This window comes from Lissotriton helveticus, chromosome 1_1 (assembly GCF_964261635.1).
Source record: "Lissotriton helveticus chromosome 1_1, aLisHel1.1, whole genome shotgun sequence".
Classification (NCBI taxonomy): Eukaryota; Metazoa; Chordata; class Amphibia; order Caudata; family Salamandridae; genus Lissotriton; species Lissotriton helveticus.
The window spans coordinates 2122745751-2122889929 of record NC_136057.1 but is presented as its reverse complement, the minus strand read 5'-3'; positions in this window follow the sequence as shown (position 1 = coordinate 2122889929).

Genomic DNA, 144179 nt, shown 5'->3' with positions numbered 1-144179 from the left:
AAAGGGCGGGAAGACGTTTGATACCGCTAGTGTGTGGTGCGGGGCCAAACGGGCAGGGCTTCTATGCGTGTTCACATGTTCTTGTGTAAAGGGTCAGAGAGCGACCAGGGCAGCAGGTGAGGAGAAAGCAGCCTCCTGGTCACAGGAACTACAAGGGGATCACGCTTGAGAAACTCATGGATGCAAAGACCTTCCCGAACTATTAAAGCAAATTTTTGACGGCAGAGACGGGGTTAAAGCACACTTGCCAAGCCTTGACCGTGCTCACTAATGTTTTGCGCTGATTAAAACGTTACTGAATTTGAGCTTCAACTTGGGCACCTGCTTTATTTATATCCGTAAGTGCTTCCTGTTGTTTGTGACAGGAGCATTGTGCCATACTTGTAACTATTCTCTGACCCTGCTTCGAGGGTCAGAGCTGGGTCAGAGAATAGTTGCAAGTAGGCATTGAACTCTCTGGAGGCGCCGCTCAGGAAGCACTTCCAGGGTTACAGCAGGTGCCCAAGTTGAAGTTAATTTCTTTGTAACCATGTTGTAAATGGTTACAAAGGAATTAGCTTCAACTTGGGTACCTGCTGTAACCCTGTAAGTGCTTCATGTACTTCAGTTTTGGAAAATCCGTCCCACTCGCAGATTTGCTGATTTTTCTGCAATTCCGCGAGATTCGCGGATCGCGAAATTGCAGAAAATCCGCAAATTCCACGAGCGGAACGAATTTTCCGCCCACACTTAACCAAAATAGGGTATTCTCCTTGGGTAGGTGCCTAATCATTTCTCATAACTCAAACTTTCTGACTTGAATTCGGAACTAAAGGGCTGCTAATGAAAAGATGGCTCTGTCTAGAGTGACTCACTAGGGGCCCATTCATGTGCCATCCTTCAAAATTCACAAGCTCCAGCTCTTAGGAAGAAAGGGAATAGTTTAAAAATTGAAGGAAAGAGGGTCATGAAGGCAGAACATCTCCCTTCATTAAGCTGGTATAGAAACCATTCTTCTACATATTCACACACACACTCATAAGTCTAAAGATGTGCTATAAATATTCCGTACACAAATTAAAGTTGTACTACCACATCATGTAGCCGGTTAGTAGGCTTTTGAAATATTGATATCAAGAATAAGAAGTGCCTACTCATATTTATACGGGAGAGAAACACTGGAAAATGCTTCAGGTAAATCAAAATATTAGGAAGAGCTACTAGTGCAGATTGATTCCAGATGCAGTATGTGAACTCTATAATAACTCCCAGAGCATTTTGAAGGCATGGGCAAAGTGGGCAAATTCACAGGATACCCTTCTTCTAAGCCCCCCTCCCTCATTAAGTGATATTTCTCTTTCTCACTTCTGTCTTTTTCTTTAACCCAATATCTAGTTTTCTCTCTTCCTCTCCCTCTGTCTGCCTCAACCTCTAACTTGGCCTCTCTCGACCTACATATTACTTACCCTCCTCTATCTTTATATATCTTGTTCTCTTTCTCTAGTGACCTATCTCTTACTCTATTACCCCTTTCTCCTTAAATGACACATCACTGTTCATATATCTCTCTAAATCTCTGAATACCTTTGTTTAACTTGCTTTTCACCTCACCTCCTTCTGTCTACTTCCCTATGCTTATGCAATCTCTTTCTACCTCATCTTTATCTACTTAAGCTCTCTCGACATCTCTCAATATTTTTGTATTTCATCTCTCTCTACACAACCTATTATTAAACCCCTAATCCTCTCTCTACCTCACTTCTCTTCCTACCCCTCTCTCTTAATAAGTCTAATTTACCACTCACTGCCATCCTCTACCTCATTGTTTGCCTCATCGGCCTTTCTGTCTCCTGTCTTTCACCTTACTTCACATCACCTCATCTACCTTATACCTCACTATTTCTCAGTCTTTGGGCATCATTAGGATGGCAGTTGCGCTGCCACCGACAGGCTGTTGGTGGCAGTCTGACCGACATCCAGAAGAGAGGTCCGACTGCTGCATTTAGGATGTCAGATGTTTCTCATCAGTCGGAGAGACCAACCAACTGTTCCGATGGGCTAAAGGAGCCTGTTGGGCCGTCAGTCGGATCTTATTCCCTACAGTAGGGGCGGTGCCTGCGCAGGCACTGCCATGGGGATTGCAATGTCCCTTCCCAGCAGCCTTTCCAAGGCGTTACGACTGTTGTGGAAAGGGCCCCTGTCCCAGTGGGCCTCTGCTAGGAGACTCGGCACATACCTGTGGGGCCTCCCAAACATCTATACCACATGTGCCTGGCACATAGCCCATGGATGTTTAAAAGCATCCCTTTTTCCATTGCAGCATGTGCTGCAGTCCTTTTCAGGCCACAGTACAAGCTACAATGGAAAAAGCCATGATTCCAACCTCCTACATGCCCAACGTGTCATAATTTGGTGGGTGGGACCGCTGACTAATTCTCAGTTAGTCCTAATCCCACTGCAACGGCTGTCGAATGCTTCTCCGACCGCCATTATAATCGAGAACTTTATACCTACCTCTCCACCCTATCGCTATTATAATCGGGACCTTTATACCTACCTCTCCATCCTATGTTCTTACCCCTCTTTTTCAGTTCCCACTACCTCTCCTCTGAATACCTCACTTCTCAACCTCATATATCTCCCTGCATCACTGCCTATCTCTACATTCCTCTCTATCTCTTTATCTATCGCACCATTCCTGACTTCACATTCTCCCTGAATCTTATTTTTTTTCCACCTCACCCCACTTTCTACCTTACCATTCTATTATACACCTCTCTCTATCTCCTTACCTCTTTACCTCATCCCTCTCTAGCCTTTTCTCTGACTATCTAACTTCTTCTCTTACTGCAACATTTGTCCTCACCTCTCCACCTCCCCTCTCTTTCTGTCTCTGTTTCCTCTAGCTTACCTCTCTTTGTACCTAAGTTCTTCTGTTCTACCTCTCCTTCTCTACCTCTTTTTCTATCAGTAACTCTTCTACCTATCTCTCTTTCTCTGTGCCTCCTCTTCTATTTCAATTCACCATCTATGCCTCATTGCTCTCTCTACCTGTTTCTTTATAAATCTCCCTTTGCTGAACTTGACCCTCTCTTCAGGGTCACGCCAAACATTTTGTCTTCATCCCTCCTACTTTTTCTGAATTCTTTTTGTTGGCCTTTCAGCAGCCGCGCCCGGTAGTGGGAGTAGCGGCCGGGCGGTGACAGGGGGAGGGGCAGGGTGGGGGGTAGTAATGTATGGATTACGGAGTTTAACAGGTAAGTAAACATAAAACTAAATAAAACAAATTTCGTTGTTCGCACTGCACCGCATTTGGTGATGCAGTGCGTGCAACAAAATTAGTTTTATTTGTTTGTATGTGTACTTACCTGTTAAACTCCTTAATCCATACATTACTACCCCCCACCCTGCCCCTCCCCCTCCCCACATCACCGCCCGGCCGGTACTCCCACTACTGGCCCCGGCTGCCTTTCAGTGGACTAAAGTAGACTTTTGTATAAAAATAGTAGAGTGGGACAAGACAGGACAATATAATAATGAATGATAATATCAGATTTCATCTGCTCAATGGTTAAAATTCTAAGAGAGCTGCTTCTATTTCAACAAGTGCAAAAATAATGCTAGTTGTGAAGGGGGATTTATTTATAAGCATGAAATTGCTTCATTTAAAGCTACAATTTCAAGCACTTTGTCCATATGTCTTAATTTCATATTATGCACTAGTCCACTAAATATCCACTTAGGGCCTGATTATGAGTTTGGCAGTGTGAGAGAGGGGAGCACGCCACTGCCCTGCTCCCACACCGTCCAAATTTACTGCCAACGAGATTACTAGTTTTCTCGTGGTCGGGGTATTTCCAATGTGGTGCCTATTAGAAAGACATCACAATGGGAAGGCCAAAGCCCATTCCTGCACGGCATGGACTGTGCAATCCAAGCAGGCCAGGAAAGGAGGTGCATGCAGATGGCGGGCACACCATGTGCCCACCCTGTATGCATCCTCCGGCCTTGAAGTAACAGGTGGCCCTGTAGGGCCCCTTTAGTTTCCTCACCACCACAGGTTTCATGGCGGTCTCACCGCAATGAAATCTGTGGCAGTGAGGGAACAAGTAATATGCTTGGGGGTGCCACTGCATATTGGGGTTCTGCACCACTGCCACGGATCATGGGTCCCTAGTGGCTGCCGTGGTGCTATGGTGGCCCGACTGCCGTAGTTGTAAGATGGTGGTCGTCCTTCTGATGCAGTGGTCCTCGACCGCACCTCAACCGCAAAGTTGGTGGTTAGACCCAAAGTCACTATTCCCTGGGTTTTCATACAATGGGAGGAACGGACTGGGTAGACACTGAATGCTATGTGAAATATAGCGTTTACAAAATAAAGTATGCGATCCTGGCACCAAAACAAACAGCTTTATCCATCATTATTCGAACTTTTTTTTAGGAAATATTTGGCTAGGAAATATTGGGCCCATTGAGCTATTGGATTTTTCTGTGGGGCCCCGTTAATGTGAGATTAAGGTGTAATTGACTATTGTTTGGCATCCTGAGAGCTTAATTTACCTGATCATAAATTCAAAATATTTCTGAACAGGGTACCTGAAAATGTGTCTTGCCGAAGGCCTCATAACACTGCTGATATTGTAACTTGCATTCTTTTATACTATTTTCCTCAAAAAAAATTCTTCTGAACTGGAAAAATGCTTAAGTGGCAATGACTTCCTATGTATTAAATATAGCATTTACTAAACAGGTAGAATCTGCATAAATGCATGTGCGGTAGAAAAACAAAATGTTGCTTCCAGCATTTTGTGATGTGTTTATGAAGACAGCTAAGGTTTCGAAACAACGGGCTGTGCTCATGTCGCTCATATCGCTGAGGTATCCCTTTGCTCTAAGTGGATGCCACATGTATTATGATAATATCCCTAAATGATACATAACCATCCTTTTTAGGGTACTCTTTGCAGAAAAGCATTTTGTGCCACATGGTTTGGTTTACTGTGAGCATTACTCGTGATTGTTACAAACTCTTACCAATGAATGACAAATTTACATATACATCATGTCAGCCGGCAATATTTTGCAGCCTTAATTGCTTTTGCTCCAGGCATTGTGTGTCAAAATAGAGTGTTTTACTTCCTATGAGTTGCACTGCTTTTTTCCAGCAGTGAAATTACTCTGTAATTTGTCTGTTTTCTTTCTAATGCATTGTCCATTAAGTCATTTAATAATTTATTGCTAGAAGTTTATTATAAAATCATGAAAAATAATGTATTCTTTCTTGGGGTATTTTAGTTGTTTTAGCAAGAAAACAAAAAGCCTTAAACATATTAATGTGAAACATTTTCCAACATCTTTTCCCTACATAATCTGTTTTTACATTTCATATATTTCATTCGGCCAAGATTAATGTTATTTAGCATTGAAAAACCTACTGTATGGAGGATGTCTTAACGGATTTCTGTATATATTCTTTCATTTTCCATTTCTTCTCTTGCTCTTCACTCTTTCTGCCTCCTATCTTTTTTCCATTTCTTTTTGATCTTTCGTGTCTCTCTCACATTGTTTTATGTCTCTCTCATGTTTTCTCTCAATTGTTTTCCTTTGTTTTCTAATACACTGTTTTCTCCATAATCTTCTTTGTTTATTTACTTTTTCTCATTGTTTTGTCCTTGTCTATCCCATCTTACTTTTTTCTCACTTGCTCCCTCCCCTATCTTGGCAGTGTGTCCCATAGGCTTATGTTATATGGTTTTAAGGACATAACATTTGTGTGTGGCACTCTCACTCACAGCTCATTACCCTCTCTCACATCCAATTGTCTGTCAGACTCACTCTCTGAGGACTCTCTCTGGTTTACAGGACTGGTAATCCATTTAAAAATGAAAAGTGTTATGATAACATTTAAAAAAAATAAAAATTCTTAGAACAGTTTGGGGCAGTTCACCTTCTTTATACTGAATAACTTGACATTGTAGGGTGGTTACCCTGACAATAACAGAGTACTTTGTGAAACCTTTACAGTTTTGATTTACACCAGATTAATTTGTAGCACAGCCTTCTTTGGCACCTTACATGTGATGCTTTAACCATGCTTACTACTGTTTTTATGCAGTCCTTGCCGGACTACATTAAGGTAAAAATGCTGTTGTGTGGCTATTCATAGCTGTCAAATGACCCCATGGCAAATGTCTCACTTTAAGTCTGTCCCGACCTTTTAAAAGACATCAGATTGTATTCTGGGACTTGACATTTTGCTGTTAACATTGTAAGAATGGGCTCAAACACCCACAAATAAAGTGCAGTTGGGAAAAAAGCCAAGGTTAGCTGAAGGTATCACACACATGACACCTTGCACCTATGAGGTTTGTTTGTATGTGGAAAGTATTGTGTCATGCTTTCTCCACTATCCCAAGTGCAGGTAACTGTCGCTACAACTTTAATTGAACATTTAAAGGCTAAGGTGTTTGTTAGGAGGCATGCTATTAATACTCACTAGTTAAAAAAGGAGGATGTTCGGTTTTAGCTATTCTGTGTCTGTGGGTAAATGTCATTTTGGCCAATATTCTTATGAGCCAACCATTTCATCAAATAACGGGGGTAAAATACTGCAAAAAGATCAAATACGATTTTAATATTCCCAGATTCTCTACAGTGTATAAAGTATTTATAGCAGATCTAAAACACACTTCTAAACCCCACACCTTAATCCAGGCACACAGAACTGGAAGATACAAAAGGAAGAAGAAACAATGCTTTAGTGACATCAGTAAACAACAAAACTCAAGCAGAATAATCCTAGACCAGTCTTTCTTGCTTCTACTTTGTTTATCAATGTTACATTATGTTGCCTCCTTCAGGATGAAATAAAAATGTCTCATTCTCTCTCACTTTCCAATTTTTTTAATGCCATTTCAATTTGTGGTTGTGCAGGTGCATTTATGTTTACACTAATGAAGGCTGTTTTCCTTTCATTGTTTTTTTTTATTAGTTATGGTAGGCGTAAACCTAAAACAGAATAGCCTACACATTCCATAGATGGCCTACCCTAAAGATTTTATTGTCCCTGACTTCACCACCCCTGAGAGCGACCTTAACTGTATGGCAAAGGCATACAAGCATTACAAAACTGCAGAATCAGATAGTTCTTCCAGGAGCATTCTGTCTGGATCTGTGCAAGGACATCCTTCTTGCGGGGACTTGGGTTGGCTCCTCAAACAATGTACACTTGGATTGGAGGAATTTAGAAAACCTTTCCCACTGAGCTCCTCCAATGGGGGAAAGTTGCATAATGTTGAATAAATTGATGAAAAAGACTGAATGCCTGATGACCCCAATATATTAATTGAACTTCAGATGGGGCATTATTGTAAATGGCGCCTAGTGTTGGACTCCAGCTTCATTTCAATGTCACTGTCAGCTTGCATGACCCCTTACAACATCAAGTGGTGCTTACACACCTAGCAGGTTGGCACAACCATTTGCTTGGAAAACAGCTCTTTGTTAGAGAGATCATTCCTACTTTCAATGGCATGGATTCTCCTCCACTGGGGTCATATAAACATTCCCTGCCAGCTGCAGATTTTAAGACCACGTTTTTGGATAGCTGTAGCGTATGGAGCAGTGTGGCACTTTATCACTAATCCAAACTGCTCTGGGTTTAAAAAAAGTCTTAAGCAATGAGATACTTTTTCTGCTCAAGTTACAAAATTCCTTTCTGGCCAGGGTAACTGATGCATTAAAATCTCTTTTGCCCCTCCCTCTTCCCTAAGTGGTGTATGAATATAAGGTGGTTTCCCTGGGGAACATCGTTTACGATGCGGTTTTTACACCGCAGTGCCTTTACCCCGCAGCTATTACAACGCAAGTCGTTACTACGACTTGCGCTGGATGGCGCTGTGGGATAAGGAATCTTGCAATTTTATATTCCAACACCTTCCCTACTGTTACGGGGACTGGTGTTGGAATATAAAATTATAAGATTCCTAAATCCATGCCCTCCAATGCAAGTCGTTGTAACGACTTGCGTTGTAAGACTTGCGTGGTAAAGGCATGCGTTGTTACAACATGCATTGTAACAACGTACATCCGGTTTCCCTATCTGGATAAAGTACTGTTTTTGGGGCTGTAATATTTATACTCACAGCATTTTTGGTTCCCCCTAAGGAACAGAGTATTTTTTCAGGTAGTTGGTCTCACTCACTGATTCTTTTTCTCCAATTTCGGCTGAATACCAATGCAATGAGCATCAAATCCATTAAAAGTTACTACTGCGTAGGCAAAACGCCTTTATGTGTGCTTTTATCAGCTTGAGCATGTTCCAGAAGATCAGTCTGTGACACACAAGAAGATAACACTCAGAGCCCAGAAACTCTACCTGAGTCACCCCATTTTCCTGAGATGAATAGGGACGGTCAAGGACTGCTGGGCAACCAGACAAAGAATGTGCTCTGTGTACATTCATCAACGCCTGTGCTAAGCTGAGGTAGAACAGATGCAACCCCGCCTCTGATTGTTTGAGTGCAGTTTACAGTGAATACATAACCTGAGGTCAGCATTATGCAATGTGTCCAAACACCACAGATTCGGAGACATCAACGGGATCTGCCGATAGCAATGGAGTGTCTCATCACCCTTGAGGTAACCAACAGCTATAAGAAGATGCATTTACATTTGATTGAGATTGTATTTTTGAGAATAGATTACTATCGGGTGGCAAGCAGACTTAGTGCACATGTTTTTTGCTGACATTTCGCCACATGCACAGCAGCACCTAATTAAATATTGCTGCAGAGGGAGTGGCAAAATGACCGTGGGCAAGGTAGGAAGGGGAACAGGGGCACCCTCTAAAAAACACACACAAAAAAGCTGGAATCACGACAGGCTAAACACCGCTGAAAAGAGTCAGTCAACCTTTGTCCTTAAGTGAAATTTCTGCAGATCTCTGTTGGCTAGTCAATTTGTTTTACCAGCTATCACAACTTTTGAATATCTAATATAGCCTTCTGCCATTTCTTGAGCTCACCTTTGACTTGAGTGAAGATCTGTTCACTAGCACAGAAGAAAAATTAAACCCGGTCCGGTCATCAAGGGCCAGCGATTGGCATTAGGATTGCCACAAAGTTCAGTTGACTGGTACAAACTCACTGATCAAAACATTGAAACCCAGCCCTCAGTAGAATGATAATCTGAATTGATCAGCTTTAAGAAACCTTCTAGATTACTACCACTTTACTTCTGTCCTCAGGCCAGGGTGAAGGCTGTTATACTGTTTGACACCCTGAACTCCTGAGACCATATTACAGAGAGCACCCCAGAGGTGCAATGGGTATATGCACCTGCTATGTGTGCCCCCGGGCACTTTAGTATTTCGGAAGGGGCCGCAGACACTTGTACGGCCCCTTCTGTAATAGAGATAGCGCTGGTGCATATGTAGTGCCAGCCCTATCATCAGAAGGTTTTCCCTCATTTGCATGGGGACATAGTCTCATACAAATGCAGAAATCACTTTGCCTTGGTGCACACACCATACTATAGATGTAGGCACAGAGACAAACAAGACTTTAGGAGATGCACTGAAACTGTGCCTCAAAAAGGTGATGCGTTTTCAGTTTGCCTCCTAAAGGCAGCCCTCTGAAGGGGAAAAAGGGGGCCCCATGGACCCCCCAGACAACCCTCTGCAGGCTGGTGCAGTTACTCACTGCACTTGCCTGCAAGGGGATCCCATTCTCCTCATGAAACCACAGGTTGGTTGCCGCCTGCACAGTGAAATACAAAGCATATTTGAAGGAGCTGCTCCATATTTCACTTGAATGCCTACACCCAAGGCAGCACAAGTTTGTGGCTTCCCTGAAGGTAGCAAATTCACCATAATAGGGTGCCCTTTCCCTGTTTGCACCCTGCCCACCTGTTTAAAGGTGCACCATGGCACAAGCGGAAAGTGCGCCTTATGTGTAATACGGCCCCTGGTGATTACCCCTTCCGTACTATAGCCATTTGAAAAACATTTATTGATGATCCTGATGAGGTCGAGCACAGATAAATGGAGGAAATATAATGGGGTTCCTACTTTCAAAGATGTGCAGTTTTTCCACTGTGATCAAAGTGGTGTTTTAATCATGATCCATTAACAAATCAAGGTCTTTTGAGTCTGGTTTCACACAAACATGGTTCCAGATTCAACACAACCTGGCATCCTATATTTAGGCTTTCCTGTTTTCAGTTTCTATTTTTGGTAAATTCTGGTGGGGTTTTTTCAGTGTTTTCAAGTGATTTCAATACCTTTAAAAACAGTGAAGATCAGTGGTTACACATTTTCACGCCATTAAAAACAACAGAAACAGTGTTTTTCCGGTGTTTATGGAATGTTTTGCTCTTATTATTGCTTGCTTTCTGCACTAATAGTGCATGGTATATAGACAGTGTACGTACAATAAATACGAGGTCCAAATACGTTTTTGCAAATCAAACTTATTGTAGTATACCATACAATACTTCTTCAGTGAGTCTTTGGTCATGTGCGCTTGCTCTTTCCTTCCCATTTAAACTATTATCTGTGAAAAGGCCCTCTCAACATTTACACTTGAGACGGGCAACACCAAAACAGCCAGTATACAATTTGCTAACTCTGGCCACTGGCATAACTTTCCATGCCAATACTGCACTTGAAGATTGCGATTCTCTGGGCAGGTTCTCCAACATTTGCATTAAACTGGGCGCTTATGCCCTTAGAGTTATTAAAGCTGTCAAAAATGAAGCAGCACTTTTGAAACCACTTTGAAGATTCCCTTTACGAAAGTGATCTAGAACTTGTACAGAGTGGTGATAGCACTCTTTTCACCTATACTTGTCACTATACCTTGCATTGACTTTTTAAAGCCTGGGGTGTTGGCAATTCACCTACTATCAAGACTGACTCACTAGAAACTTGGGATTGATGTAGCAAGGGTTTTTACCCATTCTTTGTGGGTAAATGCGATGGCACATATTGAGAACAATTCTTATGAAACCAGCCATTTTACCTATCAGTGAACGAATCAAACACAGCCAAAATATCAAATATGTTTTTGATATTTCCTGATTCTATACAGTTTATAAAATAATTAAACAAGACCTGAAACATGCTTCTCAACCCTGCAACTTTAGACCAAAGACCACAAAACTAAAAAAATCAAAATGAAGGAGAAACAATATTTAAGTGACATCCCTAAACAACAAAACTCAAGCAGAATAATGTTATCCCACTCTTTCTTGCTGCTAGCTTGTATAACAAAGTTACATTGTATTGGCCCCTTCAGGAAGAAAAAAATGGCTCTTTCACTCTCCTTTTTATTTCTTTGAACAACATTTAGTTTGCGGTTGTGCAGGTGTTTTTTGCAGTGTTCATATGTTTACACTGGTGAGGGCTAGTTCCCTTCCAGTGACGTTTTATCAGTTATTATAGGTTTAAACCTAAAACTTGACAGCCTACCTATATTCAATTTCTGCAAAACCTGCCTGAGAGCCTCTTTGAGAAGCCCATGTCGAATATATTAAAATAGGCTAGCTCTACAATCACCTAGCTTTTTGTTAGCTTCATCCGGAGTGCAGATTGATGAAATTTGGGGGTCACAATCAGATCCATGTTTATGCCTTCACAAAAAGGCTGAATTGTGATGCAAATGTGAGACAGTCCAACCTTTGATTGAAGACTGCATGCAGGATTTGCCAACATGTGGTAGAATCTAGCCATTGACAAGTTAACCAAATGGGGCTAGAGGCAAGCTGCCATGAATATTATATCAGTGTATTGTTTATTTATTTTAGCTCGGTATTGTGTTAACTTGCTTCTGTGAGTATTATAGAACAAAAGGGAGACAGCAGATGAGGGCTATAGTTCAAGAATCTTTATCCAATTAGACAAGTCTACACATAAGTCAAAGTGCTGCATGTATCTAAATCAATATTTGTACCCAACAAATTGTCCCACAGGCACCTAGAAACTATAAGAAGCTATAGACAAAAGACAAGTATTAGAGTATCTAGGTGTGTATAACAGAATGCTGCAGGGTCAATGGTGCAAGCTTCCGTATTTGCAAAGTGGGAGCAAAACTGAAAATCCAAATGCAATTTCTTTATCAATATCCCTGGAGAGATTTGCTATTCAGCACACAAAATTAGATATTACTCAAAGATAGACCTGGAAGCAAGTATTCTTCTGCCTCATACTGCCACCAGTGTGATACGAAGACTTTGCACCCAATGTGTTAAAGATGTTAAATGTTGAAAATATCAAAAAACGAATCCCATTTCTTAATGCCATATGCTTACCTGTAGTATCCATTAAGATCATTTTATTTAGAAAAATCAATATTTTGCAGTGCACGCTAAGCACCTGGAATTATTTTATTCATTATTAAAGTGGATACCGCGATGCTGGTTCAGCACTGTAAGCACTCCCTGCTGACATCTGGTGTGATCTGCAGTTCTCGAGATACGGGCACATCCAACTCGTCTGTTCATACTTCCTAGGGTGAAACATTTTGTATCTTGAAATTGGGTTATAAGTACACTTGCTGCTCAAGGTGCTTCGAACGACAAAAGATTCGGGGGCAGATTTACAAGCCCCTTGCGCCTCATTTACGCCGCAATTGCATCACTTTTGTGACACAGCGGCGGCGCAAATCCTGCTCCATGGTACGGGGGTACTTACAACGTGACGCATCTGGGAGATGCGTCACGTTGTAAAGCCCTGCGCCACATGTAGGTGTTCCTGTGCAGGGGGGGCGTTCTGGCACAGGAACGCCTCCTAAAAGAGGCTGAGTAAAATCTACAAGATTTCACTAAGTCACTTTTAGGCCCATGCTGTGTCAAAACCCTGCACCTGCCTGAAGCAGGCGTAAGGATTTCCGCAGCATTAACTAGATAGGACCCCCAGAGCATTGCTGGAGCTGCGTTGCGCTTGCAACGCAACTCCAGCAATGCGTCACTTTTACGGCACAGATGCGTCACGCATCTGTGCCATTTTTTGCACCATGGTGTGCCGCATTGTAAATGCGGCGCATCCATGATGGCGGAGCTGTGGTGCACAATAACTGACGCATCCCTGCTGATTTGAAGGGATGCACCAGTTATTGTAAATATGCCCCTCGGTATTAACACTTATTTAAAACAATTTACTATTATATTCATTGTTAATGTAAATAACGCCAAATAACAAGTTAAATTGTCATTAGGTAACACTGATACAATTAATTAGTGTTCCAGAGCAATAGCAACAGCATTTGTCATGAAAGAAAATAATGCTCTAATTGTAATGCGCGATAAAATGAAAATGCAAGTAAAAACAGTTAAAAGCACACATCACTCAAAAGAACGTGAACCTAATATGCTTTGTAAATGTGACATTCAGCGTAAAAGTTCCTTCATATGTTCACAACTAGGTATACAGAGGAACGGTTGTTTTTTGTCTGATAACGACAGAGCAGCTGATTGAGGTGTCACAGTGCATTTCCACACAGTGCTTTTTGGGTTAGACTAAAGGCCTTGAAGTGAGATGGTTCCCTGATGGGGAGCCAGTGGCAACCAATCAGGTGAGAGATGATGTAATCAGCAGCCTTTTTATGAAGGTGCTACTTCAAAGGCCAGGGCAGTCTCATGGCCAGTCACAGGAGGAGAAGGGTGTCCTGCCCTCCCCCGAATGGTGGTAAACTCTTTTGGCGCTAGAGTTAACTTAAAAATGAAACTAAGAACGAAGATGAGCACTACGTGCATGTGCCGAGGAGGGGTGTGTGCTTGTAAATAAGATGTCTATCGCAGGCAATAAAGTAATGACTATTCCAGAGCACACATTTAAAAAAGCAAAGAATGAGCAAAGAAATACTTGTACAAACAATAACAATAAAAGGGCCACAAACTAAAGTTGTTTAACAGAAATTAATACGTTGCAAATGAGTCAAAGGTGGGTATTTGCAATCTTTTTAAGGTTCTCTTTCTCAGCATGTTGTACAACAAAACAATATACATTTGTATATATTTCGGTTTTCCCGCAAGAACTTAGTTCATTACTATGGGCCTGATTACGAGTTTGGTGCAGCGGCACTGGTGCAATGCCACCTCCGCTGGGCCAAACCGGCGCAACTGTATTACGAGCTGCAAATGTGCAACTCATAATATAGTCGGTGGTTCTTTGGCCATTCCTATGGACGTGCCCTGACAATTGGCACCACAATGAGAATGGCCAAAAAGTTCCAGCACGGCATGGACGTCGACGTCCATGCCATGCTGGAACTGGGGGGAATACAGACAGGGGGGCACATGTTGTGCCCCTCCCCAAATGTATCCCCATAGCATGAGGGAGATGGAGGCCCTTGTAGGGCCCCCTTGATTCTTGCACCACCAGCTTTTACATGGTGAGATTCTGCCATGAAAAGGTTGGTAGTGCAAGAACTCAAACTATGCTGAGTGGGACTGCATCAATCCCTGCTCAGTATAATGTGTTGTGGCACTCCTGTGCCACCGCCAGGGAATGGCTGTTCCCTGGCGCAGCAGGCGGTCCACAGATGATACGACTTTGTAAATCGTAATCGGCAAAACGGTGGACTACCACTCCTGTGCCAATGCGAGTCTGGTGGTTGCAAGATGTCCAGACTCCTAATCAGGCCCTATGTCTTTTACCATTTTTAACTTTCATTAAAGTCGGGTTAATGGTAAATGTAAGTTGAATGAAATTTTTGTTTTCACACACAGCGATAATTTTAGTCAGATCTTTTATGCAGTTAGATAATGTTTGATGGAGCCACCATTAGCGGCCCGTAGAGGGAGTGCCACGGGGCGAGGGAGGGGCAGGGTAAGGGGCTAGTAAACTCCAGCTCACGGCCGACAGGAGTAATGCAATGAAATAAATAAATAAAACTGATTTGATTGCGCGCGCTGAAACGCCAAATGTCTTTCAGTGCACTCAATGAAATTCATTTTATTTATTTATTCATTGGCATTACTCCGGTCAGCCCTGAGCCGGAGTTTACTACCTCCCACCCTGCCCTTTCCCTGTCAAGCCCCACTGCCAGCGGCACTCCCTCCACGGGCCGCTACTGGGAGCCAATGTACCTAACACTCGCACTGTGTACTAACTTGCAAGAATAAGAGCTCCTTTACTTATAGGTGCCTATTTTTGAAAAAAATCACGCAGTTCAGCACAACAAGTCACCTTGCTGCATTTCATAGCAGGGAGAGGGCAAGGATGCTCCATATTTAAAGCAATATACCATATTCTTGCTTTTTTTCCCTGCACTGTCACCCTTTCGGCAGCCTAGTACCAATGCAGGAGCGCATGCACCACAATGCATGCGTGCCCGCATTGCATGCAGGATTGTTTTTGTGAAGGAAGGGGCACCTTCCTGCACAAAAAAAATCCTTTTTGGCATATTCCTTTCTATGTGTTCTGCGTCTGCAGCACACATAGAAAGAAGAAGCAACAAGGAGAAAGAAAGATATTTCTCCTTGATATGCCTCTCCTGGGAAGGCATGTCTTTTTGCCGCATTCACAGGTTTACCAGTTCTGGTAAATCTGGGAATGCATCAAACACCATGGGAGTTGCGTGGGAACACCCATGAAATGCCCATGGAACTCCTCCTTTGCACAGTGAGGAAATGCAGCGACTTGCGCTGTGTGGCTTTACTCAAGATTTATGGAGCCACACAGGGCCATGCAAATTGGCCTTGCGTGACATCATAAATCTAAGTTAAGGTTCGTGTTACACATGTACCATGTTGTGTGGTGAAAACGTGACACAAACTGCTTGGGAAAAGATCCTATAATGTTTAAGGATGAAAAGAGCAGAGGTCTCTGATTTATGCAAACTCCTGTATGACATACAGGTACATTGTTACAAATATTAGTAAGAACAGAAAAAAATCACAAAAGCACAACAAATGTGTGCACTTCCACTGAAAAGAACAATGGCTTGCAGAGGGCTAAGGAGCCAAAAGAAGCCTTGGCAAAAATGCTCAAAGCAGCCCGATCCCTCCTAGTGCAGTTTCTCCTATTCCTTCTGTCCATCCATTTTTGCTCTCTCCTTCACTTCTCCTTCTCTTCTCCTCCTCTGATCACTTTCTTCCTACCTTTACCCTCCCTCCCTCTGTTTTCTCTCTTTCTTGATACCTGCCAGTGCCTGTTGCTATTTCTTCAGGGAGCTGGGAAAGGGACGGAGGCACCAGGAGCGAACAAATACTTTTAAAACTGCCTTTAAAGGGTCCAGCCCAATGGGAAAATGCCCAATTGAATAAAATCTTTTGACTGGGTGTGAGTGTTTGATTGGTTCAGATGCTCCATCCATCACCACCCCCTTTTGTATCAATTGAATAAAAGGCATGTCTGTCCCGAATCTCTTTTAGTTAAACAAAAATGTAAGAGAAGTATATCCAAAAGCAAAGAACAAAAGGAAAAAAATACATCATTAAAAAAACTAGAAACTTATTGTTTACTGTGTGGCTCTTAAGAGAAATAGGAGAGGATAGTTTATGGATGAAGTTTATGCTGCTGCTTTTAATGATTTGGTAAATTCTTTAGATTTGGACAGGAACAACTCCAGTACAGCATTTACACCAACAAACAAAATAACACCCGTTGCTTCATGCTTTCAGGGATGCCAATTCTGGAGGCTTTCAATGTTATTCCTACTTGGGTGACCGCTAGCTTATCCTGTATGTTTTTGAACTTTGGGAATTCAGTATTGTCTGCCAGGTGCTGGGTGCTTTGCCTCCATTATTGTGTCTTAATTAGTTCTTTAACTATGGCAATGTCTTTGCCTTTGTTGGTGGCTGAGATGACTTTGTCTGCTGGTGTGCTGGACCTTACAGTGAAATTGAGATGTTCTTCAGTCAGATATTGAGGCGCTCGTGAAAAGTAATCTGCTGAAATGTGATCCTTCCCAGGTTTGTGTTCAATCTAATAGTCGTACTCCTGCAGCCTCAATCCCCACCTTTCAGTGCAAGGAGGCATCTTGGCCTTTAGGTAAAAAATATAAAGGAACTATAGTGGATACATATCAACCCTACCTTTAGGGACTCAAGCAGTGACCAGTGACTCAAGCAGTGACCAGAGTACGTTACCCCAGATCATGGGTACGCAGCTACCTAAGATAGTAAATTGTTTCCCATAGAGGAATACATGGACATGTTTTCAGGCCCACCCTACAGCCAAACTCTCCTTCTCTGTCTATCCCTCTCTATGGCCATGTTTGGCTGGCTCATGTTGACACAAATGCACACCACCCCACTACTGTCCTACTTTGGTAATACTACTATGGGCGAGGCCCATGGTATGGGGCCTGAGGAGTATTCAATTATGTCATGTTTCAGAAGTGTTACCAACTCTTGTTCTACTGCTTCTTGCAAATTAAAAGTGACTCTGCGGTGCCGCTGGGCAACAGGACAAATGTCTTTGATGATGCAAAGCTGTACTATCATCTTCTTGACCTTCCCAAAGCCATGAAACAGTAACAGGAATTGCCTTGTAATGTCAGGCTGAGCACAGAGGATGTAGTTGAGGGATATCAACCCCATGTCAGCTGCTTTGGCACTAGAGAAGATTCCTTGTACAATGTGAATGGTGGCTTATACTGATGTTGGTTTGTGTTGCATTGTTGCTCTGAATAACCCTTGGCTTTGTAACTATTTAGAGGCTGCCAAGGTATATACTTTTGTGTCAGAAAGAGTGAGGCATGGCACAGGCAAGAGGATGTAGAATGTGTCCACTGGCATGATATTAATTGAAGCGCACTGTCGATGGTAATCCTTATGGGGTGACCATTTGCGTTTCATTTTGTAAGCTTTTTATAGGTGTCAGTCTTCCTCACAGGCAGCTAACCCCACATGTGCATTTTGTCTTTTCGTGGACATTATCAGCAAGCACCCATCCTCTTCACAGGTACTTCTCCTACCTGGCGCCGTCAATGGCATAAAATCTCAGTCAATAAACTACAGGAAATCTGGAAACAACCTGCCATATTGATAGATGATACAGCAGATACAGCGCTGGCTAAACTTAATGATTCAATCAAGCGAGCCATTGACATCATAGCCCCTTTAAAATCACACAAACCGTATCCCTCCTCCAAGCAGGAGAGCTGGTACTCCTCTGAGTTAAGAGTAGAGAAGCAGAAATGTAGACGAGTAGAGAAAAAATGGAGGAGAAGTAAAACTGAGGAGTCTCGAGCAGTTTTTCTAGATGCCCAAATAACATACTATAAAAACATAAAGCAAGCTAGGAAACACTGTTTAATGCAACAATTAACAGAAGCGGGTAACTGTCCCAAAGAGCTTTTTAAAATTCTGCAGAATTTTATAAAACCGGCCGCATGTGAGAGCACTGACGATTTCTCGCAGATTCTATGCGATGAAATTTCCCTATTCTTCGAGGAAAAAATAAATACTATTTATGGAAGAATAGTGGCAGCTAATAACAACATGGATGATACCAATAAGCCCCTACCCCTGATCCCGCCAAAGCACAATAAACATCCGCTACTAGCTATTCCCCCAATTGACAATGCAGAGCTCCTCTCCCTTATCGCCCATATTAAATCTGGATTTCCACATGACCTCCTCCCTGCCAAGATGGTTGCCCCTCTGATTTCTCTCTTAGGACCATCCATAAAGAGTGTTCTTAACATCTCTCTCATGAAAGGACAGGTCCCGGCAGACTGGAAAAGAGCGGTGGTAAACCCAATTAGAAAAAAAGCGGCTTCCCCATGGACAGACCTCTCAAACCTGCGTCCCATTTCACTTTTGCCTTATATCGGCAAAATAGCGGAGAAGCATGTGAACACCTATCTATCAGGACGTCTAGAAGCGACGGAGGGCCTGGACTACTCGCAATCTGGGTTCAGGCCTAACCACAGCACCGAATCAGCCCTCCAAACAGTGACCAATAACATCAAAATGGCACTGGATGAGGGCAGCTCTATGATTCTGGTGCTGTTGGATCTCTCCGCCGCTTTTGATACGGTGTCTCACACGGTGCTTCTCGATCGTTTAAAGGACGTAGGTTTGGAAGGAATGGCTCTGTCATGGATGGAAAGTTTTCTATCTGGTCGCTCTCAAGAAGTTTGGCTGGGCTCCCACAAATCCACCTATAGGGAGCTCAACAAGGGAGTGCCACAGGGCTCATGTTTAAGCCCGACACTTTTCAATGTGTATGTGGCCCCCTTGGCCAGCTTAGCAAGATCATTTGGGTTTACCCCGGTGTCGTACGCCGACGACACCCAACTCCTCTTTCCTTTTAAAAATCGGACCCCTGCAATAAAAAGATCATTTGCAGATGGAATGAGAGCTATATCAGAGTGGATGTCATCAAACTGTCTTCAATGCAACGTAGAGAAAACAGAGGTCATGCTGTTTGGACAAGCGGCAACACACTGGTCACCTGAATGGTGGCCCTCAGAATTAGGTCCTGTTCCCAGCCCTAAGAGCACGGTAAAAAACCTGGGAGTGTTACTAGATCAGACACTCACGTTTAAAGATCATGTAAACCAGGTGGCTGGTACCTGCTTTCGGGCAATTGGGATGCTAAGAAGAGTGTTTCCCTATTTACCAGATTGCCACAGGAAAACACTTGTGCAGGCGCTAGTCATCAGCAGAGTGTATTACTGTAACGGTCTTCTTTTAGGAGCCAACGAAGGACAACTTAATAAGTTACAAGTAGTCCAAAATACGGCGGCAAGGATAGTCCTGAACGTTCCCCCTAGGACGCCTTCCCGCCCCCTGCTGACTAGATTCCACTGGTTACCGGTGAGGAAACGAGTGCAGTTTAAGACACTATGTACCATCCACAAAAGTGTGATAGGCGAAGGCCCAAGATATTTGGCCGAAATTTTTCGGCCACACGTTCCTGGGCGCTCTCTGCGTTCTAGGAGTCAACAGTTACTGCAGATACCTAGAATAAAGAAGTCCAGACAAGGAGGCCGAGCGCTGGCTCATGTGGGACCAGTGCTCTGGAACTCTCTACCTCTTGAGCTAAGATCACTCACTAGTCACTTGACTTTCCGGAAGACCCTAAAAACATACTTATTTACCAGCAACTAATTTCTTCCCTGTTTGATGGACTATCCCTTGAATAAGATCATCTGGAGCAATATTCTTACTGGCAAAGCGCAGAGATACCCCTTTGGGGGTTTATTCAGGCGCTATATAAGAATATAAAATAAATAAAATAAATAAATTTATAGAGAATATAAAGAACCATTATATAATGAACTTGACGATGATTGACTTTGCATGGTCTCTACCTGGTGTAGTTGATGTTGCTTTTTGGTCTTGTGAGCGTGACAAGACTAGTTTCAGCTAACTATGTCATCTATATTTTCTTTTCATCCTGACACACTTGACTTCTCTCTGGCTTGACACACTTATATGAATTGATTCTGTTTCCCAAAACCTTTACAGATTTGTCCTAAGATTTGACATTTACCCACATGGGGAAATGAAAATCCACATCAGAAGTTTAGTTGTGTGTTTTTCGGTCAACACACAGGGCTTTGAATTGGACTCTTTCACGCACTGGGAGCCAATTGGCGGCTCTAAGTGCCCATGAGTGTCCTGGCAGCACAATTCTGCATTGTTTGAAGTTTAGCCAGGACCAAGTACAGGGCGCCTAGATACAGGGCTTTTCCGTAATTCAAGTGAGCTAGGATAAGCCCTTGGACTACAAGCTTTCTTGCTTGAGCGGGTAGCAAAGGGAGTATTTTGCCCAACATTCTTAGTATGCCAAAGCAAGATGCGACAACCCTTCGAGCTTGAGATTTAAAGCAAAGCTCAGAGTCTAGCCAGAAACCGAGGCTCTTTATCTCCAGTTTGGGGGCCGGGACGGGACCCATTCATACTGTCCACAAGAAAGTTACCTCAGAAGGGGAGGAATTACCAAGGAGAATGAGCTTGGTTTTCTCTCCATTGAGTTTAAAATGGGAACGTTGCATCCATCTAGTCACTTCTTCGAGGCAAGGGCCAAGACGAGTGGGTGCTATGTCCTTATGGTTCAAGGCGACCACCAATTGGGTGTCGTCCACTTAAGTGACAATATGTACCCCAAATGGGGGGACGATATCCGCAAGAGGGGCCATATAAATATTAAAGTGAGTTGAACACAGTGACGAGCCCTGGGGCAGCCCACAGTGGAGGGGCCGGGGGCTTGACATGGCCTCACCTTCAAATACTTGGAAATATCTGTCCTCCAGGAAGGATCTCAGCCAATGTAGAGCAACTCCAGATAAGACCATGTTTTGGAGATGTTGGACTGAGATACGGTGGTTCACCGTGTCAAAGTCCACGCAAAGATCTAAAAATAGCACATCCAGAGAACCTCCTACATCCAGAATCTTTCTGGAGTCTTCCACGACTGCCAAAAGGGCAGTTTCAGGCCCTTGGCCTGGTCAAAACCCAGTTTGGGATGCATGCAGAAGGTTGCCTGCTTCCAAGTGTCTGGAAAGTATCTGGGTGACGTGCTTTTCTGCCACTTTACTAACCCCGGGAAGTAACGAAATTGTTCAGTAATTACTGAGGCAGTCAGGATCTTAACTCGTTTTTTTCAGTAACGCCTTTTTCCAGGAGGGGGGACTACTCCAGAGGAAAGCAAGGCATTGATCAAGTCCATTATTGTAGGGCCGACTGATTCAGCCACTAGTTTCCAAACATTAAAGGAGGCAGGGTCTCTGGGGGATCCACTCTTAATCGATGCAACAATAGCTTGAAATGCTCCTTTGTCCAATGGGGGAAACATGTTTAATGAATGTTCTTTGTTACCGATATTAGATTCCTCCATTAGGGGGTTCGGAGAAGGATCTGAGAAGGAACAACAAATAGTTTGGATTTTGTTAGAAAAATAATCAGCAAGTTTGTTGCAGAGACAGTCAGTGGCCTCATGGGTGTCTGAGGGGTCGGAGGTTTTCAGTTTTTTTAAATAATGGTAAAAGTGTCCCGAGGTGAATTTACTGCACCAGCTATTTTTTTCACCAAAGTATTGAGCTTGGGCTTTTTTAATTTCAGCTTTGTATAATTTAATATTATCTCCGTATTGCTTTTTCCTGAAGCTCCTCTGCTCTTTTACATGCTTGCTTCAGCTTGCGAAGAGTAGGCGTGTACCAGGCTGATCTATTAGGCTCTGTTTTTATCTGAATATTCTTTTTGGGCAGGTTCTGGTCTAAAGATCTCTCAATCCAGCAATTGAGTTGCTCATTAGCTAATATAGGGTTACTGTCAGTGGAAGATTTGGTATTTCCCAATACCGTGACCCATTTTCTAATATGAGTTTAGGCCAGGTGCGGGCGTATTTCCTAGTTGGTAGAGCCGATAGATTAGCAAGCTTGGGGGCCCAATGGAGAAGCATCAGAGAATGATCTGACCAAGGGATGGGAATGGGTTTCAAACATCGTAATTCTTGTAAATTAGAAAAAAAAGGTCGAGAAGGTGCCCTTTGGAATGTGTTGGCTCAGACATCTTCTGAGTAAGTTGGAGAGCTGTGAGATCGGAGGTAAGTTCTGAGGAGGCCGTAGATGCAGAATCATCAAAGTGTACGTTTAGGTCGCGTAAGATGGTAAAATTAGAGGATGTACTTTCCAGTTTAGTAATGGTTTCTGACAAGGAATTATGGAACTGGACCAAGTGTCCGGGAGGTCGGTAGATTAAAATGCCCGACAGGGAGAGCATAGGTCTATTGAGAAATGGAGGTTCTCACAATCAGTCAAAGGACTGCCAAGAGTTCGACATATAAGATGGGTTTTATAAATAATTGCAACCCCGCCACCTTTGCCCTTTGCTCTATCCAGCCTCTGTATAGAATAATCAGAGGAGAGAACTGGGACAATGTCAGGCTCAGAGTAGGAGTTGGTCCAAGTTTCGGTAAGGAACAGAATATCCGGACTTTCGTTTAATAGCAACATGGATAACTCGGCAGAATGTTTAGGTAATGATCTGCAGTTGAACAGGAGAATTTTTAAGGTTTTAGCCAGAAGTTCTTCACAACTGCTGGGGTCAATATTGTGAAAACTGCCTGAGTTTAGGGTTTGCTTCAAGCATCTAAGATGTTCTGAAGTGCAACAATACCTATTTTGAGAACAAAGGGCAGAATTTCTGGCCCCTGGTCCCATCCACTTGCAGACGGGCACAGATGGGCTTGCCTTAGGCGTGCCTTCGGTGCTCCAGCAGCGCGCCCGCTGCATGTGTCCGCTGCACGGTCGCGTCATTAGGTTTTTAAATCTCCCGAACCGGGTCCAGCGACTAGAACGCTGACCCAAAAAGGACGCCGCGTGCGGAAGTGAGGTTAAAAAATTGTGCTCCCCACCTAGCTTTGACACAGCTCAATGTAAGCGTGCACAATGAAACCACACAATAAGATAGCAGCAATAACAGTATTTTCACGAACATGTACAGGATTTAAGATCAGTAGTGGGCACATCCTGCATTCCTGACATTGCGGTGGGTGGTGCTCTCAGCACCGCCCGTCGCAATGTCAGGAGTCATGTCATGCACTTTTATGCACAACGTGGCAGCACTACGCGGTGCCTGCCATGTTGTACATGGACCTGCAGGGGGGTACCATAGGTACTCCCCACCCCCAGAATCCCCGGTGGTCCCACTACGGGCCCCCAATGGCAAACACCGCCTGCAGTTATTAGACAGAATCATCGTCGCATGACAATTTCTACATAAAAAAGAAGACTGTGTTCACCAGGTACTAACCCATGTACATGGGCTCTTTGAGCTTCATAAGAAGGGCTATCTGTAAAGTTTTTACCACAGTAAGAAGGTTGTAGGAAGTATGATCTTTAGTACCTTCAGACGTTGGTTGTTTTAAGTGAATAGTATCTTTTTTGACAAGTTTTGCATAGAGAGTAGACTGTTCTGAATAGATACTTTAAAATATTATGTGTTTTATTTCTTGGGAGAGTTTTGCTGTCTCCAAACAGTGTGTTACAGAGTATACTCTCTCCATAGAGTAGACACTGTTTACAGTCCCACTTTTCTACTCATATCAACTTAATTTCTCACTGTAGGTGTAAAGATTGTGAGGGGTCAGTCATTTTGGGACAGGCACTGAGTATTTTGAGGAACTTGCCTTTCTTTGCTCAGTTGTATACATATTTAACACCGTGTGCAATGATGGTTTCCCATTAATACAGAGTTGATTGTTATTGTGAACAGTTGTATGACATTACTACGCATGTCTTTGTCATGCACGTTTTTACATTTCATATTTTACCATGTTGTTAAGAGATTTATAGAGCATCTGGTTACTCCAAGGAGTGACCCTGTGCTAGCTGTGTAGCACCATATCATTGTCAAGTAGGGTCAGAATGGTTAAGGCACACCAATTCTGCTAGCTTTGCCTAAAGAGCCAAGTCTTAAGGTATTTACGGAACCTCCCTTCTGATGGTCGAGTCTCAAGTTCAATGACATTGAGTTCCACAGCTTGGGTGCCCGAAGTCCAAAAGACCTGCCCCCAAATGTATTCGGTGCACAGGCAGAGCTGCTTCACAGGACCTAAAATGTCTAGAGGGGATATAAGCTTTAATCAAGGGATACAGATAGCTTGGACCCCTCTGATTCAGTATCCTCTGCATAAAACAGAGTGCTTCAAAAGAAACTCTGTGCTCGATGATGAGCCAGTATAGTTTAGCTAGATCTGGCCTAACAGTAAGCTGTTTTGGAATTCATAGTAGCAATCGGGCTGCTGCATTTTGTACTCTTTGAAGCATACCCAGCCTGCCTCTGCAGAGACTGAGGTAGAGCAAATTGCAGTTGTAATGCTGGGACACCAAAAACACTTGCATCTATCTTTTTTGCTGAGTCTGATATAAGCCCTCGAATCTGCCTCAACAGCCTCAACACTCCAAAACAGGTGTCCACCGTGGCCATGATCTTAACATCAAATGAAAATTGCACATACAAAATGATGCCCGGATTTTTCACTTTAGGTTTAGGGATCGGAGTGAGGGCCAGTTCACAAGGCCACCAGGCAGACCATATTGAGGGCTGTTTCCTGATCGCCATGACCTCTGTCATGTCTGCATTTAACTTCAGACAACTGGCATACACCATATCGTTAGATCTACCAGGCAAGATTTAAAGTTTGCAGCTGCACTACCATCATCTTGTGCCAATGTGATGATTAACTGAGTGTTGTCAGCATACAACACCATTTTCATGCCATGGCATTCAATTACGTCTGCCAAGGGGTGACGATGCAATTAAAAAAGGATAGGACTCAATGTTGAACCCTGTGGCTCTCCCTGCTGAAGGGGGATGATATCAGAGGTATATGGCTTCTGGGACACCTGGAAAGAGCGCTTGTGAAAGAAATCTGCAAGCCATTAAAAGCTCTCCCCCCTATGCCCTGTGCCCACAATTGTTCTAGAGGCAAAGCAATGAGAGATTGTATCAAACTCTTCACTTAGGTCTAGCATGACAAGTGCAACAATTTCCCTACATCTGTCACTTTTTGAAGCGTTTCGGAGGCTAGAAGAAGGGCACATTCCATGCTATATGGTAGCCTAAATCCTGATTATGACTCATTAAGAAGTCTGTTCTCATCAATAAACTTCATTAGATGAGAGTTAACATGCTTTCCAGCAATTTTCGCCATGAATGGGAGCAAAGAAATAGGATGGAAATTCCCCAATTTAGAAGGGTCCAGTGATGGTTTCTTAAGAAGAGGAATCACCATAGCGTGCTTCCATTCAGCTGGAAGTTGACTCTACTTAATATAGGAACAAAGGAAGTAAACCCACACTCCAAAATAGCCAGGACGCAGGATCTAATGGAGAGCCAGAATCAATTTTGGTAGCTAGGATGCACATGTTTTCCACTGAGATGCTCTTAATAGTAAAGGAATCTTTTGGAGAGGAATGAGTGTCATTTTTGGCAGTGAAAATCTGTAGTTCTTTGCATAATCCGGAAAAGAGGCATAGAGGGATGACATTTTATTAGAAAAAAAGCAATCTGGTTGCAGCTACTAAGAGTTGGTGCTCTAACTGCTGACACTGCGTCCAAAGACATGAGAGATTTAACTATTCTTAAGCTCTCACGGGGAGTGTTTTTAGCCTTGTCTATCTTTCGTGTAAAGAATTGTGTCTGAGCAAGCCTGATCTGCTTTCTTTAGTGCAAGAATGTAGATATCTTTATCTAGAATGCAATAGCCCTTATGCCACTTGTGTTCTAGGCGCTTACGTGACTTTTTGTCTGCAGAAGGTCCTCCGTAAACCAAACAGCAGAGGGTCTGGAACGAGAGATGTTTTGCATTTTCCAAGGGGCTATTAAGTTTAGAGCGTTCTCAATCCAGGCTGAAATCTGCTGATTTGAAACCTCAGGAAAATTATCTAGACATGGAGGGCGGCCGCTTAGTGCCAACGTAAAGGCCTCCTGAGTGACTGGGGTCCATTTCCAGGTTTAAATAGAGTGAGCAGGTAATGGTTTTGGCAGGGGATAAGTGTCTAAAATCTGAAAAGGGATAAGAGAGTAATCAGACCAAACAATGGGAACCGGGGGAGCTACTTTAACTAAAGCTGGATTAGCAAAGATGGGGTCAAGAATATGGCCCTGAATGTGAGTGGGTTCCTGTACTAGCTGTTGGAAATGAAGCAACTTTAAGTCCTCCACTGGGCCTGTAACAATATGAGAGGTCAGATCCTCGAAATGTAGGTTAAAATCCCCTAAGATTAGGAGGTTAGAGTGTTGCAGAGCATATGTAGGGATGGTATCAAGTAGAGCTGTGGTGAAAGATACGGCAGACCCTGGGGGCCAATAGATCAAGACTCTATTAAGGGAGTAGTGGCCCGTGAGAGATAATGAAAAGAAGGCTGCTTCAGAACCACTAACCTGTACTTCAGAAAAACTGCAACTCAGATGTTTATATATCACTGCCAGACCACCCCCCCCCCCTTAGGTCTATTCAATCTTGAAATTGTATAGCCCCTGGGGATAGCTTCTAAAATGTCTGGAGCAGACTGAACATGGAGGAAAGTTCCTCCAGAAAAAGGGCAGTCAGTTACTGGGCCAATATAAGATCCTCAAGTTCAAATTTATGCTTGGGAAGCGAGCAACAGTTTAATAAAATCATTGAGCGACGTCCGGACTACAATAGGTAAGCCTGTTCTCCCCCCTTCCTGGTAGTCTCATGTAAAGCACAAAGGACTCAGGCGTACCCGAGGCACGCAAGCTGTCCCATGCCTAACTTTGCAGAGTGGCGGAAAGTAGCTTTAGCCCCAGAATTAAAGGAGCATAACTGATTCGTTGCATACCGCACAACATCTGAGCTCAAACTGGCAGGGGTCCAAGCACGGACGGGCACAAACTGGCTTGCCTTAGGCACGCCAGTAGGGCACCCACTGGGCTCAGTTGCACCAGGATACTTTTATAGCCTGCACAACTAGAGCAAGAGAGGCCTAAAATGGCGCCCCGCTCTTACTAATGGGAACCATCATGTTTAAAAATGAGCAGCGCAAGCAGCGGAAATGTGCCGAAGTACGGGCATGGTTAAGCAGATCTTATTCCTCCATGTAAGACAGCCTCACAATAAAACAGTAAAGATCAGAGACATAAAGTGCATTGCAGATTAAAATTCAACTAAAATTCATAACATTAATTAAAATTCAGTTGTGAAAACCTCAGAATTTTTACCACGCTCACTGTTACTTTTTTTAATAATATGAGTAATTTAAATATGCAATGTTTAGTCCACAAAATTTGAAATACGCTAAGTGACTCTTTCTGTTACCAAAGACAGGGTAGCACCTGTCCCCTTGACACCAGGGCCGGACACGGAACCACAACCGGCCCTGGCAAAGTGCTCGGGCCGGCCTCCTCTCTCCCACGGGGGGGGGGATGGGTGCAGCAAAAATGGCCCTGTAACAAAAACTGCCCCCAGGGACCCAAAACCGGGCCCCACCCGTGCGGCGCACCGGGAGCTTGCCCGGTGCCTGCTATGACCAGCCCGGCCCTGCTTAACACTAATAAGTTTGAAGAATATATCTCTCAATTGCATGAAAGATAAATAATAGATAAATAGTCCTCCGCAAAACAAACTTTCTGCAGTGACCTGTCCTGCTGCCATTCCAACCAGGAGTGACAGCCCCAGCCATATCTGAGCCGTCCAGACGCCATCATGATCTCTCCTCACTACCCGCCACAGGATGCCCCACTCCGCCTTCCATGAGTGCAGCAATAGCTTCAACATCCTGCCAGCTGAAATTTAAGGCACATGATTTTTGTAGACCCTTTATAAGTATTCCCGGAATCTGGGCCCAAATCTGGACAACCAGAAACCTGGGTGTTGTTTGCCCTTTTTAGTACACAGGCTAGCGAGAGTCAGGGGCCTTATTGGGAGTGCTAGGCAGCTGCAATCGCCACCCCCTGCCCCCCAAGAACAGGTAATCATTTGAATTGTTTTAATAGGAATCAGTTTTTATAATCATCTATTTACTTACCAAAATATTGTTGTTGTACTGACCTGCGTTGCAAAGATTTGCATGTTAAAGATTTGCGTAATAACAGTTATTACAAATGCAAAAAAAATGCATTGTAATTGCATGTCATTGTAAATACTTTGTGGGAAAGGCTGTTTCCATGTGAACTAGGCTACCTGTGAGGCGTGTGGTATGTGGTCAGTGTTGCACATAACACGTACCTGCTACACCTAAGGGAGTTGCATCAGCAATGGCATTAATGCTGCTTCATATTCTGCACATACTTTCAAGCCTCTAGTGGCATACTGGTTTACAGACTAAAGTGTACAAAAAGAAGCTTTGATGATGCTATCTGTGATGTCATCAATGATATAAATTGAGATGTCATCAGTGATCTTATGAATGATGGCATAGAACATGTCATGAGTGGTATAATATGTAATGTCAGAAGCAGTGCATAGTGGGGGTGCAAGTTGTAGTTTGCTCTGCTAACTATGATTTGTGAATTCCTGTGTTTTTTTAGTAAAAATGTTAATAACGACACTGACATATTCACCTAACTATAACATTACATTAAGGTTTGTTTTTTCCTGTGTATTTCTAAGTTTTTTAAATGTAAAGTAATATTTTATTACCATACGTAAAGCCAGGCTCCTGCAGTGCACAACCTTTGGGCGTGTGCGACGGGGGTTCTCCGAAAAGCCTGGCATGCAGCCAGGCACAGAGGCAAGCCCCCCACAGAGAGTCAACCCCACACTGCGCACAGACTTTTGCCATGCACAGCAGGGGCTTGGAAACAGAGTCTGGCCTGTGGCCAGGCCTTGTGGCCAACGCTCTCAGAGGCAGCAAAATTCCCCCAGAGGCAGCTAACCTCACACAGCACACAGCCTTTAGTCACACGTAGGCACTCAGAGAAAGCCAACCCCAGGCTGCGCATGGCCTTTGGCTGTGCGCATTATGGGGTTAGCAACAGGGCTTGTGTTGCAGCCAGGACCTGCTTCCAACTCCACACAGGGAGCCAACCCCCTGCTGTGAATAGCATTTCATTGTGTGCAGTGAGGTGTTGCTCACAGGGCTTGACCTGCAACAAGACCCTGTGGCCAAACTCCCTGCAGGTTACCAACCCCACACTTCACACGACCTTTGGCATGTGCAGCATAGGCTTGCCCTTTGGACCCCTGGGACTCCATCCCCTGGGGCCAAAACATATATATTAAGGGGAAGGCACGTGCAGCCCCTCACTGACATTTAATTGGCCCTGAGGTCCCCATCCTCTGGCCTAAATACAATTAAACATGGGAGGCATCACCCTCACAGGAGCCCTAACAGGCCTCGGGCCAACATCACCCAGTGCCAAAATATAAGGGGAGGGGACGTACAGCCCCCTCCGCAATCCTTATTTGGCCCATTCCCCAAGGCCAAACTGATAAAAAAAAGGAAGAGAGCCATGTGGCCTACCTCCCACAGCCTTCACAACACCTTGAGAACCCATTCCGAGGCCATTTTGTATTTAAAAGGGTCCTCCCTTCTTGAGTTTCATTTGGCTCCAGAAACACAATCCCTCAGGTCTGAGTAATTAATAAATGGATGGTGGCACACGCCCCCTCCCCGAGAATTATTAGGCACCAAGAACCCCACCCCCAAAGCCCTCCTCACTGAGCTTGCTTCTGCCCTGGGGATCCCATTTTAAAAAAAAGAACTCCCTCCAAGCCTCATTAGACTCTGGAGATCTGGCTATATTTTATGGCTCCCGTCCCCCTTAAAAAACACACGCCTGGTCCCCCTTCCCAAGTTTATTGTGCCTCCCGCAACCCCATACCTATCAGGGTAAACCACCAAGCACACGTTAGGGGCCATGGGGGGAGGTCCAGGACTGCCACAGCACCATCTGGCTCCCCACATGGTGCAGGAGTTGGCATTGCTTCGATCCAGAGAGAGCTTCTTTTTATGCTCTTTTTGCCATGCAATTTTTGAGGCTTACAGCAGTGGCTGCATGGCATCTTCCCTTTAAAACATTCTTTGGGTCCCGAAGGATGGGGTTCCAAGGGCCCAAAATGGCTTGGGTAGAGGGTTGCATGCCCCCTCCCCTTGAAAATATGGTGGGCTCCAAAAGTGGGGTCCATAGGCCAGGAAGGGAGGCCATTCACCCCTCACCTTAAAAAAAGTTTGGGCCCCAGGAGTTGAGGTCCCTGGGGCAATAGATTGCTAGGAGAGGGGGGGGGGCTGTGTGCCCCCTTTGCCTAAAATAAACACATCCACAGTGAATGGGTCCCTGGGGCACAGGAAAATGCAAGGGGATTTTGCATTTTGTGACCCTTGTTTTTCTCGGCCTCTGCTTCATGGATCAAACCAAAACTTCAATGCACACACTAGGCCAAAAAATCTAATTTTTGGAAAGTTTCATGGTTGTCAAATAGTGTCAAAGGTGTTAGTAACAAAAAATGCATTTTCTATGATATTTATATATCTATATATATATATATATATATTCCAACATGCAGGTAAGACCCAAGAAGAAGTGAAGCCATCAGGAAGATACTCGCACGTCCATTTATTACACATCATGCAAGCAGGTTGCCTTTCAAGTAAAGTCTTCGTGTCCATCACAAGGACTTCTGGTCAATGTAGTGCTTCGGGTTTTCCCATGTGGGGCGGATTCACAGTGTTACTCAATTTTAACCAGCAATAAGTCCCAAGTGGGTAAAAGTCTTTTCATGACTGCCACCTGGCACGCTTTGCTGGTGCAGAATCTGTGCGTCGAGCCAGCACCACCCTCCTGCGGCACCATAGCTCGCTTCCTCTTGTAATTGCCAGCCACTCTGTGGAGCCAGCAAGAAGCGTGCTGTCTTGCGGTGGGCTTCATTCCACGGCGGGCACAGCCGTAATTAATTCAAACATGCAAGTAAGACCCAAGAAGGAGTGAAGCCATCAGGAAGATACTCGCACGTCCATTTATTCCACATCATGCAAGACTGTTGGAACATATATATATATATAGTTTGAAAGTATGCATATATATATATATATATATATATCTATCTATCTATCTATCTATTCACTGAAACAACCATAAGTTTCACACTCGTTATAGTTAGGAATTAGCATTTAAAAAACCTTTCAAATTCACTGAAAAAAACATAGGTTTCACACCAGTTATTGTTAGCTGAACATTTTACTCATACAAAACCATTGAAATTCCCACATTATAGTTAGTTGGACTCACTATAACTTGCGCGCCCAAAATCCACTGCTGACGATGTCACATATTACATCATTCATGACATGGTCAGTGACATCACTGAGGACATCACTGATGACATCTCAAATGACATCACTGATGACATCACCGATGACATCATCCAGTGACTGTGTGTTTTTGTAAAGTTTAAATATGTTTTACATATTGACGAATGAGTGTATGTATGAGTGTCTGGATGAAGGATTTAGTAGGTACGTGACTGACTGTATGAGTGAGTGATTAAATGTGTCTTACTGTATGCATGGGTTAGTGACTAAACTCTCTGAATGTGTGCATCAGTATGTCTGTTGTTGTGTAAGCTGCTGCATGTGTTGATCAGTAGCTATATGAGTGGCTACATGGGTTATTGATTGGTTGCCCAAGTATTTGTATGTGAGGGTGAGTGTGCATGTGGGTGGCTGGGAGGTGTGTGACTCTGTGCATATATGTGTGAGCAGTTGATTCACTTGGTATATGGGTTCAAGAGTGCATGTGGAAAGAGCTGTATGGGTGGTTGACTGTGTGTATGGGTGTGTTGGTGAGTGAATGGCTATCTCAGTGCTCCATGTCCAAGTAAATACATATGTAAAACACAGTGCATGTGAGAGTTGGCATATATAAATGACTAAACATCAGAGCCTGTGTTTGCGTAAGTGACTGTATGGATCAATGTGTACTTGTATCAGTGAATGTAAAAAGAGAGTAAGTATGTGTTAGTATAAGTTTGAATAAGTATGGTTTAGTGTGTATAACTTTGTAGTTGAGGAAATGGGAGTGTGATTGATTCTTTGCATAACTGACTAGGTGTTTGAGTAAATTTGTGGATGAGTGTCAGCATGTAAGTGTCTGTATAGGTGTATGAGTGGATATGATAGTGTTCTATTGATGAGTGACTGTATGTATGAGTGATTGTATGGGTGAATGAGTGGATGTGTGTGTAGACCTAGGAATCAGTGTGAGGGTATGTAGTTATGGGTATTGGTGTGTCAATAATTTCAAAAATGGTAGTTTGTATTTAACACTGGGTGTATCAAAGGTTAGATTAGAGTGTGAAGAGGTGCATCGTATTATCACATGGATGATGTCATCAGTGATGTCATCAGTGATGTCATTTGAGATGTCATCAGTGATGTCATCAGTGATGTCACTGACCATGTCATGAATGATGTAAATGTGACATCATCAGCAGTGGTTTGCGGGCGCGCAAGTTATAGTGAGTCTAACTAACTATAACGTGGGAATTTCAATGGTTTTGTATGAGTAAAATGTTCAGCTAACAATAACGTGTGAAACCTATGGCTTTTTCAGTTAATTTGAAAGGTTTTTTAAATGCTAATTCCTAACTATAACGAGTGTGAAACTTATGTTTTTTTTCAGTGAATTTGAAAGTTTTTTTTAAATGCTACTTCCTAACTATAACGATTGTGAAACCTCTGTTTTATTAGTGAATTTCAAAGGTTTTTTAAAAGCTAATTCCTAACTATAACGTTTGTGAAACCTATGTTTTTTTCAGTGAATTTCATAGTTTTTTTAAAAGCTAATTCATTTATATATCGACTTTGTAACCTACAATTATTTTTTTTTGTTAGCTGATTTTTACAATAATGAATTTTATATATTTTTTTAAAAATCATTTGTTAAATGTATATATATATTTTTTAATTTTTTCCTGGTGCGCTCAGGGTGTGCGCACCGGTAAGCTCTCCCGAGAGCGCACCGAGAGCGCTATTTCTGCGTTCGTAAAAAAAATGTATGAAAAGTAAATAATAATGGAAGACATTTAGTACCATACTTATAAAAGCAGTATTTTTGATTTACGAAATGAACATGATTTTGAATTTCCATAAAGCTATCAAAACATCACTCAGGCACGCCGCGTAAGCGCCCCCGGAAGCGCCTACGTTCGCGCCGCGTAAGCACCCCCGGAAGTGCTCCGGTGCGCGTAGCGTAAGCGCGTCAAGTCATGTGACCTTAAAATAACTCTTTTCATTGGTTGCTAACAGTTTTTTTTTACAAAGAATGAAATCTCCACCCATTTCCTTCACTTCTTATTTCACTTTTGTGACGGCAAGACCTGTCTCTTTGATCTCGGATCTTTGTTGGATTACTATCTTGGATTACCATGGCTGCCAGAGCATACAGCAGCGAAGATGACACAGAGGGATTTCTTGAAGAAGAGGTTCCTCAGCCGAAGATAAAAGAACACTTCATTTGGAAGTTTTTTTCCATTCCAAGTGATCAGAAAAAAGTAAATGCTCCAAAGGTGGAGTGCAGGATTTGTCACACTGTCCTGTCACGGGGTGACCCCACCAAGAAATATTCATTTGGAAACTCCACTATGATTCGACATGTCGAGAGCAGGCACCCCCAGAATTTTGCCTGGGAGAGTGTCAGGGCTCTGGCACGAGAGGCTCCCAGTGATGGGGCCTCTACTTCAACCGGAGGAAAGACTACATCAGGGAGGGGGCGAGCACAAGAGCTGATTCCTAACATTCAGCCTGCTTTTAATAAAGGCGTTATTAAATGCAGATATTGTGATAAGCTACTTTGCTATGGGTAGCAAAGTGTTCTGCTCATGGTTCGAGCATTGGATAACCATCGCTGCCGTTCCCAGCTCTAATTTTGTTTTGTTTTTTTGCTCCTGTTGAGCAGTTTCCCATTCCCTGTTTTTGTTTTTGTTCAAAAAAAAGAAAAAAGAAGAAAAAAAAAGTTCTTTTCAGAACTACCTTCAATTCTCATCAAAGAGCTGTATTCTTAAAAAAATGAAAAAGAGTAAGTGAAGTAGAGTGCATTGAGAGAGGAGAGGAAAATGAGTGAGAAAGCAAAAAAAGGGACGAGAGGAGAAGGGAAGTGAAGTAGGGGGACTGAAAGAAGGTGAGTGTGGGGAAGGAGAGTGAGTAGAGGGAGAGTGAACATGGGGAATGTGGATACGCAAAAAAATGTAGTAAACGAATGGGGGTGTGGAAGGGTAAGAAAAGAGCAGTGATGTTTTGGAAAGAGTGGAGATACAGACTGGATAAAGACAAGTGATTGTGAGAACAGGTAAGTAAGGCCGTGAAGAAACAGAGAAAGTGAAAGAAAAAATATGAGTAGAAGACTGAAGGCCTCATTTTTGCACCAGCCCCACAGCAGGCGTAACACTGACGCAGGCCCTTTAACATGGGCCTGGCCCTATGTGAAAGGATGCATTGCTGGGGTTGCGTCACTTTTGTAACACACTCAAGCAATGCATTACTTTTGTGCTTACAGATACGTCAGAAATACTGACGTATCTGTAACTCCTTGCGACATAATGCGTCATACATTAAATATGACGCATGAGTAGAAGACTGAAGGCCTCATTTATGAGGCCATGCATCACTTTTACGCCACCGGTGCGCCACTTTTTGTGACGCACCAGTGGTGTAAAATTGCACCTTGTTGAGTCATATTTACAAAGTGATACATCTACGTAGATGCGTCACTTTGTAAACCTTTGCGCTACATTATACCTGCGTCAGCTGTAATATATGAAAAGGGGGCGTATTGACGCAAGAAAGGGTCGTAGAGGTGACGCAGTGTATTCTATGAGATTTCACTGCGTCAAATTCAGGACGCCGTTGCATCAAAATTTTGCACCTGCCTTACAACAGGCGTAAGACTGACGCAGGCCCTTTCACATGGGGCTGGCCCCATGTGAAAAGATGCATTGCTGGAGTTGCGTTTCTTTTGTAACACACTCCAGCAATGCATCACTTTTGCGCTTATAGATACGTCAGAAATACTGACGTATCTGTAACTCCTTATGACATAATGCGTCAAAATTAAATATGACGCATGAGTACAAGACTAAAGACCTCATTTATGAGGCCATGCATCACTTTTACGCCACCGGTGCGTCACTTTTTGTGACGCACCAGTGCTGTACAAAATGCACCTTGTTGAGTCATATTTACAAAGTGACGCATCTAGGTAGATGCGTCACTTTGTAAACCCCTGTGCCACAATATACCTACGTCAGGTGTAATGTATGCAAAAGGGGCGTATTGACGCAAGAAAGGGTCGTAGAGGTGACGAAGTGAAATTTCACTGCGTCTCTTTTAGGACGCCGTTGTGTCAAAATCTTGCGCCTGCCTCACAGCAGGCATAAGACTGATGCAGGCCCTTTCACTTGGGGCTGGCCCCATGTGAAAGGATGCATTGCTGGAGTTGTGTCAGTTTTGTGACACACTCCAGCAATGCATCACTTTTGCGCTTACAAATACGTCAGAAATACTGACGTATCTGTAACTACTTGCGACATAATGCGTCATAAATTAAATATGACGCATGAGTAGAAGACTGAAGGCCTCATTTATGAGGCCATGCGTCATTTTTACGCCACCGATGCGTCACTTTTTGTGACGCACCAGTGCTGTAAAAAATACACCTTGTTGACTCATATTTATAAAGTGACGCATCTAGGTAGATGCGTCACTTTGTAAACCCCTGCGCCACATTATACCTGCGCCAGCTGTAATGTATGCAAAGGGGGCGTATTGACATAAGGAAGGGTCGTAGAAGTGATGCAGTGACATCTAAGAGATATCACTGCGTCACATTTATGACGCTGTTGCGTCCAAATCTTGCGCCTGCCTCACAGCAGGCGTAACACTAGTGCAGGCCCTTTCACATGGGACAGGCCCCATGTGAAAGGATGCATTGCTGGAGTTGCATCATTTTTGTGACACATTCCAGCAATGCATCAATTTCCTCTAAACACTCTACATTATTTTTTTTACTCTAATTTTTTACACTGTTTTTCCCCATGGTGCGCTCAGGGTGCACGTATCGGAGAGCGCACCTCGGAGCGCACCCAACACTTACCCCGCGAAAATTTAAAAAACAAAAAAACTTTTTTTTGCCCTTCAGGGTCCTTCTAGGCCCCCCTCAGAAAACCTAGGGGGTCAGGGGGTGTCTACTCTGCCCCCTTTTAATTATATCCCCCTTTCTTTTTTCACCTCTTGTGTCTCGATTCTACCAAGGTACAAGATGGCGGACTCTCCGGACTGTTTAGAATGTTGACAGACACCCAAAAGCCAATCAGCTTTCCGCTCGCGCACTCCTGTAGCGCGCCAGGTGCGCTCCCCGGTACGCGTACCCGTGAGCGCTCGGAGCGCGCATATAGATATATATGTGTTTTTGAAGTTAATTTTCAAAAAAACCACTGGAGCAATTTTCAGCAAATATAGCAAAGGCACATCTGCGTACCAGCCCCTACAATTTTGCCAAGTTTGGCGTAATTCCGTTCAGCGGTTCGGGCTGTAGACTTGTCAGACCGTCCTATGGAAATTAACATGGGGAAAACACGTTTTGGGACCCCCCTTTTTTCTCAGCCCCCACTTCACGAATCCCCCCGAAACTTCCAGGGAAGGAGCGGAGCGGAGCTGGCCAACATTTTTGAAAATTTCACACAAATTCCTCAACCGGCGCCAGAGTTATTCCCAATAGAATGTTGCGGATTTCCTATGGTAGCCAATCCTAACTATAACTACCTACTGGCGACCGCCAGTAGGTAATATATATATCTATATATATATCTATATATATATCTATATATATAGATATATATATAGATATATATATGTTCAAAGACGCCATCCATCACGCTCCTGTACCTCAGGGGCAAATAACGTCGGAACGAAACCACAAGTATGTGCAAATCTTTTCAGTGCTTTATTTCGTGCATAAAATTCCAGCCAGCAACTGCCATGACGCGTTTCGCCTCTCGCAGAGGCTTGATCACATGATGTGTCACAGACATAGATGAGGGTATATATAGTGTAGTGATTAATTCAAACCAATTACAGCTGTGTGCATTATTAAAACCATAGACATAATGGAAATACTGCCAAAAAGGAAATACTTAGCAGCAAGCAGCAAAAAACATTTTTTTAAAGGGCATATATATTCACTGAAAAAACCATAGGTTTCACACCCGTTATAGTTAGGAATTAGCATTTAAAAAACCTATTAAATTCACTGAAAAAACCATAGGTTTCATACCAGTTATAGTTAGCTGGAAATTTTACTCGCATAAAACCATTGAAATTCCCACGTTATAGTTAGTTGGACTCACTATAACTTGCGCGTGCAATGCACTGCTGATGACATCACATATTACATCACTCATGACATGGTCAGTGACATCACTCATGACATCACTGATGACACCATCCAGTGAATGTGGGTCTTTCTGAAAAATAAATATGTGTTATATATGTATACGTAAAAGTTGATGGAAGAATAAATGTTTAAATGAGTGTTTACATGGATGTTTTTTTTTTTAATTGATTGGTTAACAGGTTTATTAAGTGTATCTTAGTGAATACATATATTAGAGAGTAATGTTTAAATATTTAAATATATGTATTAGTGTTTCACTTTGTGTATAAGTGGCTGCATGGGTTCCCCACATCATGCCAATCCGGAGTATAGCTTTCTGGGAGTTGTAGTTTTGCATTGGCTGCAACAAGGCGGATGATCACATGGTTGGGGGCGTGTAGGAGTGAACTGTTTTATAATTAACGGACATTTGAGCTGGGCTACACAGACATGAGACGCGGCAGCAAGAGGTGTCTGAGGAAGGAGTAAATCCGAAATGCATCACACCTATCCTGTCCAGTTCCAATTAAAAGCCTCACCTGAATTTTCCCTGTTTGTGGCTGCTTCCTTTCACGTCGTTGGAGGGTGGATTCATACACTTTGTGTCAGCCAGAGGACACACTAAGGAGCCCCGTCCTGTCAAGTGGCTGCCTGCTGTTCTGGTGCCTGCGAAAGCGGATGGAATATGCTCAGGTATGGGCTTTCAGGCAGTCCACCAACAGAGCGCCGGAATGCGAAGGACACTGCTGAAAGGCAGACCGTGACTTCACGGGAGAGTCGGTGCAATCTCGCCGATCTATGTCCCAGCTGGAAGACACGCTGCGGGTTGGGACGTCGCGCAGGGACCCGAGGGGCCAGGACATCATAATGCGATCTCACCAAGTGTGCCCAGTCCTACAAACGCCTATAACGAAAAGATAAAACTTTGGTTCCCCACATCACGCCAATCCGGAGTATAGCTTTCTGGGAGTTGTAGTTTTGCATTGGCTACAACAAGGCGGATGATCACATGGTTGGGGCGTGTAGGAGTGAACTGTTTTATAATTAACGGACATTTGAGCTGGGCTACACAGACATGAGACGCGGCAGCAAGAGGTGTCTGAGGAAGGAGTAAATCCGAAATGCATCATACCTATGCTGTCCAGTTCCAATTAAAAGCCTCACCTGAATTTTCCCTGTTTGTGGCTGCTTCCTTTCACGTCGTTGGAGGGTGGATTCATATATATATTGTTGGAATGAGTTGGAATGAATGAGAGGATGTGTATATAGATGGTGGAATTATTGAATTGGTTGTTGTAACTGGTATGGGTATCTCCATTTTTTTGAAAATGTTAGTTTCTATTTTTGAATATGTGTTTCAAGGGTTACATTACAGTGAAAGGAGGTCTGTAACTCTGTCACAAGGATGGTGTCATCAGTGATGTCATGAGTGATGTCACTGACCATGTCATGAGTGATGTAATATGTGATGTCATCAGCAGTGCATTGCACGCGCAAGTTATAGTGAGTCCAACTAACTATAACGTGGGAATTTCAATGATTTTATGCGAGTAAAATTTCCAGCTAACTATAACTGGTATGAAACCTATGGTTTTTTCAGTGAATTTAATAGGTTTTTTAAATGCTAATTCCTAACTATAACTGGTGTGAAACCTATGGTTTTTTCAGTGAATTTCAATGGTTTTTTAATAGCAAATCTCTATAGGTATAAAAAGTAAAAAAATGTATAACGAATTTTAAATTGTATAATTATGTACATTTTTTTTAATTTTTTGCCCTGGGGCGCTCCCGGGGCGCGTACCGGTGAACGCACGGGTAAGCGCAATGTTACGGCGCGCCCCGGGGCGCATACCGGGGAGCGTCCCGTTAGCGCTATTCTCGCAAACGAAAACAACATCGTGACGTTTCGCGTAACCGCGTGATGCGTCATATGACGCACTGCGTAAGCGCACCCGGAAGCACGCGAGCGCATACGATCGCGCAACGTCCTGACGCGCTTACGCTACGCACCCCCGGGCGCACCCCGGAGCGCGACTACGGGTGCGCCCTGGGGCACGCAGCTTAAGCGCGTCGGGTCATGTGACCTGAAAATAACACTTTTGATTGGTTCAGAACACTTTTGGTTTCTAAATGATGAAAGACCCCACCTTTTTTCCTCATTTTCACTTTTGAGTGAAGAAGACCTGCATTCATTCTTTGAGAAATGGCTTCACTAGTAGCAGCTGCAGGTGCATCTGCACCACCACCACCTCCACCACCACCACAAGGACCACCACAAGACCACATTGGTGGTCAACAAGAAGAGGAGGACGAAGAGGAGGAGGTGGAGAGGGACTTTCTGCCTGAGGACAATCCCCCATACAGACCCAAGGAACATTTTATTTGGAACTTTTACAAGATGCCAAGGGGTGCAAAAAAGGTGAATGCAGCTAAGGTGACTTGCCTCATCTGTGGCCAACAACTGTCAAGAGGGAACCCAAAAAAGAAGTATTCTTTTGGGAACCAAACGATGATAAGACATATGCAGAGGAAGCACCCGAACAATTATTCGGCAGCAGAGGTCAGGGAACTGACCAAGAACCCTTCCCATCCTTCTTCTTCAAGCGCCTCCAATCAACCCACTCTATTGGATGCAGAGGCTAGGGAGATGGTCCCTAATGTCCAAACTAAATTTGGAGATTTTAAATTTGTTTGCAAATATTGCAACAAAACTATTTCATATGGTGAGCAAAGCATCGCTTTACTCAATCGAGCTGCAGACAACCATCACTGCAGCAAGCGACCTTAATTTTTTTCTATTTTTTTTTGCTCCAGTTGAGCTGTTTGCAATTCCCTGTGTTTTGTTTGACCCCCAGAAAAACTACAAAAAAAATATAAAATTGTTAAGAAAAGCCAAAAAAGTAAAAAAAATTCAAAAACAATAAAAAAATATAAAACAACAAAAAGAATAAAAAAAAACAGTTCTTTTCAGAACTACCTCCAATTTATATAAAAATGCTACATTTTTTAAAAAGCTGTCATTCTTTATTCCCCATGGTACGCTCCCCGGTACGCTCCCCGGTGCGCGTACCGGGCGCTCCCCCGCGGAAATCGAAAAAAAATTAAATTTTTTTTTTACCCGAGGGACCCTTTTATGGCCCCCACATCAAACCTAGGGGGTCAGGGGGGTGGTCTACCCTGCCCCATTTTGATTATTTCCCCCTTTGTTTTTACCACCTCTTGCGTCTCGATCCTACCGAGACACAAGATGGCGGCCGCTCCGGACTGTTTCGAATGTTTACAGACACCCGAGAGCCAATCAGCTTTCCGTGCGCAAGTCGCGTGGCGCGCCCGGAGCGCTCCCCGGTGCGCGTACCATGGCGCGGCTATAGATATATAAATTTTTTTGAACCTAAATTACTCAAAATCCTCTGGAGCACATATCTTGAGACATAGCAAAAGCACATCGGGCTACCAGTCCCTACAATTTTGCCAAGTTTGGTGAAAATCCATTCAGCCGTTCGAGCTAAAAGTGAGTCCGACAGCCCTATGGAAATTAACATGGGGAAAACACGTTTTGGGACCCCCCTTTTATCTCGGCCCCCGCTTGACGGATCCCCCCCAAACTTTCAGGGAAGGACCGGAGCGCCGCGAGGCAAAGTTAAGGAAAATTTCAGGCAGATTCCTCAACCGGCGCCATTCCCAATAGAATGTTGCGATTTCCCTATGGAAAACAATCCTAACTATAACTACCTACTGGCGACTGCCAGTAGGTAATATATATATATATGAAGTCCTAGAGTCCTGAACTCCGGCCACAATCGCTGCTGTCTCCACAGGTACAGATCACAAAAACGCCAGAAAATTGCAATCCAAGTGGTTTGTTTCTCCATTGTCTCCAGCATGACGTGTTTCGGCTGCGTCACCGCAGCCTTGTTCACATATATATATATATTCCTGCTCCTGCTTGACCTTCCGATGGGGTCACTCGAATGAAGGCACAGACCTTCAAGCATAGGTCCTTTGTTTAAAAGTACGGAGAACAGCAGCATGCCGATATCTTTCACAGCTGACACTCACTGCCTGACGCATTTCGAAAACAATTCTTTATCAAAGGCATCTCGTGGTGACAGGAAATGCACACCCGGTTTCTCCTCCCTTAAATTAATCAGTCGTGCGCCCTCTATGGGCTGTTCTGTATGAATGCTGCACGTTGCATTATGGGAGAGGCAGTTCCGTGGGGAAATACGTTCCCTCTGAAGTGCATGAACTTGCCTGCTGAAATGTCCTTAAAAGCCCGCAGATGGGTCTCAGCTGTTGTTGCCCTCCTTATCTTTGGTCTCCACTCCACAAACAGAAGCCTGCTGGTCCGACCCCAGTGTCCCTTATTTTACATAAGGTGGTGCTCCCTCGGCAGCAAGGCAGCCACCAATAAATTCCTGCTCCTGCTTGACCTTCCGATGAGGGACACTCGAATGAAGGCACAGACCTTCAAGCATAGGTCCTTTGTTTAAAAGTACGGAGAACAGCAGCACGCCAATATCTTTCACAGCTGACACTCACTGCCTGACGCATTTCGAATACAATTCTTTATCAAAGGCATCTCGTGGTGACAGGAAATGCACAGCCGGTCTCTCCTCCCTTAAATTAATCAGTTGTGAGAAATTCACTGAAAAAAACAGAGGTTTCACACATGTTATAGTTAGCTGGACATTTCACTCATACAAAACCATTGAAATTCCCCCTTTATGCTTAGTTCAGCTAACTATAACTCGCGCGCCCGCAATGCACTGCTGGTGACGTCACATATTACATCACTCATAACATGGTCAGTGACATCACTCATGACATCACTGATGACATCTCAAATGATATCACTGATGACATCACTGATGACATCATCCAGTGAATGTGTGTTTTTCTGAAAATTAAATATTTTTTATATATGTATATCTCAAGGTCGATGGAAGAATAAATGGGTATATATGTGTCTAAACGGAGGATTTTTTTGTGTAAAATTGATTGTATAACTGGCTTTAATAAGTGTATCTTAGTGAATACATGTATTAATGAGTAATGTTTAAAAATGTAAATATCTGTATCAGTGTCTAACTATATATATCTATAGTTTAAAACTCCTGCATTAACAGGCAAGAGAGAACCAGTCACTAGGTAACTGTAGTTTAACGTCAGTAGTTTATTGACAAACGAGGATAACGCGTTTCAATGCCAAGAAGTCTTGGTCACATGATCACAATTAGCATTTTGCTGACATAAATAATTTGTCATTATGACGCATCAGTGGTGTCACTCCTTTGTTCCAGTTAACTCCCTGACTGTGATGTCAGCCGATCAGCAAGTGTATAGATCCCCAGGGATTCCCAAAAAAGATAAAAAAGGTATTATAAAGTAAATATCATAGTTTTGTTGACACAACATCAGAGGAAAATACCAACATTTCTCAACCATATTAGGTGAGAAGGGGAACACGGGTACCATTCTGTTCTCAGGTCATGTTAGGAACGTATTATGATCAGTGTCCAAACAGTGCAACCCATTTAGTCCCAAGGACAGAGACACTAAAATGAGCAAAAAACTAAATAAAGAAAATGCTACACAAGATAAATGTACATACCGTGTGAACATCTCTATAACCAAAATATCTATAGTGTTGAATAACTGGTAACCACCTGTGGGGTGGGATAGGTGGCATCATGAATACCCTATAAATGGGAGTGCAATTCCTCATTGTTATTCATTCAATGTTCTACCATGGAACCAGGTTGCAGAATGAATCTTGATTCTAGTCTGCATAAGGCAGTCAATCTATAGCCATATCTTGGGTGTTCTGGGTACTGTGTCAATGTAAAAAAATGTGGCTTTTGTCCAGTCACATTGTGTCTCTCTTTGCAATGTTTAGCTGTGCTACATGTCAAATCATTATTTGTTATTGCCCTCAATCAATCAATCAATCAATCAGAGCATTTGTATAGCGCACTACTCACCCGGAGGGTCTCAAGGCGCTGGGGGGGGGGTCCGCTACTGCTCGAACAGCCAGGTCTTGAGCTGCTTCCTGAAGGCGAGGTGGTCCTGGGTCAGGCGGAGGTGGGTCGGAAGGGAGTTCCAAGTCTTGGCAGCCAGGTAGGAGAAGGACCTTCCTCCTGTGGTGGCTCTTCGGATGCGGGGGATGGCGGCGAGGGCGTGGCTGGTCGATCGAAGCTGGCGCGTGGGAGCGTAGAAGTTGAGGCGGCTGTTGAGGTATCCTGGTCCTTGGTTGTGTAGGGCTTTGTGTGCGTGGGTGAGGAGCCGGAAGGTGATTCTCTTGTTGACCGGGAGCCAGTGCAGGTCTCTCAGGTGTCCGGAGATGTGGCTGCGGCGGGGGATGTCCAGGATGAGTCGTGCTGAGGTGTTCTGGATCCGCTGGAGTCTCTTCTGGAGTTTGGCGGTGGTTCCGGCGTAGAGGGAGTTACCGTAGTCCAGACGGCTGGTGACGAGGGCCTGGGTGACCGTCTTCCTGGTCTCGGTGGGGATCCATCGGAAGATCTTGCGTAGCATTCGCAGGATGTTGAAGCACGACGAGGAGACGGCGTTGACTTGTCTGGTCATAGAGAGGGTGGAGTCCAGGATGAAGCCCAGGTTGCGTGCGTGGTCAGTTGGTTTGGGTGCGCTGCCCAGGGCGGGGGGCCACCAGGAGTCGTCCCAGGCGGAGGGTGAGGATCCCAGGATGAGGACTTCCGTCTTGTCCGAGTTCAGTTTCAGGCGGCTGTTCGACATCCATTTGGCTACGTCTGTCATCCCTTCGTGCAGGTTGGCTCTGGCGGTGGCGGGGTCGTTGGTGAGGGAGAGGATCAGCTGGGTGTCGTCGGCGTAGGAGATGATGTTCAGGTTGTGCTGGCGTGCGACGTCTGCGAGGGGGCTCATGTAGACGTTGAAGAGAGTTGGGCTGAGCGAGGAGCCTTGAGGAACGCCGCAGATGACTTCGGTGGCCTCCGATCTGAACGGGGGGAGGCGGACTCTCTGTGTCCTTCCGGCGAGGAAGGAGGTGATCCACTCCAGTGCCTTCTCCTGGATTCCGACGTTGCTGAGGCGCTGTACTAGGGTACGGTGGCAGACAGTGTCGAAGGCCGCGGAGAGGTCCAGGAGGATGAGGGCCGCTGTTTCTCCGTTGTCGAGCAGGGCTCGGATGTCATCTGTAGCTGCGATCAGGGCGGTCTCGGTGCTGTGGTTGGCCCGGAAGCCAGACTGCGAGAGGTCGAGGGAGCCGTTCATCTCAAGGAAGGCGGCCAGTTGCTTGTTGACGGTCTTCTCGATGACTTTGGCCGGAAACGGGAGCAGCGAGATGGGGCGGTAGTTCTTGAGGTCGGTGGGGTCTGCTGATGGTTTCTTGAGTAGAGCGCTGAGTTCGGCGTGCTTCCAGCTCTCCGGGAATGTTTGAGGATTCTCCTCTGTAAAGGGAAAATGGTAGATCCAATGTACCACATCCCGCATGGACAAGTGATCACATAGACAACAAAATCTGTCTTGCAGGTTATGAATTTGGGTATTTCCCATACTTTATTGGTCCGCCCTAAGGTGACTTCTTGCGTATTATTGATATGTCAACATGCCTTACAGTCCCCACAGCATTTGAAATCCTTCACCTGTTCCAGCCAGTTGGATTTTTTGGGTTTAAGGTAACTGTGTACCAGCATATCTTTTGAAGAAAGATTCCGTTCGTATGTGATATTAGGCATTGTGCCCACTTTGTCCCTCAGGATATTTTATTTTGGCAAAATACCCCAACTGTTTTTATGATTCCTCTTAGCTTTCCAGTCTTGATGGGTATATTTCGTTATGGAGCAAATTGGTCCAATCGCTTCTTGTGGTTTGGCTTTTGGGGGACGAAATAGAGCCTGTGCCCTGGAAAAACTGTCTGTCCTCCAGTTGGCTATTTTCAATGTTTTCCGTGGGTAGTTCCTCGCTAGGAACCTCTCAGTCATTAGTGACTTGGTCTATATATGTTACCTACTGGTGATCACCAGTAGGTAGGTATAGTTAGGACCTAGTAGAAAGCGTATTTCTTTCATTCGCCAAAATCTTTGGTATTGTTTGATGAATCCTCACACTATTTTAAACCTAGTTTGCCGCTCAATATGGTTGCTGTCTTGAAAGCTTTGGGGTGATCCATCAAGTGAGGGTTGGGAAAAAGGGGGTGTCCAAAAACATGTTTTCCCCATGTTAAATTCCATAGAAGGGGAGCCACATTGTCCCCTCCTTGAGCCATAGATGGCCCGGTGACCACCACCCATCAGGGCCAGTTCCTTCTTTGCCCCGAGGTGCCCCCCCAGGACATAGCTGTATGCTGTGGCTTGGCGGGACCTATACCACTCCTGCCAAGTACAAGCAAACGATCCACTTCCAGAAAGCGAGAGCTGGCAAAATGCTCTTGCTTGCTGAATGCAGAGGAGAATTGCTTTCAGAAACAAAAAGCTGCAGCTCCCTATGCCTGAAAGCAATGCCAGCTCCTGCAGAAGGTGGGTTTCCAGCAGGGACCGCAGGGGCATTCAGGCTCCCCCTGTAGTCTCCAGCGAATGTCACTGGGTGCCATGGGTGGGACCAGGGTATGCAAAATGGAGCCTGGAATCCAAAATATACGGTCTGAAGCTCAAAATCAACTGGGGGTAGGGGGCTGTGTGGTCCCCCTAATCTTTCATAAATAAAAAAAAGGTTGGACCCCAGGGGATGTAGTCCCTGGGACCAGAATTGGCCCAGGGAGGGGTTAAGTGGCCCCTCTCCACCATTTGTTAATGGCTGGGCCCCAGGAATGGGATACCCAGGACTTAAATATACCCAGGAAGGGGGGCCGCAGGATCCCCCCTTCCGATTGCAAAAGAACCTAGTCCAAGGGAGCTGGATCCCCAGGGCCAAAATGGCCTTTGAAAAAACCAAGAGGTGCAGGGATGTTATAGTTAGGCTCAGACTTCACTCGAGCTAACTATAATTTATACCCCCTCAATCCACTGTTTATGACCTCACATATTACATCAGACATGATACGGTCAGTGACATCACTGATGATATCATTGATGACATCTCAAATGGGATCACTAATGACACCACTGATAACATCGTTGATGACATCTAGTGAGTGTAAGTATTATTTAAAAGTTTATAATTGTTAATCATATATACTAACCTATTGCAAAAGTTACTTTAGTATACTATATGCACTCCTACTAAGTAATACTACTTCTAACATATATTATGTGAGTGGCTGTGTGACTGTATGTATCCTTGTGTGTATGGATGTGTGAGTGACTGTATGAGTGTATAAGTGGGTGTGTAAGTAACTGTATGTGCGAGTGAGTTGCTGAGTGAATGGCTGTATTATTGAGTGATTGGGTGTGTCAGTGGCTGTATGACTGTGTGAGTGGTAGTGTCAGTGACTCTCTGGGGGGTAAGTAGGTGTATAGTGACTGCATGAGTGAGTGAGTGGGTATCTGAATGGCTGTGTGAATGAGTGACTGGGTGTGTAAGTGGCTGCATGGGTGATAGAGTAGCTATTTGAGTGGGTGTTTGGTTAAGTAAGTTAGTGTGTGAGTAGCTGTATTGGAGAGCATGTCTCTATGTGAATAGCTGTATGGGTGACAGAGAGGATGTGTGAGTGTTTACATGGATACTTAAGTGGTTGTGTCGGTGTGTGAATGAGTATGTATGTGAGTGCTTGAATGGGTGAGTAAGAAGCTGTGTTCAGAGCCTGTATGTATGAGTGATTGGGTGTTTGAGTGACTGTAGGTAAATAAGTGGGTGTGCGAGTAGCTGTATTATTGCATGTGTAGCTATGTGACTGGCTGTACGGGTTAGTGAGGGATGTGCGAGTCACTCTATTGAGGACTGAGTGAGTGTGTGAGTACTGGTATGGGTATATGAGTGGTTGTATAAGTATGTGAGTGGGCATATGAGAGGTTGTTTAGGGGTGTGAGTGGTTCTGTGGATGATGTCATCGATCATGTAATATGTGAGGTCATAAGCAGTGTATTGTGGGGGTGTAAGTTAGAGCTAGCTCAGGTAACTATAACTTCTGAATTTTGATGAATTTTGATGCTTTTGTACAATTGAAATCTGAGCCTAACTATAACAACCATGTAACCTTTGGTTTTCTTAGTGAATTTCTAAGCTTTTTTAAAAATCTATTTCCTAACTATAACGTCCCTGTAACATTTGCTCTTAAAGTGAATTTCTAAGGTTTTTCAAATTCTGTTTCCTAATTATATCGTCCCTGTAAACATAGTTTTTTTAAGTAAATTTGTAATTTTAACTAGTAGTCAAATTTGCAGAGTAGTGGAGAAAGGGGGCGGGGTTACAGGCTATCTCTCAAGAATCCCACTGTGTGGGACTTACTGGAGGTAACAAGATGGGTTCTTGGTCCTCAAAGACCCTCAGCATCCAAAGGAAATTCATCCCTCAACCAGTCATGTGCCAGGAGGTGCAAGGGGGCATGGCCTCTGAAGACCTCTCAGCAATCCCACTGTGTGGGATATACAAGATGGGTTGTTCACCCCAAGGACCCTCAGCAGCCTGCAGAGTGGTGGTGAAAAGGGGCATGGACTTCGAAGACCTCTCAGCAATCCCGCAGTGTGGGACTCACTGGAAGTAACAGAAGGCATTCTGGACCCCAAGGACTCTTAGGAGTCAAGGGGACTTCATCCACCAATCAGTTATGCGCCAAGGGGCATGTTTGCAGAGTGGTGGGGAAAGGGGGCATAGTCAACGATAACCTCTCAGTAATCCAGCTATGTGGGACTTACTGGACATAACAGGAAGGGTAGTTGGCCTCCACAGACCCTCAAGAGCTAAGGGGACTTAATCCCCCAACTAGTAGTGCACCAGGAGGTGTGTTTTCAGGGAGGTGGAGAAAGGGGGCTTGGCTGCTGGCAAACTCTCAGCAATCCCGCTATGTGGGACTTGCTGGAGGCAACAGGAGGGGAAGTTTTCCCCCAAATACCCCCAGGAGTAAAGTGGAATTCATTCCCCAACCAGTAGAGACCCAGGAGGCGCTTTTGGAAAGTGGTGGAGAAAGGGGGCCTGGCCTCCCAAGACCTCTCAGCAATCCCACTGAGTGGGACTTACTGGAGGTAACAGAAGGGGTTCCTGGCCTCCAAGGACCCCCAGCACCCAAGGGGACTTCATCCCTTAACCAGTAGTGCGCAAAGAGGCTAATTTGCAGAGTGGTACAGAAAGGGGGCAGGACCTCCCATCACCTCTTAGCAATCCTCTATGTGGAATATACTGGAGCTAACAGAAAGGATTGTTGCCCCCTAAGAACCTGCTGAAGCCATGATGACTTCATCCCTCAACCAGCTGTGCACCAGGAGGAGTTTGCAGAGTGGTGCAGAAAGGGGGTGGGGTCTCCAATGACTAGCCGGACTGGCTTCTTAAAAATAATGTATTTATTTATTAGGAGAGGGGGCTGCCTGCCCCCCTTCCCTTGGCTGATTTTGGCACCTGGGACCCAATCCACTGGGGCAAGGTCTTTTTTGAATGAGGGAAGGAGAATGCGGCTGTCCTCCTCAGGCCGATTGTGGCCCCAGGGACCCCATTCCCCAGGGCAAGGATGATTATTGCCCTGGAAACCCTATCCCCCCGGGCCCAACATTGTTCTATGACATAAATAAGAGGGGTGCTTCATGACCCACCTCCAAGGCCAGCCTCTATAGTGGGTGCCCTGGTCCCACCCAGGGAATACACTCACTTCTGATAGGGAGCGTGGGAGAGCCTGAAGGCCCCGTGGACACTCCCGTCTCCCCACCTCGTGCAGGATCTAGCACTACTTATGCAGAGAGGGAGCTGCTGAACATGCAGCTCCATCTCTGTGAAAGCAATTTTGATCTGCTTCCAGCCCTGGGAAGTTCGAGGTCCACGGGGCAATATTATTCCCCAGGAGAGGGAGCCTATGCGCCCTCCCATATAACAAGAATGACCCCGGGTCCTGGTCCTACCCGGGGACAATAACCAAGTGTGGGAGATTCACGGATCCTCCCGGAAATGTTTACATAAAAAGCTTTTTTTGGCATGCAAGGTCCCTCTGGAACCCTCGCAAAACAACAGTTGAAATAAGCAGCAAACTAGCTTTGAAAATTTCATGAGGATTTGCCAGATGACGCCAAAGTTATTGGCAAATGAGAAACCGCTCTTCCTATTGAAACTAGATCCTAACTATAACTACTTACTGGTGACTGCCAGTTGGAAATATAAATAAATAAATAAATAAATAAATAAATAAATAAATAAATAAATAAATAAATAAATATATATATATATATATATGTATACATAGACTATTGTTTGCAGGAGTGGGTCAAGGGCCTGGGGTCATATGTACAAGACACCTCGGATTTTATTCGTAAACTGGACAATATTGTTTGGAATTCTGGATGTTTGTTGATGACATTAGACGTGTCTTCACTATATACCTCGATAAAACACTGTGATGGGATCAAAGCGGTACAGCATTATCTAAATAAGAGAGCAATGAATTTTTCAATGCACAACAAAATGCTAATCTCCATGATACAGATGTGTTTGGAACAGAACTTCTTTGTATTTAACAATCAGGTTTACCAGCAAATCAGAGGGGTGGCAATGGGGGCCTGCTTTTCCCCCAGTATTGTATGTTTGCATATGGGACTGTGGGAGGAGCAGGTCCTCATGATGCAACATCAAGCCACCATGCGAGATCATATACCCATCTATTTAAGATACATAGATGATTTGTTTATGGTCTTGCAGGGATCCAAGGAAGAGGCGCAGTAATTTGTGGAGAAATTAAATAATTAAAACTTAAATTTGCAATTTACCTCCACAATTGATGAAAAATCAGTCTGTTTCCTGGACACAGAGGTATATATAGAGAACAATGATATAGCCACCAGATTATACAGAAAGCCGACTGCAGGCAACACTGTCCTGCACGCGGCCAGCCAATATCCACATCACCTAATAGGCAGCATCCCCTATGGGGAGATGCTGCGTATTCAGAGGGTGTGTAGTTCTGATCTGGAGTGCCACATTGCCCAGGGAGAAAGTAAGGAGCGATTTTTAGCCAGAGGATACTCGGAGGAGGTTCTCATGACAGCTATAAATAGATCAAGAGCATTTACAAGAGAACAAGCTCTTACTCCCAAATTAAAACCAACAGGGGGCACACAAGATATAGCTCATGTTCAACCTAGGGCAATAATAACATTCAACAAACAACATAAACAGATTAGGAAGAATTTCTATAAAAATTGGAACCTAGTGACACAGGATCCTGTCATAGGAGGGTTAGTCTCAAAGAAACCAGAGCTAAACTTCAGAAAATCTCCAACAATGGTATATAAACTAGTTAGTAACTGCCCAGAGGTGACGACATCCAGTACGTGGATGGCATTGAGTAAAGGGTTCAAAAAATGTTTGGTTTCCAAGGCGTGTCGACACGGTTGCAACAAAACCCATTACTCTGTCCCATTTAAAAATACCAAGGTACCTATAAAGAAGAGACTAACCTGCAAAACAGATTATGCTGTATATGTGCTGCAGTGTCCATGTGGGTTGTGGTATGTCGGGAGTACCCGACTACCCGTTCACAAACGGATACTGCAGCACAATAGGGCCATCACAGGTAGGGACCAGGCCTATCCTGTGGCCCGTCATTTCGTGAATATACACGGCAGTGACCCCAAACATCTGCAATATTTTGTAATTGACTGTATAATACTATGGAAACGTGGAGGGAATAGGGAGGCAATGCTATGCCCCTCTTGGAGACCAGATACATATTAGAGTTGGATAATAAGACCCCAGGAGGTCTTAACATGAGTGAAGATCTTTATACATGTATATAAACCTTCTTTTAGAGCAATAGTAACTGAGTTTTCTTAATGAAAACTTTCCCTAGCCTCACGTCAGGATATGAAATGACGACCTGTGCATGAAATCATATTAACACCTAAGAACAAATGTATAAATACTAGTACATCAGCCTTTTCCTCCTCATGAGTTCATATTTTTGCACTTATCACTTTATAAGCTCCAATTTGCACAGCACTACCACTTTTTGTGTAACGAAGCTCCTGAGGCAAACAGCCGGGAGCACGCTTGTGTAACTTTTAATTGTTTTAATCTTCGAAAATTGTGTTTATTCTTGCACTTCCCCCCCTGAGCACTCTCCTCACCTGTGCCTAATTTCCACGCGCAGCCGATCTAAACGCTGCCGCGGGTCGGAGTTTCTTGTGCCGCCATTGTCCTCCAGCCCACAGCCACGCCCACAACCGTGAGGCCACGCCCCCTCCGCTACCCTATTTAAGGCGCGCTGAGGTAAAAAGCTCGCATTAGAGGTAACGAAGCTCCTGAGGCGAACAGCCGGGAGCACGCTTGTGTAACTTTTAATTGTTTTAATCTTCAAAAATTGTGTTTATTCTTGCACTTCCCCCCCTGAGCACTCTCCTCACCTGTGCCTAATTTCCCCGCGCAGCCGATCTAAACGCTGCCGCGGGTCGGAGTTGCTTGTGGCGCCATTGTCCTCCAGCCCACAGGCCACGCCCACGGCCGTAAGGCCACGCCCCCTCCGCTACCCTATTTAAGGCGTGCTGTGGTAAAAAGCTCGCATTAGAGGTAACGAAGCTCCTTAGGCGAACAGCCGGGAGCACGTTTGTGTAACTTTTAATTGTTTTAATGTTGTAAAATTGTGTTTATTCTTGCATTTCCCCCCCTGAGCACTCTCCTCACCTGTGCCTAATTTCCCCGCGCAGCCGATCTAAACGCTGCCGCGCGTCGGAGTTGCTTTTGCCGCCATTGTCCTCCAGCCCACAGGCCACGCCCTTGGGCGTGAGGCCACACCCCCTCCTCTCATTTAAAAACAATGTGCTTACCCCGGACGCGCAGCGGACGCGCGCAGCAGACACGCGCATCGGGCGCGCCGCCAGCGCGCCGAAGGCGCGCCAAAGGCAAGCCCGTCTGCGCTCTTCCGCGGCTGGCCGGGGACAGGGGCCACTCCCCCTGGTCCCCCCCTTAGGACTCAATACAGTGCTACTACCCTTCTCACACTGAAACCCCCGACGGAAGATAGCTGCCTTCACCAACACTACCCTCTGAACCTACCCACCTATTGTCAACACTGCAACACCAACCTCCAAACAGCCCGGCTCAAGCCGGCCCAGCAAAACTACACCCTACTACTCCTAAACTGCAGGTCTCTGCAAAAACATAGCGCAGAAATCTCCCTTCTCTTAGACGAATGGTCTCCTGACGCCATCTTCCTAACCGAGACTTGGTTAACCCCAGACTGCGACCCAGATGTAATTCAAGCCCTGCCACCGGGCTACCAAATTGCGCGTAGGGACCGCACACGCGGAAAAGGAGGAGGCCTCGCCATCATCCATAAATCTATATACCAATGCTACTGTACTCTGGATCCAATTCCAGACTGCGAAAGCATGTCTTTCTGCCTCAAACTCACCCCCAACGACAGTCTGACAGGGGCACTTGTGTACCGCCCCCCAGGCCCACTAAATCACTTCCACTCCTCTCTACCTTCGCTAGCGGCCGAATCCGCCATGTCTTCCTCCAACTTCACGCTGCTGGGTGATTTTAATATTCACTTCGATGTTAGCACCGACAGTATCGCCAGCGAGCTAGTTTCTAGCCTAGCCGCAATTCAAGTAGAACAATTAATCAGGTCTCCCACTCATGACAAAGGTCACCTGCTCGACCCAGTCTTTACCAACTGCCCCAACCTAATGGTTGGCACTATTACTCCCCCACCATGGACGGATCACTTCCTGATTCCCCTTAACTGGTCTACCTGTAAAATCACTACCCCTCCCCCACCTCACTCAAGATGAGAAACTGGTCGAGACTCCCGCTAGAGCAATGGTCGAGCCTTCTTTCCACCTCCAAACCCGCTCTCTCCAAAAACCGTGCATCTGATAGCAGGACATTTAATAAGTGGATCGAGGACTCCATCAACACCATCCTCCCTTCCAGAAAAACCAGGCTAAAAAGAGCCAGAGAAACTGCCCCCTGGTACTCGGAGAAACTCAGGGAACTAAAACGACAATGTAGAAAGCTGGAAAGGAAGTGGCGCCTGGGATACGCCATCACTGAAAAAAACAGGTATAGGGAAGCCATCAGGGCATACAAAACCGAAATAAACTTAGTTCAAACCAATTACTACAAAGAGAAAATTATGGCAGCCCGATCTAAGCCAAGAGAAATATATCAAGTAGTCAAAAGCCTTTCTAAGATCCCCTCTCCCACAGCCCCAACCTACGATCCTATTGCTCGATGCAACGAACTGGCTGAATTTTTCTTCCAAAAAATCACTAAAATATATTTTTCCTTCGCAGCCCCCAGCCTAGAGACTACCCATACCACCTCCTCCAAGCGCCACAGAACACCCTCTGCGAGTTTACCTAAATGAATTCCCACTGCTAGACCTGGAATCACTCAAATCCCTTGCACTTCAGATAAAATCAGGCTCTCCCCTTGACCCTGCCCCCCACTCAGATGATGAACATGGCCAACCATGTCATCCTCCCTACCCTCATGGACCTACTCAACAGTTCCATGCAAAGAGGAGTGGTCCCCCCCTCTTGGAAACAAGCAATGGTGAGAGCATTGCTTAAGAAACCCACTTCCAATCCCACAGATCCTAACAACTACCGTCCAATCTCCTTGCTGCCATGTGCAAGCAAAATTCTGGAGAAGTATATCAATCTCCACCTCACCAACTTCCTTGAGGAGAATCTTCTACTGGACTCCACCCAAACAGGATTCCGTCCTAAACACGGCACAGAAACGGCTCTTCTAGCCATCATGGAAGAATCCAGGAGGATCTTGGATCAAGGGGGGTCAGTGGCAGTGGTCCTCCTCGATCTAAGCGCCGCGTTCGACACAGTGTGCCATAAAACCCTGCTGTCTCGACTATCCGACCTGGGAGTCTCAGGAAACGCCCTCGACTGGCTGAGCTCCTTTCTCAGTGGAAGAACCTTTCAGGTCTTCGACGGCGAATCCTGCTCCACCAGCAGATCCCTAAACTGCGGTGTACCCCAAGGCTCCACCCTGAGCCCCACGCTGTTTAATGTGTACATGAGGCCACTGGCTGGGGTCGTCCTACAATACGGTATCAAGATCATCTCGTATGCGGACGACACCCAGCTGGTGGTCTCCTTGACACAGAAGAACAGCGGGCTCCCCCAATCCAATCTGGCAGCCTACATGGAGGATGTTAGAAGATGGATGACAACATCATCCTTAAAACTCAACGGCGACAAGACCGAGATAATGATCCTCGGCCCCCCTACTCTCATCGCCTACGACCAGCTATGGCCCGCAGGCTTAGGTCCTCCTCCAACTCCGAAGGAGGACATCAAAAGCCTAGGAGTATGGCTGGACAAAACCCTTACCTTTAACACCCAGGCAACTAAAACCACAGCAACCTGCTTCGGGATTATCTGAATGCTGAGAAAGATCCTGCCGATTTTGCCTTTTGAAGCTAAGCAGGTTGTTGTTCAGGGCCTCATTCAATCCAGGCTCGACTTTAACAACACCCTCTACCTGGGAGCCCCTGAATACGTGCTGGAGAAACTGCAGCGCACGCAGAACTGTGCAGCTCGCACCCTTCTCCAGATCCCTCGCAGCGAGTCAGCTAAGGCAGGGATCACGTCACTCCACTGGCTCCCTGTCAGGGACAGAATAAAGTTCAAAACCTTGTGCATATCGCACCAAGCCTTCCATAGAGCTAGCCCTGAGATTTACCACTTACTTCTCTCCCCTTACTGTCCCGGGAAATCTCTTCGATCCACAAACTCACTCCTTGCTGCAGTTCCCAGAGTCAAAAGGTCCAGAGCAGGAGGCAGGTCCTTCGCGCTTAACGCTGCTAGACTATGGAACTCTCTTCCCTTCTCAATAAGGTCTAACCCTACTCTCTCGTCCTTCCGTAAAGAGCTGAAAACTTTCCTCCTCAGAAATTAGCTCCCTACCTGGTCTTCTCCCCCTGTCCCTCAGAGTTCCATTTCCTCTATTTAGTACTTGGACGCCCTCCGGCAGCAGTCGCGCTCTACAAAACCCCTTAACTTCACTTCACTTCACTTTGTTCCACATTGAGAGATGGATTATCCAGTTTAGTGATAGAATTGATAAATTTTGGTAGAAAGTCTACTTCAACAACACCCACTTGGGTTTTATCTAAATTCTTATGGACATAGAGAAACTGTATGAAATCATTAGCATTGCGTATTTGCACACATACAGATTAGTTGTATGCAGTATGGTTAAGGAACGAATGTTGATTTTAGGCACTTTTGCCTTTTATTCATTCACATATTTTACGTTCCATTGACAGGATGTTATCAATTTCTGTGAAAATATTTATGTATACCCACTATGGGTTTTATTCATACTTGAAATTCGCATGGGGAAAATTGTTAACGGTCATTTGCGTCTCTGAGTAATTTGGAGTCAATATGATCGCATACTTATATCAGATTTTTAACTGCAACACAGTGGTTTCTCAAAATGGTTAAATGATGATTTATGACATTTTGTCTTTTATTTCTTGAATCAGTTCATGAATGTTCCATTATTTGTATTGCTTCAGTTTCTATGTAATGTCAGGTGGTATAGTAACTCCGCCTCTTTTTAACTATAATTACCCTCTTTCACGTCTGTTAACACATCATGTGATCAAGCCTCTGGACAGAGGCGAAACGCGTCATGGCAGACAAGCTGGGTGTTTTTTTGCATAATAAACGCACTGAAATTTTGGCACCAGAATTGGGTTTCTGCTCATCGTCATTCCTTTACCTGCAACGGGTTGAAGCGCTTTTGGCGTGTGGCGAGAGTTTGTTTTCATATATATATATCGGAGGGAGGTATGAGTGTGTTTATGCCTAAAGAAAGAAGTTAACCGCATGTATTGTTAACGCATTAATGGGCGTGATTCGTCAGCTTTATGCCAGAAGTACAAAACGCGATGGCGATTACAAACGCGATTGAGCTTCATTGAGGGAGCAAGCGTGGGAAAGGCCAATTAGGAGAGCGATTTGTAAAGTACGGCTTTGGATATCCACACAAACTAATACAAAGAGTTTGAAAAATGAAAAATAAAAAGAGAAAACATAAAAGCAATAATGGAACAAAGAGAAGCCAAACGATGTGAATTACTAACAACTATGTTTGAAAATGGCAATGTGGAAAAAGACAGAGCAGAAAAAAACATCAGACCTGATACCCAAATCAGATGCAAAGAGTAAATTAAGAACGTGGGAGAAATTAAGCCGAAAAGAAATAAATAAATCGTGGTAATTAATAACGCTGAAAAAATACTTAGAGGTACAAAGTGTACCCAGAGAACTGCGAATAATGTTGATGCCGAGCCATCAAGACACCTCAAATGAATTATTGCAGGAATGGGGAGACTTCATCCTTAAGTCATCTCTGGGATTGATTGAAATCTTAGTAAAACATATTGAAATCGGACTGAACAAAATCCAAGAACAGCTCAATGAGACTGAAAAAGAATTATCACAATTGAAATTAAACAGGGACATGACCAAATTCAAAGAAGATCTTGAATCTCAAATTGAAAACACGAAGACACAGTGAGAGAACGTAAGCACAACAAGTTCATACGTGATACCGTGGATTATGAAAAAGGACTCATTTTCACGTTCTCAAAGAAATTTGACTACTTCGAACAACAAACCCCAATGAATCGGTCGGGTAATATGTCCAGTAGTGCCTCCTCCATAGCATCATCATTGGTATCCACAGAGGCAAGCAATGGAGAGCAAGGAACATCAATGGACCCCGCAAAAACTTCTTTTTTGGAGGACATGCGCCTCGTGCTGCAGCAACCACAGTGGGAACAAAATCGCAGCACACAACATCAGACAAGAGTAAGAGGAAGGGGGCGCCAATGGGCAGCAGTAAAAAGCCGACAAGAAGGGGCAAGAGGAACAAACGAACATACAGAAAAAGTGGGAACGGAAACACGGAGCATGCGCCAGAGGAGGGGGAAACAATAGATGAATTGCAAATTGTGAACCAATCAAAAAGAACAATCACGGAGAGGGAAATATCACTACTAAAGAGGGGCATCAATTTCTGCCCGAAAAAGAAAATGAATTTGGCACAAGTCAGAATAGATCTTTATCTATACATAAGAAAAATCAAGTGGGCAAAATTCTTTGTGGAAAACAAAGCAAAACATAAAAATACTCAAGCATTGGAAGATGTGACATCAGATATAATAGCAAAAGATGCCGACAGTTATGTAACTCTGTTAAACTTGGACATTATGGATGATAATTAAACATCTCTCAGTCAAGCTATTGTACAAACAGGAGCTGGTCTAAGTAAAAAGAAGCCAAAATCAAAGTTATATTCCCAACTCCCGCCTGGAAATAAGGTGGATATTTTTCAAGATGTGGTAATTCAGAATCTGTATAAAATCAAAGGCTCGAATTACAACGACAACTTAACAACACAAGAGAGGGACGCATCAAAGAAGCTCACATCTGATGACCAGATTGATAATTAAAATAGCCGACAAGGGAGGCAACATAGTAATTTGGGACAAGAGTGCCTACATCATAGAGGCCCATCGTCAACTAAAAGACACCAAATACTATGAGAGACTAAAAATCAATCCTACATCAGAAATAAAAAAGAACTTAGATGAAAAACTAAAAGGATGGAAAATGAAGAATCTGATCGACGATGAAGAGCATAAGTATTTGACAGTAACCCACCCAACCACGGCTACTATTTACTTTCTACCAAAGCTACATAAAGATCAACAAAAACCACCAGGGAGACCGATTCTATCGGCAAAAGGATCTCTTCTGGAACCTGTATCCAACTACATAGATTACTTCTTAAAACCATATGTGATGCAATTAAGCTCATATATACAAGACACCAATGACCTGTTGCGAAGACTGGAAAATACACCATGGCAAGAGAACTATCAATTGATCACGATGGATGTTGTATCCTTATATACGAACATTGGGAATGATATAGGGACTATGGCATGCAATTATTTCCTACAAGATCGAAATATCAAATACAAAAATCACAATCAAATGCTCCTGGATATGATGTCATTATGTCTTACAAAAAACATTTTCTTATTTGGTGAAGAGCTATACCGACAAAACAATGGAACTGCTATGGGTTTTTCCTTTAGCCCTAACTACGCATGTTTAACAATGGTTTACTGGGAAAAAGAGACAAACAAGATCGTCAGTTGGAAACGTTTTATTGATGATTTACTCATCATTTGGGATGGGTCACCGAAGGAATTAGAGGAATACTACAAAATCATCAATAACAGTATGTCAGGGTTGAAATTTACTAATGAAATGAGTAACCAGCAAGTAACATTCCTAGACACGCAAATTTAAATCAAGGAAAATCAAATTCAGACCACCCTGTACAGAAAAATAACAGCTACCAATGCAACACTGGAAGCCACGAGTTTCCATCAACCATCACTCATCTCCAGTATCCCATATGGGGAGTTTCTTCGCATTCGAAGAATTTGCAGCGAAGATACGGAGTGGCACAAGCACAGTACTATGACAAAAACAAGGTTCAAAAATCGCAAATATAACCCAGGCAATGTAGAAAAGTGCTGGGCAAAAGCAAATGAAAAACCCAGAGAAGAATGTCTCAAACGCTCAAATCAAGACAAAAAAGAAGAACAGGAACCAATAAGATTAATCACGGATTATTCGCAAAACAGCAATGAAATCATGCGCATACTAAGAAAGAATTGGAAAATTTTACATCTGGATGACACAGTGAGCAAAATAGTAGGAAAACACCCAACGGTAACTTATCGAAGGGCAAAAAATCTGAAAGATCATTTGGTTCATAGCCATTGCAAAACATAGAAAAAGGATGATAACTGGTTAAAAACATCTGGCTTCGTAAAATGTTACGGGTGTAAAATGTGCCAAATTGCAAAACAAAGGAAATTCAAATGCCAAACAACAAAAAGTGAGAAATACGCCAACTGATCACATGTAAAACGGAATACACCATATACGGGATAGAATGTCCATGCCCACTTTTGTACGTGGGAAGTACAAAATGTGAGCTAAAAAAACGTATAATGGAGCATGTGAGAGCAACCCCCCATAAAGACAGAGCAAATGCGGTTGCAAAACATATGGAACAAGTACATGATGGAGATTGGCAAAAATTAAAATTCTTTGGCATTGAAACAATACCAAGAAATATCCGAGGAGGAGACCGAGAGAAATTGTTACGGCAGAAGGAGTCACGTTATATTTTAAATCTCCGGACTCTGAGCCCGCACGGCCTAAATCAGTCAGAGGAGTTATACATTTACCTATAAAGATAACATCATAAATGTTTGCAAAACAAAACAAGAGTGAAAAAGAAAACATACCTTAGAAGAAAAACAGATAAAAAATGAATGAAAAAATTAAATGCCTGGGGCCCGAACAACCTGACTCCACAGGGGAGGCAATGGGTAATTATCGGAATGATGTTAGCAAAGCGGGACATAGCTCAGAAATGGGGGGCTTCGGAGGCACCGACCTTGGCGCAATGGTGCCGAAATATGGACATACTCATGGTGATGGAACGTGCGGTGTATCAACAAAGAGCCAACCCACGTAAATGGAACAAAATATGGCTGCCCTGGAACACATATAGGGGGGAAATTTGTGATCCGCTACCTGAGGAGGAGGATATAGATAGTTCAGAAGAGGAGGAAGAAGTAGAGTAGGTGTGGGAAGCGGGAGGGGGCTCCACGAATAGCAGAAGGGTCCTGCGATGTCAGTGCCCACCTGCAGTGAACGAAACATATACATCCTGTGAGATACCAGGCCTTACTCGATATGTTGCTACTGTGGGATATAGTAACTCATGTCTACAATACTACTAAGCTACCAATCTCTGAACCTAAAGTTGAATGTTATGTAATAAAAGGAATAGTTGCAATACCGGTCGGCTGCGGCTGAATGTTGACGCGGCACCGACAATGATATATTACTATACAATACTTTATCTTGCTGCAACAATAAAAACAAATAAAAAAAAAAAAAATTAAATGCCAGAAAGCATAAAAAGAAGAAAAAAAATCTAAACAAAGCACTAAAAAAGCAAAAAAAGAATAAAATGAGAGGACTACAACATAAAGAAGAAACACGCTTCTTGTCCCAAAAACCCCACTGAAGGGAATGAGTAAACATCAGGGAAAGACTACGCAAACCCACTAGAGGGTACAAAGCACACAAGATAATTAAAATATAATGTATGGGACAATGCAAAATGAATTGACTCTCTCACCAATGAAAAAGAAAAAAGAAAAAAAGTAAAAAAAGTAAAAAATCAAAAAAGAACAAACTAATATTTTGATAAAATGAGTAAATCTGTAAATGAAATAATTCAAATGTTTGGTATAAATTCACTTTTGTAGTGGTTTTTAACTAAAACTATATTATCCACAATGCATTATGATCAGGAAACAGGAAGTGATGTAACACACATCCACAAATGCTTTTAAACCAGTTTGAATAAAGTGTAGAGTTGATCGTGAGCAAGATGCTAGCAGCATCGAAACGCGTTGATCACTCGCTTTCATGCTAAAAAGATCGTAATAAAAATCCAACTGTGGAAATTCTAAATTAGTGTGCCCCAATTCTTTTGCGAGCTGAAGGAAGTGTTGGAATATATATTTATTTCTGTACAAACTACTGCCTTCGATATACACGGCGGACAGCAAGGCTCACAATTCAGATCAAGTCGCGATTACAGATGACGCAGTCCAGTAGGCAACAGACATTGCTCAAGTGGCTGTGGTCCCTTCCTGACCGCTGCCTCCAGCCTACACTGCGGTGAGTAGGGCTCACAATTCAGATTGTGTTGCAATTGCAGGTGACGCAGTCCAGTAGACAACAGACATTGCCCAAGTCAACATCACGTCCCTGTGGGCCCTTCCTCACTGCAGTCTCCTCCCTCCACTGTGGTGAGTAGGGCTCACAATTCAGAGCGACTCACGATTGCAGATGACACAGTCCAGTAGGCAACAGACATTGTTACCAGTACGGCCTTCCTGGACGACGCACCATCGGCACAGTAGATACCACATGTGGACCTGTGTACTGAGTCCTGAATGGCAGTGATCCCAAATCCGTGGCAGCGACCACAGCACCAGACTCCCTTCGATCAGTGAGGCATATTTCCATATGGAAGGCCGGCGACACATGGTGCCACTAACCCTGTTACACACAAGCCGATCCCACATGTGGAACTGTGTCTTGAGTCCTGAATGGCAGTGACCCCAAGTCTATCGCAGCAACCACAGCACCAGACTCCCTTCGATCAGTGAGGTGTATTTCCATATGCAAGGCCGGCGACACGTGGTGCCACTAACACTGTACAACACAAGGCGGGACACGTGATGCCACTAACCCTGTTCAACACAAGCCAATCCCATATGTGGAACTGTGTCCTGAGTCCTGTATGGCAGTGACCCCAACTTCGTGGCAGTGACCACAGCACCAGACTCCCTTTGATTAGTGAGGCATATTTGCATATGGAAGGCTGGTGACACGTGATGCCACTGAACCTGAACTACGCAGGCCTGTGGGGCCATCAACCTATGCACGTGGCTGTGGGCCCTTGCTCACCGCTACCTCTGGCCTACACTGCAGTCAGCAGGGCTCACAATTCAGATAGAGTCGCGATTACAGATAACGCAGTCCAGTAGACAAGAGACATTGCTCCGGTGTGCCCCGTCTGCACCACGCATAATCACAGGCTCATACATCCTCAATGCTTCTGGTGCCACTAACTATGCACCTCAACTCAACGCCACATGACTATGGGCCCTTGCTGACCACTACCTCTGGCCTACACTGCACTTATCAGGGCTCACAATTAAAATTAAGTCCATAAAATTAACTCTGCAATGCCTGAGGGGGCGGTGCTCAGTTCCAACTGTTGGCTGCTTTTTGGAGCTATCTGGGGGGCAGATTTGGGCGATGTCGCTGTTCTTTGGATACGGCCTGCGGCCCAGTGGGTGTCTAAATGACCTTTCTGGAGGCAGATGAGCTTCATTACCTCACGTTTAGCAACAGGTAGAGTTGTCACTTTCTTTCTCTCGCAGGGCCGGCCCATTAATGTATACATACCTACCAGAGCAGGGGGCCTAAGCAAAAGTGGCCTCACTTGTTTTCAAGTCACCAGTGTAAACAAGTGTGTGCATTTTATTGTATCTCCCCCACCCCCCTTTTTTAAATCAAATTTTTCTGAAGCAGTGTTTTGAGGAAAGGCAATATGCAAATGCAGGCCATTTTTTTAGCGTACCTGAATCGATTTTAAATCGTAAACCAACCCTATCATCACTAATTCTGTTCTATCTTTTAGATGTGGGAGCTTGAGAATACCACTAGGTCACTGCACATGGTTAAAGACAGAGCGGTGGTGTAAAAGGTGAGCTGTGATGATTATGTACACAGTGTATCCCTCCTCATCTCTTCATTTCTCTCCCTCACACTCTTTCTATCTCCCTCTTACACTGTTTGTCTCTTCCTCTCTCTCTCTCTCTTCCTCTATCTCTGTTTTTCTCTCTCACTCTTCCTCTCTTTCTCTGTTCCTCTTTCTCACACTGTGTCTCTCTTTCTATCTCTCTTCCTCTCTCTCTCACTACTTCTCTCTCTCACTGTTTTTCTCTCTCTCTCTCTCTCTCTCTCTCTCTCTCTCTCTCTTCATCTTTCTCATTCTTTCTCTGTGTTCCTCTCACTTTCTTTCTTTTCTCTCTCTCTTCTTCTAACTATTTCTCTCTTTCTCCCTCTCTTCCTCTCTCCTTTCATGGACGCATGACACACAATCTTATCTTGCTTTTTATCTAACAGGCTGTAAATCACAAATCAACGTTCACCCCCCAACACCACCAGAGCTGAATGCGTGAAAAATCGGCGATGATGCGTGGCCATCCTGACAATCAACATCCAATCTGAATTGTGAGTTCAGCTGGCCTGCATGTACGCAACAGCTGAGGAGGTAGCTTCGGCATGTGGTGGACCCTCTTACACACACGCTGGTGGCGGAAGGTGAGCAAAGAGACTTCTTTCCGCAGCAGCGGGCAGTCACCTCTGGGCAGTGGGAGTGGATAGTGTGCAGCAGTCTGTGTGCACAAGAGCGCACAGATACCTCCAAGCAGTGGGAGTGGATGGGGTGCACCACCCTTTTAGCGCATTACCAAAAAATAGAATTACGCGTGTGCAGTTGTATGTACTCTGCAATTACTCATTTTATACTATCTTTCAGATTACTCAACCTGAGGGCTGCATTATCTCTCGGCACATGATTGGAGACACACCGGTGGCACAAAGGTGAGCTCCAAAGATTTTCTCCAGTCTCAACACTCCCTCTCCATCTCTTCCTTTCTCTCTCTCACACTTTCTCTTTTTCTCTGTCTCATTCTTTCTTTCTCTTCCTCTCTCTCACTCTTTATCTCTCTCTCTTCTTCCCTCTCATGCTGTTTCTCTCATTGTCTTCCTCTCTGTCTCACTCTTTCTCTCTTTGGTTGGCTTCCTCTCTCTCACTCTTTCTTTCTTCCTCTCTCACTCTCTCTCTCTCTTCCTCTCTCTCGCTCTTTCTCTCTTCCTCTCTCACTCTTTATCTCTCTTTCTTCCTCTCTGTCACTCTTTACCTTGCTTCCTCTTCCTCTCCCTCACTTTTTCCCTCTCTCTTCCTCTCACACACTGATTCTCTCTTTTTCTCTTCCTCGTATCTCACTCATTCTCTCTCTTTCCCTGTCTTCCTCTCACTCATACTGTTTCTCTCTTCCTTGTAGCTCACTCTTTCTCTCTTCCTCTCTCTCACTCTTTCTCTCTCTGTCTTCCTCTCTCTCGCACTGTTTCTCTTTCTCTCTTCCTTGTATCTTACTCTTTCTCTCTCTCACTCTTTCTATCTTTATCTTTCAGATCACTAAACTTGAGGTCTGCACTATCGCCTGGCACGTGTTTGGAGACACACCGGTGGCACAAAGGTGAGCTGCAAAGATTTTTCCAGTCTCAACACTCCCTCTCCAACTGTTCCTTTCTCTCTCTCACACTTTCTTTTTTTCTCTGTGTCATTCTTTCTTTCTCCTCTCTCTCACTCTTTATCTCTCTCTCATCCTCTCTCTCACACTGTTTCTCTCTTTATCTCGCTCTCTTCCTGTCTCTCCTCACAATGATTCTCTTGTTGTCTTCCTCTCTGTCTCACTCTTTCTCTATTTGGCTGGCTTCCTCTCTCACTTGAAGTACTGGGTTTTTAGAACCCAGCGGTGCCAGGGGAAACACCCAAAGACTTCAAGTTCTCCTGTCTCAGACTACAGAAACGTAGAGTCTTCTTGGTGACTTCAAAGATCAAATTTATTGGCTGCAGCCAGTAACAGGTATCCTAGAAGTACAACACGGTGTATATTCTCAGGAGACTGTTCAATCTTACAAAGCCAGCCATCCCTTTTTATACAAAATATTATGCTTTAGGCAAACATTCCTTATTTTACAGTTGACCATTCACATATTTCTACGACAAAGAAAAAGCAGATTCATGATGACAAGCCCATTTTCAGTTTGTCCAGCCCACAATCAATTACCCGGCAAGGCCCAACACTTTTCATCAGATATCGGACGGACCCCTAATAAAAATGGGCACCTCCTCATCGTAAAGCAGGCCATAAAGAAAGAACAGAGACAGGTGTGAGTAAGATTAGACATAGTTGTGTGCAATGAAGGGTTTATGGGATGCTGTGCCTTGATCCTAATCTAGATCGGCCACTGGGAAAGGAACTGGCCGAACAGGTTTGGCTTCGGGCAGTGGAGTCAGCTTGCCCAGGTCACACAAAAGTCAGCAAAGGTGTACGTGTCCCTAAGACTCGTTTTGGCCTTAGTAATCGGCCTAGGTGAGGGCAACCACAAAATGGCTGCCGTACACAAAATGTAACCAGAGGGTTCGAAACGGGATCCCTGATTTAATGGTACTCTCGTCACTCGAACATGACGAACACACTCGTATATAGTATACTCGTCATTCTCGGTCTGCTGATACCAAAATCGTCATGATACGACGATGTTTTATGACACGGGTCCAGAATTTCAGTACCACAGCCCCTCCTTTTGCCCTTACATAGGCAATTAACCTACACTCACGCTAATCTGAGTCCAGGTCTATATTCATAAATTCATTGAGATGTTGCTGTAGCATCATCCTATTACTTAGCTCGTCCCTTGATACAGGTTTCCTTACACACGATGTAGCACAGAGGCAACATATAGTAGGAGCACACTGTACACAAAGACAGAACAGAAAAAGGATGGCTAAGATCATCCCAATGACCATCAGAATTTTCCATCCCCAGACGGATAACAGTTCCCAGAACCATCCCATCAACGACCAATCTCCTTTATCCACATGAATAGATTTGGAGATCTTATGCAGTTTGGAAATGGCCTGGTACACTGTCGGAGCGTTATCTGGAATGAAAACACAGCAACTGGATTGGATCACTTTACATACCCCACCTCGGTCTGCAAGTATGACATCTAACGCAACTCTGTTCTGAAGAGTCATAAGACGATCCGACTGGAGCTCAGAAGTCAAGTTACTAAGGGCACCGGCAGTTTCAACTACGGTGGACTCAACCACCCTTGTTAATTGCCTTATATTCCTACTGTTAACCATAGGTCCCCAAAACGGCAGAAAACCCTTCAAGAAGTCTCCCAAATCTTGTCCTGCAGTGTCTTCCTTACTGAAGACACCTCTAACTACCCTTGTCTTGTGGTAATCTGCCGCAGCTGTGTAGGTGGGAGGCAACAGGAACGAGACAAAACATGTGCCCGAGAAATCAGGGGGCAACCATGTGTAAGCTCTATCGTAACAGATGAAATAGGTACCCTTAGCTGCTAGGAACGAAGGGGAAGTCTGGGACGCAAAAACATATGTCTCAGTGCAGGTACTCTTCCCTAACTGAGCTCTTGGATTCTTGCCATTACCTTGCAGACATAGATGACCCTGATGGGGTACAATCCAAATCGGAGAAGATCTCTTTGCTCGCTGGTTCTCACTCAGACTTGCTCCATATCCAGTCACGTTCCATCCAATATATGCTAGTGTCTCGTCTCTCTGGATAGTCTCATAGGAAGTAGCTCCTCTAATCATATCTACTATACCTTTAACTAAAGCACTATTCTTTGGATTGTCTTTTATAGAACGTAGGGGGTGGACTTCACGAGCATAGATGAACATCGTTCTGTATGCCCATATAGAACCATTATGGCTGAATGGAAGGATCAGGTAAGGGATACCTTTATCAGTGGTATGAGGCATAAGACCACACACCCAGCAGTTAGTCGTATTCACTACTAATTGGTCTTGGTGCAAAAGCTGAACGAAGGAGTTATTACCGAACTCTAATCTTCTAGCGGACTCATGTTCAGGCAGAGCATGAAAAGAATGCAAGGAAACAGTAGAAGGAGGTATGGGCGGTGTAGTGGGTGCAAATGTTACTCGAAAAGAGAATAAAACATATCCTATTAAAAACGTCATTACACTAAGCAACATGAAAATGCATAACATCAAAAAACGTTTCTTGGTCATCATTATACACATTTTGGCTTTAAAGTTCATCTCTTTGGCAGGTCTCTCCATCTCGAAAAACTCCATCCTCTAACCTTGCTGCTCGCGGAGGTAGGGTGTTCCGTGCTAAGGAATGTGCCTGTCAGTCCAGGGAACTCCCAAGGACCAACCAGAACCGTCGACCTTGTGTCTTCGGCTTGGACTCCAAAGACTTGTCGCCCGCGACCCTACAGCTGAACCCGGATGGTGGTTCGAAAAACAAAAATAAAAAAGTTTCTCAGATGAGAGAGCTGCACTTTAAAAAATAGCAAAGAAAAGGAATTTATTTGTCCATAGTTCTCGGCCTCAGATTATAACAGCTTTTTCCAGATAATGTCTGGTCTTGGAACAAAAGTTCAGGCTCTGTAGTGTCCAATCGAATTTCACTTTCGCGTTCAGAATTTGTTCCTTTTACACGTGCAGGCAGAAAACGAGGCACAGTCTCAGTCTCAGAGTCAGCAATACCCTCCTGGACCCACCGGTCGTACGGCAGAGGCAAAGGGACCCTCTTACAATGTACGCCGTGGATCCAGTTCTTTTTTCCTTCCACTCGCACGGCGGATCTCGTTGACAAAAGGACTAGAAAGGGGTCGGTCCAACGGGGCTGATCATTCTTTGTCCGTTCGAAGTTTTTAACTAGGACCCACGAGCCAGGATCGAAGATGTGCCCTGGATCTTCAGAAACCTGAGTATCGTGAACCTGTTGGTGTAAAACACGCAATTTAGCCGTAAAATCATACAAGTAATCAAGCAGCACAAGGTGTTCAATTTCACTGAATTTTGTCGGCCTTGGGACTCCCCATATTTTGGCCGGGCGGCCGAACACAATCTCGTATGGACTAAGTCCCACTCGCGAATGCACAGTCATTCTTGCCGATAGAAGTGCTAATGGTAAAGCATCGGGCCATTTAAGACCAGAGCTCGCTTGTATCTTGGCCAGTTTAAGTTTTAGAGTGCCATTGTAGCACTCTACTAGTCCAGCTGATTGGGGGTGATTTGCAGCATGGAATTTTTGCCGGATTCCTAGCCCCTCACATACTTTCTTCATCACTCGACCCACAAATTCACTCCCATTATCACTCCAGACCATTCTCGGCAAACCAAACCTAGGGAAAAATTAATTGACAAGGGCTTTAGCTGTGGAAAAGGCAGTGTTATCTTTCAGGGGATATGCTTCTACCCATCTTGAAAAGGCACAAACAACAACGAGTACGTATTTCAAGTTGTTGCACCTCTCCATGTGGATGAAATCTAGCTGCAAAACCTCGAACGGATACGTTGGAAGTGCAAAATGACCAGCTGGAGTTGGGGTTCCCCTACCAGGATTATATTTCAGACACACCATGCAATTCTTCACCACATTCTCTGCACACTTAGGAATTCCAGCATTTTGCAATACTGGAGCCAACAACGTACAAATCCCTTTCACACTGATATGAGCCATTCCATGGCCATCGTAACCACTGCAAGCACATACGCATCGGGTAGCAACCATCGCTGATGCTCTGACAATTCAACCCAACAACCATTTGTATCCATTTTACCCGTACTCTCTCTCCACACACTCAACTCTTTCTCTGTAACTTCAGCTTGAATAGACTTCACACTCTCTATCGTATCTTCACACATTCCAACGTCACCAACCCATCTTGCAGGGCCTGCAACATACATTCGACTCATCACATCCCTTGCTGTTTCTTTTGCGACTTCGTCAGCAAATGCATTGCCACGACCAACATCATCAGTAACCTTCTTGTGTGCACTACATTTCACAATCGCGACTTGCAACGGCAGGGTCAGTGATTCCAGAAGCTCATTCACCAACTGACCATGCTGTATCTTCGTACCATGAGACGTAAGGAACCCACGTTCCTTCCACAAGCGTCCAAAACTGTGAGCCACACCAAACGCATACTGGCTGTCTGTATATATGGTCACTCTCTTTCCTTTCGACAACACACATGCTCTCGTAAGTGCAATCAACTCTGCTGCTTGGGCTGAATTATGTGGGATACGTGCAGTTTCAACAATCGTATGCAAAGTCGTAACAGCATATGCCGCAGTCGTATCACCATTCGGAAGCTTGAAGCATGAACCATCCACCCATAAGGTACCATCACACTTCACAAGAGGAGTGTCCTTAAGGTCTACTCTCCTTTTCGTTTCTTCTTCTGTTCTGAGAAAACAATCATGCTGTTCAGAAACATCTGTCTCTGTCACAATCGGCAACAACGTAGCTGGATTCAACGTGTTGCATCTCTTTATGTGCACATGACTTGCTAACAGTGTCAACTCATATCCTGACAATCGAGCACTAGTTAAGTGCTGTGTCTTGGTCCTGTTTAACAAAGTGTCCACTGCATGTGGAACCATTACAACCAACATATTATTCATCACTAAACCAGCAGACTGCCAAATAGAAACAGCTGCTGCCGCTGTGGCTCTCAAACAACTCGGCAACGCTCTAGCTACCGGATCCAAAGTCGCTTGTCCCCAAAAGACTGTGGCAGCACTGACAATGCACATCCTTCTTTCTCATGGACATACAGTGTAAAGGGCTTACTGTAATTGGGGGTACCCAACACAGGAGCCGAACACAATGCATCACGCAATTCGGAAAAACTTTTCTGACAATCTTCAGACCACGGAAGGGGATTCGGTGTATCTTTACAGGTCAATGCTACCAAAGGTTTGGCCAGCAGAGAAAAATTCGGTATCCATTGTCTGCAATAGGATGTAATTCCCAAGAAAGCACGCACTTCTCTCTGTGTCATTGGCACACTCAATTTTGCAATTGCCTGAATTCTTTCTGGGGTCAGTTTCCTTCCCTCCTTCGATAAGACATGACCTAAGTAGGTCACTTTTTGTCGACAATATTGCAATTTTGAAAGAGACACTTTGTGATGCAAATCAGACAAATGACAAATGACACAACAACGACAACGTTGCTTCTTTACAAATCTCCTCAGTATCTGTAGCGACTAGCAAATCGTCGACGTACTGAATAAGGGTAGCGCCATCAGGTAAAACAATCGTATCAAGCTGTGTTTTTAAAGCCTGACTATATATCGATGGACTTTCACAGTAGCCTTGAGGAGCGCGTTTGAACTGGAAGATTCGACCTCCTAAACAGAAGCCGAAAATATCCCTACTCTCCTCGGCAATCGGGATGCTGAAGAAAGCATTCTTCAAGTCAATCACCGAAAACCAAGTCGCGGAAGCTGGAATCATAGTCAATAGGGCAGTGATATCAGGAACAACTGGAAATGGTGGCACAACGATTTTATTCACCTCTCTAAGATCAATCACAAACCTGTAAACAGGTGGCTGAGAAGGGTCAGCACGTTTCAAAACAGGCAGAACAGGGCTATTGCAAACGTTGCCTCTTGTTTCTTCAATTATATCTTTTTCAATTAGATCATAAATGATCGCTAGCAACGCCTTTTCACCTTCACTAGAGATCTTGTATTGGGGAATACGTGGCATTTTAACATTGGCTTTCAACGTCACAACATATGGCGGTATTTCCAAGAGACCTACATCATTAGGACCAGTAGCCCAAAGAATGTCAGGAAGAAACGACAATTCTGTCGGAAGTTTATCCTTCGACAAATACATCGGGGAGACCATTTTCTTACCCAGTGTAAGTTGTACTCCCGAAGGAGAACAATACAATGTCGCATACAATCTTTTCAACAGATCCAATCCCAACAAGTTCTCACCACAACCTGTTGTCAGAATAAGGGGTGCTTCGAATTCACAAGGTCCAACAGAAAGGGACATAGGACTAGAAATCGGGTTTCTAACCGGGGCGCCAGAAAAACCTACTGAAACATTCGTCTCGCCAGACAAAGGTGCGCCAGGGAGTTTAGAGTGCATAATAGAACTCTTTGTAGCACCAGTATCCAACAGAAAAGGCTCTGACACACCTGATGTAATCACCTCAACATAAGGTCCACTCTGATCTACTGGAACTGAAACAACTCCCTCTCTTTGTCTATGGCTGTCCTAGCAATCATTACCTTCCATATTCTCATCTTCTGCATAGTAGTCATCAGCATAGTACTGAGTCGTCCTACCAGACGCGTTATTCTGCTGATCAAAACTATTCATTGAATTTTGAGGAGGAAAGGGATGCGAGTTCTGGGGGAAATTTCCACGTCCTCTACCTCTAGGAGCTTGTGAAATGCCTCGACCTCTTGCGCTAGAGACACCATTCATACGCTGCAACAAAGCAGGGCAGCTACTTTTAAAATGACCCTCTTCTTTGCAATTTGCACACTGATTAGGACCTACAGGAAAACGTGGTTGAGAAGGCTCAAACCTTTGCGAGTTTCTCTGAAACTGCTGAGGTTGCTGATAATCACGCTGATCACCACAAGGCGGATACGCCTGTTGTAAAAGAACCTTCGTCTTTAACTCTTTAGTTTTCTTGTCTGCTCTATCCTTCTCGTCTTTATCCCTATTTTCATAATACTGTGCAGTAGCCAATATCTGTGCTGAAGAGGAAACGGCCCAAGAGCTCTCTGAATCTTTCAATTTCTTACACAGCTCGGGAAGCAAATTGTGCACAAACTTGTCAACGAACAACCGTTGACCACCTTCTGTACTCATATCTTGACCACTGTGGTCAATAAACGTCTCTTCAAACCTAGTGAAGAAATCAGACATGGTCTCCTCTTTCTTCTGTTTACATGCAGACAATTTATCCCAATTTACACGCATCGCAGGCATTAAAGTCTTCATGTAAGTAACGATCCTACCAGGGAGGTCTGCTACTAAAGGTTCAGGTTTAGCACCACCAACTTGTCTATCATTTGCAGCACTGATATTAGCCCATGACTCACCTAACTCTTGCGTATGATCAGTATGGCGAATCAAACCCCACAAAGGCTGTGGAACAACATTCCCAAACAACATGTCTATATCGGCTAAATTCATAATACATGAGTCTGCGGTCTGTGACAATTCCTTATAATACCCTGCAGGATTTTTACGGGGGTCAGGTAAAGTCTGCTTAAGAGCCAAGACTTCAGATCTCTTCCATGGAACATGTACCCAAACACGCTGAAAATGAGCTGGAACAGCATCAACTTGATTAGCGACATCAGCCTGAACGGCATCTTTCCATACCGGAGGAACATTCTCTCATTGGGTACTGGCTCACTTTTTTCCTAACAGAGGAGTCAGGTTCAAATAGTGACTGAGAAGGATCCTCATTCCTAAACGACAACAACGTCGCAACTGCTTTCTCAACATCGGAACCCACAATCGTGCCCTTTGCAAACTCGAACCGTACACGGCACAAATCAGGCGGATTGGATTCCAAATCATTATCCTCCAATTCCTCACAAAGAAAAGCACACATTTACTCAAAAACATATCTCTGCTTCGGTGCTTCCCATTGACGGAAGACATCCATAACAGATTCCACATCATATCTTAAAGGGCAAGTAACTCATTTACGCGCCATACGGTCAAACATTTCTCTCTCTCGAGAATCAGGCAATTGACTACGCGACTGTTTACGCTCCGAATCAGGGGTCACACCAGATGACCCAAACAGAGGAAATATAAGACTAGCAACAGTATCAGTCATTCTCTGTCGAACAGAAGGAGAAGTCGACAGGACGGGAGAAAAAGCGGGCTGAGACAAGGTCAACGTAGGAGCAGTAGCAGAGGAGGTAGTAAGAACAGATGAAGAAGTTACAGGAGTTAAAGGCGGCACAGGTAGCGGAGCAGGTAGCAAAGTCAGTGGCCCTTGAGAAGGCTGGACCAGAAGAGTAGGAGCCAACTGAAGAGGTGCTGGTGGTAGTGGAGGAGCAGGAGGCAACACAACCAGAGGTTGCACGGCTAAAGGTTGCGGAAGTGCTGTAGCACTCTGCGCATAAGGGGGTGGCGAACTCAACAAATGCGACATTAAAGGGTCTTTCTCAAGTTCCTTCACTGCATCTTGCTGAAGAAGCGGCAACGCTGGGTAGCATTTATCGATTACCATTTTACGTTGCCTGTGCAACTGCTCACTCATCTGTTCTTCTTCGTTATCTTTAAACTGCATAGCAGCTTGCATTATCGAAATACCCTTTTCTCTCTTATTTCTCTTCGCTAATTTAATTTCCTTCTGTTTGGCTTCTTTTCGCCATAGGCGGAAAGAGTCAAACATCGCCGGCCGGGCTTTCTTCTTAAAGAGCTTAACCTCTAAATTATCCAGAACTTCGGAGTCAAAACTACCATATTGGGGCCACTTTAGGACACTGTCTTTCCTTGTGTACCTAACCCATACTTCATTATACGTGATAGGGCCTACTCCAAGCTTCACGTAGAGCTCATAGGTTGGAGTTCCAATTGGAGGAACCGGACACGAATCCTCCAATCTAGAATCCCTATAACAACCAAGACAAAACAAATTTCCAAGTCTGCTAAGACCAGGCATCTTCGCTCACTAGTCTAGCTTCAAACTTCAAAGGATTATCGAATACGATAGCCTCGTGAATACACGAGTCCCTCGGCTTTGGTACTTGCAAGCTCCAAATCAAAGATCCTAACAAATCAAAGATCCCATGGGATACCCAAAACTAAGAACCAAACTAAGGACTGGGAGACGCTCCACTCATACTTAACTGAGGTATCGATGACGTCACCAGAAGACTCGTCTATCATCTCGCTCTACAAATCATCAAAGGCTCCAAGACAGGGCGATAGTCAGGGCAGCAGTCCTTCGTAGCCGTTGGAAAGCGGGGAACCTCGCAGCAAAGACTTTCGGACCACGACTACATACAGGGGCCGATGAAGTGGTTGGCCTTCCTCCAGAATTTCACACGAAGCTCCTCACGAACCTCTGGCTTGGACCGGTACCGCTGAAATCGCCCAACGTTGGGCGCCAACTGAAGTACTGGGTTTTTAGAACCCAGCGGTGCCAGGGGACACACCCAAAGACTTCGAGTTCTCCTGTCTCAGACTACAGAAACGTAGAGTCTTCTTGGTGACTTCAAAGATCAAATTTATTGGCTGCAGCCAGTAACAGGTATCCTAGAAGTACAACACGGTGTATATTCTCAGGAGACTGCTCAATCTTACAAAGCCAGTCATCCCTTTTTATACAAAATATTATGCTTTAGGCAAACATTCCTTATTTTACAGTTGACCATTCACATATTTCTACGACAAAGAAAAAGCAGATTCATGATGACAAGCCCATTTTCAGTTTGTCCAGCCCACAATCAATTACCCGGCAAGGCCCAACACTTTTCATCAAATATCGGACGGACCCCTAATAAAAACGGGCACCTCCTCATCGTAAAGCAGGCCATAAAGAAAGAACAGAGACAGGTGTGAGTAAGATTAGACATAGTTGTGTGCAATGAAGGGTTTATGGTATGCTGTGCCTTGATCCTAATCTCGATCGGCCACTGGGAAAGGAACTGGCCGAACAGGTTTGGCTTCGGGCAGTGGAGTCAGCTTGCCCAGGTCACACAAAAGTCAGCAAAGGTGTACATGTCCCTAAGACTCGTTTTGGCCTTAGTCATCGGCCTATGTGAGGGCAACCACAAAATGGCTGCCGTACACAAAATGGAACCTGAGGGTTTGAAACGGGATCCCTGATTTAATGGTGATCTCGTCACTCGAACATGACGAAAACACTTGTATATAGTATACTCGTCATTCTCGGTCTGCTGATACCAAAATCGTCATGATACGACGATGTTTTATGACACGGGTCCAGAATTTCAGTACCACACACTCTTTCTCTCTCTTCCTCTCCCTCACTCTTTCTCTCTCTCTTCCTCTTCCTCTCTCTCACTCTTTCTCTCTCTTCCTCTCTCTCACACTGATTCTCTCTGTCTCTCTTCCTCATATCTCATTATTTCTCTCTTTCTCTCTCTTTCTCTATCTTCCTCTCTTTCACACTGTTTCTCTCTTCCTTGTCGCTCACTTTCTCTCCTCTTCTCTTTCACTCTTTCTCTCTCTGTGTTCCTCTCTCTCACACTGTTTCTCTTCTTCTCTTCCTTATATCTTACTCTTTCTCCCTCTCACTCTTTCTCTCTTTCTCTATCTTCCGCTCTCACACCCTTTCTCTCTTTTTCTCCCTCTCTCTCTCACTGTTTCACTCTCTCTCTATCTCTATCTACTTTGCTAGACGTATGATGGTCCATCTTATCTTTCTTTTTGTCTTGCAGGTTGTGAATCACAAATGGACCAGCAATGACACGCTACGGCTGTACATAGATTTATTTGTTGTTGTTTTGTTTAAATAAAATGTTTTATATGTAAATCTATACATGCCTAAGATTCTTGTTTGTCCAACTGCACAGGGACACTTCTGTGCCCGAGAATGTTGTTGGGGGTATGTTGGTAATGTGGGAAGAGGGTGCGTTACCTGCTGATGTGGTGAGAGGCAGTGTGTAAGGGGTATCTCTCACAGAAAGAGCCCCAGTATGTTTTCAGAAATGCCTCAGACAGATGCCAGCTGACGGACTGAATCACAAAATGGCTTTTCAATGCTTATGTAGTGTGACTTATGAACAGTTCACACCCAGGCTCGCAGATGGACGACTGCGGCGCATCCGCTTGACTCACAGACGCAGAACTACGAGCCGTCCGCTCCCAAAGGAACAGCAGCCCAGTAGCTCGCAGAGGTACAGACACAGCACCGTACTAGCTCACAAAGGTAGAGAGCTGTGAGCCGACGGACTGGCTTCTAACGGCATAGCTGCAAAGTGGTAATGTTGGGCACTAGAAGGGTGAAAGGGTTATCTTCCTACTGGTGTCCTGGAGTGGAAGTCGTGCTGCCTGGTGCTCACCTGTTTCTCCTTTATTGTTAATAAATCTTAAACCTTCACTGTGTCCAAATCATCATTACAAAGAGCTCCGCTATATTAAATTGCCCCCAGTACCTTTTATATTTTGACTCGATGCGAGGCACAAGATGGTTGCTAACACTTCCTGGCTTGAAGTGTCACAGCCAATCAGACGCAAGCTCGTGCTCAGCAGTTAGGCACCAACCATATATATATATATTGCTTTCCCTTAATATCTCAAAACACTAGACAATGGATTTACACCATTTCTCAAAAGCGCGCTTTCTGGACCAAGACCTTTCCCCCTGGCAAATCTGGTGTAATTCTGTTCAGCAGTTTCAACTGTAGCCTTTTCTAAACTGCATTGAGAAAACACGTTTTGGGACCCCCTTTTTTCTCAACCCCCCCCTTGACCAATCACACCTAAACTTTCAAGATAGGAGCTGATCAAAAAAGAGAAACTTTTCGGACATTTCGTAAACATTCGTCAAACGATGCCAAAGTTATAAGCACATGGAGGGCTCCAGGAAAGGGCCCGCGCAACACCCCTCCCAACTTGAGTAAATCCCCAAGTCTGCTGGGACTCCAGTGGGCCCTCGCAGACCCAGCATGCTCCCACAATTTTTTTTTAAATTATCCCGAGACCGAGCCCACCCCAGGATCTCATAAAAATAAAATGCAGGAACCCGCTAAAAGTTATAAGCACATGGAGGGCTCCAGGAGAGGAGCCACGCAATACCCCTCCCAACATGAGTAAAGCCCCGGGACTGCGGGGACCCCAGTGAGCCCGGGACTGCGTAGACTCCAATGGGCCCCCACAGCCTCAGGGAGCCCTGCTATTTTTTCCTAAAAACTTCCCCCGAGACCTAGCCCACACAAATAAAACGCAGGAACCCGCGACCCCAGAGCGAATTGCGAGGATTTCTTTTTCTTTAATAAACACATTTTTGGGGGACATCCTGAGCAGGCCTAACGCGTTGGGTGTTTCTACCCTGCCCCCTTCTCTTGTTTTCTACCTTTCTTTCTCTGTTTTCTGGGGACTCGCTTCTACCAACAAACAGGATGGCTGCCAACACTTCCTGGTTTGGAGTGTTTGCAGCCAATCACAGTGAAGCTCATGCACAGCTCCACCCAGAACAAAAAACTTTTATTATTCTAATTTCTCAGCAACTACTGAACTGATTTACACCATTTAAAAAACAACGTCACTTTCGAAACAGCGCACTAGCTTTGTGCTACATTTGGGGTAATTCCGTTCAGTATTTTCAGCTGTAGACTTGCACAAAGTTTCCAACGGGAAATTGATTTTTTGACTCTTATTGTTTGAATTTCTCAAAAGCTACTGAACGGATTTACACCATTTAAAAAAAAGGTCGCTTTCTGAACCAAGCTCTAGCTTTCTGCCAAATTTGGGGTAATTCCATTCAGCGGTACGGGCTGAAGCTCGTCGCAAACTTTCCTATCAAAATTAACATGAGGAAAATGCATTTTAGAACCCCCCTTTTTTTCCCAGCCCCCAGGGCGACCTGAACTCTACTTTCTGGGGAAAGCTGCCGCACTCACCTGCCCTCCACTGTGCCTGTTGGTGTCCCTGCTCCCCCCTCCCGCCGCCGCAGCTCCATTCCTCGCGGCCGCCGAGCGGAGGAAGGGGAAGGGGACTACGATTCCCAGGAACACTAGCGGCGGAAGCACACGCCATTTCCGCGCACTTAACTGCACTCAGCCCCCGCGTCGCTGGACCGCGGGCGGGCTAAGCCCGGGCAAAGTGCGGGCCGTCTGTGGCCGTCGGGGCTGGCCGAGGCTGGGCTGGGCTACCCCCTTTCCCCCTATAATCCTACCAGCCTCTGTTTGTGTCTAAGCCAAGTAACTATTTTTTATTTACTGTTCTCTGTACTGTTTTATCATTGTTTTGATTTCGTGAATATTTATTCGATGCAATCATTGTTGTAACCTGCTCCTTTTTTGTTTAAGGTTTTAGACATAATCTCCTTAGTGTATTGCCTTTGTATATACATCTAGACCATCCACCCAAAATTATGGGGAAAAGTACTCCTATCACTGGAAAGACTAAAGCTATTGTCAACCCCCCTTTACCGACACTCACAGCAATTAATCGAATGCTGCAGCAGACAATTGGGGTGGTTGCCTCAGCTATTGAAAGCACTGAAGGACGTATGTCTTTGCCACCTGGTCTCCACCCCCACCCCCTTCTACCTAACCCTAATATGTCTATGTTAACTACTAATTCCCAGGAATCCCTGCTAGCTCCCTCTTTTGTTGCTTTACCCAGGAGAAATAGCATAACACCGATGACAGATAGGCCTATTAGTGACCTAACAGATGTCAATACCCTATTGCCCTCAACTACCCGACTATCTGTAACTCCTTCTTTACATCCTAGTATCCATAACAACGATGACTCTACTCCCTTGAATGAGGAGAATTTAGATAATGAGAGTCACAATATTATAGAGAGTCCAACCTCTATTCTAAATATTAGTGATAGTCCATGTGTAAGGACGAGAGGACAGAAGGCCAGATCTAAGCAAAAACATTCCGCTAGAGTAAGGCAATATAGTAAACCCAACAAAACTCATAAAAAGAACACTAAAGTGAAAGAGAGCAAAGTCCCTGGAAATCTAAACGGGATTAGTGTAAGTGAAGATAATGGTCAGTCAGTGATTGTCCCTCACTTAGACGTTAATAGGGACCTAATTGATGAATCTTTTTGGCAAAGAATGGAAACTCTTCTAATGACTTTCCTGGAACCAATTACCTCAAAGGTTACAAATATAGAACTGAGGTTAACCAACATCGAGGATAGGTTTGTTAAACAGTTGTCACCAAGTAAGACCAAGCCCCAATCTCACCCTTGTGCTACTTGCTCCAAAACTGGCACCCCAGCTACAGCTAAAGTGCCAGTCCCACCCAAAGTGGCTGTTCCGGTCAAAACATCAGTTCCATCTAAAGCGATAGCCAAAACTAAAAACATTAATGCAAAAACCACAGATCGACCTGATCACAGTATTTTAAGAGGAGATAACGTTACTCACGAAAAGGGGCCTGCTGATTCACCATCTGTAGCCCGAATGCATCTTCGCTTATATCATCTCATAAACATAGAACACCAGAAGATCATTTTGAGGAAGGAGTAACGCCGAACCTCTTTAATTTAAATCTCCCACCAGAAGCTACACCGTATACTGTGGTCTTGGCAAACGTACCTCCACTTTCATCTAATACTGACGAAAAATGGTCAACTCTGAAAAATAAATCCCTTCACTTTTTGTCATCTAGGGTAGGACTCAAAAGCCATCTCTTCACAGAGTTTAAAATGGTTAGACGAACAAGATGGATAGGCACCTCAACTAAAACACTGAGAGGTGACTGCGTAGTCTTATCATTTCGGTCCCCTCAATTGGTGAATACCGTGATGGAGAGAGCGGCCATGTCAACTCATGACCCACATCTTGTCAACATTCTTCCCCTTGGCTACTTTTACCGTCCTCTTCGACCAAACAGACGTATTGCCCCTGTCTGCCATCCGATTAGGAATTTGGAAGAGCCATGGGCTAGAAGCTATGGGATTCCTACGTTTAATTATTTCGACACACTCAGTGGTTTGGAAAATATTGACTGACTGAGGTCAACTACTGCTAATCCCACTGTCAAAGGTATAGATAAAGACTCCCATTATGTACCTTGTATGAGGGAAAGTATAGTTATATCTGGGGAGAATACACCGCTATTAATGCCAATTATGTGTAAAGACGGGGTGCTCGGGGAGGGAGGTCTGGCGACATAGGAGTATATGGGGCGGGAGGACATTCAGTTAGCACCCCCTCTACACGCTACCCATACGATCATGTCTCCAACAGTTCAGTCTACTACAGTAGCTTTGTCTACCCCCTTGAAAGATCTACCGGTTTTCAACATTTCATCTTGGAACATTGCTGGTATCAGATCTAAAACTGATCACCCAGTTTGGATGGATTTTATTGAATCACAAGACTTATTATGCTGTGGAAAAGGCTCCTACGAGCCGCGAGCTGACGAGCTCAGGGGTGCGCGACGCATGCTGAGAGTGGTAATAATCCTGATAAGATGACGGCAGCATGCACAAGAACCTATGAACTTTTTCCCTACTGAAGAGAAAGGGATTTCGAAACACGTGTATAGGGATACGGGCACTGGCCATGAAATTTGACAAATCAGCAACTTTGAAAACTACATTTACCATGATGCAAAAGGTAATTCTGTTGTGCATGTCCGCGGCGTGCCCCACCCCCCTTGACTGTTGAAAAGGCTCCCACGAGCCGCGAGCTGACGAGCTCAGGGGTGCGCGACGCATGCTGAGAGTGGTAATAATCCTGATAAGATGACGGCAGCATGCACAAGAACCTATGAACTTTTTCCCTACTGAAGAGAAAGGAATTTCGAAACACGTGTATAGGGATACGGGCACTGGCCATGAAATTTGACAAATCAGCAACTTTGAAAACTACATTTACCATGATGCAAAAGGTAATTCTGTTGTGCATGTCCGCGGCGTGCCCCACCCCCCTTGACTGTTGAAAAGGCTCCCACGAGCCGCGAGCTGACGAGCTCAGGGGTGCGCGACGCATGCTGAGAGTGGTAATAATCCTGATAAGATGACGACAGCATGCACAAGAACCTATGAACTTTTTCCCTACTGAAGAGAAAGGAATTTCGAAACACGTGTATAGGGATACGGGCACTGGCCATGAAATTTGACAAATCAGCAACCTCGAAAACTACATTTACCATGATGCAAAATGTAATTCTGTTTTGCACGTCCGCGGCGTGCCCCACCCCCCTTGACTGTTGAAAAGGCTCCCACGAGCCGCGAGCTGACGAGCTCAGGGGTGCGCGACGCATGCTGAGAGTGGTAATATTCCTGATAAGATGACGGCAGCATGCACAAGAACCTATGAACTTTTTCCCTACTGAAGAGAAAGGAATTTCGAAACACGTGTATAGGGATACGGGCACTGGCCATGAAATTTGACAAATCAGCAACTTTGAAAACTACATTTACCATGATGCAAAAGGTAATTCTGTTGTGCATGTCCGCGGCGTACCCCACCCCCCTTGACTGTTGAAAAGGCTCCCACGAGCCGCGAGCTGACGAGCTCAGGGGTGCGTGACGCATGCTGAGAGTGGTAATAATCCTGATAAGATGACGGCAGCATGCACAAGAACCTATGAACTTTTTCCATACTGAAGAGAAAGGAATTTCGAAACACGTGTATAGGGATACGGGCACTGGCCATGAAATTTGACAAATCAGCAACTTTGAAAACTACATTTACCATGATGCAAAAGGTAATTCTGTTGTGCATGTCCGCGGCGTGCCCCACCCCCCTTGACTGTTGAAAAGGCTCCCACGAGCCGCGAGCTGACGAGCTCAGGGGTGCACGACGCATGCTGAGAGTGGTAATAATCCTGATAAGATGACGGCAGCATGCACAAGAACCTATGAACTTTTTCCCTACTGAAGAGAAAGGAATTTCGAAACACGTGTATAGGAATACGGGCACTGGCCATGAAATTTGACAAATCAGCAACTTTTAAAACTACATTTACCATGATGCAAAAGGTAATTCTGTTGTGGATGTCCGCGGCGTGCCCCACCCCCCTTGACTGTTGAAAAGGCTCCCACGAGCCGCGAGCTGACGAGCTCAGGGGTGCGCGACGCATGCTGAGAGTGGTAATAATCCTGATAAGATGACGGCAGCATGCACAAGAACCTCTGAACTTTTTCCCTACTGAAGAAAAAAGGAATTTCGAAACACGTGTATAGGGATACGGGCACTGGCCATGAAATGTGACAAATGAGCAACTCTGAAAACTACATTTACCATGATGCAAAAGGTAATTTTGTTGTGCATGTCCGCGGCGTGCCCCACCCCCCTTGACTGTTGAAAAGGCTCAGACGAGCCGCGAGCTGACGAGCTCAGGGGTGCGCGACGCATGCCGAGAGTGGTAATAATCCTGATAAGATGACGGCAGCATGCACAAGAACCTATGAACTTTTTCCCTACTGAAGAGAAAGGAATTTCGAAACACGTGTATAGGGATACGGGCACTGGCCATGAAATTTGACAAATCAGCAACTTTGAAAACTACATTTACCATGATGCAAAAGGTAATTCTGTTGAGCATGTCCGCGGCGTGCCCCACCCCCCTTGACTGTTGAAAAGGCTCCCACGAGCCGCGAGCTGACGAGCTCAGGGGTGCGCGACGCATGCTGAGAGTGGTAATAATCCTGATAAGATGACAGCAGCATGCACAAGAACCTATGAACTTTTTCCCTACTGAAGAGAAAGGAATTTCGAAACACGTGTATAGGGATACGGGCACTGGCCATGAAATTTGACAAATCAGCAACTTTGAAAACTACATTTACCATGATGCAAAAGGTAATTCTGTTGTGCATGTCCGCGGCGTGCCCCACCCCCCTTGACTGTTGAAAAGGCTCCACCGAGCCGCGATCTGACGAGCTCAGGGGTGCGCGACGCATGCTGAGAGTGGTAATAATCCTGATAAGATGACGGCAGCATGCACAAGAATCTATGAACTTTTTCCCTACTGAAGAGAAAGGAATTTCGAAACACGTGTATAGGGATACGGGCACTGGCCATGAAATTTGACAAATCAGCAACTTTGAAAACTACATTTACCATGATGCAAAAGGTAATTCTGTTGTGCATGTCCATGGGGTGCCCCACCCCCTTGACTATTGCTGGTATCAGATCTAAAATTGATCACCCCGTTTGGATGGATTTTAATGAATCACAAGACTTATTATGCTTTCAAGAAACATGGACCTTGGACCCAGTGCACTTGAACGGCTATAGAACATTTTGTACCCCAGCTGTAGCCGTCCCTCATGGGAGACCCAAAGGTGGTCTGTGTATCTATTTATCCAACAAACTAAAGTGTGGGAAAGTCATTGAACCTGTCAAAGATATATATTTTCAAATGCTGGTTCTTGATATGGGTTGGGACTTTCCGATTGCTGTGGTTAATATATATATAACAACATTCCTGCTGATGATGGTATGAGTATTTTGAGGAAATTGACCAAGGTTTTACTTAAGCAAGAAAAAGTCTTTAAACAGAAATTGATGGTAATCATGTTAGGAGATTTTAATTGCAACTTGTGTGAATCAACTATGGATAACAGGTGTGGTCTAGCTCAGGATGAAGGCGAGGGACATCTTCATTTTAAGCACACCTTCCTAGGGGATCAATTGAATAATCTGTTAGCCATTTTTGATTTAGGCTTTGTTAATGAAATGTGCACTTCTGCTCCAATAGTAGTCCCAACATTTTATGGTAGAGGTTGTTCTACAACTATAGATTTTATCACTATTTCCAATAACAGTAGGAATAGAATTAATACATTTAATGTTCTTGATATAACGTTGAGTGACCATTTTCCATTATGTCTGTCTATTTTCCTGCCCACTGTCCCATTACTAACTAATAATAGAGAATGCAATAGCTTAGATGCTGATTTGACAATTGGTAAAACCAATGGTTATTCTCTAAAATGGGCTATGATAAATGAGGCTGAGATAATCAAAACAGTGGTTGAAAAATGCTCCCGGGAAATTAAAAAGTGTCTAGATATAGATTTATCACCTAATACTTGCCTCGCATCCTTCCTAGTAATATCGAACGAAATTAAAAACTCCCTAACTAGACAATTTAAGAACAGGAAGAAGGAGGGAGGATGGTTTGATACTAGATGCACCAAGGCTTATGCAACGCTAAAAAAGGCTTTGCATAATAACCTTAGATCAGCAGAGGAAATACGTAGACTTAGGAAAGATTATAAAGAGGCAATTAAAGCTAGGAAAAACACTCTGAAAGCCGAAGCTTGGGAAGCTCTCCATACAGCCTCAATAACTAACGACAGTGTGAATTTCTGGAAAATTGTGAGAACTCCTTTCCTCACAGAAGAGACTGGTCCGAAAATAGATATTGCTATTTGTAACTCAGACTGGGTCAGACACTTCGAAAGAGTTTACGAAGGAGAAGAACATAAAGAAAGACAAGTGGAGTCATTGATCTCCCTTGACAACTGTCCTTTTAACAGCAATTTGTATTTTACATTGGAGGAGGTGGAAAAGGCGCTGAGTAAAAGCAAGGGCGCAAAAGCGCCTTGGCCAGATGGGGTCCCCATAGACCTTTTTAAGAGTATCCGAGCCCTGTGGGCGCCCCTTCTGGTTCAGGTGCTCAATGCTTGCTGTGTTGCCGAATTCTTGTCCACATGGGTGGAATCCGTAATTGTCCCGATCTACAAAAAGGGAAATAGACAGGATCCCGCCTGTTATAGGCCTATTTCCCTGCTGGATTCCTTTACTAAAATAGCGGGCAGAATTATTCTAGACCGACTTCTGGTATGGGCTGAGGAAAACTCTGTCCTATCCGAACTCCAGTATGGCTTTCGCTCAGGTCTGGGGACAGTAGAGCAGGGTTTGAATTTGCTCCTGTTGATCGGGAAATACACGAGGGCAAAACAGGGTAACTTGTTTTTGACCTTTGTGGATCTCTCGTCCGCTTTTGATTGTGTGGTACACTCCAAGCTGTGGTCTATACTGGAACATCTTGGGGTTGAATCTAATATTATTTATTATCTTAAACGTTTTTACAGTAATGCGACGGCCCGCGTACGCTTTGGTCTAAACGGAGAATGCACTGACACAATACCCATCCGGGGGGGGGTGGGTCAGGCAGGGTTGTGTCCTGGCCCCCTTCCTTTTTAACTTATACATTAACGGGTTGGAAGGTGTCTTGTGCAAAGACTGTTCGGATCCCCCCTTTGTAGGAGGCCGCCCAATACCAGCACTTTTGTACGCTGACGACGCTGTACTTATGTCACGTACTCAGGTGGGCCTACAGCGTGTGGTCGACAGCTTCTGCTGCTTTATGAAGGAGTTGGGCCTGAAAGTCAATACATCAAAAACTTTTACTATGCATTGTGGTAAGCAAAATAAATCTAAGAGACCAATCTTTATAGCAGGGCAAAAATTGGAATCTGCTAAACATTTTTCCTATCTAGGGATATATTTTGCTCAAAATGAGATGTGGTCCCAGGCTATTTCTGTTAAAAAGCTTGAGCACTCAAGATCTACTGCCGCTCTCAAAATCTTTTCTAGCAAGTTAGGAACAAGACCCCCTGTGGAATTGATTAAAATCTATAAAGCTAAATGTGTAACCGGCACCATCTATGGCAGTGGGGTTTGGGGTCTTGCTAACCCCGCACCCATCCAGGTGCCTGAAAATTCTTTCTTAAAATACATACTGGCACTTCCTAAAAACTCTTCCAATTTCAATTGTCACTCAGAACTTGGCCTATCTTATATTACTGACCTTATTAAAGTAGAGCCAGTTCTACTATGGCATAGAGTCTGGACCCAAGAAGCGACACATTTAAATAGAGATGTCCTGACAGATATTTTGAAATTGGACGGTGCTACAAAAATCCCATGGGTGAAGTATGTTTATAATTTTCTTAAAGATATCGGGAGAGAAGAATATTTACAGAATCCCTCTGATATCTCAGTAATTTCTCGAAAAGATCTGAAGAAAGAGTGTTTAGCCCTTCTGGATTCCAATAGGACTGCTGCGGAGGTCCTAAAACCCTCTACACAGCAGCACCAACTGGTTTTAGTAACTTTTAAGATTCAGCCCTATTTAATTTATGTAACAAGCATCTATGAGCGATTTCTGCTCACAAGTTTCAGATTCAACATCTTCTACAGACTGGTTAGCTTTCCCACGATCAACAACTGGACACATGAGCTACCTCTCTGTCCCTGTGATAACACCTCCCCCCAGAGTACGATACATGTATTTCTTTTTTGTAAATTTTATGATGAAATGAGGAAAATTGTTTTATTACCTTTATTAAGAGAGCTAGGACTTCGTCATTGTCGTGTGGCGATGATTAGCATTCAAGCTCTAGATAACCATGTATCTGTATCAAGAACAATTTTGTTCCTAAAAAATGTCATAACTATCAGGAAACGTAGGGACACTCAATCTGCACTTTACATATGAAATTATTTTTAGTTTTTTAATTAATTGGTTTTAAATGAATATAATGACATACTGTATTTTATGTAACAATGTATTTATGATATTTTATTTGTACTTTTATGATTGCACCAAACAATCGAATAAATATATTTTGATTGATTTATCCCAGCCCCCGGTTCAGGAATCATCCTAAACTTTGAGGATAGGAGTTGACCTGGATAGACTATTCTTTTGGAGAATTTCACAAAGATTTGTCAAACGACGTCAAAGTTATTAGCAAATCAAAAAATGCTTTTCCTATGGAAACGAGGTTCTAACTATAACTACCTACTGGCAACAGTCTTTAATGTGGGGCTATTCTGCATGAGCACCTTGAGAATGGTACGTTGTACTTTAAATGTAAAGAAAAAAGGCTGAGATGATATGAGTAAGTTACTGTTACTCCTGTCTCACTCTGACTTCAACAAACAGAGATATTTAAGGGAGGGATCCACAGCTGAATTGCAGTTTAAGAAGTAGCATAACAAAGACACCTTGGAGCCTCTAAGATCAGTTTGCTGCTCTGGTTACAGCAAGTCATGCATGAAAAGTGTAGTATAAATGTGCACTGATCTTTTCTGCCACTTTGTTTGATCTTTCTGTGGAAGCCGTTTAAACAAAAAAGCACACTTCTAAATCTTAGGATTATGCACATAGATATCTGCATGCAGGTTGTCAGTTTGATTTAAGTTTTTATAGTTGTATTTCTTGAACTACATGTTCTAATGTTAATTTGTGAAATAATTGAACATAACACAAACACTGTAGTTTGGTGTTAAATGAAAAAGAGAAGTAGTATACCATACAGTGGCAGAATTGCAAAATTATAACCAGGAGACTTGGACTCAATCCCTGGCTTCCGCACTTTACCAAATTGAGTGATCCAACGCAAAATCGCTTTCCTTCATTATGTCCATGAGCGACCAATCTGAGGACACATGGAAGTAATTCAATTCAAGACCAGTGCTATATAAAAAAAAACCTTATTTGCACATGGATGATATAATTTTTTAGCCCGCTTCACATTTAATAAAATGATATTTAAATATAATTTAAATAAATGTAGTTTAATGCGGTGATATAATGCCTGCATTTAAGCAAGAAACTTATATAAATGCTGAAACATATTATTTTAATATTAAAGAGTTCTGCATGGCCTATGGTACATGATTTACGTACTAATTTGCTGCATCACTTCATGCTTAGGCTCTTGGCTCAGCTCTGACTAAGCTCTGGCTTGGCATCCTCATTGAAGTTGCTGGCTTACCCACCTCTACCCTTTTATATGTAATATTTGCTTTTTGTCAAGTTTGATGTGGGAGAATTATCGACTGCTGGTGTCTGAATATGCACATCCTCTGCTGTATTTGAGTTTGCATCATTAAGCCTACAATTCTATGCTTCCTAGTGGTAGAGGTTGGAGACTATTTTGATTCACTTGGATATTTAAGCCACTATTCCCAACTGCTGTTGCTTGTCAAGAGGCTTTAGATGCTGCCTTTGGGTGATTGTCCTGCTCGCAAATCCTACAAACTCTGCCTTACCATACAACCTGTCTGGAATATTTTTCAGCCCTGCTAGTGAGGCCCTGCTCGCTTTCTGGGGTTTAGAGCTGTTCCCAACCTACTCATGAAAATTTAATAGGTTCTTTTCATTCCCAGAGCACGTCAACTTAGCACACCTCTAACCTCCCCAACTGACTGACCTGCAACTAGTCTCTTTTTCAAAGGTAGGACATTTTCTAGTTAGATTCAAAGCTAGTTAGCTACAAGAAACTCTGTAGTCTCAAGGATACTAAGCTCATTGCCTCTGGAAAACAATTGTAAAATGTGAGACCCAATCATCTCGTCTCTCTCTGTCTTTTCATAACAGCTATTTGAGTTGTGTTTGTTTGCCATTCAAATAATTGTCTAGCTGCACAATGGCCTCTTTGAATACATGTACCCTTTCAAAGCACACCCAGAGCCATCCCCACTCCTATATGTGGGTTATGCTCAAATCAAATTCAATCTTTTTGTAACTTTTCTTAAGTATGGATGTAGAATCCATCTACACTTTACAAATTGTCCTTAATCCTAGTGTACTGCAGATGTGTGTATTAGTATAATGCTAAAACCCTGCTTCAGATGCCACCAATCATCCATCTGACGATCAAGGTTAAGAGGTGGAGCATGGTGCATCTTTCTCTCGAGCTTTGACTGGATGTGACCTTGGTGCTGCCTGCCTGAAACTATATCAAAATCGAGTATAATTTCCAATGCCCCATTTGCAATTAATGATTTGTTTTGAGAAAGAGGGAGAAACAACCTTTCCAGATGAACATAGAATTGTGGACCACTAGAGGTTTGGGGGTATGTTCATAGCAAATGTAAAGATGTAATTCTCCATGATGCATGAATAGTGTTAGTCCCCAGGTGTATGGCAACATGACTTAGCCAAGGATTACACTACCTTCCTCCTATGTAATGGAAGGGTGAGTCATTTGATGGAAAATTTAGATAATCATATGCAACTAGACAAATGCTCATTTTAAACTACTGATTGGTTCTTTATACAAACGGTCGTGGACAAAAAGTGCAATTGACCTGCTTGGAATTTATAAACTGTGTCTTATACTATATATCATCTAGAAAGGATATAAACTGCATACTATGAACTTCACAGCCATAAGTAAAATTCCCGAGTTAGAGATCCCCAAAAACATATAGAAAGCATGCACTAAACATCTCATACCCTTAAATTCACATTTATCCCTCAATCCTAGATGGACCGTGATGATCTAGATAATAAATTCATGGTCTCTGTAACCTAAGGAAACTTTGCTCTGCATTCTGGAAGAATTTTATTGAGCAAGATTTCCGAAACTGGGATATATACATTCTGCAAAGCTGCCATAAAAATACATTTCCCTTCACCTTGGTTTCTTTTGCTAAATCTTGTGATGCTGCAATGTGATTAAAGCACTTAGGGCCATATGTAGGTAAATTGCATTTACCGAATCGTAAATACCGAATTTTACCGATTCGATATTTACAATTCGGTAAATGCAATGTAGGTAATTATTCCTTAACAATTACCGAATCGGTAAGAATCGGTAATTACCGATTCGGTAATTACAGAATCGGTATTTGCTATTGATTCCTATGGGCCTTGAAGCCCATAGGATTCAATAGCAAATATCGAATCGGTAATTACCGAATCGGTAAAATTACCGATTTTACAGGGGGGACAGGGTGTCACTTTGACACCCTGTTGCACCCCTGTTTCTGGCTTTTAGGCCATGTGACACACATACATGCCCTTAGGGCATGTCTGTGTGCCACATGGCACAGGTGTACATGCACAGATGTGCATGTACACAGAAATTCGTTATTTACCATGCCATAATATTTCATGGTAAATAACAAATTCCTAAGGGCCTGTGGCACTGTTTCCAGTGCCACCTACATCCCATATTACCGATTCTGTACATTTACCGAATCGGTAATTTACAGATTCGGTAAATTTACCGATTCGGTAAATATACAGATTCGGTAATATTTTGGCCACCTACATCAGAAAATCAAAATACCGGTCGGTAATGGCCGAAATAGGCCGTTACCGACCGGTATTTGGCCACCTACATATGGCCCTTAGATGTTATCTGGAGAAATTTCACGATGACTAACGATTTAAATTTGTGAGCATCCGAGAGTATTGATTAATTCTAACTGGACGATGTTGCTTCTCCAAGTATCATTCTCCAAATCAATACATTTGGCTCCAGTCATATTCATTTGCAGGCTGAACCATGGTTTTTGCCCTAAGCTGCTTTACATTTCTTGCACTTTCTGCTGCCTTTCAGTCACCGAGTTGTTCACTTACCTTGGAACAGCTTGGAAGCATTTCGTAAATATAAAATTGTATACTTTTATATCTAGGTTATTTTTAAAGCCTGTTTTCAAGAGCCAACATTGAGTTGAATTGAATAGTTTGACTAGCTGCATATTTTACATCACAGGATCATTCAACACATAAACATTTTGAGAATCAATTCTGTTCACTATGCAGACAGTTTCTCGCACTGCAGGGAGTGGCAGCTCCATCTTAGACATTTCTCTAGACATTGATGATGTAATATCCTGCTTAGTTACAGAAGTATGCACCCTTATTGTCTTTTTTCATATCACAAGAGGTTAGTTTCTTCGGCCATATTAGCTTACGGAATGTCTCTCTGATGATGTCTGGTTAGGCTGTGACATCTTTCACGAGATGGCCGTTTAATAATAAAAATTGCATTTGTATATCTGATCAGCAAAACAGAATGCTTCATTTGCAGGCATAACTGCTAGTGTTGGATTAAGAAGCATTTTGAGGCTGTCAGATCTGTGCAGTCTAGGCTTGGGCTTGTTCTTGCATTTCTGTGATGTGGTCTAGGACAGAAGGTATATGGAACCAGATCAGAGTATCTTAAAAGCAATTTTAGATGGTATTCGCAAAAAAAGACCAATATGATCGGCTACATCAAGATCAGTGATCATTCCCAGATTTAAGAAAGCTACACGGGGTGGCCTTAGTTTTGTTCATTCCGCTTGCAACCTCTGGAACAGATTGATCTTGCCTCTTAAAAGTCAGGCTAGTTTTCATTGCTTCTGCAAGCAGCCAATAACCTGGCTGTTTTCAGCACCTATATAGCTATTGTTAATTTAGTGCCATAGATCAGGCTGAACACAAGATGTGGTATGTAGTATTATGTTAATGCAAAGATGCCTCAGTGCATTTGTGCACGTCTACTATCATTTTAAATAAAAATCAGAGCCACAGCATAGCAACGGATGGCACAGTGAAAAATATATAGAGCAAGACTGGACTTCTTTTCCTATCCCGTGAGCTTTTCTAAATGTACATAAATGTGGTGGGAGAGTGAGATAGGGATGTGCGTTGCACCATGTTGGTTTTAATTGCACAATTACTCTTAGCTATGAACAAAGAGTCTTTCAGTTACCCACTGTCTCTTTATAGGGATTGGGACTTTGGTGCAAAGACCATTTCCTCTAAACTGTATTGCCTTTAGAAGCTGCCCTATCAGTCAAACCAGAGAGAAGGTGGAAGAACCTGCCTTTAAATCACTGCTCCTTGGTTGCCCTTGAAAGGGCTGTGGAGGGGGCAGGCCAAGGTGTGATCCCATGGGAAGATCAAAGAATTTTGAAGAATCTTCAAGTCCTCTTCAAGATTTGGACTAGAAGGAGTTTAGTAAGAATGGAGTGGGAAGAGAGAAAAATAAATGGTCAACTCACAGCAATGCTTACTATACATAGCCAACTTTTCAATCAATCAAGCAAGGGGCTTGTAGAGTGCGGCTACTCACCCATAAGGGTCTCAAGGTACTGGGGGAAGGGGCTGCTACATGGACTGGGTAGAGGATCTATTCGAAGAGCCAGATCTTGAGGTCCTTCCTGAATTGGGTCAGTGACGCTGATTGCCTGCGGTGCAGGGGCAGACTGTTCCCGGTCTTGGCAGTGAGGTGGGAAAACGATCTTCAACGGTTCTGGGCATTTGGTTCCTGTGGATGGAGGCAAGGGTGAGTTGGGAGGATCAGAGTTGTTTGCTAGGTACATGGTGGTGAGGTGGTGGTTCAGCAATGCTGATCTTTCTTCGTGTGTGGCCTTGTAGGCGTGAGCGAGGAGCTTAAAGGTGACTCTCTTGTTGACTGGGAGCTGGTGGGGTTGTTGGAGGTGTTGCTTGATGTGGCTGCAGTGGGGAATGTCGAGGATCAGTCTGGCAGTGGCGTTAGGATGTTCTGGAGTTTCTTGAGCTGTTACTGGGTGGCACTGGCGTAGAGTGCCTTGCCATAGTCGAGTCTACTGGCTGGTGATGGAACTTTTGAAAACAATGATCAATAAATTAATTGAAAAATATGTCTTTAGAAGGCTATTAAATGCTGCACAGGATTTATGGATTCTTGTGTCTGTTCTTACTTGAAAATGTCACAATAACTTGTTCATAAATAAATAAATCTGGTCCGCTCACTTTAGTTTCTTTCCTGTGGTAATACTTTTACATTTTGTCTGAAGCAGCTTGTCTCATTTTATAAAATCAGTCCATATAGCAATGCCTCTAGTTCCCGGAAGCATGCAGAGCAGAAAATGTGTCATATTTCATCACGAGCGCCTCATGGGGAGAAAGGATGGCAGTGGAAGGCAGGTCACAGTGTCCCTCATTCACTATTATTCGTGGACACTTGCTCCTTGACTTTTTGTGTGTATCTGTCACTACTGAAGAAGGCAGGACGGAGTTTTCATTTTCGAATCCGACACATTTAGCGTTGCGAAATCATGGATAAACTTCAAAAACACACACAGTAGCTTTACTGTTGTCTTAGGTACTAAAATGATGCTATCCTTCAGTAATTTTCAATAAAAAAGGCAAGAAAAATCCATTTTACAAATCAATCATATTCCTTCTCACTTAATAATGATATGCTACTACCGCTTTATTGTTTTTGTTTTTCCTGCTGATATGTTAATATGTTTTCATTTCACGCTATGAAGACGAATTCCTTCTTTCAGAGCTCTCTAGGAGGTAACACACTTCATACCACGACTCTGCCTTGCCTTCACATCATTTATTAGCAGGCATTGTAAAAAAAAAGTCAGATGAGAGCAATGCTCAACTCATGTCAGCCCTTTCTTGTTCAGCTCGGATTCCTGCCTTCCTTACATATGTGCTAACGAGAAAGATGTCTGCTTGCGCTGTGAAAATCTAAACAAAAGGGTGACTGCTCAGACTCAGCCTAGACAAAAGCAAATGGCAGAACTCGTGCACGGCTTTCGTCTATGCGCCTTTGAACAGACTGCCGAGTACTTTGAGCCCTACCGCCTGCCGAAGGAAGGGCCCCACATTCGACCTAGGACCACTGAATATGTGTGCAACAAGAGACTTAGGGGCCCTTCGACATATACTGGAGGGGGGGCGGGCTTCGTTTTGCATAATGCCTCAAAACAGGTGCTCATTCTATCTTGACAAACCTTAAACATCCTTCATAATCCACTCATCTATAGAGCCCCAAGTAGCATGGCCCAAATGCTAGACAATTAACAATGGAACAAATTGAATTGCACCACATGCACAAATTACTAAGTGAGGAATGAAACAACTGAATATTTGCCAATCTCGGCTAATAAAAATAAAACATTTTTTTATATTTTTATATCTGTCTACTCTACCCTTTATTTGAAAAAGAGCAATCGAGGTGCCAGACATTAAATGCATTCGATCTAATCAATCGAACATAATTTCTAAATGTTTACAGGACATGGGTCTTGAAAATAATTTTTATGTTTCATTCTATGTTTATATATTAGCTCAATGAAAAACACAAATAAATACAATTAGTCGATCATCTTAAAAGCCTATATTTTAATTACTAAAAATCCAGAGTGGTAGAATAAAATCAAGCACAGGAAAGCAGAATACCAAAGGAAACCATGCCTGGTATACAGTAGGGACACTGTGTGAAAGTACTCAATCAATTAATCAATCGAACAGGCAATCAGTCAAGCTATCAGTTATGAATCAGTCAATCAATAAAAACCAATGACCCATGCTGCAGCTGTTAGGGCGTGGAATTATGATGGAAATATATATATATTTGTGAGATGATGGTCGAAAATAAATAACATCTTGCCTGAGATTCCATGGGTCCGTCTCTCCTTCATCGCCGCCTGGAGGTTACGGGAGTGTGTATTTCGTTGGAGATATATATATATATTTCTAAGGTTTTTTAAATGCTAATTTCTAACTATAAGGTCTCTGAAACCTTTTTTTTCTCAATGAATATATATATATATACCTTAATTTGGTCCGTGTCTGCGTGGTCTGTGGCTTGGAGGATTCCTGGCTCACGGAAAAGAAACGCTGTTTGTGGGATATATATATATATATATGTATATATATATATATATATCCAACAAACAGGTTCCCCCAAAGTAGAAAAGCCACACACAGGGAAGTTTCCTTTTCGTTTATTCCGTGCAAGTGACAGCAAAGTAGGTAAAAGCCATCCATCAATATAAACAGCCTGACGCGTTTCACGCTCTCTCGAGCATTTCATCAGAGGCTTCAAAGTTCAAACACCACAGAGCGCATACGCACTACTTTTAATTGTTACCACCTGCCCCAGTGGGCGTTGGCTCTTTCAGAGCATGATGGTCCTTGTAGTGCCATTCATACAACTTCATTGAGCTGCTCTTTGTGATGCACAAATAAAATCCAAAATAAAGCCACAGTGGGTTTGGAAAGTCTTTCACTTCGACTTTGCTGCAAGTGCCTTCTTGCACAAACTGGCTTCCGTGTCCTTTACGCTGCTACTTTCAGTGGCTGCAGCTCGGTCCACACAGTATTCGTGGCAAGGCTTTTCCCCGACCGGAGCGGCCGTAAACATCCAACAAACAGGTTCCCCCAAAGTAGAAAAGCCACACACAGGGAAGTTTCCTTTTCGTTTATTCCGTGCAAGTGACAGCAAAGTAGGTAAAAGCCATCCATCAATATAAACAGCCTGACGCGTTTCACGCTCTCTCGAGCATTTCATCAGAGGCTTCAAAGTTCAAACACCACAGAGCGCATACGCACTACTTTTAATTGTTACCACCTGCCCCAGTGGGCGTTGGCTCTTTCAGAGCATGATGGTCCTTGTAGTGCCATTCATACAACTTCATTGAGCTGCTCTTAGTGATGCACAAATAAAATCCAAAATAAAGCCACAGTGGGTTTGGAAAGTCTTTCACTTCGACTTTGCTGCAAGTGCCTTCTTGCACAAACTGGCTTCCGTGTCCTTTACGCTGCTACTTTCAGTGGCTGCAGCTCGGTCCACACAGTATTCGTGGCAAGGCTTTTCCCCGACCGGAGCGGCCGTAAACATCCAACAAACAGGTTCCCCCAAAGTAGAAAAGCCACACACAGGGAAGTTTCCTTTTCGTTTATTCCGTGCAAGTGACAGCAAAGTAGGTAAAAGCCATCCATCAATATAAACAGCCTGACGCGTTTCACGCTCTCTCGAGCATTTCATCAGAGGCTTCAAAGTTCAAACACCACAGAGCGCAAATGTCATCAGTGATGTAATTTGAGATGTCATCAGTGATGTCACTGACCATGTCATGAATGATGTAATATGTGACATCATCAGCAGTGCATTGTGGGCGCGTGAGTTCTAGTTAGCAGAACTAACTATAACGAGGAATTTCTATGGTTTTGTATGAGTGAAATGTCCAGCTAACTATAACACCCATGAAACCTGTGTTTTTGTCTCTGAATTTCTAAGGTTTTTTAAATGCTAATTTCTAACTATAACGTCTCTGAAACCTTTGGTTTTTTCAGTGAGTTTCAAAGCTTTTTTGAATGCTTATTTCTAACTATAACGTCTTTGGAAACTATGGTTTTTTCAGTGAATTTCAAAGGTTTTTTAAATGATAATTTTTAAGTGTAATAGTAGTTATACCTATTTTGTTGTACTGATTTTCTACAGTTTTTTAATTGATTATTTATAAATATTTTATTAATTACATAACATGATATATTTTCAGAAAATTGGAGGAAAAAAATTTAAAAAGTCAAACTGAAATATTGTTTCATTTTTTTGTTTTCTTTTTTGTTTTAAAATATTTATATTATTTTCCTTTAAAAAAAATCCTAATTTTTTTTTGAGTCGCGCACCCAAAGCTCACACATCATGGTGGGTGAGTGGATTCTAGCTGCCATTTTTAAAAAGTCGTGAAGGATCCGCATAGGGCGTACGACGGCTGCGTGCTTTTCAGTTACATCATATACATTCAATATTACGTGATGTGCGCGATTGGTATGCGACCAGTCCGCGACTCCTGCTCCTGCGCATTCTCGACACATGCGCATTACGGTACACAACGCTTGCGTGGTGGCGGGTCTCGTGTGATGTCATATACATGCTGGGGCGCGCTGGGTGCGTGACTCCCGCAAATTCTTTTATGTTCTAAAATTGTATGTATGTGTCTTTAACCCCTTCCATGCGTCGGACGGCCGGCGGCCGTCCGACGTCACGGTTGGCGTGTGCGGAGGATGGCCGGGGGCCGTCCGAACCACGCCCACGCCGTAAATCTTCCGCACCGCGGCGGAATTTTCGCCGCGGTCAAGGGGTTAATATACATATTAGGGCAATAGATTATCTAAGATTTTCATAAAAATAATATCTTTGTACTTATAATAAACTTATATGATTTTTAAATATATTTCCGGGAAGTCGCGTCGGGTGTGTGCTTCGTGAGCACAGAGTGCACGGATCTCATGTGACCTCATAAAAAGATTTCATTGGTTCATAACATTTCCCACTGTAACTATTGAAGGACCCCATCCATTTTAATCATTCTTGTTGGAGCATCTATAGTTAGACATCTATTTTCCTACAACAACCCTTTTTGCTTGTTTTTTTGGTGTTTTAAAAAAAATATCAAACAAAATGGCATCTTGACAGCAGCAGCAGTAGGAGGTAGTATCTTCTGATGAAGAATTCTTGCAGGAGGCACCACGTCCACAGAGGCCGGAATCCGTCGTGTTGATATTCTTCTCTTTTCCACCTGGAGAGAAGAAAGTAAATGCGAGAAAGGTGACATGCAAAATTTGTGACTGAGTCCTGTCAACAGGCAGTGAAAAAAAATACTCTTGTGGCACTACTTCTATGTACAAGCATCTCCGGACCATACATCCTCTCAATCTTGCTCGGGAGGAAATGAGGCGAGCTGCTTTGAACCCCTCACCTGTTGTGGCAAGTACATCTGGAGCATCCTCAGGAACACTTGCAATGGGCATTAGGCCAGCATTCGCCTTCTCGATCAACGCTGCGTGAAGTGTAAGAAACTTATATGCTTCTGTTAGCAGTCAGTGGATGCATTTTGTGCTGTGCAACGCAACCATCGTTGTTAATTTTTTGTTGTTTATTTTTTAAACAAATCAGTAATTCCAAAAGTTTATTCGTTCTTATTTTTTGTTAATTTGTTGAAAAAACACCCAAAAAATACAAAATTGTAAAAAAAAAAGAAATACAAAAGAAAAAAGAAGAAAAAAAAAGTTCTTATCAGAACTACCTTATCTGGTTAAAGAAAGAACTATCACTGCAAGGTAATGTGGGAAAGTTTGGTTGAATATATGTATACAGCATGATTGACTGAAAGAATGCATTAGTTGCGTATGGTGAATTTATAGGTGAAGATTTATGAGGAAGTACTGCAGCGTGACACTGCAACTTCTTTAGCTGCACTGCACTGTGGCACTTCCGAAGCACAGGGATGTGACACATGAATAAGTTGCAACTCTGTGCTTCCCTCTGTTCTGCTGCACAAACTGCAGCCATGCGGTGACACAGGTACCCTTGCACCATGGTGCAAGGATGTCTGTGTCATGCAGAGATTGTTTTTGTGCAGGAAGGGACACCTTCCTGCACAAAAACAATCAGTAAAGGCATTTTCCTCTTTCAATGTATGCTGTGGAATGCAGCATGCATTGAAAGAGAAAAACATGAGGAAAAATGAAAACAATTCTCCTCGATGTGCCTTGCTACACCAACTCTAAGATAGTGCAACATTCACACACATCTCCAGATTTACGATTTCTCATAAATCTGGAGATGTGTCTTGTGCTATGGGTGTTGCATGGGAACACCCACAGCAACACCTATGGAACCCCCTTCAACGCAAAGTTCTGTGTATGAAGCGGTCGTATTTACAAGGAGAGGAAAAACCAAGCAGGGTGGCTTTTTCTCTTCTTGTAAATGTGAAGGAGTGCCTGGTGCCATGACTACGTTACAAAAAGTGACGTACTGGTGGTGCTGGGTGTTTGTAAATCTGCCCCATAAGCGCTTACGTATTAGCAGACTGATATATAGTGCTGGATGGGTGACTGAAGAATTGCATGAGACTGACTGGAGGTATCCTACGCTGCATGGCTACTACTTCAGTATTTAATGGAGTGGACCAATAGTATGTATTTGCTTAAAGATTTGTAGGGATTATGCACAGAATATTTTATGTATACTTCAGTTGGTGCCTAGGTCATTTTGTAGGAATACCACTAGTAGCTGGAATGATGACAGTGCTGCAAATAGAGTGAACACTGAATTTATAAGTGCGTACATATTGGTGGAGTGATAGGATAAGTAGATAGTGGTAGATACGTAATGCATGGGACACACTGGACGATTACTACTCTGCATGAGTACTAACTGGGTATTTAGAAGAGTGAATCAATAGTATGTAGCTAGTTAGAGGTCTGCTTGGATGTGCACAAAATATTATAGCTGTAATTGTTTTAGTAGCTAGGCCATTCCATACGTTCATGACTAGTAACTAGAATAATTACAGTATTATAAACAGAGTGTATAGTGAATTTATAAGTGCTTAGGTATTGCTGGTGTAATAGGATAAGTAGATAGTGCTGGATGGGTGATTGGAGAAATGCATGGGACATACAGGAGGATTCCTAGACTGCATAGGTACTAACTGGGTATTTAGAAGAGAGTCTCAATAGTTTGTAGCTGGTTAGAGGTGTGCATGCTTAGTGTACAAAATATTGTACCTGCACTTGTGTTAGTGACTATGCCATTTCTCAAGTATACGACTAATAACTGGAGTAATTTCAGTGTTGCAAAGAAAGTGCATGCTGAATTTATAAGTGCTTAGGTATTCGTGTAGTGATAGGATATGTAGGTAGTGCTGGGAGGGTGAATGGAGAAGTGCATGGGACAGAATGAAGGATTCTTAGACAGCATATGTATGAACTGGATATTTAGAAGAGCCTATCAATAATATGTAGCTGGTTGGAGGTCTGCATGCATAGTGTACAAAATATTGTATCTGCACTTTTGTTAGTGGCTAGGCCATTCCTTAAGTATATGACTAATAACTAAAATAATTTCAGTGCTGCAAAGAGAGTACATGTTGAATTTATAAGTGCTTAGGTATTTCGGAGTGATAGGATATGTAGATCGTGCTGGATGGGTGATTGGAGAAGTGCATGGGACAGACAGGAGGATTCCTAGGTTGCATGGGTAGTACTTTACTAAGTAGCTGGTTAGAGGTTTATATATATATATATATATATATATATATATATATATATATATATAGTGCACAGCTGAATGTAGTTGTGCATTGATAGTGTTTGGATTACTTAACATTATCTTGACAGTAGTACATATAAAAAAATGCTAAACATTTTTTTCAGTTATTATAAGTGCTTAGGAATTGGTGGAGTAATCGGATAAGTTGCTAGTGCTGGATGGGTGATTGGAGAAATGCCTGGGACAGACAGGAGAATTCTTACACTGCAGAGGTACTAACTGGATAGTTAGAAGAGCGTACTAACAGTGTGTAGCTGGTTAAAAGGGCTGCATGGATAGTGTACAAAATATTGTACCTGCACTTGTATTAGTGGCTAGGCCATTCTTTAAGTATGTGACTAATAACTTGAGTAATTTCAGTGCTGCAAAGACAGTGCATGCTCAATTTATAAGTGCTTAGGTATTGGTGAAGTGATAGGATACGTAGCTAGTGCTGGATGGATGAATGGAGAACTGCATGGGACAGACAGAAGGATTCCTAGACTGTACAGGTGCTAACTGAGTATTTAAAAGACTGTATCAAGGCTATGTAGTTGATTAGAGGTCTGCATGCATAGTGCACAGAATATTGTAGCTGTACTAGTTTTTCTGGCTAGGCCATTCTTCTTAGGTACATGACTAGTAACTAGAATAATTTCAGTACTGCAAAGAGAGTACATGTTGAATTTATAAGTGCTTAGGTATTAGCGGAGGGATAGGATATGTAGATAGTGCTGTATGGGTGATTGGAGAAATACATGGCACAGAGAGAAGGATTCCAACACTACATAGGTATTAACTGGGTATTTAGAGGAGCGTATTAATAGTATGTAGCTTGTTAGAGATCTGCATGCATAGTGTACAAAACATTGTACCTGTACTTGGGTTAGTGACTATGCCATTCCTTAAGTATATGACTAATAACTGGAGTAATTTCAGTGCTGCAAAGAGAGTGCAATTTATAAGGTATTGGGAGAGTGATAGAATACGTACATAGTGCTGGATCGGTGAATGGACAAGTGCATGGGACAGACAGAAGTATTCCTAGACTACATAGGTACTAACTGAGTATTTAAAAGACTGTATCAATGCTATACAGCTGATTAGAGGACTGCATGCATAGTGCACAGAATATTGTAGCTATACTAGCATTGGTGTGTCTATGATTTCGAGAATGGTAGTCTGTATTTTAGGGTGTAAGGAGGTGCATCAGATGATCATGTGGATGATGATATCAGTGATGTCATTTGAGATGTCATGAGTGATGTCATCAGTGATGTCACAGATCATGTCATGAGTGATGTATTATGTGAAGTCATCAGCACTGCATTGCGGGGGTGTGAGTTATAGTTAGCACAACTAACTATAGCGGCCGAATTTCTCTTATTTTGTATGAGTGAAATGTCCAACTAACTATGATGTCCATAAAACCTGTGTTTTTTTCAGTGAATTTCTGAGGTTTTTTAAATGCTAATTTCTAAAAATAATGCCCCTGACACTTGTGTTTTTTTCAGTGAATTTTATATATATGTATTTAATCTCCTCTCACTCTTACAAGTAAGGAATCAGCACTCAGGTTATAGTTAGGAAGTATTTAAATGGCAAAGGATGTGATCCATGAATTTCGGCTAGTCCGAACCTTGATAATGATACAAGACGTCATTGTAGCATCCATATTAAAATGTACAAATGCCTCCAGTTGCCAACTTTAACAAAGGACTACATATTACTTTAATCCAAAAAGCTGGCGGCCATATTGGCCTGGTCATGATGTGAAAATTCAGGAATTGATACAATAAAAAAAGAATACAAGTGTTATTATGTTATTATGCACACAATGCATATTGCTGGGTTCAAACTGGAATGGCATGGTGAGTAAAAAAACAATGGATTTTGGCCCAGATCTCTGTACTGGGGTGACGTATGACATTGTTCTGCATTCTGTCCATCAACTGTTGTTTTTGCATTTGTCACACCGAGTGGGACGGGTATGCTCATATGTGAGACCCGTGCTCTCCATGCCACTGCAATCAAGCTATCCTGGCTGATGAGGGCTAAATGCTCAAAACCAGTCCTAGGATGCTTGTTTCCAGTCCAGGGAGGACCTTGCTTGGCAGTTCGGGCTGGACTGTTCCCATGGGGCACAGGGTCAAGACTGATTTGCATATCACTGGGTTCAAACTGGAATGGCATGGTGAACAAAAAAACAATGGATTTAGATCCAAATCTCTGTACTAGGGTGAATGCATGACATTGTTCTGCATTATGTCCATCAACTGTTGTTTTTGCATTTGTCACCCTGAGTTGGACAGCTATGCTCAGACGTGAGTCCCATGCTCTCCATGCCACTAGAATCGAACTATCCTGGCTGATGATGGCTGAAAGCCCAAAACCGGTCTTAGGATTCTTGTTTCCAGTCCAGGGAGGACCTGTCTTGGCAGTTCGGGCTTGACTGTTCCCCTGGGGCACAGGGTCCAGACTGATTTGCATATGACTGAGTTCAAACTGGAATGGCGGGCAAAAAAACGATGGATTTAGGCCCAGATCTCTGTACTGGGGTGAATGTATGACATTGTTCTGCATTCTGTCCATCAACTGTTGTTTTTGCATTTGTCACCCCGAGTGGGACGGGTATGCTCAGACATGAGTCCTGTGCTCTCCATGCCACTGGAATCAAGCTATCCTGGCTGATGAGGGCTGAAAGCCCGATACCTGTCCTAGGATACTTGTTTCCAGTCCAGGGAGTACATGGCTTGGCAGTTCAGGCTGGACTGTTCCCATGGGGCACAGGGTCAAGACTGATTTGCATATGGCTGGGTTACAAACTGAAATTGCATGGTGAGCAAAAACGATGGATTTAGGTCCAAATCTCTGTACTAGGGTGAATGCATGACATTGCTCTGCATTCTGTCCATCAACTGTTGTTTTTGTATTTGTCACCCCGAGTGGGACGGATATGCTCAGACGTGAGTCCCATGCTCTCCATGCCACTAGAATCAAGCTATCCTGGCTGATGAGGACTGAAAGCCCGAAACCGGCCCTAGGATGCTTTTTTCCAGTCCAGGGATGACCTGGCTTGGCAGTTCGGGCTGGACTGTTCCCATGGGGCACAGGGTCAAGACTGATTTGCATATGACTGGTTCAAACTGGAATGGCGGGCAACAAAACGACGGATTTAAGCCCAGATCCCTGTACTGGGGTATATGTATGACATAGTTCTGCATTCTGTCCATAATCTGTTGTTTTTCCATTTGTCACCCCGAGTGGGACGAGTATGCTCAGACGTGAGTCCCGTGCTCTCCATGCCACTGGAATCAGCCTATACTGGCTGATGAGGGCTGAAAGCCCGAAACCGGTCCTAGGATGCTTGTTTCCAGTCCAGGGAGGACCTGACTTGGCAGTTCGGGCTGGACTGTTCACATGGGGCACAGGGTCAAGCCTGATTTGCATATGGCTGTGTTCAAACTGGAATGGCATGGTGAGTAAAAAACGATGGATTTAGGCCTAGATCTCTGTACTAGGGTGAATGTATGACTTTGTTCTACATTCTGTCCATCAACTGTTGTTTTTGCATTTGTTACCCGAGTGAGACGTGTATGCTCAGAAGTGAGTCCCATGCTCTCCATGCCAGTGGAATCATGCTATCCTGCCTGATGAGGGCTAAAATCCCAAAACAGTCCTAGGATGCTTGTTTCCAGTCCAGGGAGGACCTGACTTGGCAGTTTGGGCTGGACTGTTCACATGGGGCACAGGGTCAGGACTGATTTGCAAATGGTTGGTTCAACTATTCCCACTCCAATGAGTGCAACAGTTGGGAAAGTGTTGTATAGCAGAGGGGTAAAAATTACTATTCCAACTCCAGTGAGGGCAACAGTAGGGAAAGTGTTGGACAGCAGCAGGGTAAAATGTACTATTCCCACTCCAAACAGTGCAACAGTAAGGAAAGTGTTGGATTGCAGAGGGGTAAAAATGCTCTCGCTCTAGTCTGTTAAAAATTAGGAATAAACAAAATATGAACATCAAAAATACAAAAAAAACAACAACAAAAATGTATAAATATTTTATAAATAAAATACAAATATATTTAGTATTACACATTTTAAAAACATATTATAACGTTAAATGCATATGACACGTACCTACAAATATTATATTAAATAAAATAAAAAATAGTTTTCAAACAAAAAAAATATGTTTGATTTGAAATTACTTAGAAACAAAAATATTAATTATTACATAAATTTACTTTTTTTCATTTCACAACCCAAAAATGTACTTCAATTCAATTCAAAGTAAGCTTTATTCAATGTAAATGATTAAATCATAAAAGCACAGTTCATAATGTAAGCTTACATGTCAATTAACACTCGGAGTCAATCTTGTTGAAAAATTAAACATCATATCTTAGACATCCGTTAGCACGTCAGATCTTAAAATACAATCATGTAAACAATTAAGAGTAAGGAAATTACATTGTTTTTCTAGTTCTGATTGCGCCCTTCATGTATTAAGTTAAATGACTAATAAAAACTTCTTCTTCTAAAAGTTGTAATTTAAAAAAAAGCAGGACGACATTGGGGTCGATTCCGATTTGGGAAAAACCGCTCCGAATAGCCGTACGGAGCGTTTTTCCCGTACGAATGGTACCCTGCAACATCCCCCGTATGTACGACGAAGTACGATTCGTACCAGGAGCTGGACTTCGTAGGAATCGTACAGAGACCGTACGAATCAAACCCTTGTACGAATCTACATCGGAACCCGCTGTACACGACATCCATATGGTTCGCGGCTTGTTTCTCTGACCGAGCAAGTAGGATTTGTGTCAGGTACGCACCGCTTTTTTTACGGGAACCAAAAACGTCCGGAGAAGCAAAGTTCGCCTTAAAACAGGTACAGAACACCCCCCCCAGGTACGGTGCGTATACCCCATGCTCGCAGGGGTACGGTGCATACACCTGCGATCATGGGGTGTACACACCGTACCCCACGATCATGGGGTGTATGCACCGTACCCCAAGTTCGCTGGGTGTAGGGTGCATACACCCTGCCATCGCGGGGTACGGTGCGTACAACCCATGATCGCAGGGGTACGGTGCGTACCACTGCGATCATGGGGTGTACGCACCGTATGGTGTGTATGTGATTGTATGCTTTTCCGTACGAATCGGCCTTACCTGACGTGGACCGTACGAATCGCGTCCTCATACCCCGGTCCGGATCGTACTCATCGGGTCGTACGGCATGTTTATGATTCGTACGGTGAGGGCACCGGATACGAATCGTACGGACGTTTTTTTCCAGGATCGGAATCAACCCCAAAGTCTCAAACATAACTCCTTTAAAATTGGCGAAATCTATCTTTTCCATAATAATGTATAACATTTACAAAAGAACAAGATATGTATTGTGGACTGGGTGAAATGTCATCACATGGACAGGGGCATAAAAATCAAGACCAGTCATTCCTATTTGGGAACAATATCATTCTATAGAAATGACCTAAGTGAAAGTGGGTCAACAGCATCCTATCTTAACCTTCACGGTTGCTAGACAGGGTTGTACCCCCGGCTGCATTATTAGCAATTGGTTCTCTCTAACAGATGGTTTGGTTATGTCAGAAGAGAATCTAATAGTGTCCAGGAGATCCATACAAGAAGTCTCTAGGGCTTTCCTCTTGAAATTAAGGTAATGCTTGCCGGATTGTAAAAGTATTCTGGGCATCCCAAGTCAGCCATAAGTTTTTAACATAATTAAGCCATGGGATGCGAGACACCTGTTACAATTTAAGACGGTCATTTACCACATCACAATTAAAGCCGGTGGTGGTACTAGACCATATCTTGTGCCACTGTAGAACCGGCTGAATTTTAATTAGGTCTGATATATACAGCAAGCCGAGTTCCGCTTGGCAAATATATGTAGCTGTACTATTGGGGACTGCTTAAAGATATCTTAGAAAAACATTCTCGACTAACTGAAGGGCTTGTACATCAGCATAACCCCAGATTCTGTCTCTATACATGGCTGTTGAGATACATTTAGCTTTATAGATTTTTATTAGATCAACAATAGGTCGTTTCCCCAATTTTCTTGCGAAGTTCATAAGTGCTGCCATGTCTTTTGCGAATAACAATTTTCTTGATGTTAAAGCGTTTGCCCAGGAGCCCCTTTTTTCAAAAACGTTTCTCAAATATGAGAAGCAGCTAGCAAATTCAAGCTTTTTTTATTGATAAAAATATCTCAGCATTTTACACTGTTCTTGCCACATTTCATGCCATATGTTTTTGGGATATTTACATGGAGGTATGAGTTCGACATGAAGGTTATGAAGCTATCCTATTTGTGAGCGGGATAGTAAAATGGCATCGTCTGCATATAATAATGCTGCGATTGAACGATCGCCAATGTGAGGGTATTCCTGACATTCCCTCTACAATACTGTGCCTAATCCATTTATGTACAGTGCCTTACCCACTTCCTGAAAAGGAATTTGTAAATACATTCACTTGTGCTTCCATGTTGGACACTGGCCTGTGCGTCATGATATAGTTGTCTTAAAACGTTGAAATGTTGGATTGCCACGTCCAGAGCCTCTAAGATGTTCCAGAGTTCAGAGTGGTTAATGCAGTCGAAAACCGAATTCAGATCGACAAATGCCAGGAAAAGATTCCTGCATTTAGCTTGCATGCATTTGCCCCAGATTAGATTTAGATTTAGGCCTTGTTCGATGGCGCCTCATCCTTGACGGAATCCGTATTGCAATTCTGTGATTATACCCATGTTCTCAGCACATGTCTGCAGTCTATTTAATATAATTCGCCCAGCCACTTTTACAAATAAGTCCAAGAGTGAAATTGGTCTGTAGCATGCCGGATCATTGCGATCTCCCTTTTTAAAGATAGGTGCAAGAATTGACTCTGACCATGTGGGAATAAAACCCTAAATATATATTAGGCTTTTAAAACAGAGGTCAGTAGCGGGCCCCAAAGGAGAGGTTGGATTTGTATAAATCCACAGGAACACTGTCAGGGCTGGGGGCTTTACCCCCGCGCTTGCTTAAATTGCACGTATGTTTTCCTCCACAGTAAAATCGATGTCAATTGGGAGAAAGTTTGCAGGTTGAGTTCCCGGGTCATGACAGGAAGTATCATTGTCACTATCATTATATAATTTGGAAAAGTGAGTCACCCATTGATTCTCACCGATACTCATCACAATGGTGGGTTGGTTTTTGGGAGCCAGAATAGGGGCGTTCAAAGCTTTCCAAAAGCCTGTGTTATCTTTTAGTTCGGAGGCTACTTGGAGGGCCCACCATGCCTCTGATCACATGGCCTCCTTATGGTCTTTCAGCGCAGTTCTATATGCCTTTCTATCAACTTAATTTCCGACTAATCTCTGGATGGTTTATGGAAAGCCTTTTTCAATGCCGCATAGGCTTTGGAACAATTAGTATCGAACCAACCAGTCTTGTTAGTAGGAGTTTTTTTGTTTTCTACTAATAAATTCCTCTTTATCTCTGATGATATACTCAGAAAGGAATTAAAAATATCAAATTATGCAGCAGTTACGTCGAGACAGACTGCGAATTTATATTCACATTAGGTTAAGAGTGTCTTAGTATGTACTAATAGATCCTTACCGGACCACTTAATTGTATATTCATTACGTTTATTAAGGGCGATGTCCTGTACTAGGTGTTCAGTCTGGCCTTTTATATTTAACACGTAAGGTGGAAAATCTATGATAACACTTAGGGCCTGATTCTGATGTGGGTTGTAAAGCTTCCCGATCAAATCGGTTTGGAAATTGTTTCCAACCCTCTCGGATCGGGAGACTCCGACCAACGGAGTACGATGCATCTGGAGGCTTCCTGATATGATTTGGTTGGACTCCTATTGACTTCAATGGGAGCATATGTTCCTAACCGCTTCATAATTGGGCCCTGGGTTGGGAAGACACGTTACTGATCCGATTTGAATGGAGCAAATGCCATTAGGAGGCCTTCCTAACCACATCAGAATTAAGCCCTAGGTGGGAATGCTTTCCAAACCGCATCAGAATCAGGCCCTAATAGGGAAGTGGTCACTATAAGCAACAGTATGGGTTGTAAAATTATGTATTCTGCTTGCATATTTGTTAGGAACTAAAACATAATCAATAATAGAACACATCCCTAAAAAATGTACTTACATAATTAACATAATTAATTACCAATTAAAGAAATATAATTGATTAAAAACCAAATTAAAACCCATATAAATTAATAAACCCCCCACACTTTACCCATATAGCCCCAAAAAACCACATCTAAAATTAAACTCAGAAAAATTAATTACACAATGAAAACTTATTTTCAATTAAACAACTAATAGTATTTATCAACATATTATAAAGTAAGTAAAATGTATTTACTCCCACCATTTACCCCTATAAAAGTAAAACCCACACACAAAAATATAAACAATTACCCTAATTAAATATCAGTTAATTAAATAATATTAATGGTCAAAATAATTATTAATTAAAAAAATAGATTACTTCCCACCCTTTACCCCTATTAACACCACAACCCACACCTAAAATGAATTAATCAATTTCCATATTCAATTTTCAATTAATATTAATTAAGGACTAATTATTAATTAATTAAATATAAATTACATCACACCCTTTACCCCTTACTCCTTAACCCCGACATAAAATTAATTACACAATTTCAATAATTAATTTACAATTAATTAATTAATATTAATTAAAAACGAATTAATATTTAAACATACATTATTTCCCCCTTTAACCCTATAAACCCCACAACCCGCACCTAAAATCAATTACACAATTTTCATAATCATTTTAATCATTTTTCAATACATTTATTAATATAAATTAGCAACTAAATATTAATTAATCAAAAATAAATTACTTCCCACCCATTCCCCCATAAACCCCACAACTCACTCCTAAAATTAATTACACAATTAACATATTTAATTTTCAATTCATTCATCAATATTAATTAACAAGATCTTATTGATTAATTAAAAATATATTACTTCCCACCCTTTACCCCTATAAGCCCCACAACCTGCACCTAAAAAACATATACAATTATTATAATTAATGAGCAATTAGTTAATTAATATTGATTAACAACCAATTACTAACTAATTAATAATACATTACTTCCCACAATTAACATTATAAAATTGCATTGAAATACATGTTTAATACATAAAGAATAATCGTTAATTTATTATAATTAAATTACTCCTCACCCTATTCCCCTATAAAACCAACAACCTGATACAAAACTAAAAAGCACAAAATATAATTAAAATAAAATTGATAACTACTAAAAATCTAACACATATATTAAAAAACATACACCATTCTTATGCAAAAGAATACATCACATACTTTTAAAATATATACTAAAATACATAACACTAATATAAAAAATGATATGTTGAACTACCATATTTTTTAAAACAATATTAATTATTTCTATTTTATTTTTAAATAATATTTCTTACCTTAAAATCGATATTCTTGATCACGATCTTCTTGCTGTCGATATTTGTGACTCATGATATTAAGGACTCGATATTTCTGAAGGTCGAAATTTCCAACTCAATATTCAGTCTGCCCACTGCTGAACAGATTTATACCAAAGCACAAAAATCACACTTTCTATCAAATTCAGAGTAATTCCGTTCAAGCATTACTTCTGAGCGGAACAATCAAGTTTCCTATGGAAATGAGTATGGAAAATCAAGTTTTTGAGAACCTCTCTTTTTCTTGGCCCTTGCTTAGCAGACCAGCATGAAACTTTCCATGAAGGAGCCAAAGTGGATTAACTTTTTATTTGGAAACTTTCATGCAGATTTGTTAAATAGTGCCTTTTAGACCAGACTTCCTTGGCATCGTATTCCCACAAACGTTTTGCCTTCACATCCCTTGTTTTGCTGAGATCGCTTTTGTTGGCTTTAAAACTCTGTGCATTTTATCACTTCTAACCAGTGCTAAGGTGCTTGTGCTTACTCCTTCAAACATAGTAAAATTGATTTACACCTAATTGTCATATTTAGATTATTTGTAAGTCCCTAGTAAATTGGATTACCAGTACACTGTGCCTGTAAATTAAATGCTACTAGTGCAACTGCAACACTCATTGAGCCACCCACTAAATTAGTCTTTTGAAACATGTCTCAGACCTGCCTCTGCGGCTTGCAGTGCATTTGTAAACTGCCATTTGGTCCTGGCAAAGCAAACATTTAGACAGGCTTAACTCTTAATTTTTAATACTAATAAGTGACCCCCTAATGTAGGATGTACGACATTACAACGCAAACTTTTACCACGCATGCTTTTACATCGCGGTTTTTACAACGCATACCATTACAACGCATAGCGCTTTGGGGTGCTGGATAGTGAATAGTTTAATTTACTATTCCAACTCCAGTCCCCATGGACACTAGGGAAGGTTATTGGATAGTAAATTAACCTATTCCCTATCCTAGAGCGCCCCCCAGCGCAATGCGTTGTAATGGTATGCGTTGTAAAAGCTGCGATGTAAAAGCATTGCGTGGTAAAAGTTGCGTTGTAAGTGATGTTTCCCCCTAATGTAGGCCCTAAAGACTCATATGACAGGGTACATCGTATTGAAAAAGTAGAGCATGTGTGCTTAGGTTTTTTATGTCTTGGCAGTGAAACAGTCCTATAGTTATTTTTGACAATTGTGAAGCCTATCTCTACTATTGACTAATAGTGAGTTACTTTATTACATTTAATAAGTGATAGCAGATGGAGGTCTACAATTCACACTCAAATGAATTGCAATTTGAAATCCTTTTTCATGATAAAGTCAGAGTTTAAGTCACAATTTGGAAAATGCTACTTAGAAAGTTTGTATTTTCTTTTCTTAACCATTTGTGCCCTCTATTGCATCCTGAGTCACATAACTATGAATGGCTCTGCGTTTGTGGTTTTTGTATTGCTCCCAGCCAGTAGCACAAAGAGTGCGGAGGGGTGAACAGAATGGTCCATCCTGACAGGATGAATGGAAGGGTCTGTACCGAGCCCCACTTACATTACTGACCCCAAGCCTGCTTGTCTTCATCCCAGACTACCCAGAGTGCCTCTGATGGTCAGCTGGCTGACTTCCTGTGTGATCTACAGGGACACAACAAGCTTCAGAGGCCTCACTTCAACTACCCAACTGACCTGCTGCACTGAACCTGCCTGGACCTGCAACTGGAACTGATTGAGCCCTACTGCCTCTGCCTGGAGTGAGTCCTGATCCCCAAGACATGCCCCCAATGTCCTGGGCTGACATCAGAATGTACTCCTCTCTACCTAACTGTAGGTTCCATTAAAACCAACACAGCATACCGCAGCTGAACGCAGCTTGACACAGGACTTCTCATTGCTGCCCTTGCTGCTTGAACTAATGTCAGCCACTTCTAATTGCTCAACCTATATCCCATTGGAGCAGGGTCAAGGCTGATTTATATATAGCTGGGACCAAACTATGGTGGTAAGGTGGGTGAAAAACGATGGATTGGGATGTGACCAATACCAATTGCCAGTGACTGAGGTTGATTCAAGCATTCCATCCGCCACCTTGTTTTTATGATGTCCTAAGTGTAACAGGTATGCTCAGATGTGGATCCTGCGCCCACTGTACCCCTGGAACCAAGTTATACCTGGCTGATGAGCACAAATCAGGGTGAAACCAGTCCTGCATTTCTTGTATTCTGGTTAAGGGAGGATGTGGGCTGGCATTCTGGGCTGGGCTATTTCCATTGAAGCAGGTTCAAGACTGACTTGCATATGGCTGGGTCCAAATGTGGATGGCATGGTTTGGCAAAAAAGAATGGATTGGAATGTGGCCCTGACCGATAGCCACAGGCTGAGATTAATTCAAGCATTCTATCCATCACCTTGGTTTTGATGCCCTAAGTATAACCCTAAGCAATTCAAGCATTTTATCCATCACCTTGGTTTTGATGCCCTAAGTATAACCCTAAGCATAACAGGTATGCCCTAATGTGGTTTCCATGCTCACTGTGCCACTGGAACCATGCTACACATCAGCATTTACAAGGTAAATGCAGTCATGGGTTGCTTTGTATCCAGTTCAGTGAGGACTTGATCGGGCAGTTTGGGCTGGACTCCTCCCATTGGAGCAGGGTCAGGATTGATCTGCATATGCTGGGTCCAAATTGAGGTGGCATGGTGGGAGAAAAATGATGGATTGGGATGTGGTTTTGGGCAATTGGCAGCGTCTGACATTAATTCAAGCATATCACCCATCACCTTGTTTTTGATGCTACAAGGAAACGTGTGAATAGATGTTCCCAGTATCATTGAGAAGTTTTTATTTTAATTGCAGGGAGAGGGCCAAATCATGGTTGTTCAGGAATGGGAATCCATTAGGATGTCTGCTGTTCTGACATGCCTCCGTCACAACAATCACAACCATTTGGTGGGATTTGCAGAGGAAATCCTGCCTCACTGTCATGAATGGGGTAGTACTTCTGCAAATCCTGATCAATGGGAATTTTGTTGTAGTGACAGATTAGTTCATCATCGCAGCTCACGAGCATCCTTACATCACATTACTGGTGATGTGAAAAAATAGTTTCTGACAAGTAACCTGACAAAAAGAACACCAGGCCCCTGAGAATGACGTCTCAACTTTCGTGTCACTAGCCCAATGCTGTTTTTGCACAGTGCTGTAATCAAACTTGATCCTTTTTTTCTGCTGCATCTGATGTATACGTCTAGCACAGCACAAAAAACAACATTAGCAAATATTCACAGAAACTCTACCTCATTAATAACAATGAGTCAGGCCTCCCTCTGAGAATCCTTATGAGTGTCTGTTTGCAGATGAAGTCCTTGGAAGGACAGCACACATGTGTCCTTGTGTTCACATTTACAAAATGCCATCATTGCAACCTTTCTATTTTGATTCTAATTCCCTAATCTCATAGTGGTAGGGGCCTAGACAGTGAATCTACTAAAATATCTCAATCCATTTAGAAATGTAATTGAATAACCTCAAAGCCGTAAGCAAAGGGCAGAGAACAGTAAACCTAGACGACATACAAAAGTAATGCCTAACGGAAAACAACTTATGTTCTCTGCTCCTCCTATCAGACGAGTTTCCTCTACCAATTCAAGACCATGAAATCTCACAAATGTTTAATGCAAGTGACAAAATCAGTCATGGGAAAACACCACGACAAGTGAGAAAAGTTAATGATGCTGAAAAACATATTCATATTAGTCCTGTCGGTGAATTAATTGCCATATAATGGTGTATAATGACGTATTATGCATTTTCACATACCCCTAAACCAGAGGAAATGTAACATATACAAGCACCTATTGCTGAATCTAGGTAAAAAACTCGAGTGCAAAAGCAAAAAAAGCGATACATTTGAATTAAGAAAGTTTTAATGACTGCCTTCGAAAAAAAATCTTATTTATGCGAGTTGGTTGGAGGGTAAGAATTAGGCGAAGATAGTAAATCAAAATACATGAAAAAAGCTTTTTAAAGATGCATTTTAGCCGTTTGATAATCAAAAAGCCTTTGACACAGGTTGCATGCGTGCATTATTGAGTTACCTTTCTCAAACATGCATGCACATTTGAAAACCAGAAAATCTGACGCAGCTTGATGCAGGACCGCACATCGTGGTAATTGCTCAGGACGCACCCCATCGAAGCAGGATAAGAACTGATTTCTATATGGTGAGGTCCAAACCGAGGTGGCTTGGTGTGTGAAAAACGATAGATTGGGATGTGGCCTTGACCGATTGCCAGTGGCTGAGGCTAATACCAGCATTCCATCCATCACCTTGTTTTTGATGTCCTACGTTTAGCAGGTATACTCAGACATGGATCCTGTGCTCACTGTGCCATTGGAACCAAACTATGGGGCCGATTATGATTGCGGTTTTTCCGCATCCTCCGGGCCGGCGGAAGCCACCGCCGGCCCAGAGGATGCGGAACAACCGCAGCGGACCTACCAAAGACCCACCGCCACATTAGGATGGCTGGTGGGTCCTGGTTACCGTCCGCAGCTTTTCCGCCGCGGTTGGCTTACAACCGCAGCGGAAAAGCTCTAATATAGTGGCGGTGTCTCTCAGACACCGTCCACCATATTAGGAAGGGCTTGAAAAGATGCTTTTCCGTGGCGGATTTTCCGCCGTGGAAAAGCATGTGGAACTTCACTGCGGTGGCCCGTTGCGGGCCCCCTAGGTGAAGGGGGTGGGGGGTGCACATGGGGGGTACCTATGGTACCCCCCTGCATTTGTATGCATTTTTAACATTGCGGCGGGTGCAGCTTGAAGCTGCACCCGCCGCAATGTTAAAGATAGAGGATGTGACCGCCACCCTGGCGGTCACATCCTAATCTGCACGGGGAACGCCGCTGCCCATGCGGACGTTCCCCCCTACTCTATGGTGGCGGACGGACTCAGGTCCGTCCGCCATCATAATGTGCCCCTAAAACTGGCTGATGAGCACTAATCAGGGTGAAACTGGTAGTCGGTTGCTTGTGTTCTGGTTCAGGGAGGACCTGGCCTGGCAGTTTGGGCTGGACTGTTCCCACTGAAGCAGTGTCAAGACAGATTTGCATATGATCCATACAAATTCAAGAAATACGTTTAGAAATCATGCTCCTCAAATGTGCATTCATATTAAAAAAATTAGAGGTTGTAAATGTAAATTGATATTTGTATAGCGCACTACTCACCCGCAAGGGTCTCAAGGCGCTTGTACAAATAGCGCTGGGGAACCCATCCTGGCTTTCCCTGTGAGGTGTCCACTCGTGGGCACCCCCAAGGTGGAGGCCAGGCATCCTTAGCGTTGTGGGGGCCGTTGTGGAGATTAAGCAAGCTATTGCCCAGAGTTGCAGAGTGGGACTCCATGATTGGAATAGGCACTGAGGCGAGAATTATCAGGTCCGTGGAATTTTGAGCCCAAGACCCGCCGAGGCGGGGAATTGAACCCTGGTTCCGGGCTAGACCTTTGCATCAGGGTCTGCCGCTCTAACCATTGAGCCACACTTCTCCACAGGTTTGTGATTGAGAGTGTGTGTTCTGCACCATGTTGCAAGTTTAAATGTGTTCAAGCACATTGGTGACAATAGGCTGCTGTGCAAGCAAGTTCATTTGAACTGAGGTTTGGATCACATGTGTGCTGGTAGTTATATAGCATACATGAGGACAATTATGTACATTGGACGTAAATGGTTCTCGGACACACCTGTGTGTTTGGACTGGAGGATTCCCTTCACTGTTGGCTCTCCACATTTTGAACAGCTGTTTCCTTTTGTTATTTCTAGTAATTGTCTGTGTCGTACATTTTTAGGTTATTCTCTGTGGCATATTTCTGCATTTCGATGAGTAGATGTTGGAGACCGGGATGTACACAGATTGAACCAACAACTAAATGCAAGTACCTAGGCGTCATCATTGACAAAGAAGGGTTCTTCGCCTGCCAGAAAGAAGAAATCAGAAGAAGAGGGTTGGTCATAGCAATATTGATGAAAAAGCTCACATCTAAACTGATGGGGCCTACACAGAGCCCTCTCCTGAATGTAGTACAAGCCAAACTACTCCATATGATAACTTTTGGTAGAGAAGCAATGGGGAGTAGAGACGCCAACCTACTGCACAGCACCCTAATTAAAGCATACAGAACCATGCTCACCTCACCAGCTCAAGTAAGGCTGGAGTTAAGCTTAATAAAAGAATCCCTGGCCAGGCATAGCACATACATTAGCTGCTGGAATAAGATCAGAGCCTCCACTTCAAACACCTTAAACCAACTGCTATGCCAAGACCTCCAGCACAGGGAAATATCCTGCGCAAGAAGCTACCTACAAGAATCTCTGGAAACTGCCAGGCTCCCATAGCTCTGGAACACACAGCTCCATCCCCTATCCTTCAAAAAATGGGCCTAAAAGTGCGTAAAACAACTCTCACTGTTGGAGGACAGGACCACCTTCTCAGCCAGATCCCATGCCTGGATGACCCTAAATTCCTAAAAAACACTTGCACCTCAAAAATACTTCAATCAGGGTAATCCTAAACCAATGGCTGAGGGCATCGATCCAAAGCAGTAACCGTCTGTGCTATATGGAACAAGAAGACATTCTGCACTTAATCTGCACATCCAAGGAGCTGCAGCAAGAGAGGATACAGCTGCTAAAGGCCCCCTTCAAGCAGAAAGGAATTTGTACTAGGAGGCAAGTGGTGCTGGCTTGCTTTGACCCAGGAGCCACGCAGCTGAACTGTAGAACAGTCACATTTCTGAAGCTGGCCGAACAAAAAAATGCCTATGACAATCCAATATAAGCCATGTTAGTAATAAGCTGCCTGTGTAGACATTGGCTCATAGTCACAAGCTGGCCGCTGCATCTCTCTGTGGCAATAAGAAAAGAGCATTTTTTTATGTATACGTGTACTATTGATGCACTCCAAGGACTTCACTGGCTATTTTAACCACAGTCACGTGCGCGCTGTACATCATTTTATTATTTGTCCTATGCATAACACAGTTTTATTGGCCACTTTAAAATGTTGCAATGGTTTCCACTAACTGTGCAACTAAAATTAACTTGAAAAAATTTGAACAGGTGCAGCACCAAGGCTTGGATTTCATAGCACCTGGTGCATACACTCAAAGCATTTGCGATGAGGTTGCCACCTGTGTGCCTTTATAGAGTATAATTACATAGACTGTGTCTGAATTGCTCCAAATAACAATGACCTATGATTTGATGGCTACTCCTCAATGTATTGAAAACTTCTGGCTTTCATGCTGTTAGCATGGACTATCACCTAAGTGATAATGATTATTTTTTTTGAGTTCAAAATGATTTTATTGAAGTTTTGTTCAACAAAAGAAAGAAACAAGTACAATACAAAAAGAATAATCCTTACATGCGTAAATGTTTAAGCGATAAATATGAAATGCAATAAGTCAGAAATGAACAAGGAAGGGAGAGGGGAGAGGGGATGGGAGGGTGAGGGAGTAACATATCATAGTATCATAAAATCATAAAATATAGAGTTACCAGTAGGTCAAATAAAACAAAGATAGCAAGTAGAGAAAAAGTAATCAATAAGATACATAAAAGCATACTAATGATGTCATTGCAAAACATACGAATCAATAGGAGACCAAAAAGATTGAAATGACTGTGAATTATGAATAACGCCTTTAAGGGACAGCTGAGCTCCTCTTCTCGTAAAGGTAATCCAAGACCACCAAGCATGAACCGAAAGAGAAGAAGCGTCTTTCCAACAAAAAGTAATGGATTTTAAAGCAGCTGTAATTAAAAAATTAAATAACTTTGTCTCTGAGTCAGTAAGAGGATGGGAGGGCAAGCGGCTTACATATTAACACAGCATAAGAAATATCATCATGTATAGGCAAAATTTTCAAAATGACATTCCAAACATCCAACCAAAATTTCATAACAATTGGACAATCAAATAACATATGACGAAGTGATCCCGAAGTTGAATTACAGTGCCAACACACATCAGATGGCAACAATCTTGCATGACTTAAACGAGATGGAGTCCATAGAGCGTTAAATAAAATATAAGCATTAGTCTGATAAAGGGACACCGGAAGCCAACCGGAGATACTGCTGAGCCATATTGAGGACCATGAATCATCTGATAGGGAAATGGAAAGTTCATCATTCCAAAAAGATGACAATGCACCAACATTGGAGCCCTGAAAAATGGAAAACTTTTTATAAAAAACAGAGACAGCTTTGGATGATGATGTAACAGCCGTAAGGTAAATCAAAAGGTCATTAGAGGTGGAAGAGGGAATACCATTGGGAAAAGAATCCAAAATAGAATTACATAAAGATTGGTATTTTAGAAAATCAGAAACGGGGATATCAAACTGTGACTGTAATTGCTCAAAAGGAATAAAGGCAGTGCCAGAAAAGACATCTTTAAGATATAAAATTCCTTTTGAAATCCATGAGGACCAAAAATTAATGTTTCTATTTAGTTTAAGTAAAGCACTATGCCATAAAGACAAGTGAACTGTAGAGAGTAAAGGTAATTCAAAATTAGAGTCCAAATCATGAAGTATTAATCTAGAAGATTTAATTATAGAGGACCTATGGACAACCTTGGAGACAGAGGACATAGATACCAAAGAAGGCAATGAAAAGGGTCGTACAATGGCGGACTCTATCTCTAACCAAATTGGAGGTTTGACCACATGAATTTGTAAACCACAAGGAACTTTGTTTTAATATAAAAGCTTTATGGTAAAGGTAAAAGTCTGGAAGGGCAAATCCTATCTGGGACTTGGGGAGTTTTAATTTTCTGTAAGCAATACGAGGAACTTTGTTGGACCAAAGGAATTTAGATAGCAATTTATCAACATCTTTATAAAATTTGAGAGGAAACTGAGTGGGAATTATAGCCAAAGAATAAAAGATTTTTGGTGCAATATTCATTTTTATAGCCTCCATTCTCCCCCACCAGGTGAGATGAAGGGGAGACCATTTAGATGTTTTGTCTTTAATGTAATCAAGTATAAAATCCATATTCAGTTTTAATGTAGCAGGCAATGAAGAGGCAAATAGAATACCCAAGTACTTAAGCTTAATGTTTTGCCAAAGAATATCTGCGTTTGGTAGCATATCCGGTGTACAAAAAACATTTAAAGGAAAAAATTCAGTCTTACTTACATTTAATTTGTAACCTGAAACTACAGAATAATTTGCAATAATGTCTAAGAGGGAGGGAACAGAAGAAAGAGGATTGTTAATAAACAATAACACATCATCTGCATAAGCTAAAGTTTTAACAGTGACATCATTTATCGTAACACCTTGAATAGTATCACAGCAGCGGACATAATTAGGAAAAGGCTCAATTCCTAGTAAAAATAACAGTGGGGAAAGGGGACAACCCTGCCTAGTACCTCTAAAGAGTGGAAATTGAGTAGAAATTTGACCATTAAAAACAAACGAGCATTAGGGGCAAAATATAAAGCGGAAATCATACGAATAAAATGGGTACCAAAATTAAAAGACAATAGAGTTTTAAATAAAAATTGCCAGTGAAGTTTGTCAAATGCTTTTTCTGCATCTAAAGCCATTACTTCCGCAGGGGAAGTAATGCGAATGCTCTGTTCAATAACGTGTAAAAGCGTTCTGGTATTGTTTGCTGAGTACCTATTTTTCATGAAACCAGATTGGTCTGGATGAATGATGGAATGAAGGATAGGAGCCAATCTGGTGGCAAGGATTTTAGCATAAAGTTTACAGTCCTGATTTATTAGAGAAATGGGTCTATAATTAGAAACCAGGGTAGGATCCTTATCAGGTTTGGGCAAAACAATGATGAGAGCATCCGTAAAGGAGCCCGAAATAGTACCAGAGGAACCAAAATGGGAAAAAAGGGCACTTAAATAAGGTAAACGGTGAGAATTAAATTCTTTATAAAATTCAGCTGGGATACCATGTGGGCCTGGGGATTTATTCTTAGGAAGTGAGTTAATAGCAAGTAAAATCTCATCGTAAGTAATTGGGGAATCTAGAGCTAATCTATCGGATGGAGAAATTTGAGGTAAATTACATTTACTTAAAAAGGAATCAATTAAAGAATTATCACAGGGATCAGGTTTACTATACAAGGTAGAATAGAAAGTTAAAAATTCTTGAACAATATCATTATGGGAAATAGCAACTTGGCCATTAGTACTACGTATCGAGGTTATTTGGGTCTTATCTTTCTTGATTCGTAAATAATTTGCAAGGAGTTTCCCAGACCTGTTGGCATTAAAACGAAATTTAGCATTGGATTTTGCAAGCTGAATCCCTGCTCTAGTACTAAGTAAAGCATTAAATTCATAACGAAGCTTTTGTAGTGTAAATTTGTGTTGAGGGTCATTAGAAGAAATAAATAGGCGTTCACATTTAGCAATGTGTTGATGTAAAAGTGTAAGCTTAGAGTTAAATTGCTTGTTTGCATGGGCCATAATAGAAATTGTGGCACCTCTAATGTAGGCCTTAAATGCATCCCATCTATTGACAATTGAAGTAGAACCTTCAGGGTTAAATAAAAAATAGTCCTGAATAGCTTTTAATAGTTTAGGTTTATGCGTGTCATTAAGTACAATATTTGCGTTCATACGCCACCGAGATTGTTTAGCAAAAGTAGAGGAGATATTTAAAACAAAGGAAATTAAGGCATGGTCCGAGATATCAATGTTACCTATAACAGGATTAATAATATGTAAATTACGGGACCCCCTCTATCTGTATTTTGGTGACCGGGGAAGAGAGAGGAAAACTATATATCAACAATTATCAAGATTCCCCCGTGGTCAGAACATAGTTTCTTTTCAGGCTTCGCTCTCAAAATTTATCAATCAATATTCACATTTAGTGCAGGAATAACAGTCTCATATTTTTCATTTGAATCTTTTTTATTTCTTTTTAGATTTTATCAAAATTATTTAAAACATTTATCTTATTTATCATTTTTTGAGTCTTTTTTTGTGTGTAATTCATCAAATCATTAACATTTTTTAACATCCAAATAATTTAGACAATACAAATATCATCATTTATACAAAGTATATTGTTTGTTCTAAATAAAGCATAAAGACGACAAAACCAATTGTACCCCTAAAGCACACAGAAACTACCTCGCATACCTCACATACATCACATTCATACCGTTTCGCACTCTTCCAAGTTCTAAAACAATCTCTAAGTTTGGAATAACAAAGATCTTAAAAGTTTCCTAACGCCAGGTCTACGCGTTTCGGTGGGATGGGACCACCTTCCTCAGGACCAGCTTAGAAATAGTTTTATCCTCTCATTCTTCTTTGTGTGCAGGGTATCTTCCAATCAATTCCATGCAAGACCTTTCCCGAACCCGTTCATTCGTGGTCAGTATAAGCAGTCCATATGTACCACCACTAATATTGCTGCAACTGTCCTGTATATGACCCTTCTTTCTGACTTCGTTAAAATTGTAGTGTATTCTTTTGGACACTCTCAAGTTATCTTTTCCTTTACATCCAAAGGGCCTATTCTTCAGATTTTACGACCAAGGGGCGCAGGTTTGGAGTATTTTAAATTTTGATTTCTATCCAATTTTTGTAACTAATAATCCGGGGCTAACTTCCGAATCTTCTTATGTCTTGCCTTTCCTGGGCGCTGCTTAGCTTCTCTGCTCGTCACTTTCTGGGTTGTCGCAAATTCTCATTTACGGTGCGACTTTCCCTGAGTGGGTTCTTCCTGCCTGGTCTCCCCTTCTGCGGCCTGCGAGACAGCCAGTGCTTGTTGGAACTTAAATAGTAGCCCTCCTACAAAGGAAATTAAGGCATGGTCCGAGATATCAATGTTACCTATAACAGGATTGTCAGCTGATTGGAGTAAGGAAGGTGAAAGCAAAAAATAATCAATTCTTGAATGAGAATTATGGGAATTAGAAAAAAAAGAAAACCATTTGTCAGTGGGAAAGTGCAATCTCCATATATCAGCCAATTTGGTGGATCGAAGGAAAGATTTAAAGGCATAAAAAACTTTAGGAGGACGGAATTTTGCAGAAGAAAGCCTATCTAATAACGGGTCAATAATCACATTAAAATCCCCCCCAACAATCAAAGGAACTTGTCCCAACTTCAAAACTTCGGTAGTTATAGCAGACCAGAACAGAGGGTCATCAGCCGTAGGGCCATAAGTATTAAGTAAATAGAAGGTTGAGTCATAAATTTTTACCTTAACTACAATGTATCTACCTTCCGTGTCATTAAACTTACTAAGAATCTGACAATGTAACCTTTTTGCAAAGAAAATTGCAACACCATTTTTTTCCCCCAACGCAGGCGAGGAAACAATATGATCAACCCACTTTTTCCTCATATATTGTAAAATTTTATCATCAACGTGTGTTTCTTGAAGAAAACAAATGTCAGCTTTGCATGCACCCAGATAGTCCAAGATTTTCATACGTTTGATTGGATGCCGCAGGCCTTAACATTAAGTGAAACAAGTTTAACAGAAGAAGGATTAGCCATTAAGAGTTATAAGGAAGAGGAGAGAAAAGGAAGTAAAAGAAGAAAAAGAAGAGGAACTGAAAAACAGCCATAGAGAAAGAGTAACTCTACGTAAAGAGCAAGAAAAGGAAGGACACAAAAGGGAGAAACAGAAAGGGAGGGAAAAAGAACAAACAAGAAACAGGAACATATATAAGAACATAGAGACGCACACACGTTCCTCAAGCATGGCCATAGAAACCGTTGGAGCCCGTGAAAAAGAGAAATATAGATGTTAGGAGAAATCATAATAGACGCCTTCATGGAACAGGATCATGAGTATCCATTGATGATGAAGCTTGTTGTTCTAGAAAGAGTTTCAGATCTTCAGGACGGTTAAAAGATTTAGAAAAAGAGTCTTTCCAGATTCTCATCGTAGAAGGATCAAATAGACCATACTTAAAACCAAGGCTTCGCAGTTGAGGACGAAAAAGAAAATTCCTTGCGAATAGCAACCGTTTCCTTCGCAAAATCTTGATGGATAAAGATTTTACAGCCATCTACTAAGAGTGAGGGAATGTCCCTTGCTGCTTTCCTGATAAGGACCAAATGATGGTGTCTCAGAACCTTAAAAATCATTTGCCTAGGCTTAGTGTGGCGAGGATTCCTATGTGAGGGAATTCTATGAGCCTTATCAATTTCAAATTTTTCCGGGAACTTGATATTTAGGAGACCAGGAAGCAAGGACTCAAGATATAAGCGACAATCAGATCCCTCAACTTCTTCAGGAAGATTGAAAATACGAAGATTGTATAGTCTATTACGGTTTTCCAATTCCAACAATTGAGTATGCATTGGTACTATTTGAGTCACCAAAGGAGTAAAAGCGTCCAATTTGTTTTTATTGTCCTGAATTTTGATAGTATTATCAGATACTTTCATGGAGATAGAAGCCATATCTTTGCGCACATTTTTCACTTCAGTGGCAATAGTATCAGTATTGAGACGCAGCGCTTGAATTTCTTCAAAAATCAGAGCAAGGGAAGGTTCAGAAGACTCAACAACTTTTGATTTACTTGGAGGAGGTGATATCTGTTGTTTCCTTTTATTTGTAGGCAAATTTTTATTTTCCATGTTGAGGTGAAAAAAAAACAACCTTTTGCGTCAAAAAACTGAAGAAAAATGAAAACCACCTCAAATTTTATTAAATATGAGGGAAAAAGGATGTAAAAGCCCTCAAAAGTGCTTCAAAAGGAGTTGTGCAGCAGCTAAATTGGGTCGGGGGTGTGGCCAGGCCAAAGCCAGGCCCTTTCGTCGTGTTCACTCCGCCCCTCAAGCAGAGCAAGCCGGCAGATGCTGAAGCAGAATCAGGGGAGAGGACTAAGGATCGAGCAGGAACACCTTCCCTTGAAGAAATCGCCCAGAAACAGAGCAGCAGGTAGGCAATAGCAAGATAAAACAAGTGCCGCTATAAATTGCCAATTCCTGACAGAATAATTGTCGTTTTCCGGCTCATTAGGCCGGGAGACTTACAGAGCTACGGTGGTGGCGGCCATCTTGGTCTACGCGCTCGCGCGACTAGTGATAATGTTTTTTGATCTCATATATTTACTCACTCATTTACCTATTATATTCCCTTAACTGAGTTAAGTGCCCGCTCCATGTCAATCATGCATTAACTGTACATCTTCTTTGACCTTATGAATGCTTGTACCAGTCTACCCTACTGGTTCTGTTCTGCTGGGAATGAAAGATGGAATTTGCACCTTCTGTGAGTGTGATAAACGTGCGCAGTTATTGCCTTCCTGTACTGATTCTATGAGCAAGTAAAACTTGTGCTGCCGCTGGCTAATTTGTATGTTGCCTGTTTTGGGGAAAGCATTCACAGTTGCTTCCCTACCCATATTGTCCTTTGAAAGAAGGAGGTATGCAATATTTATGCTCAAGGTGTACCAGTCTGAGAAGAAGGGGTGTCTCTACCACTGAGTAAAGGTGTTTTCACAGCTTCTGAAGAAAAAAGGATGTAAAGAATGTATTTGCATAGCATATCCTATGAATAGGGTGTTTTCCACAATATTTGATGTGAGGTTTGTGTAGTCCTGAAGAGGTTCCTGTCCCCAACAGAGAAATATTCGAGTGCCAAAACCTACTGACACAAAGGACAAGCAGGCTCCATTGCTCTATCCTCTTTTTTTAATCGTGTAAAAAACAATTTAGCTCACCCACATACAATTTTAATAAAGTATAAGAGTTTAACAAAGGGAGAACATACATTATGACAGACGGGATATAACCAGTGCCACTAGAATTATGAAATGTTCCAGCTGTGGCGTTGTCCTCATAATTATGGACTTGCAGCATTTTCCACAAAAAACATCATCTGTTGTTTAATCTGCAGAATTGAACAAAAAAACTATGTTCCCACCTCAAATTAATTAAATGATACTAAAACACCATAGCACATTTTGCAGCGCAGTGGAAGAACCTTTAAAAAAATTGACTGCTTCCCTTTCGATTGCTTTCTTTATGTTTGGGTGTTAAAATGGTACTAATGACTTCAAACCTTTGCCCAGTCAGTGTTAACCTGTGTAAAAATGGCAAAGTAGGTATATACTACTATCACATATTCTGCCACAATATTCAGCATCATTGACCTTTTCTTGCAACATAAAATTAATCAATGCTGCAGCATGATTTGGTTTTCCCCTGCCAAATAATTCCAGGGGCCCTGTATAAAAGCTAACAACAAGTAGTGTACCATAGCCGGGGGTCTGTACAACCAATGTACAGTAGTGTCGTGTATTTCTATAGGTTCTGAATCGATCCCCCTATTCCTGACCCTATTCTAGGTTAAACTACCTAGCTAGTTAACTAACAGTCAGCCCATGAGGCAAGAAATCCCCCATGATGCAGATACCGTTATCTGACGCAGTCACACTACGGCACAGGAACGTGTTATCTGATTAGGTCATAACGCTTGAGATCTAATTAGACAAGCGACATTCCTCCAGCCCCTGATAAGGCATACGGCGTTCTCATAACAAATCAAACCTATGACAACCTGGATAATCCGTGCGGCCATTGTTTTGATTTCACAGAGAACTTTAGTAAAGAATGTGCTAACGAGCAAGTCGTATGACATCTTTATTGACGTACCTATGTCCATCCTTACGTCAATCCCGGCACCTTTAAGGTATAAATATTGCCGACCTTGCCCTATGCAAACACACGCGTGGTGACAAGACGGAGCAGCCATACTTGCCGAAGCCGAGAGCAGAAGCAGACCCCGCAGGCAGCAGCCCCGCCTTCCTGACGCGCTGAGAGACGCGCTGCTATCTCAAGCCGAGAGACCCAGCACCGGCGCTTCTGGGCAGCCCTCGCAGGCAGCCTGGAATATCGAGAGCAGAGAAAGAGATACCATTCCTCATTCATCCTAAATTCCAGGTACAGAACTGAATAACCCCTCCTAGAGAATTCTTTAGTTATTCACTTGGCAAAAACAAACTTAACTTAAACTGTAACTTTCTATTCCCGCCCACGTATTAGACTTAGGTCAGGTACACGGGGTAGGCGTATTTAGAAACACCAGTTGAGCACGTTTAGTCAAATGTATATGTGTATGTAAATATATTTTAATCATTTTAAAACATCATATGGCTCAGAAACCATATCAATGTTTTTACAGTATTATTTTATACTATTGCTTTTAATGTATGCACTTTACTTAACTATAAGTATTGCAATAATATCGATCCATTTCTCTTGTACGAGAAAAGAGACTGATCAATAAACAACACCTTTTATTGAACACGCCCGTCTCTTCCTTTTCTCTACATTCTGATGAGACTAAGAATGCACGTACTGACTGAGTAAAATAATTGCCTTGTGCTCACACGACTCTTGAGATTGACTCTTGATTAGGGGAGAGCAAAGTTGTCATGTTCTATGGTTGTCAGAAACTAAATCCCTTCTTGTCTAATCAGGGGAGTTAATCCTTCCTTGAACATTCGAGAAAGTTTCTAGCGAACTCTGAGCTTAGCTGGCAAACCCAAAAATTAAGTCTAGCATCGACAGTAGTAGACCTAGTTAACGTCTGGCCTAGGCCTTTACTGCTGTAGGTACTATTCCAATGCGCAGAGCCTATTGGGAAAATAGGAGCTACACTACAGTAGAACAGTGATAGCGGTGGAACTCTCTGCTGAATCATACAAAGTAGGTCGGTAGGTTTCATCATCCTATATGAGTAAAGGAGCATATAGTAAAAGTACTAGAGTTTTGACTCTTTCTTCCAGGTGTGTTGTACTTTTTTGTATGCTAACAGAAAGGGTACAAAACTCCTCTACCTCCCTCCTTAGTGTGTTAGCTACCTGTGTTGTACCAGTCTTGCCCTGAGCGAGATAATTGTGTTATGTTATTTCTGCTACTGCCTCCTGTCATTTATTCATTCTTTGAATTAGGTAAAGCTGCACTACTCCTGTCCATGGTGTACCTCTGGTGTGTTGATGAAGCTCAGTATAAAGCGTTCCACATTGCAAAACACAAAACAATTTGTATTGCCACTGCTCATTTTAATGCATGATGTGAATGAAAGAGTGACCCTTTCACAAAATATGTGAGCAGAGTTTACTTTTGGGTTTGCATGTGAAACAAGCAGAATTTGAAATGGACTTGACAACATTTAAGAACATATCTGACAAGTGGCTTCATGTTATGTTTAACCACTTTGGCTAGTTCTTACATTTTAGCCAACACCACTTTGCATTCTGGAGCGTTGAACCCAGAAGTATTTGTATAGTAGACTCAAACGCTTGTGCTAAATATATATATGCTTATTTAAAAATATTATTTTTATTGATATGTATACTTAACAAATATGAAGCATACATTTTACATTATTGAAACTCTCATCTATTGTAGATGACATTTTTACTCCAACAGCTTAGAGCAACCTGGGCCTTTTTATTTTATTTCCTAAGAGTTTGTATTAGGCTGTTTATTCACTGTACTTCTACACTTCAGACGGCAAACCTCATTATCAACTGATTCTGACAGGTGAGTGGGAGTTACTGTTAGAAGGTATTTTCCTCTGTGCATGGTCATAGACTCAGGAATTTACTTGAAGATCTGGTTCATGTCTATTTTACACTGCAACTTGTTCTCCCTTTGAGTGAAGGTGTTTGCCTACTCAGTAAAGTATTGTCCCGGCACACAGAGAAAATGTTTTGTGTTGAGTTGAGGACACCTATAAAGCACAGCAGACGGAGATATGTCTCTTAGATCTGTTCAATTCAACAATATCTATGTGGAACAACCAAAACGAAAGACTTAGGAAAACCACAAGGGATGATTAAAAGCAGAACTCGACCAGCAGGGACTCCCTCACTAAAAAGCATGAAATCTCCCATTGCTGAAAGATGAAAGTGATTTGGCACAATTTTTAAAAATCATAATACACAAAACATTTACTAATTAAAGACGGCAAAAGCTGAAAGTGCACTTTGCATAAATTAGACACAATGACATATGAAAATTAGATAAGTGTAGTAGAAGCACAGTAAAAGCAAGAAATCATACATACAAAGCAATACTAATGCACATACATTAGTTGTACTAATAAGATTTTCCTATGAAATTGTTATTTATTAACATTTATTGATGGAGTTATCTTATTAATTAAATGACCTAGTATTTCTAATATTTTCTATTTGAATGCACCATTTAGAAAAGTCAGTGCAGAAACGTGTAGAAACATGATACAATCTTGTAATTTTGCATTTTAACACTAGAGACTCTAGAGTTTAGGAAAAGTATAAAACACATGTTGTGATGTGAATCTAGAAAATTATTCACTCATATGAATGTTGAGAAAATTGTGGTAGAAGGGTATTTCTAATGGTAGCTATTTTCATGTAATAATCTTTGGTGAAAAATCTATAATTCTCTATTTTGAATTGATATAAATACATTATATTTGGTGTTCATTTAGAGCTCATTTCATTTAAATGTTGGATGCTAATTTAAAGGCTTTTTTGAAAAAAATGCTTTTTCTCAAATGCCGACCTCCCCCCCCACTTGATACAACAGGCCTTTTACCACTAGTTAAATGTTGCTTTACTTTTCCTGTACATGCGTACAGTCCGACATTCCTGAATGTTTCTTCAACGTTCATAGCTAAACATTGCTTTGGAAACAGGATTTCACTTGTTGCTTTAGATGATTAATTTGTATCTCTTTTCAACTATATTAGGCAGATGTGGACTTTCAATCTTTAGTTTCTCATGACCAGCAGGAGAAAGCCTCTCACTTTTGCAAGTGTCCTAGGTGACATTATGTTTAGCTAAACATGTGATAGCCTTTCAATGGTGGTGCGATGCTACATCACCGGGACATTCTTAGAGACTTTATAAAAGAAGAAACCTCATATGAGGGGCAACGCCATTTGAGATTTGTTGCATCACAGACGCCATTCTGATTTTTCTATTCTTAGACCTGGACGCTATGCTGATGGACTTTGAGAATGCTTCCCTACTATGAACTGTTTGTTAGTGCTAAATTCGATAGCTGATGGACTGAAACCTTCTTTGCCAATCCATTTCCATTTTTCATATCCTTTAATTCCTTTGTTTATGATAATGGACTCGCCCCTATTGGACTTTAATATTGAACCCTTTCACCTTCTTCGTAGGATTTGATCTGTTGGATAATGGAATATCCTTCTTCCTTAATTGCTGTGAGACTCTGTAAACGGATTTTATAATAACTGTCCTAGAAAGCCTGTTAAAATATTTGTCACTTTTATACAAGCTGCGATATTCTTAACTGAAATTCTCAAGAGATTGCTCATGGCAATGAACTTTGGATCTTTAATACAATAACCAAAATAATCTAAGATCTGTCAGCCTTTTATTGAGCCCTGTTAAGCTTCTTTCTGCCGTGAGGGGAACGGCTATTTGCACTCACCTCTGGGGCTCTGGTGGGAACCAGCCACGCACGCTACTACCGCTGCCACCTCCATCCCTGCGCGGTAAAGAGGAGCGGAGCCGCTAGAACACACGCGAGGCCCAATCTTCAATCCCCAGACTGCCTCGTGCGGCGCTGAGCTAGTGACGTGGTTGGAGGGTGACAGAGGCCCTCAAAACCGGCCCGGCCCTCCCGCAGCGCGGGACGCTGTTCAACTTCTTTCTGCCGTGAGGGGAATGGCTATTTGCACTCACCTCTGGGGCTCTGGTGGGAACCAGCCACGCACGCTACTACCGCTGCCACCTTCATCCCTGCGCGGTAAAGAGGAGCGGAGCCACTAGGACACATGCGAGGCCTAAACTTCAATCTCCAGAGGGCCTCGCGCGGCGCTGAGCTAGTCCCGTCCCGCGCCTGTCGGAGACCGGAGGAGGCTGGGCTGGGCTGGGCCACCCCCCTGATATCAGCTCTCATCTGAAAGGAATATTAAGGTACTGTGAAGGTCCTATTTGTTTATTGGCAATTTATCACTATTTTTTAATCTCCCTTGGATTGCATCTCCATTCAGCGGGTTGGGCCGGTATACTGATTTATTTCCTGCAAAATGAGTAAGAAACAAGGAGTTGTGGGTACTTTGGATGCCTTCCTTTTGAGGGCAGAATCTTTGATAACTCAAGAAATTCAGATTGCTGAACACCGCTTGTCATTGGATCCGGCTTTGTTGCAGCCCTGTTTGTCATCACACGATTCGGACCCTGTATGTATACCCCAGGTATCCGAGGAGATTGTCATTGTTAGTTCCCAGAAAGTCCTGGAGGATGGTGCTCCTACTACCGCGGCAATAGGGGCGCCTCGTATTAACACTAGGGCGCAGGCAGCCAAAAATAGCGGGAACACTAAAACAAAAGCATCAGTAAGCAAAAGGACGAGAATAGAACGTACTCGGGAAACTTCAAAAGCTAAGTGCCCCACTTTTAACAATCCAGCAAAACCCACAGTTACTAGTTTAAATGAGGATGCCAACTCAGACTTGGTCTTGGATTCCAGGGGAACACAGACTGATGTCATTTTTAATCAATATGTGGCTGGAAGGAACGCCAGCTTTAATGTGGAAACTGTTAATAAATGCGGTGGAGAAAATTTTAGATTCTGCCTTATCTCAACTTAAAGTGGAGATTAACAAGAACTTTGAATTACTTTGGGGTAGACTTAACAAAATTGACTCTAATATGGACAATTCCAGTGGTTCTAAAGTGTATTTTTCCACTGGTAATGGGGGAGTGGTAGTTTGATAGCACCGAACTCAACAATTTGTAAGCCGGACATGACACACATACCTTTGGCGAATAAGGATGTTACATTAGCCAATTTTTGTAGTGCACATGGGGATCATATTAACCCACACCCTACTCAGTCCCACCCTGTTGTAAGCTTGGCCCAAAATATACCGAGAATCAGTGATACCAACCCAGGTAGCGAAAGCCTCCCCAGGCGCTTGCTACCTGGTACAATTGCAGGCCCATATGCACCTAATTTAAGTAGAGGCACAATTGTTACTTGCCATATGGGAGACATCCGCACAGGAGCTAATGCAGACATTTTGAACCTACCCCCGCGTTCTTGTCCATATGTGCTAGTCTTAGCTGGAGTCCCACATCTTACTAGGGATCAGAGGGAGTCTTGGGCAGAGCTACGTAATACATCTGTTGACTGGTTGGTGAAGCACATAAGATTCCACGCTTCAGATATGAATGAAATTCTTATGGTGAGATGAGATGGGTGGGTTGGCCAATCATTTAAGAGTATTGGTGGCGATTGCATTTTAATTAATTTCCGTAAACCCCAAACGGTCCGACGAATATTAGGCATTCAGGAGCAAACCGTATTGCCAAATACCAGTATTAGTACATTACCGCTGGGCTTTTTTTTATAAACCTCAACACGCTTGTATTACTAATGTACATCCCTCCTTGCATGACAGTAACAGGTTTCAGGCCCTTTCAGGTTTGGATGCACAGGACTGACAATTACATAGGCTGGTCAATGTCAATGAACGTGTCGGAAATATACTAGAGGATACATAAGGCTTTCGATTACCTACCCTGATGAAGCAGTTAGATGTTCAGGAAGTAAAGAATACGCAGTTACCTGCATCAGCTGACCATCAATCATATGTAGAGGGTGACATAGTACTTGGACCAATTGTTCGCACTGACATATCTAATATTGTCCACAATCCTAAAACAAGTAAAACTGACTTCGACCTTAATGTCATGAGTTGGAATGTTGCAGGCCTTGAATCAAGGGTAGCTGACGTAAATTGGTTGCATATGATATCTGACCAAGATGTCATAATGTTCCAGGAAACATGGGCCACACATGATTTACATATAGAAGGGTTCCACTGTTTTAGTTTACCTGCCTGACTTTGGGCGCGCATCCGTTTTTTTTAATTGGGATTAGTATAGCATCTGGAGGGAGTATTAAGGTTATACCCACCAACAGTCCCAATATCTAAATACTGAAATATAAAAGACGAGTCCCTATTTATTCAATTAATTTTTACAATAATGATTTTTATTCTGTTCCAAATAGGAACTTCATTGAGCTTTTTAGTAATCTTTTTTTAATTTAGACAACCAGCAAGGTTCAGATGAGCCCATTGGGATCTTTTTAGGTGGGGATTTTAATGCCAAACTTCCAACTAAACCAAATGGGTGAGCCCACCCTATGCGGATTCCGCTGTACGAAGGGGTTTGGAACTAGATACTTTTTTGAGCCAGCATATCCTTACTAATGTAATGAATATTGCTGGCATTGAACCTATTCATTCTTCCACAAATCAGCAGCCACCCACATTTAGTGGAAAGTATTGCTTTTCAACTATTGATTTTATCTTTGTTTCCCTTTGCCTCGCAGACCGCCTACTGGCCGCTAAGGTTCATGTAACAGAGTTTGGGGATCACAATCCCCTTAAAGTGGTATTAAGATTAGCATCGCGCCCTGTTTATACCACCCTTTGTGGAGCAAGGGATCTAACTCCATCAACAGATAAATTAAGATTGATGGCTCTGGTGGCCGCCAGAGCCATCGTGGGCCTTCCCAGATCCTGCTCTGTTTCCGGCACTCTGAAAACACTGCACTGGCTGCCGGTCAGAGCAAGAATCCAATTCAAAGTGCTGTGCTTGGCCTTCAAAATCCTAAAGGGCATGGCCCCTCAAACTCTTACGGGTCTTTTGTCCTGGTATGTCCCCACCCGACATCTGAGATCCTTGGGCCAAGCTCTTTCCATTACTCCGCGATACAAGTTGTGTCGTATCGGTGGTCGTTCTTTCCGGGTTAAAGCGGCCGAACTCTGGAACTCGCTCCCAGTGGAGATTCGGTTGCTGGAAGACCTTCTTTCCTTCTGTAAGGCGATAAAAACTTTCCTGTTTTAAGTTTTAATTCTTTTTAGTTGTTGTGTTTCCTGTGGTTGTTGCGTGATACCTTGACATGCGCCGGGACGCCCCTTGGCTGGGGCAGCTGTGAAAAAAAAAAAGAAAAAAAAAAGATAAATGGAGAGGGGTTGATAGCGGTAAATTACTTCAGACTTTGTTAGAGGGGCACACGCATCTAATCTCCTCATGTTTATTAACTGAAGCACTACACTCAAGGGTAATCAAAGATTTTACCAAACTTTGTTCAGTTATCAAATCCCTCCTGTCGGTACCTTTTACTCAGGACAAAATAGAACCGAGGTGGTTTGATCACGAATGTTCAGAGGCCAATAGGAACTTACGCAAGGCTCTAACCTCTAAACCAATGTGCAGCACAGATGTAAGAAAAGCAAGGAAGAGGTACAAAACCGCAATAAGTGAACGGAAGGGTGTTCTCCTTGGTGAACGCTGGGAAGTATTATCAAAATCAGCTGGCGGAAAGAAGGGCAATATATTTTGGTCAGCAGTTAGGGACTTGCGTAATATGGGCTAGCAATTAACACCAGTGAGCAGTACTATTTCCAGCGAGTCATGGGAGAACCACTTCTCCAAAATTTATGCCGCCCCGCCAAATGGCTTAGATCATTATGTGCAGGGTCAACTATGTTGCCTACAAATTACACTGCTAGAGGTGGAAGAGGCAATTGCACAGAGCCTTGGTAATAAGGCCCCTGGCCCAGACGGCTACCCATAGATCTAATCAAATGGAAACCAGAGTTCTCGGCTCCACTCCTCTTGAATGTTTTTAATCATTTACCCCAAGCCCCTATGCCTAGTACCTGGGCCATGAGCGTTATCGTCCCAATTTACAAAAAGGGAGATAGATCGGAACCTATCAACTATAGACCTATTTCCTTGCTTGACAATACACTAAAGATCCTGGGCCGAATTATATACAATAGGATTTTAAAATGGACAGAGGAAAGTGGTATACTAGAGCCATGCCAACTGGGTTTTCGAAGTAAGGTCGGAACCACCGAACAGTGCCTAAATCTTAAGTTGGTTATCAGCAAATATAATATTGCCCGATCTTCCCCAGTTTATCTAGCCTTTATGGACTTATTATCCGCTTTCAATTTAGTTAATAGGTCTAAGCTTTGGTCTATTTTATTGAATTATGGTTTGGAAGAGTCCTTGGTAAATTTTTGGCATATTTGCACACAGATCTCAAGGCACAAGTCACAATTGGTTTGGGTGGTGAGGTCTCGGGACCCATCAGGGTAGGAAGAGGAGTCAGACAGGGGTGCGTTTTAGCACCCCTGCTTTTTAATTTTTATATCAATGGGCTGAGTAATTCCATGAAATTGTCAACTCCAGATGTCCCGATATTTAATGGCAAACCATTACCGGTACTCCTATACGCAGATGATGCGGTCCTTATAGGTCGCACACCAAACTCCTTGCGTATTTTGGTTAGGACCTTTGTTGAGTACATGGACGGTTTGGATTTATGTGTAAATTTCAAAAAATCTTCTATCATTTCATGTGGACCAGGGAAACGCCAGCTTAACTCAATATTGGTAGGGAACGATAGACTAACCTCCACTGGCACTTTCCCCTATCTAGGGGTGGTCTTTGCTGCGAACGGCTCATGGACTGGGCACTTGGCCCACTCAACGAGCAAGTTCTCAAAGGCCATCAACTCTATTTTAAGTCTCCAACCCACCCGAAGAAAACAGTTGCTATTCCAGCTATTTAAATTTTCTTTAAATTGCAATGCGTTCCAGTAGCCACATATGGGGCCAAGATATGGGGGTTGCGAAGAGTCACTGCATCCAGCAGGAAGAAAATCGGTTTTGTAGAAAGCTGATGGGTGTTCCAATCTCCACCTCCCAGTTCATATGCCATAGGGAACTCAACCTAAATTTTATTTGTAATTTTATTAGTGCTCGCCCTAGTCTATTTTGGCTCTCAGTCTGGAGGAACAAAGCTGCAACCTTAACGCAAGAAATTATAAGCGATTGCCTTATGAGAGAGGAACGGACATTCCCTGGCTCTCGGGAGTCTTTCAGAGTCTATGCAACAGTGATAAAGACTGTCTCTTTTTAGACCCAAGCAGAGCCGTCTCACTTCACAAGAATGACCTGAAAAATGCACTTTATACACTTTACAATTCAGAAAGGATCAGTATGGAATCCAGAAACCCTCTGTTCTTAGTTATATGTGCAAAGATCTGTATAGGTACCCCCTACCAATATATCTTACTTTGCCAATGACTAACTGGGAAAGAAGCCTCCTATTCCGGTTGAGAGCAGGAACTGTAACATTTTTGTTATGTTTTCCTCTTGGCTATCATCCAAATCTTGTAAATACATTATGCACCTGTGATGGAGTTAGCGCACAAACTGATTTGCACTTTTTCTTTTTTTGTAAATATTATCTAAAATATGTGAAATGGCTTTTAACCCCATTTTTAAAAAACCGTAGACCTGTTTCCTTGGAAAAATCCTATCAGATGCTGCTCTCCTTAGCAAATGAATAAATAGTCTTTCGCACTTGCACTTTTTTGAGAATCGCCACCCGAGCCCAGAAGATGACCCCTGACTATTTAAAAATTTTATATGGAAACCTTGCTAAATTGTTTGGTGTTTATTATGGTGTATTAAATGAATTGTGTGATATCTCTATAAGGATTTTATAATATTATTGTAAATCTGTGATTGTGCTTTTATGAATTCTTGGAATTCGAATAAATATTTATGATGATGATGAGCCCTGTTGGTTCTTACATTCAAACTCTGCTATTTTACAAATTATTTAAATGTGTTATAGGGAGAATCAGTGAACTTTGACAGAACATCAAGTGTTATTTCTTTTGTTCTGCATTGCTGTTACAGAGCTTTTGGTCTGCATAATCCCAACTCGGCTTAGCTTCTTCTGGAGGTTGGATCTTATTGTTGCTATTCTTTTTTTTTACAGCATGGCTTTAAGAGTGGTGATCTCATACCTGTGAGTTGGCTGTCAAGTAATGATCCTATTGGATAGAAAACATAGTATTTGACAACCCTAATTACCACCCCTTTGATCGGCGGAGAAAGATTCATCAGAGGATCAATGACTCTGTGGTAAAGGGAATTTCTGCACATTGTCTAACCGTAAGGGGCCCAGTACAGTTAGAGTAGTAAGGACAGAAGCACATAATATTAAAAATGTTAACAAGCTTGCGCTGAAGCAAATTGAAATTTGGTTCGGCTAGTCACTTTACCTAAGATCTCAAAAACGGTTAGGTGAGAAAAACAGATGTTTAATGTTTAACTTCAGAGGGATTTTGCGGTGGCCAGAGTCATGCAAGATGCACAATCGTTTGAACTGTGTATACTTCACATCTCACAGTGTGACATTGTCCTAGCAGTGGACACATGGCTAAATCAGGCTAATCCTGTCACCTGCCTAATTATAGTGCTTTGGGCTTTCTGACGTTTCTGCACTAGATCTCAGGTGATCCAAAGAGATCGAGAATTAGCATAGTTGTGTTTTACACTGAGGTTTGGAATGTGGTTTATTACATTTCTATGGACATAATTCTAATTATTTTGCTGAACTGAGGCTGTATAGTGAATTTGTTTACATCAGAAAAATAACACCTTGTCCACACCAGGAACGATGGAAGAGCAGATATTGATTTCAGTACCACAAGAAAATCAGTGGGTACAACAGGATCATCAAACTCTATCCATCTCCTATTTCCAGCTGCCCTCATTTTAGATTCCATCCTACTGCATTTTTTCCAACAACATTTCACAAATCATGTAATAACGAGGATGACAGAATGGGTGTGGTGCCTTTGCGGCAGCTACAGGTTCCCACACATCTTTCCTCTTAAAAGTTCATCTCTAATACTAGTGTTCTATTCCTATTTCAGAAATGACTTAAAGAGAACAAAGTGAGAGAATGAAAATAAGGCGATGCAATACTTTAGTACATCAAATACGTTTATGATTTGGAAGGAATTATGCAACAATGTTTTATTTTCCTTAATCCTAGAACCCTGTCAATGGAACCCATGTCCTTATTTGTTGCTCTTTCTATTGTCCCTGCATTGTTCTGATTGGGCTCCTCCAACACAAAATGGCATACTCATATTATGTGCGCTAGATGCACCTACAAACACATTACTATCATCTCTGCATCATTCATCCTTTCTGTCAAACTCTGCTTCATTGTTTGTTTGATGCTGCTTCCTAACTCAATAACTAAACAAGGACACTCTGTTGAGATTCCACACTGTGCCATTCTATATTCTATAAGCATTCTTGAATACTCTATTCACAACTGTGAGCCCAGACCACCATACAGTACCTTTTCCAGAATCAGATGTTCGCTTTAGCAGATCCAGGCTCCTATCTTTACACAGTATTTACTGATTCATTTTCTTCTTTTACTATCCACTGGAGTATTTTATCCTATATTTTTACATATTCACAGTGTTTATAATTTCATATTAGTCACTCTTAAAGTCCTTGACACACTTATTCTTTAGCCACCAAGGTACAAGTTTGGAACTCACTTTACATCTTCATCAATTCAAATAGAGTAAGCAAAGTGACAGGACCAAGTGTAGCTCTGTATGCATGCAAAGTGACTTATAAAGCTTTCCTCCACTCAGTTCCACCCAAAATAGCTAAGTGAAGTGACTCCTTTGCTACTCTGTTGAATTTTTGATCTTGACCACTCACTTCCATATGCAAAAAAAATAAATTAGTCTATGTTGTATACCAAACTAGGCTAAGCATCCTTCTGTGTGGTTGCTTGTGAATTGCAGACTATTGTCAGGTAGACAATCCCTACAGGCTTACTTGCTTAAAATTCCAATAATGGCTTCTGAAATGACTTTACATACCATTCTACCTACAGGACGTTTGGAATACTTACTTATAACCCATAAGCTTCTTGTCTAGGAAGAACAAAATATGGTACAACAACATTAATACCATTTTTTTCATGAGGCCACAATCCGACCCATTTGTCCACCATGGTGTCCAATGTGGCCTATCAACACAATTCACAAACTCTCCTACTAGTGCCAGATATACCAATATGGCTTTCACGGGCCCATGCCACAAGTCTGTATATTACATTAAAAGGTGAAACAATTCTATCTCCCCTTAGAATTATCATTTTATTAGCAAAAATTAAGAATGTTCCACTGCTTTTGATATTTTTAAGGCAGCATTGAAAAACATGTGAAAATCACATGTTGATGCAAGTGACCTTCATACAGAAACACAGTCTTCAATTGCTGCCTCATCACCCTGCTTCCTGGAAAAAATGCTTTAATGTTCCAATGCCACATTAGGGGGCACATGCAAACAGCAGTTTTGAATTTCCAATGTGCCGATTTGCAGAATTGGCCCGTTTGTGAATGCAAAGAAGCTTTTTGAAATGTACAAATCCCTATTTGCGATTTGGTAACTGTTGGAAGGTGGATTATTAGTAGTGGTGAGTATGCACCTACCCCTAGCAATAAGGCCACCAACACAATATATGGCCCAGACAAGGTCTAAATAAATTATTCCCTTGCTCAACCCTTGGTAGCTGGTAACAAGCAGGCAGGATTAACTTAGGAGACAAGTGTGTAAAGCATTTAAAAACACCAACACATTAAATAAATACGACACAACACACAGTAAAAATCCTACACCAATTTATATAAATATAGGAAATAGTTTCATCTTTAAACTGACACCAAAACAACAAATATCCAATGTAGGGAAGCAGACATATGGATTTTTAAAGAATACCTTTTCTTTATCTTGGCACTTAGAAACTTTTCTGGAGCTTATTCTCTCGCCGATGAGCAAGGTACTTTGTCATGCCAGATTTGCAGCGGGTTCACTGGCTTGGTTCTGTTGGAGCCCCTGGTCAACTCCAGGAAGTCTTGAGCTCCGGACCTTTCAGCGTGAAGAACCTGAAATCCAGGCCGTGTCACAGTTAAACAAAGTCGGCTTGACTCTCGCCATCTGGTCTGTCACCTTATTGAGCTTTTTGCAAAAGTTGCTCCAAACTTCTGGAAACTCTTCCTGGCATTCCTCTTGTGGATTCAAGGTGTCCAAAACACAAATCCAAGTTTCCAGAGTCTCTGAGTTGCTCTTCCGACATTGGGACTGCAGCTCCCAAAATGCACCTTCCCAAATACTTTGAAGTCCAGCTGAAGGCGGTCAACTGGGTACTTCTTGCTGGAGAAGATGCAGGTGGAGCTTTTTTAACCTGTTGCTTTCAGGGAGCCCACTTCTTCTCTTTTTGAAGCAAGCCAAAGCCCTTTGTGCAGGAGGCGCAGTCATTGAGGGTGCAGTCCTCTTGGTGCAGACCAGGGTTCAAGCAGGGCAGTCCTTCTTCATCTTGTAGTTTCAGACAGTATATCTGAGTTTCTATGCAGCTCCAAAATATTTATTCAATGTTCTGGCGTGACAAGCAGGGGGCCACCCATGACCAATGGGGTACAGGGTGCCACCCAGAAGCATGCCAGCTTCCTCCAAAGTGTGGCATAATCTTTTCCCACAAAGCACTACACTCTAAAATTTAAGATGGAGAATTCCTCTCCTTGGGAGTAAGACTTGGCCAAGCCAACCTTTTGGCATTGCTCATTTCACTTAAACTTTCCAGACCTCCTGTAAATTCCACACTTCAGACGGCCATCTGGCTGGGGGGACAGGAGGAGTGGGTAGGTCTGGCTAATATTCCTTTCTGTCCTACTCTATTTCAAGCCCAGTTTGAATTACCCAGCCCCATCCTGGCCAGTCCTCTGTAGCTACAGAGCTCCCCCCATCACATATCCACTGCCTCTATACAGGTCACTTATCACCTCATCAAAGCAGTTTGGCTAAGCCTCTTAGGCTGGCCAATCAGTAGAGGCTGCTAGAAGGCTGGATTTTGGCTCACACAAAAGAAAGTTCTATCACGTCTCTTCTGTATTAGTTATGATATACTCAACAGTGGCAAGTTGTTGGATTTATCAGTACTAATCTTTTAAGTCCTTGTAATATTATTTTAGCTTACTCCTGTGAATAGATACGCTGTATTACTGCATTTCCATGTTAGCCTATGAAGCTAAAAGTACTACAATGGGGAAAACGAAATTGGTAGTTATTCCCTCACCAGGGCATATTAAACATATTTTAAAATGTCAATGCTTATCTTTACATGGCATCCTACCCTGGGGGCACCTATGGAAGACGTTAGTGGTGACATATGTAAAAATATGTTAGCTTAATACTTTGGAAGTCCCTTTTAATCCAAAGTTGAATTTCTATGTAATTTCAATTTAAAAGCAACCTGCATAGCAGGCACCACAGCCGTGCACACACAAGTGCCTGATATCTGCTTAATCTCTAAACCTGCATGCCCTACCATAGACTAGGTAATTACAGGTAGGTTGTCAGTGCCAATTGTAATTAATCCTAAGTACCATATACCTTTTTAATCATATAATTGGCACTAGGCCTGGTTAGCAGAGTCTATGGTGCAGTCAGAGACAGTTACCACCAGTATCAGTCAAAACATGGGGGTGATTAGCACAAAAAAGGTGACTTTCTCAATATAACTTATTACCAAATCACAAATTGGGTTTGCAATTCGGTATTAGGAAGGGGCGTGTTTATGGTGACTTTTCCTCATACCAACTTGCAGTGGTATGTGGCATGAGCCCACATGGCAGGTAACTCTGGCTTTTACCAGAAAAGTTATATTCACTGGCATTACCATTGCATTCCTTGGTCATCGCCAGTGTTACACTGGAAAAGGGATGCATTAGTCACAACTGGAATGGTGAAGGAGTAAATGTTTATTTCAGTATCACAAGCAAAGCAGTGGATAGAACAGGAGCATCCAACTTGGTCCGACTCTTATTTTTATCTGCCCTCACATCAGGTTCCATCCTCACACATTCTTTACCAACAACATTTCACACATTGTGTATAACAAGAATCATAAAAGTGAGCATAGTACCCGAGCAGGAGTTACAGTTTACCACAAATTTTGCATCCAGTATCAACTTAAGATTTTTAACATGTTAGAGGGTTTTATGAATTTTCCTGAAAAAGGTGGAAGTGATAAGCGTTGTCTAGGGTAGAAAGGACCTAGAGTCCCAAGAAAGAGGGTTTAGGTTTTTGTCTATTTAGCTGGTCAAAGCTGTCCTGTATCTAGACTTTGAAACACTCTAAAAAAGCTTAAAACATCATGAATTATCCTCTGATTCATCTGCATCCGCAATCATTGAAACATTAATAACTTAGGTTTGAAATGAAGACCCCAGTCCCAAATAATCCTCAAGACTCTAATCATGTTCATTCTAAAAACAATGAAGATGGAAGCACTGAAAACACCACAGCCATGCATCTTGGGTGGAAAGAAAATATGCTCCCTTTCATCTGTTGGGTCCTGGTTCTCCAAGAATGGCTGAAAATAATTTAACACACATTTGTCCACTCCTGCCACTGCCGCCATCCTTTCCAATAAGACAGGATGGTCAACAATCTCAAAGATTGATGAGCAATCCAAGAAAATAGAAAGGATCAAGATTATTAGTTTGCTATGGCCAGTGACATCCAGTAGGGCTGATTCTATTTCATGCAAGTAGCCAAATGCTGACCGAGTTTTGTTCAGCAATATGAAACCATATAGATTTACTTGCATATTGGTAGCAACCACCCTACCTGACATTAATCACAGTAGTGTGTCCTGCAATGCTGTGGTAACTGCAAGGCTCAGTTGACTCTAGAGTTGCTCTTTATAACAAAAGAGTTGTAAGTGCACAGTTATGGAAGGTTGGTAGTATTGCCTGGTGAAATATGATGTTACTAATGGCTTACAGTAAGTAACTATGCTTCCTTAAAGGGTCTCCCGGTGCATCAATTTGTTCCAAATTAGGCAGATAAGGCCACACATTTAGTAATTCACAGCTATCTAGTTATCTACGAATATCTTTTGGACTTAAAATTTAAGTGACCTTTATTGGTTGAATATACAAGTAAAGTAACTAGTGTCAGGTCAACACTAATTTAGCATGCATTTTCATAGAGTTTCTTTTTGAGGTCTCTCTGTTCTCCCTCCTCCTGGGATGAAATTATGTATGATCAATGATTTTCTATGACACAAGAATGCACATCTAGCTATAATTTAATGTGTATTTAAGGGAATATATGATTGTAATGATCAGATGCTATAACATATTTTAAACTTCTGGAGGAATTCCTGTGATCTCTTTGTGTGCCAGAGGCCCCACAACTGCCTATAAACAAGACACCATTCATCCTAAACTGCTCATTACAGCATTCACCTAAAAGTACTAACGAGAGAAGATAAATAATAATAATTTTAATAATAATGGCCGCTGCTGAGCAGAGTGGAGATAAATACTTAGTCCTTGATGGGTGTTTGGATAGCTGAAGTATGTCTTACATGGGGTACACTGTAATTGCCTACAATTGCATTCTTTTGTTGCCAAAAAGCAGCTAGTTGAGCATTTTTGCTGATTGAAATGGGGATGCTAAAAGACTGCATGCCTGCACAGAGAAAAGAAACCAGGTTTATCACATAATTGCAGACATGCAACTGAGGTCCCCTTGCCATATGAAGAATGCAGCTTGGTGGGATTAAAAAGATGTAGTAACATATACTGATGTGCTGAAACAGATAATGTTAATCAATGGAATGAGAATGAAGTCTGAAATGTCACACCATTGATGGCAAATTTAGTCTTACATTCTGGAAATATTACAGAGAATCTATGAATGTTAAGAAGTTTATTTATAAAACAAATTCATACCACAGAACACAAATATTAAGTACATATTTCAATAGTCCGATCTAAATCGGAGAATACAAATCATAGCAGTTTAATGCTGTCATTCAAACACAATACTAGTCAGCAACAATAGCAGCAGTGGGCCAATTTAGAAGAAGCAAACATTCCCCTATATTTTCCAAAGTAACACATTCATAATTATGTTGGCTGATCAGCAAAGACATATATCAAAACAAAGAGAGAGAGAGGGAACTCCTTTGTCTCCACACTTATTCACCAAGAGTATGCAGATAAACAACAGAAGAGTGAACCCAGAATGTCAAAGGATAGAAATGAGAATCACTCATGTTTTTAAGAAGGGTCCTTACTCACCAACCAAGTTGGTGACATGCTTCATCATAGGACCCCCACCAGAGAGGTCTAGTGCCTCTCCCGTGTGCTTCGACGCCTGATTACAGCGGAGCAGGATTTTCTGAGTGTTGAGTGCAACTGATGGTACAGTGAGTGATGTCAAAATAGTCTCTACTACTCCTTAAAAAACGTTTTTGTTGGTAGGGTAGTACGACTAGATTAAAAAAGGGTGTGTGGTGGACATTGCGACTGATTAGATTGATCAGCCACATCCGGATTCAGAACATTAGGTCGACATGTTTCAGCCTCTGTATGCCAGTTTGAGGCTTTCCTCAGGACCGTGGACAATGGTGGTATGCACACGCTAAGGTGCATTCTAACCTATGGCCAACTAATGAACCGGATTAATCACGGTTCAAAAAAGCACGCCTTAACACTTCTGAATGCATAGGAAATCTGTAAGGCAAAAGGGATAATGAAAAACATATACACATGACAGGACACATACATATACATCTCCTGATGCATAATTTTAAATAAATGAGAGATTCAGTGCGACTGTAAACTGCCTTTGTATTGTGACTATCTCGATTGCTACTGTCATTATACCTTTTGCCTTACAGATTTCTTACGCATTCAGAAGTGCTGAATGTAAAGAACCCACGCTGAGGCAGCTGGGGCTCTCACTACTTCCATTTACGGGTGATCAGGTACTTCACCAATAGAAGTGCTAGGTCCTCATGGTGAGGAAGGCGCCATCACAAAAGTCACTCATACCGTGTAAGCTCACATTAAGCCATGACAGTAATTCCTGAAGGGAGATAAGCACGCAACCACATAGAATACCAAGCAGGTGCAATGCTGGAGTGCAGGGACAATCTATTGGGTAAGAAATAGGGCCCTAAAAAAACAGTGGAAAGCAAACTAGAGAAGAGGTGCACTCGTCAGTTAAGTCCTGGTTAGGGGATGGAAGGTGGCAAGTAGCCACTCCAAGTCCCAAGGAAGGAAGTGTTGCTGTGTCTGTGAGATTACCACCCACAAACCATTGTGAAACCTATAGGAGTTGGGAGGCTAAATAATAATGTTTGCGATTGGGAACATTGAGCCCTTCACTGTCTGTTGGGAGATACATTTTGAGCAACACTACTAACCCTGGGTGGAGTTCGCAGAGTTACACTACGCGGAACTCCGCGGAGTGCAACAAAAAATCTGCCGCACTACGCGGGGCTCCGCAAGCGGAGGAGTATAATAGAAAATTGAAGTTTGTGGTGATTGCACAGTGCAGGATGCTTGTCTGCCAATCATTGTGAATGGCACCAGGCACAGTGCAAGCAGTCCCTGCTTACCTTTTTTGCAGCTCGAGTAGATTTTTACTCAAGCGGCAGCTTTCTAAACACGAACGGGCAGTTTCTCAATGTGAGCATATGCGACCATTCGCAATGAGAAACCTGAAACCCTCGCGTTGAGAAATCTGTCCGGAATGTTAATTTTCCATGCTTGCACTCACCAACATGATGTTGACGATCGCAAATGAGGAGAAATCGCGCCGGGAGGTTGATTTTCTTTGCTTGCGGTTGCCAACTTGATGTCGACAAACGTGAGCAAGGAAAAAAACTATGCTCATCAACGCGTAACACGGAGTGCAGAAAACTCTGCATACTTCGCAAGAGGACCACCCATCAAACACTCCAAAGAACAAAAGGCTGGTGTAAAAAAATAGGAAACATGGCTAAATAAAATAGGAGCCCTGGCAAACCCACCATTTTCATGATTGCCACCCTTCCCGCTACTGACAGCGGCAGAGTTTGCCAAAATGACACCTGTGCACGCAACACAAGACAGCACAAGCCAGATACATTGTCATAAGAGCCACAGGTGTGTGGTAAATGTGTATCCCTAGGTACCGAAATGTAGATGACTGCCAGGTAAGTTGAGTGACATGTAAACTGCTGCAGGTTTGGAGTCTCAGTGAGAAATGGGAAGAGACACAACTTGGTGCAGCTAACTCAGAGGCCAGAAATGGAGGCAAAGTCAGTCAGTAAGCTGGCAATACTGGAAATATGGACCGGACATAATTCAGATAAAGTAGCATGTCATCTGCATAAAGGGAGACTGAGTGTATATCGTAACCTTAGGGGATCCATGAGTGCGGCCCTGGGCTCATCAAT